Genomic DNA, 102,766 nt, shown 5'->3' with positions numbered 1-102,766 from the left:
AGTTTCCTGATGGGTCTGTGTAGTTTAGAATTTAGTAGACTGTACAGCTCAGTTGTTTTTCAACTTAACTGTTTAACGAATCAACTATAATTGAGGCATATTTGTTTCCCATTCGTCCTGCAGTCTTTGCTTTCACCATGGCAATCTCTTGAGATCAATTTTACTAAAAAGGTGTAAGTGTAAAACTTTCCCATTAATTAGACGTGTGCAAGAAGGATGGGGGTGTCTTTTGTTCTTATAGATTCTTGTACATACAATAAGGTCTGGAAAGCATGTGTAAATGTGTAGCATTGTTACTAATGACTATGGTGCAATTCGGCCTTGAGATGGGACAGAAACTGCGTTTTGCAGAACGTAAAAAAGACTGTGTTTTGAGCTCTGCTGGGTACCACAGATGCAGTATTTACAGCAGACCTGAATAAATGCAAGCGAGGATGGCACAGCGTCAGGAATCAGCTGCCAGCCCGTGGGCAACCACAGGCTCCATCAGGAGGCTCAGGAAATCCCGCCTCCAAGCCAGCGCTGCTGCTGCATGGTGATGTGACAGCTGGACCCGAGGGGCTGATTTGTGCCTCTGGCAAGGAGCTGAGAAACAAGGCTGCAAGCAGGTTTCGGATAGCTGGGAGCTCAAGCCCCCATGTGCTGTGTTGTACATGCAGCCTCCGCCTGGCTAGTGAAGAGCTTTATTTTTGGCTCTACAGAGACGTGAATGCACAACCCAGCTACCTGGCCTTGGGCATGTGTACAGCTGTGGTGACCTCACTCTCCAAAAATGCAAAGAAAAGAAGGCAATAGGAAATTGGGAGTTTGGAATTGCTTTGGAAGAAACTTTCCCACTCCCCCCACATAATGCTGCCTTACAACTGCATGCATGAAATACTTGCTGTATATCTGCCTAACTTTTGATTGACACATATGCAAGATAATAAACTTAATTAGTTAAAATCCCCTGTGTCCAGATTGACCAATATTGTGCAAAGTACACCTGGAAAGACTTTAGAAATAACATTTGTAAGGCAATGCCCTCTGGACTCGAAGAGAAAGTGATTTCCCAATTAATTTCTGTCTAAGGGTTGGCTGTGATGCTCATCCAACTGGCAGACCTAGTTTCAGATTTCAGCTTTAAAAATATAGTTGGCAGCTCAGCAAATTCATAAAATTGATCCCCATTCACACTTATTTTTGGCTTGCGTTAAGAATGTGCCAACCTGGAACTCTAAACTTGACCCTGGGTGACTTTCCCAGGGCTGCTGCCCCGAAAGAGAAGCCTGGCAGCAGCGCCTGGGCCCCAGCCAAGATAAATCGTCAGCTGCGGATGTCAAGGCAGCAGGAGCTTCAACCACAGGTGAGAGAAGAATAAAAAGATGGAACAAAGGGTGGATTTTGTAAAATTCCCCCTTTCTGAAACCCAGCACTCAAGTAATCCTGTGTTTGGCTCTTACTGCTCCGTGGTCTGACATGGTGCTGCAGCTTCTAAGATCATCTGATCGGGCACACACACCTTAAGGGCAGCTTAAACATAAGACACATGCTAAAGTTACGCCCATGCATAACAATGCCTTGTATTTCAGCTCCCTGTACGAAGCAGCACCTGGTGATGCTGGTGGGATGGGCTCAGCCGGTGTGATCAAGCCTCGCCTGCGGGTACGTGTATTTCTTTCAACCTGCAGGAGCGTGCCTGGCCAGGAGGCCCGGGTGAAGCTGTCCTCATGCCGGGCAAAGCCGAAACTCCAGCGCACGCTGCCACATCGTGTTGGTTCTGTCCAGCGCACGGGTGAAGCGCCCACGACCACCGCTGATGGGATTTGTGCCAGCGGATGGGACTGGCTTCTGAAAGGCAGCCCGGGAGCAGCAAATCCTGTTTCTACTGCTACCACATCGACACCTTGTGGTGGACTTGGCCATCACGGTTTTTAAAAATGTGTTCTTGGTGTACGTCTTACAGATGTCGATTACTAGACATTTCCTAGAAGTGTTCCACTTGGCTGGTCATGCTTTTTCTTTCAACAACTCTGCTGAAGCTCCCTTGGACAAATACAAATATTAGGACATCAAAGAGCAAAGTGCGGAGGCTGACCTAAACCAGTGTCTCCCAAACACCATCCCTGGTTGCATATGCAATATTATGAAAGATGAACAGAAGTAACCACTGGAGAGTATTTTTTCTACTTTTCTATTCTTCCAGAACTTGGATTCTCTATCCCTTTTTTCCATAATATTCTGTTATTTTTACTTCAGTTTAAAATGGTACTCATTTTTTTTTCCCCGCTTCTGCAAGGCTTAGATATGACCTATGTAGCTTAAGAAAGATGCTCTAAAGGTTTAAAGAACTTCCATCTGCTTCTTTAAATGAAGCCAGGGCTCCAAATCCATATGTCATATGTTATGAGCAAAAGGATATTCAGATGCTGAAGTTCTTCTCCGGGAATGTTTCCCTGCTGGAAATAACATTTTTACAAGCTTCTGTGTTCCCTACAGTCTCTTTCTAACAGGACCTCCTGTGGGGAGAACTTGGTATTTCTCATTCCAATTACAGTTTCGAGTAACATTTATAATTGCCTGCCAATGGCTGTGTATTTTTTGGCAATAACAAATCTGAGGCAAGTTTGCTTCCCAGCTAAAATTTCCTTAGCACCGCTTTCGGAGTGATGATCTGCAGGTTTTGCCAGGCTATGGTGACATTTATGCCTTCGCTTTCCCTGGAGCTGCAGAATGTGATTTTATTTATGAAGTGCATTTTGCCATTTACCATTTCAAGTGGCAAAAGCCATCACGTTCCTCTGCGCTTCTCCTGCTACCCTCTCAGCAAGTATTGGTTGCTTTTTAGTCCTCTTGGGCTGTTCTCATCTATCTGTAGCTATTCTGCTGACAATGAGAGGAAAACATTATTCCTGTAGTAAAACTGGGTCTAATCTGGAAACCAAATCATCAGACAGTGATGGCATCTTTGTCTTCATGTTCAATGCTGTAGCTCATTCAGTTACTATAGTTGATATCACTTCTTATCTAGCAGTTTCCTCAGTTGTTTGGAGTCTCTGCAATACAGATATTGAGTACAGCAAGCTGACAATCACAGAAGAGACCTGGATCCTGCTTTGTTCTGTGTTACAAGTATGTGGATGGATGGCTGTCACCCTTTTGAATCTTACTGTAGATGGCAGCACCTTTCTGAGGTTTATCATACTCTATGTAACATTTGACACTCGCTTCTATCAGCTCTATATTTCTTTGATGTTCTGCAAGAAAAAATTATTTCCATTTGTCTAGGTTGGCTGGGTTTATGACATTCATGTTTTGCTGCCTGCTCCTAGGTTATGGTTTTATTTTGCCATTTAGTGTCCTAGTACCCACTTCTCCTCTATATGAAACCAGTAGTGTTAGTAACTCCTGCAAACATACTGTTTTGGTGGTGGTAGGTGGAGGATAATCGTTACTTTTACAGTAGGATTTAAGGTAGTTAAGAGCATATGGTGGCTGAGTTTCTGCTACCATCCCGTTTGTACGGCTTTCTCTTCTCTAAAGTCAGCACAAGCAGGTGTGAATGTAACTTTCTCCTCAGTTTCCTGCTCCAAACAGCTTTTGCTAGGAAGACTATTTTAAGGTGGAAGGGCAAAACAGCCTGAGCAGATCAGGCCTCTGGCAGGCTAAAGGTATCCATGTCAAGGTTTTAAAAAAAATTACCAAAAAAAAAAAAGCCAAAACACCACACCACCAAAACAAAAAAAACAAACCCTTTCAGCTGGAGAGTGGGGTGAAGGGAGAGAGAAGATTTGGGAGCGATACCCAGCACAACAAAGGAGGAGGGGAGGTAGCAGGGGAAAGAAGGAAGCAAGAAACAAGAGTTTAGGTGGGGAGTGTGATTTCTGTGGAGGTGGAAGGAAAGGGGTTGGGACAAGGAAGCGTTTTGTGATTTGCAACCCACTCTGTGTAAAGGGTGCAATGGAAATCCTGAGCCCAGCAAGAACAGGAAGAATAAAACTGTGGAAAACTAGGGAAGCTGAGCAAATTGTGTGCCACAGAGAAAAGCCAAAGAGAGGGAGCTGGCGGTGTGGTTAGATAAGCGATTCTGATGCCACCATTCTTCAGCAAAGGCACATCATCTGATTTTCTCATGGCAAAGGCCTGACAGCCCTGTGTGCGTTGTCCTAACTTTCTGGCTTGCCAACTTGCATCTGCTGCCCCCTCAAATCTCTGTGTTCACTACTTTGCTCCATTTGTATGTCCATGTTGATTGCATTTGCCAAGTCAGCACATCAGTACATCTCACTGAAGAGTTCCTCTGAGCCTGCTGCAAGAATTCAAGGCAGTGAGTCCAGCCTGGGACAGAGAAGGGACATTGCTAAAATGCTACCAAAATCCCTTCACTATCACTTGCAAGTCATTGCACTTTCTTAATAATACCAATGGCAAGTGATACTGTTATATTAAACTGTTCTTCTCAAGAGTTGAAAGCATCCCAATCTCGCCAGCACGTAGGAGGTAAATACTACAGTGGTCTTGTATGTATGTGTGACTGCAGACCAGACATACCCCGAGGCAGCAAAGCAAAGGGCTTACAGTGGCAGAGTGAATAATTTACATCTCCAGGAACAAAAATTAGATGTTCTGACTCCTGGCTTGGAGAAAGTCCATGCAAAAACTGAAAGATAACATCTGAACTGTCATCTTAAAGATATGTATGTAGAGTACCTATGTCCAACATAGGAGTCTGTGTGTGGGAGGCTTTCACCAGAGGCTTTGGGGTTTTTAGGCTTGTGAAGGTGGTCTGTTATACTTGGTGAAGTACAGGGCTTGCTTGTTCTTCCCTAGCAATCTAATATGAAGGAGGAAAGCAGCTGTGAAACCTGTCTTATTCTGTTTAGTTGTTTGTGATTAGTTTGCAAATTGTGCCAGTTCTTATGGGAAGTGAGTTAAAATATTAGCAAAACTTCTCAGAATACAAGCGTTTAATACAGAGCAAGATTATTATCTACTTCATAGGCTGTCTTATGGCATTAATTTTTATGGTATCTAAGCTCGGCAAAATAGTAGACTTGTCATCAGTGTTCTGCAAGGGATAAATTTCTGTATTTAAGAAGAGGTGGGAGGTGAGCTGCCCAGGACTGCCTTGGGTGCAAGGGACCACCCTCTTTCCCATGTTTTATGCTGAGGAGCTGTTGCAGGGGTGGCTTCCACCCAAGGCTTTTCAGTGAAAGATTTGTATCTAGTTTCCCTAGCCCCTCACAAAGGAGGGTGTGTATGGCTTCCCAACTTTTTGGGAAAGGTTGAGGCTAGACAAGGGAAGTCTCTTTTATGACTTTTAAAAATTATTATTATTTTTTAATCTTAAAATAAATTCAGCAACTCTGTAAATCTCCTTAGGAAAGCAACCTGTCTCCGGGAGGATTGCTCCCATTGCTTCAGTCCTCTTCTAAAAGAGCCTTGACAACCAAAAAGCAAAGAACACCAAGGGCTTCCCAAGCCTGTTGGGACTTATGGATTCATTTTTTTGATAAATGAATGATATGATGATTTGATAAATAAACTTTTTAAAAAAAATGATAAAAAAAAAAATTGATAAATAAATGAAATGATGATTTTGCTTTGCAGCAAGAGTTGGACTTGAATGCATCTCCGCAGAGATACCAAATAGCAACAGCCTCCCACCCTGCCTGTGCAAAACCTGCCTGCTCCTTTCTGTCAGCAGCCCCTTCTCTTACCTCAGGAGCTGACAAAGCCAAAAAAAAGAAATCCTCCAGCCTTGGAAAGTGCAAAAGGCTCTGCAGCAGAGAGCCCTGAGTCCCAGACGCTTGTGCTGGGGGGACCCAGAGCACAGACTGTGCTCTGGGTGGGCTCCTCTGGAGCAGGCGGTGACACAGTGGTGACAGCACGGCTGTCCCGCTGCCCTGCCAGCAACAGCTCCGTGAGAAAAAACCCACTGCTGAGCAGAAGAGCCAAGAGGAATCAAGTTCTGTTCAAAGCTGAATTCTGATTTATTTTCTCAGACACTTTCTCAGCAGAATGTGCATTCTGTGTATTTTACTGAAAGATTTCCCCAGTAAATAAGACAGAAATGGAAGAAAAATAATTTATTAAACATCAAGAGAGGGTTTTGAACAGCCACCAAATTCCTGTGCATCCTCAAAAAGGAAAAAAGCTTATGCACGTCTCCAGCAAGACGAGGGCCACTACGTAAAGGCAGCATGCCAGTTTTCCTATAGATTTTAAATGCTTTCTATATTGAAATATGTAACATACATTCCAGACATAACTATACAGGTCAACATTTATTTTTATATCCTGCTCCAGTGCTGTGTGTATATTTTCTGAATGCTGTCATTTGGGACTTGCTCTGTTTCAGTATGTAGAAGGTGTTTTTCCACTCCGCATTGCACTTCCCTGTGTGTACAGCAGCCTATATGTGTACAGCAGCCTATATGTGTACAGCTGTAGTTGGGAAAGCTCCAGTAGAGGCTGTTAGGCAAACCACCGAGCCTGGCCTTGCGTAGGCACAATATAGGCATTTAATCCTTGAAATGTCTCAGGTTGCTTCAATGTTTAAAGTGTGGTGTGTGGCATATTTCAGCACAACTAATGGTGGCTGATGAACTCAAGTACTTTTCAAAGCATTTCACAAGGTGTTTATTCCATAGTTTTGTTTTAATGACATTTCTAATCTTTATGTAATATGCAGTGGATAAATTTATAAGCCATTCTGGTAATTCAGTTATATATTTTATGACTATAATTAGTGGAAAATTCATGGCATGTGGAAAAAACTATCATCATGTTCTGTGAAGGTAAATCAACTTCAAACTCCAAATTAGAATTTCTTGGAGCTAGCCACGTGGCCATAAGAGATTGAACTGATACAGTATACTTATTTCCTGAAGATTCTTTAAACAACACCACCAAGAAAGAGCTGCTGGCAGTTTCTAGAGCGGAAAAGGTCAAACTGTTACCACTTTCAAAAATGCATCATGTGATAAGGTCACTAAGGGTAAATTATTACTTCTTAGCCACCTTTTTGAAAGCAAGAGAATTCAGAGCTGTCAGCGAGGGCCATGTTTAATTGCTGCCTGGGACAACATCACTGATTGCACTTCAGAGAAGAACTTAACAGAGATATTGTAGGGCCAGAAAGTTTGTAAAACCCACCTAAACATTGGACTAGATGAAGCAGCAGTGCTATGAGGCATGGGAAAAAAAAAATAAAATAAACCCCACCATTACATTATTCAGAGCATAAAGTGTTCTAGACCATGTTATAATGTGTTAAAACATTATAAAGCATGTCATATTAACGTATTTAAACTTTGGTATAATGCCAAAAACTTTCAGGATAAAACTTAATATTGGAATTCTAACCCAAAGAATTCAGTGGAATAATGCAGAGATTAGCAGCTTTACAGCTTACTGAAAATCAAACATGTCCAAAGAGAACATAGTTTAGATGTTTGTTACCATAAACCAGCTGTATAATTGCATTATGGGAGCACATTTGGTAGTTAAAGGTTAAGCCAACAATAGTTTTCTTGTTTGATACAACAGAGGCTCTTTAAAGCACTTTTTTTTTTTTTCCTCCTCGTTTGGTGTCACCTCTGTTAATTCAAAAACGACCATGAACCGAGTCCACATCAGGACTTATACTGAAGATGACTTTCCCGATTTGACATACACGGAATCATAGAATTGTTTAGGTTGGAAAAGATGTTGAAGATCATCAAGTCCAACTGTTACCTTCACCACTAAACCATGTTGCCAAGCACCACCAGGTCTACATGTCCTTCAAACACCTCCAGGGATGGTGACTCAACCACTTCCCTGAGTAGCCTGTTCCAATGCCTGACAACCCTTTTGGTGAAGAAATGTTTCCTAGTATCCTATCTGAACCTCTCCTGACACAACTTGAGGCCATTTCCTCTTGTCCTATTGCTTGTTACCAGGTCATCCTTCTGGCAGATGGGCGTCACTTTTGCCAACTTCCAGTCAACTGGGACTTCCCCAGGTAGCCAGGACTGTTAATAATTGGAAGTGGATTAGTGACCACCCCCACTAGCTCCCTCAGAACCCATGGGTGGATCCCATCGGGTCCCCTAGACTTGTGTGTATCTAAGTGGTGTAGAAGCTTGCCAGCCATTTCCCCTTGGATTATTGGGGCTTCATTCTGCTCCCCATCCCTGTCTTCCACCTCACGGGGCTGGGTACTCACAGAACAACTGGTCTTACTATTAAAGACTGAGGCAATATTGTGTGTGATACCCAAGAAATGTACCTGCACCTACCTTCATGTGCTCTGGAGTATCTCCACCACCTCTGCTAGCGATTCTGTGGGTTCAGAGCATTGGTTTATAAACACAAGATGTGTTTTTGAAAGCTAGAAGGTAATAATATGGGTCCAAAGACACCTCCTAGCAGAGAGCACAGGTCAGGGAAATAGGCCAAATTACTTTTACGTGCTAGCTTATCAAGTAGTCACAGGGACTCTGGAGAGCCTGTTACTGGGACCCATGGAGCTTGTTTTTTTTATGGTAGTAGAACAGTAGGCTAAGACTTAAAAAACATGTCTAGTGTTTCAAGGCATTAACGAAGATCTGCGCCATCCTGAAACCAGTCACTGGGGAGGTTCAAATGCTGACAGACCAGTTCCCCTTAGCCCTTACATTCACTTCCATGGGAGGTGAATGAGATCCCTCTGCAGTGAGCAGGAGCCTTTGCCTTGACCTGATGCCCCATGAAACATAGCTGGTTGATGCTTAGACTTTGGCTCCTTGAACAGCTATAGCCCTTGCCATCAAGCCTTTCCATAGCACTTCATTATGCTTTAGCTTTGTGCCCCAGGATTTGTGCCTGTTGGGAAAAGTTTGATATGGAGGCTTCACAAGTTTCTGTGTCTTTGAATGAGTAACGTCAAGCTAGCAATATCCTTGATATCAGGGTACAAAGCCATGATGTGGTTCACCTCACCATAAGGGAAAAGGGAGCACAGCTCCCTGTGGACGTTTTCTTGCTGGACAGAAGGTGGCCTTGCAGCTGGGGTGGGCCAGTAGTCACTGTAAGAGGCATGGGGGTAAGCATGGGCTTTCTGGAAGAAGCCCAGCTTGTTGCTGGAGTCTAACAGAAAGGGCTGCCGAGGGGGCTGGCTGGGGACACGCTGCTGCAGCTGATGCTCGCTGTACAAGTGCGGCAGGTCAGGGGGAAGAGCTGCAGACTGTGGCAAGACGTGGTGCTGAGTGTCCAGGTCCTGTTTGTGCTGAGCACCAGCAGGGATGTAGCGGCTCCTCTGACCCACCCCGTGCATGGCGCAGCACTCCTGAGGCCAGCTGTGCTCCGGGCACATCCCGCCCTGCACAGGCGGGAGCACCGTTTGCTGGAAAGGGCAGGTGTGGTCCGAGCTATGGGGGTGACGAAGCGAGTACGGGTTGTGCCTGAGGTCACTGCAGTGATGAGGGCTGTCCATCACCTCTCTGTCCTGAGAGGTACGTATGGACCCACAGTAACTGTACGTGTCGTCACTGATGGACAGCGCTGACATCTTCTCCGGGAGCAGCTGGTGTCTCAGCAGCTCTGATTGCAGCAACCGCTGGTCTGGCCCCAGGTCGCTGCTGGGGCCACCAGCCCAAGTGGCAGATAGCTGCTCACGACGGCTCCCCTGGGACCAGCCTGGGTAGCAGGAAGCCCTTGTGTAGCCGTCGGCTTTTCGCCGCGTTTCTGTGCAGCCATCAGGTGATGCAGACTCCTCACGGGTCCTGTACAGTGGGCGGTTACGCTGCTCCTCCTCTTTCCCCAGGTTTAACGGAACCTTTATTTTGGCCCTGAGCTCATCAGCAACCGAGAGCTGAACTTGATGTGGTCTCTCTGGGTGGTAAAATTTGCATTTGTTGCCATAGGTGCATTTTTTACCTGAAAGAATCATAAATCAAACAAGAGGTTGTCGCTAGCACCCACGTCAGTTAACATACTCATCACTTTTCCCCAGCACTGTGCATTTGCACGAGTGGGGTGAGGACAAACAGCAAAGATGGGAAGTGCTCTTTTCCAATTCAGTACTTTTGACCCTAGATTTAAATATTGCTGACCTAAATAGCAGGGTGAAGCAGCAGGGAAAGGAAGTCTCTGCTACTGTGAAGTGTCTGAAATTCGTTCATGTTCCAGTTGCTGCACTCAGTGGGCTGGGAGACCTGCTGCTACGAAGGGTTGCTTTTAAAAACGGTATAGAGGTTTATTTCTGAGAAACCTGCACGTTACTGGAAAGCTGGTTTTGGGGGGGAGAGTATTCGGATGGCTTTTCCCGAGTGCTGTAATGGAAGTCCACCCTGCAGTGTGAAAAGTGTGTGCAGGCTGGCAGGGTCAGCACATCCACGGTGCCTGGTTTGGGTGCTGCGCCCAGGTGAGGATGGAGAAGCCAGAAACTGCTGCTGAGGCTGAAGCCACTTAAGCAAGAGGGGAAAAAAGCACCACCCTGGCCGAAAACTCTACCGCAAAATGAGCTGTACGGGCAGTACATGGCAACAGCACTTGCCTTTAGCCGAAGGAAAGTGCCACGAGGAAGCAAGGGGCAGGAGGAAGAGGGGTGGCAGTTCACAGCACGGAGAGACACCCACCATAGGGGCAAGGCTGCCATTTTGGTTCAGGAAGCACTGGTTTTTTGCTGAGGAAGTTATTAAGAGTGGGTCCATGCCGGCCTAATGGATCATCAGGAGGCATAAACCTGAAAAAGGAAAAAGTCACAGGGGTAACAAAAATACCTCAAGCTTTTGGAGCTAAAGTGCCATCACAGTTTGTGGCACAAGCTTAGGGAAGAAAAATCCTTGGGCTCATTTTGTAGCCCAGCCTTCAGGCTGCGCTACTAGACAGCGTGCCTTCCTGCCTGCCAAGCCAATACTTCAGCTTCATGTAGTTGTTTTTTCCTGATAACTTAAAACAACTGGGAATACACGGCGGCTTGGTGTAGCTCTGGCCAGCTGGCAGCCCCATCCATCACTTCCCTTTTCTCTGAAGCAGCAGCAAACTCTTCTGTGGTCCCAGCCCTGCCATCCTCACCGACAGCTCCCTTCCACAACAAACTCACTTTTCTCTTACTAAGTACTTGTAGGAGAATGAGATTTAAAAAGCCAGCGGTTAATTCAGAGCTACAGCTGATTGCACATGTGGTGTGATAAACAAGCCCAGCCTTCTTCAAGGGTTCAGTGAAGGCTTCCTGCTACAAGGCCCGCAAAAATGCTTCAGATAAAACCGTCTATTCTCCTATGCCAGTGCCTGAATGTGATGTTTCAGGAAGAAAACTAATTAGCTTCTCTAGACTTGTTTGCAAATGAATCTGCACAACGCCCACCCGTGGAACAAGTCTCTGTCAGGTGAAGGGAGTCGCAGGCAAGTGGGGAAGGGAATTTGTCCCTCTGCACCCACCCGGGCACCACCAAGAATTTGTTCAGCTGCATAATGGGACTGAAACCCCCAACTTCAGGCTGTGTTTTTTGAGAGGTTCCCAAAACCGTGCAAGGAGGTTCCACTGAAACTATTCAAATGAGCTTCAGAGTAACGGCTAGGCTTTCTGAGGAAAGGGTTCTGAAAAGACCTACGAAATAGGAAGGAAAATATCATATAAATATTTGTAACCCATTAGTATCTAGGGAAGAAGCTTGGTGGTAGTTGGAGATAATGGACTGGAGCTTTGAGAAATACAATATATTGATTTCAGCAACTGCATTTCTGCGAACAGCATTACAGGGAAACTGAAACTCAGTGCCAAGCAATCACACCCAGTTTTGGTGGTGGGAGAGCCAAGTCTCCATCCTGACCCACAGAGAGTGCCTCCATTTGAGGTGGCATCTGTTCTAGAAAGTTGTTATTAGAAAAGCTGGGAAAGGGGGCTGTTCTGCCTTGTAGTGGGATTAAAAATACTGCCAGATAGCGAGCCTCCTCTCACTGATCTAATTCTCTTATCCTGCTATGAAACAGAAACGAGAGGCTACCAGGCCTTGGGTTAACATTCCAGTTTGAACTGGAAAGAAGCAAAGCTGGTCACTAATATTGCTTTTCAAACTGAGAAGTTCATCGAAGAGTGACATGAGGGATTTAAGACCAAAGCTGAGGGAGCCGGAACTAAAGAAATGAGATAAGAGAAGTTGTGGTAAATCCTCTTCAGAAAAAGGGTCATGTACTCTGCCACTGGTGGGAGGTGCTTTGATGCTGGAGCTGACATAATGTTTAAATTAAAGATTGCTTAGCAACAGCTGTCTCTTACCTGTTACTGACAAAAGAGTACATGAGTAGTCGCTGCTCAATAAACCATTTCCACTCGGGGTTTTCATTCTGGAGATCCCGGTAATGGTCATTAGAAACAATGACTCCGTCTTTCTCATAAGCAACTTTCACTATGTAGCGATCATCGTAGCAAACTACTCTCTTGCCTTTCACCTTACGGCATGGGGTGTACACAAGGATCGATTGCTTTTCAAGCTCTTCAAGAATGTGCTGATCTGGTGAGGTGGGTGGCAGAAACAGAAGGGGAAAACAAACAAACAAACAAAACCCACAACGAACTCTTAATAATGACCAAGTCTCAATCATGTTCTGTAGGCAACTTAAAGTGGTGTGACTTTCAGATGCACTGATATCTGGTGGTTATTTGGCAACTTGAAAATTAGGTCTTTTACAAAAGCATCTAATCATAACATTTGAGATACTTTTAAAAATTTTTTTAAGTCTTATCCATAGAAGGATGCCTTGAATTCCACACCAGAGATACGCTGAACCCCTGTAGTTCCCTTTTACCCCACTAGATGCTAGAAGACCCATAACCAGCCCTGGTATGGGTGTTACTGGGAGATAAAATGTGCCTGGTAAAATAAACAAAAAGCAATTTTTTGCTGCCCTTGAGGACACTCTGGCTTCTTGTCATTCCCACTACACAGAAAAGCAGACCACCAACCACTGCAGCTGCAGATGCCAAGCTCCTGGCACAAATCTGGCTGATCTATTTCCACACAAACTAAATCTCACCACCCTCCACGGACTTCAGATGGTGCATTTCCTTCTCCTGGAAGAGGAACCCATGCAGTTCCTGTGTCGGAGTAAAAGGCTAGCAGATAATAGTTCACGCAGTAGTGAACGCTTTGGATACGGCCACCTTTGGGTAATGTGTGAAACGATGTCATCATCTCCTGACCGGCCTTAAAAGCTCTGCAGGCTTGTGAGCTGACAATCTCATTTTCTTTAACTCAGGTGGCAGTAACTTGTGCTTCTAAAGCAGAAGGCTCAAAGCAGTGTAACAAAGCCTTGCATGCAGTTTTGTAATAGCGGCTAGCCAGGAGTGTGTGGCAATAAATTAATGGCTAATTTAAATTATGGAAACTTGATACACAACTTGCACTGTGTTTATCTTTACAGGGCAAAACTGTACTGGACTCTTTACACCTCCTGTCTCCAAAATGCACCTGATGATTGCCAAATCATGGCCAAGACAGTGACCTACCTGAAATTGGACTGTCTTGTCGAGGAGGCTCCTTTCGCCAGAGTGGGACAAAAACCTTGATGTATGTGTGCCCCCTTTCTCGAAACCAATCCACTGCCAGCTGGATCCCCCAGCAGGAGAATATCTCTTTGTTTCCATGACTATAAAAAAAAAAAAAGGAGGAGGATGGTGAGGAAAAGCTTTCAAGAAGGTAGATTTCTCTTTAACTCAGCCAGTAATGAAAAGGCAAACCAAACAACTTTCGTGTCATTCACCAGTTTCCAAGAAAGCAACCTGGTAGGGTGGCCTGGTTGGACAGACGCAAACACCTCCTCCAGTGAAACCAGAAGCTTGTTATCTGAAGCAGTTTGGATGCTTGAAAACAGAGGTATCCTATCTACCATCAGTATGACCTACCTGTTACCCAAGCCTGTTCCTTCTGCCTGTATCTGGATGAACTTGGGTCTTAAAGTACCAGCAAGACCTTAGGCTGTGTCAGACCCTTCACATGCCTTGTCTGATAATGGTTTGAGGAGTCAGAGTTTCTTCCAGCACAAGCAGAAACCCACAAGGCTCTCCTATGAGAAATAAAATGTGGGCATTTTCTTCTGTGGTAACAGTGACATTAGGGATTATAACATCTGAAGCTGCTGCAAGTGTGATCACAGGTCATTCTGCTGCTGACCTCTTTTGGGAACAGGAGTGGAACTATGGGGGAAGGAAAACTGTTAGAGGCAGGATGGGAAATATGGAGAACCTAACCCAGGACACCAGGGCCTTACTGGAGATGGCCACAGGCACCTCAGGCCCATCTTCATCTTGCCCTAGCTGGTGGATTTTGTCTTCATTGCACAGAGAAGTACGAAAGACCTAGGATGCATGCTATAGAGGACGCAGGCAAGGTGGGTACTGGAGAATTATCAACGTGCAGGCAACACAGAGAACACAACCTCAAGAAAAACAATTGGGGTGATATCCTCCCTAAGTTTCTCCCCCCACCCCTTATTGAAAGTTCTTACTGCTTTTCACTCCCTTGTCTAACACTAGTAACAATGCGATGCATGTGTAAAGGGTGGTAATTTAACTACCTCTGCACAAGGAAACAAAAATAAACTCTACACAAAGTCCTAAAAAAAAAATCCTAATTTTCTACAGAAACCTTATCCTTGTACTTTGAGCTTTCTGGATAATGTCACTACAGTCTCACTCAGGCTTTCACCTCTGCAAAATATACTTGTAAACGACTCTCTCAGTTACTATACTTGCCTGCAGTGATGGACCAGTCAAGGATGATGCCACAGTCTTAAAAGCCTCTCTCCCTGCCATCCCCCAGGAATTCAAATCTAGGTTTTGCCTACATCAGCCTCATAATCAAAGCTCCATCTTGTATCTAATAAAAGTTTCAGTGCTGAAGTGGTGACCACAAATGAAAAATAGAGCAGTTTGCAGGGAGAAACCCAGCTGTTTATTAATAGCTACACAGGCAATAGGCAGCCTTTAAGAAATAAACAACCAAACCAAACCAAAACTCACCCCCCAATAATAAATGGTCTGAAGTGCTCAGCGCTTCTAATCTCCATTCTAGAGCAACTGTTCAGTTTTAAAGGACAGGATCTACTCAGGGTAGATATAAAGTCACCTGGATGGACAGGTGAATTGAAAGTGCAGGTGACTTTTTCTGATAACTGCCTCTAAAAGGAAGCCTAGGTACATCTTTAATACCACAACTCAAAGTTCAACAACAGCCTGCTTTAACATTGACTACTCATATATACAACCTTGTCAGCTTTAGGAAAGTAATTCTAGATGTAGCCCTGGCTCAGAAGGTAAAGCACTGAAGCACAAGTGATTCAGCCAAAAGGACAAGCAGAGTGAGCAAGAGGAGGCAGCTGGAATTGTTTCTCAGCGTTATCACTTAATCCAGTTAGTGCTACATTGCTGCAGACAAATCCGGGGAACCTGTACCTAAAATAGCATGTACAAGCATGGTGTGCTGCAGTGTCAACATTACTGAACACCAATGTCTGTCATGCAATGGAGCAGGGCTTTAAAACCTTCCCTTTTCCCTGCGTGTCTTGGACTCATATTTTGGAAATTATTATACAAAAATATATAAATTTCACATGCTAGAAACACGTGCGGATTCTTGAAAACCCATTTAGGTGGGCACGTGGTCTAGGAAGGCAATACGACATGCCAGCTCAAGTCATTTGCTGCACATACCTGTAATGACATTTGCTTTAAATAAGTTCTGTCTAGCAAGCCCCTGTGCAGGGCCTGGCACAGTGGGATGATCTTGGAGCTCACCCAGAGTACTCCGATCTCAAAACATGCATTATCTCATTAGCCACCAACCCACTCTGGGCCCTCTGCTCAGTGGCAAGGGTGCATCTTCTGCCATCTTGGAAACAATGTTGTTCTCTGCCTTGTCCACCTCTACCTGCTCTAAAAAAGCCCTGGTAAATTGGCGAGGACAAAGTTGTGCCAGGAGAAAGAAGCACACGGCCAGTCAGGGTTAGTATCACCCCTAACACAATGAAAGGGCAGGTGCTCAGCTCAGCTGCTCTGTCTGAATGGGTGTTCATTTATTTTGCAGAGAGGCAAGAAGGACACCCTAAGGAGGGTCTCGGGTGACAATGTAAATGGGAACAGAAGACCCTAACAACTGGGTATTGAGGTCACAGCCCAGCCAAGGCTGAGCAATTTTGCATTGTTGTGTATTTCTCACTGCGCTGACCGAGGAATCCTCCTTTTCAGATGGGATTTCTCCCTTCATCCAGAAGATGGCATAATATGCTTAGTCTCCAGTTGCTCTGGATGTGCTTGTCCCCTTTGCCCTCCAGCCAGAAGGGATGTGCTTTCATCTCACCTCACATCAAAGCCAAGGGAAGGAGGAAGGCTTCCTCTGCCCTGTCCCAACCTGCAAGGACGGGCTTGGCCATGCTCAGCAGGAAGAGAAGTTAACAGGGAAAAACGGTGGATCGCCAGAGTGTCCTGGGCTCTCGACTGCTGGGGCCCCTGGCTGTTCGTGTTGCTCGGGTAGGCAGAGACCAACCCACAACTGCCCTTGGACTTCACATCTACATGGATGTGCCAGGCTCCCCACAAGCAAGAGTGGTTTCACGGTGTCAGGGCACTGCTTAGGAAACGTAATAGGCCAGAATGAGTTGCTGTGAAATTTCCCAGAAGCAGAATTCATTAAGGAGAAAAAGAGACTATTTAGTACAAGTCAACTAGAAATTCCCTGCTACTTCCATAAAAAATGAAGCCAAACCGAAAACCAACAAAAATATACGATCTGGGAACATTGTTGGGGTTTACTTGCAAGTCCAAACAGTACAGCTGTGATGTTGTTAGGAACCACAGCCACCCGTCTTTATTTTCCCTCTCCTTCTTAGGCTAGTTGGGCTGTCCTGTCTAGCTGGTCATCAGTGGAAATATGTCAGCATACAGATAGGTACCCATTTGAAAAGGCACGTAAAGATCAATAGTGAGCGGAAAGGGAGAGCGAGCTGCCGGATCACGCTGCCGTATGCAGCAGCAGTGAGCTCGCTGGCGGCTTGTGGAAAACCAACGTGCCGAGCAAGAGTGATCACACTGAGCATGCGCACTTATGAGCATAGGGACAGCAGGTCCCTAGAAGCTGTGCCTCAGGTGAAGAACGGGAATAAGGAGTGGTTCATACTCTATACATCAAATACACCAAAGCACCTCTCACCTGAATAAAAACATACTTCAGAACACCAGCTGTAAAACTCGAAATCTTCAGAGAAAGATAGACCCCTTTTAGGAAACAGAGCTTACCTCATCGCAACATTGCTGCCATCGATCACGATGGGTCTCAAATGATCAGAAGAATCACTTTCATCTTCTCCAAGCCACTTCAATCCTGGTGAAGTGCTACATGAGCCACGGGCAACAAGTTTTAGCGGGGAAGGCTGAGCCTGGTTCTCCAGAGCTTGAGGTTTGCTCCCCATGCGAATCAGCTCTTTCAGGACATCATCCTCCAGAGCCTCTTGGCCCAGGTTCTCCAGCACTTTGCAGATGTCCTGCTTGCCATAGCCCAGCTTGCAGAAAAAATCCAGCTTGCTCTGGTGCACTTCCACCCCTGCTGTAGGAACTTTTCTGGAGCGTGGTGGCACTGGCTTGCTAGAAAGTGAACTGGCCAGTGCCATCTTAGCGGGCATTTAGGTTCCTTTAAACCCGGTGCTCCTGTCTTCCCAGCCTCATCCAACAGGCATCAGCTTTAGGTGGGGGAAAGATTAGAAACAACAAAATTCAAGCATTAAAGAAGAACGTGCAACCTCAGTTATTTGCCTAGTGCACAGCAAAGAGACTGTCTGATCAGCTGTCTTCTCTCTGAAGAGACCGTCCAGTCTTCTCTCAGCATTAAAGCATTTTTCTGGTCCGCTCTTATTTATAAAAGCACTAGAGCGTCCCATGCAGTGTTTGTCACTCTCCAGGCATTATGTCAGACAAGTGTCATCCTGCTTCATGAGCTATGCAACCCTGCCCATACACAGACACGCTGTATGCGTTAAGTTTGTTCTTCAAACTTATCTCACAGGAAATGATATAAATGACGGTGTAACCGGGGATTTTCAATTTGCTCAGCGTGGTTTGTGAGCCACAGATAAAAATCTGTCAAATTTTGTTGGATGAGCTCAGATGCCATAGCAACTTAACAAGTATAGAAAATTTCATTGAGTGATTTAAAGAAAAATGTCATTTGCAAAGTAGATGGGAACTCTGAACTTTTTTTTATAGTTTTGCCTTTCTTAATCTGTGTCCACATGTATATATACAGACATACCTTATAAAATTCTGTCACTCATCTGTTCCAATGATGCCTGACTTACTCTTTTCCTGTTATTTGCTATTTCAGTGAGGGCTTTTACATTCAGAGTAGCAGCTTGTTTTTTGAAAGTGCTCAGGGCGGTGGTTGGAAATCAGGCAATCTGCACAGTGGTTTCAATTTCACTTATATTTATTGTCAAGAGTAACTGGTAATTCAGAAATGAGCTTGCAGAAATAGCAGAAAAGTTACTTTGAACTTCTCCAGAAAAGCACTATTTACATTTCTGGTCCGCCCAGTAAATGAAAGCGATGGGCAGCATACACAGGCGTATCCAGAGCTGCTCCAGCCCAACAGTTGTGACAAGGGCAGGACAGACATGGTCACTACCCATCCATCAAGCCAAACATCTTCGATCACTGTTGGTGTGCTTGCACCAAAGCTTCTCTCACCACATCTCTGCAATTATTGGTGCTACCTGGACAAAAGCTGGGAGTGATTCATCCGCCCACGTGTAGGATGTAAGGGTAGTCCTCTTCCCTCCACTAATTGCAGTCAGCAAATGACGCAGAATTAACTGACCAAATAACTTCCTTCATGACGAGCCCAGAGCCACGACCACATGGCACCCACCGGCTCCTCTTCCCAGCCCTGCCCAGCGCTGGGCCACTCCAGCAGCTCAGAAGCCAAAACCATCTGGAGGAAAGCAGGAGGGACTGGAGACAGGAGAGGAGCGAGTGCAGCTCCTCCCCAAGACATTAAGGACTCCCCAGGCTATGGGGAAGAAATCCACATTGGGTTCAGTTAATTTAAAATGGATTAGTACAGCAGGAAAACCTGATCATTAGTTAATAACCCCACTTCAGCAGCTTTGATATTTACTGCTCTATGTAGCCTTATAACTTTCAGGTATTCTTCTGTGGAAGAAATCTGGCACTCTCTTAAAAGTGACAAATAGCAACAGTAGCATAAAAAACACTGTAAGTATGTCATATACATAAGGAGAAAGCAGTTGTCATGTGCATTTTCCCATCTGAATCAAAACGTTGCTTATTTTAGCAGGTGGACATGACTGTTTTTCCTCACAGTGCAATCCTCAAGTTCAATAGTTTTTACATCTAATCCTTGTTTTTAATTCATGGGTTGAAGACAAAAAGGAATTTGCCTGCTTTTTCATTACTGGAATGACTTCTCATCTTTGAAATAGCTACCCTCTGAACTGAAATCTGTTAACGTATCTTCATACTCAAATACAGCTGAATCTGTCAGAGGTGGGCTGGTGCTGGAGCAAACCCTGCTTCCAGGTGTGTGGTCAGTGGTTCCAAACTCTTAACATATACTACTTGATTATTTTTGATGTCTAGGTTGTTTCAATAAATTGTAACTGAAAAACTTTCATTGCTATCAGTCCTCAGGTTGAAAAGAAAATATTTAATACATATTTTAATAGCCATCACTATTATTTTTTTTAAATTGTACTTCTATCTATTCCGATGCTTTTTAAAAAATATGAATATCAGATCATTTTTCCACATTAGCATCACGTTGTGTTGTGCGTATGTTTCTCCTGGGTTTCATCAGAAAGTAGGTTCAATTGAATCCAGAATTTTAGCAGGCAGCTTTCCAGCTGCAGAGGGTGCAGAGGCCGCGTCCGTCTTGTGGCACAGACCTCGCAGCCCCCGCCAGCAGCAGCACACGTGAGCACGAGCTGGATGAAGGCTGCTCACCACATCCCTTTCCCCGCTCCATCCCAGGAAGCCCCAAGCCTGTGGTAGCACCTGCACCCTTGGCACCCAGCGGCCGCGTTTTGCAAGGCTTGGCCCTTCTGTACGCCCTTTGGCTCGGTGAGCTGGGGCGACGCGTGGGAGACGCTGAGCTCTGGGTTGCTGCCAGGGGTTGATGTGATGTAGTATCAGCCATCGCCAGAAACGTGGTAGTTCTGCAAAGTTAACCACTGGATTTCTGCCGTAGTTCGGCCAAACATTAAAAAATAGTAATATGGTGACTGCAGCGTTTTCACTACAGATAGAAAAGTTTGAAACCCTGAGATAAAAGCCTTTGTCACAGTCAACACTGAGGTCACCCTTCTAAAGAGAGAATTAAAGGATAATAAAATCACTAGCTTACACATTATTAAACAGTCAGTAGCGCACCCAAGTCCAACAGGTCACTTGCAAGCTTATAACCAGCACAAAAACATATGACAAGAGGATAAATTGTGCATCACAGAGTTCAGCTTTTGCTATCACAGGTTGTGAAATCCCACTTACAAACTTTATGACCTTTGTCTTCAAACCACTTAGATTTCCTTCTGCCACTTTCCCCCCTCACCTCAGCAGACGCTGCTGAGAAGTTGCGCTTTTTTTCCCTCCACTGAGAGTCAAAATCTTCTCATTTCCTGGCTAAATTCATCCACAGGTAGTTGCGTGCCCATCCTATGTTCTAGCTTCAAAAGCACGCCTCTCTGTTCGCGGTGTTGTGCCCCCTCTTGCATACACACATGCACACGCAGAGCGGGACCGGCTTCAGTGACATTTCCAAAATTCTATTTTAACCTGAACAATTTAGCTATTTCAAAAATTACCTTTGACCAAAAAATTGAGAGACCTGTTAAGATCTTTTATCTTTTTTATATTTTGACAGATTTGGAAAATTATAAAATAATAATTTGAGATTTTTGCAGAAACTTTTAAAAAAATATCGGCTGTTATATTATAATTCTTCAGCTTGAACAACTTCGAAGATGGATTTTGCCTAGTCCTTCTGCCAGATATCTGCTGCACTTGCAAACAGCCAGAGCAGGACCAGGTCCCCCGCAGGGGTGTGTTTGAGCAGCACCTCCAGCTGCCTCAGGCCACAGAACCACAATAAGGACCAGCTTGACTCAGAGGGAGCTGAGGCTCCTCTAAGCCTCCACCAAAGCCCCATCCTGCCCAAGCAGGCACAGAGGGGTCACAGCCCCAGCTGGACCTGGCATTGGCCAAGGCAGAAAAGATTCGGGTCTTCTCTAAACTAGACATGCACGCTGAGGAACACCAGGAATGCAGCAACAGCTCCCTGCCACGTCTGTGTTCCCCCTCACACCTTTGGTCTGGGCCACCTCTTCTTCCTCCTCTGTCCCTGAGAATCCCACCACAAACCACCTCAGCCTGCCAGCCCATTCGAGCCCTTCCATGAGCTGTTTCTCTGAAAGAAAATGGGCTGTTTGCATTCAGAAAAATAAGAATTTTTACCTTCGCAAATTAAACGTGCCCATAAACTCTTAATAACAAGACCAGTCATTTGTTGTCTTTATGACTAGGAAAAGATTTGTTTTTTTCTTCCCCACCTTTCCTACTGCATTTGTTAAAACCAGCAGAGACAATCACCCCAGAGAGTGAGCCGTGCCCAGAAGCAGCCCCCCGGCTCTGCACTTTACCTGACCGCTGCGATTTCTGTGCCCCAGTGACACCGTCATGAGCCAGAAGCTGGAATCGGAGCAGTACCAGGCTCACAAGGAAGTCATCAGCCTGTACTTAGAGGCTTTATGGCAAGGCTGATGTCAACTGAGAGCAAACAAGTGCAGCGAGCAGGTTGGAGCTCATTCTATAGGAAGGTTTTACTTCCTCATTTGGCTGGTTGAGCTCTCATTTAACTCTACAGGTTTATAAACTTTCACTTCATTTTTCAAAAGGAAAAAAAAAAAAGAAGTTCCCAACACGTCTCTGTTCTGAGTCACAGGCAAAGATTAGTCAAACCCACTCTGTCAGGGATCCGCAACACTGGGCAGTAAGAAAATGGCATATGAATTCTGGGGCGAGTGAAAAGTTTTCCACTGGGGATGCTTTACGAAGTTATTTCAGCCTCATTCCCCTTCAGTTCTGACCTTCAGGAACACGTGGAAAAAACTATTTTTAAAAGATAAACATTTTGCTTAGCACTTGATATTGCAAAGCCTCATTCAAACACCTCCACATCTGAGGGAACCTCCTCTGAGAGACTGTAGTAAAATATCAAAAGCCAAACCAAACCCCCTAACCTACTGATGCCTCAACTGAAAGACTTCAGAAACACACAGTCTGTTCCCAGCAAGGACCGACAGGCACCTCCCCACAGAAACCTGAGGTTTTCCTCTGCTTGTGCCTTACTTTGCTGCAAACAAACATATGCCCCAATTCCACTTTTAGGCAGCAGGAAGGTTTGGAGACTCAAGGTGGGGTTAACCTGTGGGACAGCTCTGCAGGCATGGTGCCCTCTGCCCAGGGCCCAGGGATGTTGGGGTACCCCGCTGGGGAAGGAGAGCACCTCTGCCACTGTCGCAGGGCGACACAACGCAGCAGGGCTGCTCTTTCCCGGCCAGAAATTCCCCCTTACTTGCGTACTTTGTGGGAGGAAGCAGGGTGGCCAAACCCTTTGTGGTGGCGCTCTGTTTAATCCAAAGCGTGGCTGCTGCTAAGCAAGCCTCGCCGCTGCTCGCCAGCCAGTTCCAGTGGGATGGTCGTGTCTTTGCTTTGCCCGCAGGCTCCCAGGAACCCTTTGGGACCCAGCCAGCCCTGCTGCTCTGCAAAGCGGTGCCCAGGCAGTCATGGGATGGAAGGGCAGCACGCCGCCTCGGCTGTCCTGCCTCTGGCAAAGAACTTTCTCGGATCCACAAATGTCAGGCTGGGCAGGTTAGCGGCTGCAGAAATGGGAAAGTGTCCCTAAGGTCACAGCTAAAGAAATGTGTTAACTTTCCGCTGCCCTGAACAGCTACAGGAGAACACCTAGAGCCTTTGACTCCACGTCCCTGGAGAAGAAGGACCTTCTTTGCTCCATTTGAGCTTGCAGAATGCCACATGCCTCATCACAAGACCACCACGGAGCAGTACTATTGTAAAGGAAAGAGAAAGTTGCTGTGTTATTTATAATGCAGAGAAGAAACAGAGCAGAGCATACATACCACATTGCATAGTATCGTTTTAACTCCTACTTCTCAGCAAAACCTTTTTTTTAAACTACATAAATAAATAAAAAACAGAGCTTATAAAAAGAAACGAGAAGAAAATCAGGTAAGAGAATTTTGCACTCATCTTTCATTTGTAATGAAATGACTAAACCCACCTACTGTAAAAAGCCATGAGCAGAAGACTTCAACATCATTCAAATCATAGTCAGCCAGGAAGACCCTTACCCAATTCCTAAAATCTGCTATGGGCCTTTACCTAGGCGATATTAGTTGAGAGACAGAAGAGCATGTGAAAGAAAGGATCATATTGAAGTTTTCAGATGGTCTCAAACCCCTTCGCTCACCAGCACAGATAAACATTTGAGTGCCCAAGGCTGTGGTTTCATAGACATTTCCTTTCTCTGCTGTGCTCCTTTGCACTGACAAGCATGCTGTGTTTTCCCAGTGCAAAGATTTATTGCTTCTCAATGGTATTACCATGTTCAAGAGGAAGAGCTGCAATGGGAGAAGTTTTCAGAGAGGAAGATGCCCCCACTAACAGATGTTCCTATGCTGAGCTGAAGATCATTACTAACCTCAAAGCAAGACAGCCTTGTTGTGGAGCTCCCGGAGGCTACAGAGAAGGCCAAGCATGACTTTCAAGGAGGCTTCTTGTGCAAAACCACTTTCCTGACGGTGTCAGACTTTCATATGGAAAAACATTCTCTTGAAACTGGTAGTGTGGAACACCACAGGTGTTTTGGTCTACACACCCCAGTGAGCTATTTGCTTTGCTAAAGGAAACAGTCATTTATTGCATCAGCACCAGAGAAAAGCGTTATTACCGTCTTCCTCATCTGAAAACCTTCACCTGCTGGGAAAATCAAACAAGCGTAGGTGGCCATAGTATGACAGTGAAAATTCTTTAGCCCCTAACCAGCAGAAAACAGGATAAAGCAAACGCTTAATCAAATTCAGGTCTATTACCAGGAATATTTTAAATACTTCCTGGAACTAATACATTCCCCATCCTGCCTCGAGCAAGGCTTGGGTCAGACCTTCAAGCCTTACGCCCTCAATTAAGTCTCCTGGTTCACTAAGAACAAGTCACCATTACACAGTTAAGAGCTACACTTCCAGTTTTAAATATAATTTTTACACACTATTAGGCAAAGTCTAGACATTTTCTGCCAGTGGCATTCTCTCCCTGTTGGAGACACTGGAAATTTTGACTTGGGGACAGGTGTTCACCCTAAAAATTTAGATCACTAACTTAAGAGGTCCTGCTGGAGTGCCCGATCAGTTATTGATGGGCAATCCTATATTCAGGCTGGTAAGGAGTCAGTATATTTAGAAGAGATATTTTTACATGCTTGCCAAAATGACCACCTTTCTTCCCTACCCAAAACTATTCCACAGTGGCGAGCACTTTATCTGACCACAGACCACGGAGAATGGAGAAGAACTGATCTCACTAGTACAGCCAACGGTAACTTCTTCTACTTCTTGGAAAATTACAATCCCGACTTAAGATCTGATGTAGCAGGATCACGACTTGGTTTTGTCTAAGAGATCTGTTTTTCCTCTGCCTTTTATATAAAAAGGTACTGCTATTACTCAAATGTTTTCCACTGGGCTTATAATAAAAAAGTACCTTTTACAATCAGAAAGTCCCAAACAAGTTTCAAGTTCAAAAGTTTACTGCTGTTCAGCTTAAGATTTCAGAAAGCTCTTGGAACCACCTTTCAGCTTCAATGATCTGTTGTATGCTTGGAAGACCTAAACCCGAGTAAGGTTTTCTGCTGCCTTTTAACACAGCTACCGCATTTAACCACAGTGTTACTGGCTTGCTCCCTGAGAAATAGCACATTCTGGCAATAACCAGAACAAGAGTTTTACACAAAACTACTGCTTCGTAGTAAGTAGTTACATCATTCTCAGTGTAATTTAACATTTTTCAAATTGCTTATACTATCCTTATGTGTGAAACAGGTGACTGATACAATAGGATAGACATTATCCGTGCTCCGGGAAGCTTATGAGCAAAACCTGTAATCCTGTTGTCAATAACATACAAGATTTATGTGAAAAAAAACAAGCTATAGGAGGGTGAGATGGACAAAGGTAAGAGCAGCAACAGATTCAAAAATGCTTCTGAACTTCTTGAAAATTTTAAACGTAACTTCTTAAATGCGCAATTAAAAATGCTTGTCCAAATAACTAGTGGGGGTTGCTTTGTTTTGCTTGGGTGGGGTTTTTTATTGGTTGGTTGTTTTGGAGTGGTTTTTTTGGTTGGTTGGGTTTTGTTTGTTTGTTGGGTTGGTTTTGTTTGTTCGTTTGTTTGTGGTTTTTTGACAAGTGGAAGGAAGCAGGTACAACTTTACCTACTGAGAGTAAAGATTCTTGGCAGCCCAGAACCAGAGACACACGGCACACTGTCCCGTCCATGCCTGGGACTACATAGAACAAATCTTGCAGCACACATCCCCGAAGAAGAGCAAACACCCCAAGGCATTGTGCAAAACCAGGATTTTGACAAAGAAAACTTCCATGTTGCCAGCTCCCTAACCCACCCAGAGCACAACCCAGGGTTATGGTTCATAAACACACTCATGATCTTTGAGAAAAGCAAAACAGGAAGCCATCAGCAAGAAGGCCGACAGCCACCGGGCAGAGCACACACCAGGATGAACGCAGGCTTATCGTGAATGTTTTTGGGCAACCGCTTACCACGTCAGCCATGACGGAACACCAACTACTTGTATACAGTCCTTCTGCTGCTTCTACTGACTTGCGTGACGTCCATGGGACTGAAGGAAGGACTCTATTGCAAAGCCCCAGCCTCTCTCACTTGCTGTCAGTGCTGTAAGACCAGACGCCATTCATAACAAGGTTTTGGTCAAATCCACCTCAAGCCTAGGGAGAGCTAGACAACTAAAGGAACTACAATGCATGACTACAAAATAGGTCTCTGACTTCCTCTTATCCACAGACTACAACAGTATACAGAGTCTCCATCATATTTTTAAGTTCTCACAGAGAAGGGAATCCAATAGAAAACTATAAGTAGCTGATTTTTAAGCCTGAACAGTGGACCTAAAGTATGAACAACTCCCCTTCAAACAGGCCTCAGCTAAGTCAAAGCAAAGACACTGATGTTTCCACTGTGACACATTCAGTGTTATTCTCAACATTATAGAGGAAGGTGGGGTTTTTTGTTCTGTTTTGTTTTTTAACTACCACAAGCGCCAAAGGTCAATACTGAAACCACGGCTGGAGATAGCATTGACGAAAAGGAAACGCGGACAGGGAAGTGTGAACTCTCATTAGAACAAAACAAGCCAGCTCCTCAACTCCCAGATAACAAAAAGTCCTGTCCGCTCCAACACCTCTGGCAGGACAGGAATGGCAGGAAACATTTGTGGTTTCAGCTGACCACACAGTTCATTCGTGCCATTTCCAGAAGAACCACATGTACACAACCATAACTTCCGATGACCGTAGCAGTAAATGCCATCTAACTTGGAGTGCTCCGCACTTCGTGTGCACCCCAGGTGAACTGTGATCCCTCTGCAGTGCTGGCATAGCCCAGAAATTCAGTATTATTTAGCAGTACCTGAAATTACGTACCTACCTTCAAATAGGGAGCTTTTATGCTGTCACCTGATTTTTGAACATCCAAATTTGAAAGTTTTAGCTTAAAAATATAAACAGGTAATTCCATCCATCTGAAGATACTGGCTACATTTTAAAAAACACTAGGGCATACTGAAAATCAGAGACCTGAAGCCTTTTGGATGTAATTAATTTTTAACCCTTTATTCTTCACAGAAAAATTCTTCACAGAAGGGGTTGTCAGGCACTGGAACAGGCTGCCCAGGGAAGTGGTGGAGTCACCATCCCTGGAGGTGTTTAAAGGGTGTTCAGACGTGTTTGTTAGGGACATGGTTTAGTGCTAGAGTTAGGTTATGGTTGGACTCGATGATCCTGAGAGTCTCTTCCAACTGAAATGATTCTATGGTTCTTAGGACACCTATGCAAATTAACTATTTACTTCCATGCACTACTTTTATAGACGTTCAGTTTTTAAGTATTTACCGGTTGTGAGGAGAAGAAAAAAAAAAAAACGAAAAAAAAAAACCAAAAAAACAACAAAAAACCCCCCAAAAGACACTTCTGCTACTGAGAATTGAGCACATTTGCCAGAAATAGGGTGTGTGGTTTTAAACATCAAGTTCTGTATGTCCCATAGGTGGCTGGAGATTGGGTGAACCCTGGGAACGTCTGCTGAAGCTCTTCATGCTGCTGAGTCACTTTTATCATCTCTCCCATGGTGCTCAGGAGGAATCCGGGGGTTTTTTCTGGTGTGTAAGGTTTTTTTTCTCTTTCTGTGACTGCCATTTCCTAAAAGCAGCAAGAACTCAAGTGCGTTAGCATCTCCACATTCTTACATCCTTGTGAAATTTAGCCAACATTTTTTGCACGTTAGAAACACGCTGTGAAAGAAGAACTGAGGACAGTGTGGCAGTGCAAATCTTGTTTATTTTAAAAAAGCAGGCTGAAAGCAGGAAGAGCAAACCTGCAGCAGCACTACCCCAAATGCATCAAACATCCTGGTCTAGCACAGTTCCGTGGAAGTCTTTTTATGCCCAGACTGAAGGCAGAAACTTTATGACAGGAACAGTGAGCAGTCCTCAGTCCCTGGCTCCAGACTGCCAAGGAGCAGCCCTCCTGTTCACCTCTTCCCTGGGACCGTGAGCCCCACACTCTGCTCAGACTCTGCAGGGACTGCACAGGCCCCTGCACATACCCAGGGGCTCAGAAACCTTTGTCAGGAGGCAGTTACAGAAACCACAGATTTCTAGTTCCATGCTCTGAAGCACACAAAAATTAGATTCAGCAAAAGGCAGCTTCTTAGCCAAATACACTTAATCTTGAACAAACCACAGACAGGGCAGATGCTGCTGGAAAGCACATTCTTGTATATTACACAATACCCTCACTATCCTTGCTCAGCTTGGGGCTGGATATTCCAAGCATGTGGCCTGGTGGGTAGGCAGCTGCTTTTGTTCCTCTAGTACCAGCCTTCCCATAGAAGCACCTCAATCAGAAGTTCCCTTTGGCACACAGCCCATTCAAATGCACTGGCCAGGCACAGCTACTGGCTCTGCAGGGCACAGCAATTTGCAGTGACTCTTCTTGGCTGCCTTGAATTTTAGTCTTTGTCCTGCAGATCACATTCCAATAAGAGGTATCAAGCTATAAAATCTTATTACATATTACAGTCAGACACTACAGCAAATGTTACAGAAAAAACACAATCACAAAAGAAAAAAATTAAATTTACTCATTGAAGCGGACTGCCTCCAAGCTGTCATACATTTCATGGAAGGGAAAAAAAGACAAATACTATTACCCATGTCTCCCCTCCCCTCCTAACAATGTGAGATCTCTCTTTCTTTGGAGAGAAAGAAGATGACACACATGTTCTTAGAATGTATGATACTGGCTAGCACTGTTTAAGTGGCGAGGTCTTGTTTATCAGAACAAGCCAGACATTTAAGAGCCTGCCAACTTTCCCTAGGACCCAGGCCCTCATAACAGCACCTGCATTCCTCTGGAGATGATGAGTTATTACCTACTTCTGCCACAAACCCTCAAAATTAATCCCACCTCAGTTTTGGCAAGTACAATGCAAGTTACAAACTCTGTTATTCTGCTAATTCTACTAGTGACTGTTGTCTTCTTTCTTACCCACCCAACAGAACCTGCCTGACACCAATAGCAGCTGGATCCCCCTGACACTACAGAGGCCAGATGGGCCAAGTATCAACTGAATCTCAGTTTTGAGAGTCATCCTCTGGCAATGCCACAACGCCAAGTGATCTGTGTGAGTAAGTGAGTAAATAAGTGCTATTGATTACGGTGCAGCACTCCCATCACCCTTGCAGGCAGCACAGCAGCACTTCAGTGCCTTTAACCACTGCTGCACACTGGTGCCAACAAATAGAGCAGACAGGACTAAACCAACCAGAAGGACTTAATTTTAAAGGAAGGAAAGAGTTTTGAGTATTCATATACAAATGGTATCTGCCCACTTTCTGGAAGGAATGTGCACAGCACATTTCTGTCTCCCCATGTCTTCTCAGTACCATAGCATCTGAAAGTGCTGAAAGAGAAACACAACCTCCTAGTAGAAAGGAGGTACATCCTGCAAATCTCTTCACAGTGGAGAAGGGCAATTCACTTGTTAGTGCATATTTATGTTTCCAAAAAGCTTTAGACAATATACCTTATCGGAGACTCAAACCATTTCACTAACGTGTAATACTTTATTGAAACAACCTTTCTGGAATCAAGGCTTACTTCAACAGTCATACACTGGGCATTTGTAGAATTATAAGGCCAAGCTGCCAACAGAAGGCAACTGTTTTTATCCAGTCACTGCATATCCATGTGAGAGAATGTTGGAAATGATGGAAGGAAACAGATTTTAACATATTTTAGTTCCCCTGTCTCTTTTTTTGGTCCTTCATCTGTATTTGGACCTCTCTTTGTCTTTTGATTTCTTAGGACTTCTGCTTCCGCGTGCTTTTTTATCCCAGTCTCTTACTCTGAAGTCTTCTTTGTATTTGTCTCTTTGTTTGCTGTATGTGTAGTCTCTCTCTTGAGATCGGCTGCGACTCCGATGCCTGTCTTTCTTCTCACTCTTTATCCTCTCTCTACAGCGTTCTCCTTCATGTTTTCGATCAGAATCCTGTCAGAAGAATTGGATAGATATGCTGTTACAGACAAAAGGTGAAAATGCACAAAAACATGAGGAAAACTAGGAAAGAGTCAAGCATGGTTGGTTCCTTAGCTAAGGCTGGTACTACCTGAAATAGATTCACATCCATGATTTGAAAAGATAACACATTAAAAAATCCCCACTGTAGCTACATGAAGATGATAAGTCCCCAGCTTTCATCAGCATTTATGGAAAAAAGTATGGCTGCCAAGCATGCTACTGCTTGTGTTTCCTAAGGAACTTTAGCAAAAAACAGTTATAGCAGGGATTCAACTCAGATCGATAGTATCAAACTCTTCATAAGCATCACACAAGCTTCTAAGCTAGATTTGGATTTTGACTCCTTATCTAAGCAATAGAAGTATTTCCATCATAGGTTTTGGTTCAAGCCCAACAGGCATTCCAGTGCTACAGAGATGCAGAACACTTTTTAAGACCTGCCTGCAATAATCCTTAATGGCCTAAATTCTAGCCTTTGGAAAAATGAACAACACTGTTACAAAGACCAAAACTACACACACGTGCACACAAACTATTTCGCTTCCTTGAAGCTAGAAGTCCACAAGAAAAGGCAACCCGGATAATCAGTCAAACTGAACAAAATCAGTCAAATTAAAAATTAGTTGCAATTTGCAGGCTGGGGGGTATGACCCATAAAGAAAAACACATGAGGATACACTCATACACAGACACAGTACACCCTAAGGAGTACAAGTCTACCTAATTTAAAATGGCCTAAAAAGGAGAGACCAACACTACGTACTACAAGTGGTAATGGTGTTTCAGCACACACACAAAAACTCTTTAGAAAAATGCTGCAAGTTCAGGTAGCCAAAAATGAGGAAATTTTTCATTTCCCAGGCTTTCTGCATATCATCACCAAGAATGCTGAGTGGCTCAGCACACAGAACAGATTTGCTCTGGAGACAAGTGGGGTTTACGTAACAAAGGAGGAATTGCTGTCAGTAGAAAACCTACTTCACTCGTCGCACCCAGCAGACAGTATGAAACCACTGAGACACTGCATTAGTAAATGAAGGATTGTGAAATCTCACATTAACAAGATTAAGGCACAACACATTCTAGAACAATTATGTGGAGACATCAAGACCTGTACAGGCCATAGCATCACGGCAATTTTAAAAGTAAAAAGATAAAGATCACTTAGAAAGCTGCCATTTCATTTCAAGGAACTCTAAAAAGATTTTCTTAATACACAACATGTGAACTAACATTTTCAAGCACTGCTACTATTTTGATCTTATTATTCAACTAAGATATACAGCAAAACAAAATACAAAAGGAGCTTCATAATCCTGCAGAGAGATACATATACAACTTGCTATTGAGAAGGTGTTTGGCACTTGTGTTTTGAAGGTACGATCACTTGCAAGTTTAGTATCATTGTATGCCCTAGTAGACAGATACCATTTTATCTATTTTACAGGATTTTAATAACACCACTGTTAAACACAGATCATTACGAACTATGAAAAACACCTGCATTAAATTATACAGTATTTATTTCTTCATTTCAGATAATATTTTCATTTTTTAAAATACATACTTACGAGAGTAGCATTCAAAATTGTGTGGCTAAAACCTACATTGCATGTACAAACAAGCACATTTATTTAAAAGAATGGTGAAAAAACACTCTACTTGAAGCAGAATTTTTATGCAGAAAGGCAAGTGATCAGGATGATTCCCAGAGCAAACTCCCAGAGGAAACATCACCTTCAGAATTATGTAGATAATGCTGAAATACTGGAATTAAAATAAGCAACTCCTGGACCAATACACACACCAATAACCACATATTTGATATTTAACAAAAAATTTCTGCTACTATTGGTTACAGTTAGAAAATAAGCATTTGGCCACCTCACTGGTGGACAAATGCTTATTCCACATCTTTACTGTCAAACTCTATTCCAGTACAGATTTTAAAACCTGATTCCATCAAAAAGGAGTGGTGACTCCAGCTATTCATAAGAAGTTTGTCCATCTTCAGAATGATGCACAGTCATATTACTCTTGTACCCAAAAGCCTCAGTCTCCATCTGTTTGAACAAGACAGGTTTCAAGCCCCTTTGTGGAAGGACCTGAGTAAACATCAGAAGATGGAAAAAAACAGTGGTGGAGTAGAGAGGACCAAGACAAAAAATCCTGGTCAGAAACATGGATGGTGGGCTTGGTGCACTGCTGCTTTCTAGCTGGTTTGTTGCTGAAGTTTCCTTCCAGCACAAAGAGAACAGGAGGAAAGCAGAACAGCATTTAGCTGACAAAACCACCGAGCCAACACTGGAGACAGGCTACTGGCCCAGTTTACTGAAGACTCGGAAATGAAGGTAACTAGCCTACGCTGAATTACACACAGCAGGGCAACTTACTGAAAGGATTAAAAGAGTCATATGAGCATGGAGCCATCTAAGCACAATGACCTTCACAGAAGCATTTAGAGTATAGGTGCATAGGGCAAGTCTGAAAGTGCCACAAAAAGGTTGTCACAGTACCTAATATGATCACAGTATAAAAAAAAAAAGTAGTCATTTAAATTAATAAAATTAATTGCATCTTAGTTCCTCCCCAAAAAAATCAGTTATGTTTCCCCTTAAATAAGACTTTAACTTTTTAAAGCCTTTGGCACAGAAAAAATTCAATTTTTTAAACACTTACAGTTACTACAGTATTCTGAAATCAAATCTTCTATGCCCTATTCAAGTCAGAAACATGTTGTTTTCCCACTGGAAGAAGATTCCTACTTAAGAAGAGGCTCTCTTATTGCTGAAGTGCAGATTTCTCAATCCAGGATCACAGCCTCTTGCCAGTCAATGAATAAGTGATGACCACCCCAATTCTTAATCCAGCACTGTGTTGGTGAACACACATGAGAAAAGAAATATAAAAAGGGTGAAAGACACCTCTCTGAAAGTTCATGGCTGGCTTTGCCAAAAGTAGTAGCTTGCCAAACTGCACTTCCAGGTAAATCAGCTAGAAATACCATGACCAACAAAAGTAGAACAAATAAGCCACCTCTACATACATCAAGCACAATAGTTACAGGTTAAAAGGAGCAACAAATAGAGACAGCCTTTTCAGCAGGGAGATTTTGATTAAACTTGACCCTGAATATAAAGAGAACAGTGTCCAATAAGCAATAAGAGCAGGAAATTAAAACCAGAAAAATCAGTATCTTTGCCAAAACCATACACTACAGAAACCTGGAAGTCAGGAAGGCCCTATGTCTCACAAATTGGATAGGCAACACTCCTCCACTGATCCAGTCATCTTAAAAAAAAAAAAATCCAAGAAACCAAAAAACACAGGGAAAACTGGAAAGATAACAAAGTCATAATATGGATCTCAAGCAGAAGCGTGATCTGTATTCAAAAAAACTCTACCAAATCACATTCACAAACCCACATAGCAGAGCTGCCTTCTGCTCCAGACCCACATCCTGTTACCTGCTAAAAGGAAGCCACAACCCTACCCCTTCTACCCTCTGGAATTAAGTCAAACAGCACAAGATTCAAAAACATACTCTTAGAACATCAACACAGAGGCTGAAGATTCAGGAAAGGGGTGTCAGACTAAGAAAAGGATGAGTCAAAATATACTAAAGAAAAACCAGCAAGAGAACAGACAACATCATGGAAACTATTCAGAAAATAAAACCCCTTCAGTCATAGCTGGAGCTGGCAGCACAAACTGAAGTTTCAGCTGCCAGAACTTCCCATTGTAATACCCTGTTCTCTGTTAATTAAAATCTCTTCCACACTAGGGGCTCAGGGTGGAAGTTTATGTATGAAGCATGGCTATTGTGATCTTTAGCCAATTAGTTGAGGAAGGTCTGCTGTTGTTTTGTTTTAAAGTTGTTACCTCAAATATATTCTAATATTTCCAAAATAGGGTTAAGGGAAAATGTTTTGTTTGCCTATATTAAAAATGCTACCATTCATTTTGCATATGCTAAATGGGATTTGTCAAATAAGCTGCCTGCAGATTTCATCTGGAAAGGGCCATGCCCAAGACACTTACTGAATCTCTAAATCAGACTGACTACATACTTCTCAGTATATACATACTATACAATACACACTAACAAGAATATTAAAATACAGACACAGAGAAAGATTCTTCACATAAATTCATTTTCACGGCTCCAAGAGGCAACTATGTTGCTTGCCAGCAGAGTAGAAGTAAGCCTCCACCTGTGGTTTTGGACATAAGAAGGGTAAGATATCTACACTGAAACAGCTAAAGGTTAGCAACAGAGAGAAAAGCAGAGGCAAAGAAGAAGATACCAGAATACAGCAGCAGTAGACTACAGGAACAGATCACAATAGGAGCAGGTGACTAAATCACAAAAAGATATACAGAGACAAAGACGACATCGGAGTCAAGCGCTAGAAACCACTAATTTCCAAAGCCTGGAAATAGCACAAGGAATTCCTCTGCCCTCGTGTTTTTATGCTATGAAATCCACTGCTAATGTGTCTTGCGGTGCACTTTTAACAATTATACAGAGGTTAACAGCCTGTTGCTGCCAGCACTTGTACGACCTGCAGGGGTTGAGACATCTCAAGGATTTTGAAATGTTCTCTGCTGACAATGCAAAACCAGCCAGTTTCGCACGTATAATTTCTGAACCATCAAGAACAAAGACTACTTCCAGAAATATATGTTTCAAGAATGTTAAAGTGACAGTGTCAATGAGTCAAAAAGATAAGAGGAAGTCTAAACCAACATTTATTCAGTCCTCTTGTATGTAGATGCTCCGATCGAGACTTCCATTATTTGCATAGGTCCCTTCCCTCCACCCAAAGGATCCCAATTGAATTAGGATACAAAGAGTAACAAAAAGACTTGTACCACAAATGAGCGATAGGGCTTACTGGTGGCACTAAAAAAAAAAAATAATTGCTAATGTTAATGAGAAAAGTTATTTTTAGTATCACAGCAAGGAGTGATGCAATGGAACAACCAAACCATGTACGCACTCTGTACACAGAACTTAAAGCGGCACACAAAACTCATGCCAGGACAATGACTTTATTTACTGTGGCTGGAACCTTATCAATTTCTGCAAAACTGCTAGAAGACAGCTTTGTTCTCACTCATAAAGCTTACACTGTTAAAATATTGGGGTTTGGGTTGTGGGTTTTTTTTTTTTTTCAGCTTAGCTCAGCTCTCCCTAATGCTCACACTTCCATGTTGGTTAACCCTCCACTTTATAATTTCAGACAGTGCTTCCATGAAACATCAACGCCTTGACTGTTCCAAGTTCACAGAAACATGAGAATGCTGACCTGACAGGCTGCAGTGGAACTAAGGAATGACAGAGCTACTGTCTTCTGATAATCTCCTCCACAGTCTGAGTCTTACAGCACCATATGCTTGCATAATACAGATGCAAGCAAACCTGCATACAGATTTTACAAAAAGGCTTCCAAAACAGTTAAGGAAAAATAAAAAAAAAGATAATGCGAAGAGACTGTGTTCCTGATTCCATAGGGGAAAAAGCCAACACATGCTCACCTGGCAAGAAAATGAGAAATAGTTTGCATTCATGAAATATGATTAACTACTGGTTTATGAGTGGGGACATGTGACCAACAGGTTCAAAGTGCTGAAGATCTCCTACTTTATGACAGGCTACATTGCCTCTTCACGATGTTTTGGCAAAAAGCCATTCAGATGTGCCAAGCTTCAAAAGTCCACAAAGATTTGGAAAGCCTCTTTCATAATCAGATACTAACATCAGCCTTCTGTACATTTACAACTGCTGTATTTCACGGGACTTTGCACACCATATCCTCAGTCCAATATCAGACTTTTTTTCCTGGCTTCTCTTATTAGAACAATAAACGGGTATCAAGTTAATGCACAAAGAGGTTAGTACCTTAGATTTTTTGGTCCTCTTGTCATCCTCTTCATCTTCAGAGTGGTAGTGCTTTTTCTTCTTTTGTTTTTTAGCCAAGTGTGACTGACTTGTTTGAGACTCTTCTATATCCTCATCCAGCACAAGGTCATACTTGGCACTGATAGCCTTGGTTAAGGACAGACCTGTTACTTAGTAAGTAGCAGAACATAAAAGCTCAGAAAGCAAACAAGAAACAGACCCCTGTTTATCAGACCAGGGTTTACCAAGACTTACTATATATTTCAGTTAGAACAGGATCATAAACATTGAAAAAAATCTGTGTGCTAAAATGACTGAATTCTGTCCTGTTAAACAGTATAGCCGGGTCCCAATCCTCCTTTCTTTTCTACTTGTGGATATCTGAACAAGCTATGGTCTTCTCTCATGCTCACCACAGGCAAAATAGAATCATAGAGCGTGATTTAGTCACTACTACGGTCTCATTTTGGATACAGCAGGTCCCTTGTGAAACTATTTACAACTCTGTCACGCCACATGTCATTCCAGGGCTCTGGACTGGGAACATTATTTACTTGCACACAACATGGAAGTGAAATAGCACATTCTTCATCAAAGTCATCAAATGAAAAATGCAAAATGCTTAATTCCATCTCAAACAACAAATGGTTGTATGAAGCAGCAGCAAAACGCCCATTTGGAAAGCTTCAAGAAGTCTTTTCCAAGCTGTTTTCATAAACTGTACTTAGTGAAAAAAAATCCTTTGAACAGAAAAAGATACTCCTGCTTTGGTTTTACCTTCTCTTTCAGAGCAAGTTTTGAAGATTTGTCACGTTCCTTTTCATAGTCTTTGAAATCGTCTTTGGTATACCGCCCACCTGTCCACAGAAAAATATATTCAATTCACTCAACTGAAAACAAACAAACAAACAAGATCCACACCTATGACTAAGCTCTGCTTATGAATTTAAGGGATCTTCGTAACCATAGAGAGATTCATAGCAGGATACAGCTCCAGAAACAACACTGACATCTGGACATCGTGCCTGAGGACTGGAGGAAAGCAAATGTCACTCCGGTCTTCAAAAAGGGCAAGAAGGAGGACCTGGGCAACTATAGACCGGTCAGCCTCACCTCCATCCCTGGGAAAGTGATGGAACACCTTATCCTTGGTGCCATCTTAAGACATATCAAGGATAAGAGGGTCATCAGGGACAGTCAACATGGCTTCACCAAGGGGAAGTCATGTTTGACCAACCTCATAGCCTTTTATGAAGACGTAACAAAGTGGATTGACGATGGCAGAGCGTTGGATGTGGTCTACCTTGACTTCAGCAAAGCATTTGACACCGTCTCCCACAGCATCCTCACGGCAAAACTGAGGAAGTGTGGACTGGATGATCGGGTAGTGAGGTGGACTGCAAACTGGCTGAAGGAGAGAAGCCAGAGAGTCGTGGTCAATGGGGCGGAGTCTGGTTGGAGGCCTGTATCTAGTGGAGTGCCTCAAGGGTCAGTTCTGGGACCAATACTATTCAATATATTCATCAATGACTTGGATGAGGGAACTGAGCATACTATCAGCAAGTTTGCTGATGACACCAAGCTGGGAGGAGTGGCTGACACGCCAGAAGGCTGTGCTGCCATCCAGCGAGATCTGGACAGGCTAGAGAGTTGGGCGGGGAAAAATTTAATGAAATATAACAAGGGAAAATGTAGAGTCTTGCATCTGGGCAGGAACAACCCCAGGTTCCAGTATAGATTGGGGAATGACCTATGAGAGAGCAGTGTAGGGGAAAGGGACCTGGAGGTCCTAGTGGACAGCAGGATGACCGTAAGCCAGCACTGTGCCCTTGTGGCCAAGAAAGCCAATGGCATCCTGGGGTGTATTAGAAGCGGGGTGGTTAGTAGGTCGAGAGAGGTTCTCCTTCCCCTCTACTCTGCCCTGGTGAGACCTCATCTGGAATACTGTGTCCAGTTCTGGGCCCCGCCGTTCAAGAAGGACAGGGAACTGCTGGAGAGAGTCCAGCGCAGGGCCACAAAGATGATGAAGGGAGTGGAGCATCTCCCTTATGAGGAAAGGCTGAGGGAGCTGGGTGTCTTTAGCTTGGAGAAGAGGAGACTGAGGGGTGACCTCATCAATGTTTATAAATATATAAAGGGTGGGTGTCACGAGGATGGAGCCAGGCTCTTCTCGGTGACAACCAACAGTAAGACAAGGGGTAATGGGTTCAAGCTGGAACACAAGAGGTTCCACTTAAATTTGAGAAGAAGCTTCTCAGTGAGGGTGACGGAACACTGGAACAGGCTGCCCAGGGAGGTTGTGGATTCTCCTTCTCTGGAGACAATCAAAACCCGCCTGGACGCCTTCCTGTGTAACCTCACCTAGGTGTTCCTGCCCTGGCAGGGGGATTGGACTAGATGATCTTTCTAGGTCCCTTCCAATCCCTAACGTTCTGTGATTCTGTGATTCTGTGATAAGAGTAGAAGAGAGTAGGACAAGTTGTGATTTTCTGTCCTTCTCTTGCTTGCAAATGCCACTAACCAACATATGGCTTTCTCCTCACTCATGTCCAGTGGAGACAACACATGAACAGCATCACAAAGCAGGATTTAGCAACTAGTCCAACTTTGATTACAGGTTCTATGCCACACTACTTACAGTTCTGTTACCATGAAATGTCTACAGACTATTCTCATTACTAAATGACTTTTTGTTCTGGGCTGCGTCAAGAGAAACCTGAGCCAGCTACAGCTTCGGAATTCAAATGGAAAACCATCACAAAAAATTGGCATGTCTTGATTACAGAGGGGCATGACAAATTTCATTTTCCAACTATTCACTTGACAGTTCCAGCTCACAGATTAATAAACTATTCTACAGCAATGTGCTGCCATCTCATGGTCATACTTAAAATGGCAATATTAACTGGCTGGGTCAGAAGTGGCTACTGAAGGTGGAAGGACATTTTTAAGTACCATATAACCACAACAAGATGACAATACAGTTAGCTTTCCAATATTTAGCACAATTTAGACTTAAATTATCCAGATAAAGAAAAGCCTTCCATGTAGTCACTTAGAACAGGATGAACTGCAGAGCATGGTATAGATTACAAAATCATCTCAGCTCTGTGCAGGACAAGTTCTAGTACCTCAGTGTCCATGACTAGTCCCCAGTAGAAACAGTTGAGGGCTGACTGCATTTTTAGGCAAAGACACACAAGAACATCACCATTGCAATGCACAGTCACCTCTCCAAGTCCAGTGTTTTCCTCACATCCTCGGCAACCAAACACCCACTGTATCCACCTCTCCCCACTATCCTCTACCTCTCAAAACATCCTCAAACATCTGAAATTGGGTTTTTCAAAATAGAGCCTGCTATGCAATATCCCTGACCCACAGGAGGTGAAGAGGGGAAATCCCTGGCCTAAATACTGACTTCTTGTATACAATCAAATGTCATACAGCGAATAAAGAAACTAGAAAGTAACAATGTACTGGGTATTATTTTGCTAATAAATAATATCAAAAACCACCTCTTTTAGAACTTGAGAGGAACAAATCATTTATTGGTAAAAATACATCTGATAAAAAGGCAATCCATGGCAATGTAACATTAATACAACAGTAGTAGTAAACTGTTCTACTCTTTCATATGGAACAAGTGAAGAGCTAGCAACTGTGTTGCTCTATTTACTACAGTACCAGGAAAATTTATATCCCTGAAGATGCAAAGATTTAAGCGCATAACAAATGCTTCTCTTTATATAATATTTAAAGTTTAGAAGTTAAGACTTATTAAATTATGAGGGCCAAAGAATCACAAGTGTACCTACCTTTTCCTCTCCACTTAATCTTTGCAACAGACTGGCTAAAATCCACATGTATCCGTCTGTCATCTATCAGCACATTGTCCATTTTGAAGTAGGCTTTCTCACAGTCTTCCTCCTGATATTAACATTTCCAGAAAATTTTAAGTCATCATTCTTTCATAGGAATATTCACTGAAGAGCTCAAAGACAAATTCAGCTGCTTAATGGCATACATTTTTTCTAATATTGCGTAAAGCACAGCAGTTCTTACATTGTGCCATTTCAAAATAAATAGTTATGCTTTGTCCAAATGCAAACATTTCAAATTCCATCTCTGCAGTTCATGTCACTATTTTAAAAATTTGACAATCCATCTATGTGTTTGACACACGTAAAACATCCAGAAAAACAAGGAAAAAAAAGGACAGCTAATAAGTCTCTATTTTAAGTACATAACTAGGCTGAAGAAAAGTGTTTTCCAGCCTTCCTCACAGACTAGAGAGATTAGCAAACAAGAAACTATGCACCATCAAGAGAACTTTTACTATCAATCTCACAGTAAGAGCAGCAAGTTGCTAAAGCAAGCACTCCCTTCTTTAAGTCTTCGAAGTCCTAAAGTGCTCTGGGAAAAAATAGGACCCATTTCTCCTCCTACTGGTTTCAAGACAAACTAAGAAAAATGTATTTGTATTGATTGGTTGAACAGAGAAAGATTTAAATGTTTGTCTCAATTAGGACCTACAACTTCTATAACTCAGTCAGTAAGAGAACAATATTAGCTACCTCACACTTCAAGATTTCACTGTTTTGCCTTAATGGAAGTAGGCCAAAAATGAACATTTACAAGCAGACTCTATATATACAGTATACCAAAATAACATACCTTTTCAAACTCAATGAAAGCATAACAAAGAGATTCACCAGTCTTCCAGTCTCTAATCACTTCACAGCTGAAAAATTTATATGAAATTAAAATGTCAATGCTGTTGGAGCAAGAAACATACGATAGGGAAGCACTGCTTAAAAGGGAGAATAACAGCTAAAAAACCCAAACCAAACAAACCAAACCAAACAAACAAAAAAACCCACACACCACCACAACAAAAACACCTTGAAGGTATAACACTTGATTCTGAGACCTCTACTGATGTGAGGGTGTCTGCACAGAAAAAAATGCATATGGCACTACTTGAGTAATTATTACACTTAATTTACAAGTGGTTAATACAAAGTGTAGAACAAGAGATTAATTTCTGATTAATGAAATTGATTAATGACATAAAAACCTGTTTTCCAACACTATTTGTTATTGGTTTTTTGCATTTCACTAAAGCAAGACAAGAAATATCACATTCTGTTTTCTCAGTCATGTTAAGGAAAGTTTAAACAGACATCATGTGAAAACCTTTCTCTTCTTAACAACCACCTCTTTAGCAACCATCTTCTTATCAGACAGTTCGCTGGGCAAAAATAAGAAGCCTAAGTATTGAATCAGTAGATGCAAAATGGGAACGATACAGTATTACATCAGTATTAACAAACTCCTGTACATGACATGAGAATTCTGACTACAGGATGTTAAAGGAAGTCAGACAGGCAACAAGGGCAGAAAATGTAGTATTAAGGTGAGATTTAATAAGGTGAGACTTCCCCCTTGTGTACTGAGGAAGTGACAAATCAGGATTAGGGGACACTATCCAAAAGATGATCAAGCCACGAAAGGAGGGGAAAAAAAGAAAAAAAAAGAGAGAGAGAAAAAACAAGGCTATTCAGAGAAGCTATACAAATTCTTTGCAGTAGTCATTAACAAGAAAGAAGGTAAGAGCCTTGTGCCCGAACCCTTCTTTGTGGATTATTCAGAGAACCTATCTGAAAGTGGAAGCACTGTAGAAGAGGTACTGAACAAACTGATGGAGGAAAAAAAAAAGTATAAGAAACCCCTAGGACATCCAGAAATCATGCTGGAGTTTTAAGAGTGGCAAACGCAATGCCAATTTTGCTCACACACAGACAGTGTAGTGAAGGAGCTGAGAGCCTGCCGGCCTGTACGCCAGTACTACACAAACTGGTAGCAACTCAATGCAGAACAGAGTCAGCATGCGTCTGAATAAACAGGACTTAATGACAACCATCTGAATAAATCAGTTAAGTCCTCTGATAGAGTCAATATGCTTATGTGGGATGATATTCTACTTGATGCAGTTTTTCAAAATCCCTCTGGAAATTCTAATAAACTCCTGTACCAAAGGCTTTTGGGGAAACTAGGCAGCAACAGCATAAGAAACATCTTTGCATTGACAAACATGTGAAAGACCAGGTAAGAGTAAACACTCATTTCTCACTGAGAAATTAAAAGAGGTCATCAGCAGAGTTTGCTGTTGATACTAAACTGTTACAGGTGGCAAAAATAAAGATGGAAAAAATTGCAGAAAAGTTCTTAGGAGACCAACTGAACAACAATATAGTAAATGACATTCAACATAGATAAATGCAACAAGACGAGGATGGGGGAGGAACGTTAATTGTGCATAGTAAAAAAAAAAAAAAAAAAAGAAAGAAAAAAGCTTCAATATTAACTAGAAAAGGAGTTGAGAGCCACTATGCCACTGTAAATCTGTAATTTCTTTAATATCATGTGCCGCTCTGGTCCTCTCAAGATGAAAACAAAAGAACAGGAAAAGGTTCGAGAAAAGGGAAACAAGGTAAGGAAAATTCCTCTAGAAAGCATAGAGTATGTATACCAGTACTCTTAGCAAGAAAAAAGAAAGGACTCTGGGGTATAGGATAGAGAGGTGTACGACAGTAGGTTTCACTGCCTGTCACATCTTTTGATACCAGTACCAAGAGGAACCAACTGAAACTACTAGGAGTCAGGTTCAAAACTGGAAAAGGCAGCAGGCACAGGAACACCTTAACAAGGAACATATCCGATGCCAGAAAGGTTTATCACTTTATCCCCAAACCATGCATATTCCCATGGAAAAGAAAAACCCAGAAACTATATCCGAGCTCACGTAGCATCTGAGATAAAAACTGCTGAAAAGAGAGAGGGGACGGGAGGCTGGAGAGAGTATCGTATGCTTTCCCTACTCCTACGCTTCCCCAGGCTTTCACGTAAAACCACTGCTAGGACAGGAGACTCGCCCGGCTAGATCTGAATTTGTATCACCATTGTTGTGGTCTCTATCCAAATACATGCAGGCACAGATAAACCTCCAGTGATGCCAGAATACTACTTAGCAGTCAAACCTGAACAGACTGGCAGGAACCAAGTTCGGTTTCAACAAAGAAGGTTTTCTTTTCTATTTTACAATAATTACCTTTTAATAGGACCAAATCGTGAAAATATTATCTCTAGATCTTCATCTGTGGTCACAGGATTCAGTTTACAAACAAACAGTACATTTTCTGGTGGCTTGATATCTGCATCTGGTAAGTCTCCCACCTGTGGCATACAGAAAGATATTTTCATTCCTTTTGCCTAAAGCTCTATACATTTTATTGCCACAAGCACACTGGCAACAGATCTTCTGGATGATCTCAGACACATTCCTATCACAAAATCAAAAATTATTAAATATTTTTCCTACTCAATGTCACAAAAAGGTGTTTTCCATAGGACCTAAAAATGATCATCTATTTGCTATTCCACCACTGGGACTTTGTGAAAGTCACAAATATCTACCTTGCCTTCCTTGTTCATAACATAACAAACACACAGTCCTAACAGGTGAAAACGTACTTTGAGGGACGCTCTGTTATAAAAATAAAAATGGACTGGATCCATTCCTTAGTCTCTGTCTTTACCTAAATAAACTTGCCTTTTCTTGAAATCTGGCAACAGCTTAGACTTAAGATAGCTTGACAAGGATGAGCAGCTACAATTATACAACTTTGTTCAGACAGAAGGGAGAAAGCACTCATACTTACTAAGAAATAACACTTATTTACAGTACAAAGAACTTTCATGTTTGCAACCTTTGACCAAAATCCCTGTCTTGGACACAGCAAATTAAGTTACAAAGGAAAATGCAAATACACATACCTCCTCTTATTGAATTGTAGCACTTATTTCTAAAACCTGATCAAAAGACCAGTGATATTTTAAACAATTTATCTCTGTCTTTTAATTAATATGGTAATAAGAAATTAATGCACATTAGTTTGATAACAGAAAGGAAGAAAATAACACAAGTAAGAAGCAGATTCCACAAAAAAGAACACAAAAAGTTTAAGCAGAAGACACACTGAGAAATTTACTGTTTTGACAAAAGAACAACAGAACTAACAGTTGGTTTTTTTTCAAATTAGTGTAACTAGCAGTACACTTAGTTTTTCATCTCTTCATCTTATGTAACATAGCTCCCTGTTGCATACTACTCAGCAATACTCACTGAAAACTACTGCCTTGGCTCGCACACTCCACTTGCCTTTTTTTAGCTAACTTCATCTGGAAAACAAGTCATCAGCCCCACTGCTGCTGCAAAACAAAGAGCCCACACCTGCAGATCTTCTGCAACACTGTGGTCACATCTGGAATGACTTTGGTATTAGTCTCTACTGCAATTTATTCACCATAAATTTGAATTTGGTAGTTGTAGTAAAGAAGTGTGACGGATTCGCCCATCCTTCAACACTATCTGTGCTTTTTTGCTGGTTTTCTTTTAAAAAAATAAGACTTCAAAGCCTTTTCACAATTTTTGTTACTATTATGGAGTTTACAGCTGCCAGCAGTTACCAAACATTATATTTAAGAAAGAAGAACACAAAATTAACCAGTGTTAAATTCAACTAATCCCACAGATGGAAAACATCCATTACATGTATGAATAACACAATCTCAGTGCCACTACAGGTACTGAGAAGAGATTATCTCAAATTAGCTCAGCTCTCTCCCACACATGCTAAGCCTTTTCCAGGATTACAGACATTTAGCAGCATATTGTGTAGGATATGTTTTTTAGTAGGATGCATTTCCAGCAAGTTTTGATAAAGTCTCCACTGGTCCACTTTTAATCCTGGCTTTAAAAATGAAGTATCACTGGTTTTATCAGAGAACCATCTTCAGTGTTCATACTCAGTCCTCTTCATTCTACCACAGACATTTAATAGCAGAGATTCTGAGCTATGACATCATCATCAGATAAGCAACTTCAAGATAAACAGTACACATCCTCCTAGACTTAATATAACATGCACACACATAGGAACAACATCTAAAAGGTAAATACAGAAAGATGTTCACCATTTCCAGGAGAATGGCACGAGTTTTTGCTTCTTTTTCTGCCTGAACTTCTTCTATTTCATCTGCAGATCGTCCTTTCATATCATCAATTTCTTCATCTGCTCCTATTCTGCCACTCTGAAAAATGAAGGAAAAAGCTATTTATTACCAAGCCATGGCCAAGAATTCTTTCTTACTTTCCAAATGTTGCTTAGATTACCTCCTCCCTCACTCCCCAAGACATGAAAAATGCTTAAGCACTGTATCTCTGCAGAACTGGGCTTTAATTCTGTTCTTCCCACTTAGATTAAAAAGGAGATGATGTTATCCTCATGTGTTTCAGGCACTGTGAACTATGTATGAACTTTCAGACGCAATCTGAATCATATTCGGTTAGACAGTTTGAATTCTTTTATACTCCCATCTCATACTCAACATCTCACCACAAGTGTCAACTCATTTCTCATCTACCAGAAATGAAGATAAGGAACACTGCAAATACCTGTGGTTGTCTAATAAGACTCAAACATTTCACACAGTATATCACAACAAGAATTTTATTTTACACATCTACATCTAGGTGGGATTTGCGGTTTAATTTTCCTCCTCATCAGCATCTCTAGAATGCTGCCCTTCTTACAGACATTTCTACACCAAAAGGTGTATCTTCAGACAAGCTAGGGGGGAAGAAAACTAAGTAAAAGATTTCAAATCTGCATGCCATTGGCAGTGAGCTATTAAACTGCTTATACCGTTTAATATATCTGAAGGTATGTCAGAGATTAACCACAGCGCAGACATACTATGAAAGCCTAATTCCAATCTTGTAATTATATCTATTAAGCTTAAAAATAACCAATATTCCTTCTAGTCAATTTATTCATTGCTTGACACAACTGTTTCCACACGAGGAGATCATCTCACATAGCAACTTCCATAACTGCATGCTATGAGTATGTTATGATTAATTACAATTACATTTTAATAAAATCCCTTCTGTTTGAACAAATACACCACAACAGTATGCATGCTTGCAGATGTAACTCGAAGAATGACCAGGATTACTCCCACTGAAACACAGACCATTTAAAAGGAAAACAGCAATAAACTCTTTAATATTAATAAATACTAGTTATATTTTGTCTTCCACCAGAGCATACAAAAAACTAGTAATGTCAAAGGTGAATATTCTGAATGTTCTGCTTAGCTACACTGGATTAGAAATCTAAACAAGGGCTTTCCAACTTAACTCCACCACAGTCACAGGAGAGAGCACCCAAGTCACCTTTTTATCCTTTTCTTCAAAGATTAAGCAGCTGTGCTTCATTAAACACAGCAATACTCCCAAATAACAGACAAGCATTTCATACATCGGAACTCAAGCTGGTGTGGTAGAGCAGCATCTCTTGACCTCCTATACTAAAAATAGTGTAGTTCTTCTACAGATTTGACAGATGAGTCTTACAGACAAAACTCTTATTTTGATCAGGTCTCTGCTGGCCACTAATAGGGATAAATTTATTCAATTATCTCTTCCAACTTTTCCCCAAGAAGCTATTGTAAGTACTCACATCTAGCTGTTCCTTGGTAGGTTCTGGTGAGCGATCAGGAACAGACAAGCCAGGTGGATCTTCAAATGGATCATCTAAAATTACTGTATGATTTATCCTTACAGAAAACAAAATCAAGATCAGCAGTCATGTGCAAATAAAACTCTTTACCCAAGTAACGGGAAACCAGCCCCGCTGATTCTCGGTTACATCCCAAACAGCCAAACATACTGTATGCTTGTAAATACTAGTACTGATGCTTTTGTAAAGGCAACACAGCTGCACATTTTCTTACACAGTTGTTTATTTTAGTAGCTGTTTATTTTACCAATAACAGTGGAATAAAAGAGTTTTTAAGATGCCATGGTACAGGTCACCTGACATTGCTATGTTAATCTAGTTTCTAAAAAAGAATAACTTGTTTATTTATAATGTATTCCTCAAAAAGGGAAGTTAAAAGCAGTCACACCTGATATCTTGATATGGGATAAAATCCTTATCTACAAAGGTTTCATTAATTGTCTTCAATACATCCATGCCTTCTGTCACTTCTCCAAATACTGTATGCACACCATCAAGGTAATCCAGGTTTTCCCCTGTAGTAATAAGAAACTAAAAAAAAAAAAAAAAAATTAAAAAAAAAATATATACACCACTAGTAATAGCAAAAAGAAAAATTCAGGGCTTGAGTTCTACCTGAGCAGAAGCACAACTCTCACTGAAATCAGTGGGGAAAAAAAAAACCACTCCCCAACTTCTGTGGGAGAAGGTTAGTCGTCTTCCATGAGCCCTCGGAACATGGTAAGCCAACTGACAGCTGACAGTCGCTGCCCAAGGAAGAGAGGCTCTCACACAAGTCTCCGTGCACACAAGCTCACACCTCCAGTTCACTGGACCTTTCTGTTTGACTCAGTAATCTGGCAGAAAACCAGACTGGCCGAGGAAGAGCAGACAGTAATCTGCCAGGTAGGTTTGTTGAGCAAGATCAGCAAAGGTTGCAGCAGGCATCACAGCTGATGAAAGGGACAGGACAGAAAGTCGAAGACTACCCTTCTCAGCAGCAGTGAGCTGAGCTCAAACCACCTGTTCATCAAACTGCACTCAGCAGGTACATTTTCACAATTCTGGCAAAAGCTTCCACAGTTTTACTTTTACCTGCTTCTATCCAGACTTTTCTTCCTTCTTTCCCTTGTATCACAAACCCTTCTCTCCCAAAAACTAGGATGCAGTAGCATCGAGAGAACTAGAATGCAGCAGCATTCAGTTAAGTCAGCTTGACCCAGCACTGAAACATATCTTAACACAAATCAGGTGATTTGCTTTAAGACGAAACTGGAGCTACCAAATTTGATACCAACTGAACACTTGGTAACAAACTAAGGACCAAGGACACTTGGTAATGAAGGAGGAAAACACAGATATGCACAAAGAACACAACCATTACGTCCACCCTTTACAATCTGGTAACATTTCACTCCTCTGCAACACAGTTAAGACTGGTTAGTATTTGGTATAGGTTACACTAAGCTACATTATATCTGTAAGCCAACTCCACATAATTCCTTACTAGAATTTTTCTTTCCAAGGAAGAAGCTGCAATAACGTTCCTGGGAACTGCATTAATTCCCATATGCCTGTGTATATGCTAAAAGCCTGTATTCTCAAAGTAAGTATAATCATCATCACTTCTTGCTAAACCCCCCACCCAAACAAACAAATTTATACATACAATGCAGGGAAGCAGCAAAATTAACTCCATACATTACAAGCTCTAGCCAGAATAAAATCTTCATTTATATTGCTCTTCCATTATTAAAAAACCTCTCTTTTTAAAAATCAAAACATGGATATTACAAATGAGGCATTTTAATATATAAAAGTGACAATGCATCTAAAACAATAATTTAGAAATAATATCATTCTATGAGATTAGAGCTTTAAATATACCTACAGCAAAAACTTTGTGCACGGCAACAGGGAACAGCAAAGGGAACACCACCACTTTCAAAAATTATTTTATAACAGCACTGGGATAAAACAGTAAACTTACGTTGTATTATTAATGCACACTTTTACATAACCATACAAAGGAAACTGTGGTATGATTTCAGTTTCAAAACTAACATGAAGTTGTAACCAGAAAGTTTTAAGATTATTTTTAAACCCAATTTCCTTACTTTTCACTTCCATTTAACTACCATTCTATAAATTAGCAAAATCAAATCAATATATTAACAGAAAAAAATAAACAAAGGAAAAAAAAAAAAGAGGTCTGAATTCAAACAAATAAAATTTATAAAATTAATCTAGGACAGGATTTGAATCTGAGCATTTTCATCATTTTCTTGTCTGTAATCATGCACCCACTGGCACCTGGGACACTATGCAAAACACTTCTCTTACCTATGGCTGGTTTTTTACATGTCTTTTAACCGTATCACAAGATGATGGTATTGAGATGATGCTGTCATTGTTATGCCTCTTCATAAATTCAAGGAATTTTCATTTAGTTATTTAGATGTGTACCAAGGCTTTCCAATACTTTATGCTGACCTGTGATCCGTGCTGATCATTGCCATTGTTCACCATTGACACGGTTCCCTTTTTCTTGTGCTTAATTCTTGGCACTTTTTCTGCCTCAAAAAATCTAGCTTGATCACCGTACAGTTGACTGAAAATATATATAACAAATATGTCACAAGGCAAAGGAATTTTTAAAAGTGAGATAAATGAATGCTATGAAACAGTAAATAAAACATCTTAAAGAATTTTACATTGGCATTCAAATAAAAGCAGAATTTACGTTGCATCCATGCACATTTTTATGGACCCGTACGTTTACATAATTCACTTTATATTACAGGGAACAAAAGATTTTTCTCTGAGGCATTTCATAGTGGCTTTTTTTGGGAGGGGGGGGTGTATTTATGTTTTTAAACGTAGCATATAACATTCTTCTAAGGCATGAACCGAATACATATTTTGATAAACAGGTTCCATAAAAATAAGTTAATTCACACAATAAAAACAATAATTTATGTGACAGCTTTCTCCTCCAAGATATATAAAAAGCCACTAAATCTATGTGTAAACTTAGTTCATCTCATAGACAGGACTGCATATAGTAGTTTGAGATATACAGGATATGGCAAATTGTTACATTATTTTTAATTTTTCAAGTCTACCCCTGATATCACTAATTTCGTCTCTCTCCATAACTGACAGAGGTATGGTCAATATGCACATTTTCCTAAATTTAACAACATTTTGTTGAGCAGGTGTAAGCCTCTATGAAGAGAGGATTCAAATTAAACTTTGCCTGCACCAGTTTCCTGGGTAGCAAGAACGGAAACTCCAATTTCATGGACTTCAGCAGTAATGAACACGTAGAAAAGACAAACTGCCATTCCCTGTGCTAGTAGTGGAACAGAATTTGCCACTGTCTCATCACACTATACCTCCCTATCTGCCACACCAAAGAGCCTCAGAAGACCAGTCCTTACAAAAGAGCAGAATATCCCACGCGCACTGAGAGCTCAGGCAGGCAAATTTACCTACCTAGACTTGCATCTGCTTAGCACAATTACACTGCTTCCAGGATCACTGGAGTGGTGATCCATGTAATCCAGGTTTTTAAGGTTTTGTATTTAACAGGCTCTGACACATCGGACTTAAAAAAGTCGATATTGGTCTAGCAACTCTGCCTCTGCTCAAACTGCTCAATCTCTCTATACTGTGTTCTGCAGCGATCCAGGTTTAGTTCTGCTCTGCGATTTTAATTCTACTTTTAGTAACAATTTCAAGGGCATCATATAGAACACATGCACTTTGCTAACTTCCATCCTAACTCTCTGAAAGATTTCTTCAACTTTTATGTGCGTGACCACTGACAACATCTCAAACAAGGAAGAAGTTATTTCCTTATACGCATTCAACATGACTAAAATGAAGTCAAATTTTCAGAGTAATAGGATTACTTTCTTATAGACAGAGGAAACCAAGTATAGCCTCTCTATCCCCCTCTCGCTCAGTTAAATACATTTCGTTACAGAAATAAAAGTAGTAACAAACTGCTAATGATTTTGCCTTCTACAGAGCACTTAGTTATGGTATTTCTCTTAGAAAACCAAACCTATAGTTATTTGCTAACTTTTAAATAAACTGAAATTCATGTACAACTTGTTAGTTGCAACTTCACTTCTAAGGTCAAAGGTAGAATACTGTCCATTAAAAAAATATGAATGTCCAAAGGCAGAGTAGGAATTAAAAAAACATTTAGGTATGACAACCAAAGAGGCTTATGTATCAAAATTTTTACCTCCCTCCAGCAATTTTACCCCAAGAGAGCCAAAGACAATCTAATTGGAACCCCTATTCTCCTACACAACTTCTCTGTCGATTAAGTAACACAGAAGTTTTACTTACCAAAATATTGATTCCCCTCCACGGCCAGTTCCCATGGGGTCACCGGTTTGGATAATAAAATCCCTCTGTCACAAAGCAGAATACATAAGATATTGCTTTCATGTTTGTGAACTTAAAACAGAACAACAACAAAAAAAATTGAGACTACTTACCTGGACATTATGAATAAGACAATAGTTGTAGTACTTGACTTTGCAGAGCTTCAGAAAATTCAGACAAGCTGTAAGAAATTATATCAACATTTACTAATGAAAATCCCAGATATAATAAATACAGACATAACAGATATACAATTCCAGGTGTAGAAAAGTGTTTTCAGAACAGACTGTATTAAGATTTATCAGCATACAACCTATAAACGCTGTGAGAAATGCCCTAAGGTGAGGTAACACTTCCTGCCTCCCTCAAGCCTACCTCCAGTGATGCAGAGAGCCCTAACTATAGCTACCTATACAGAAATGCACTATTTTTTTTCTCCACAGCCTCCTTCCAAACACCTAAGAAAGAATATCACAGCTGCCTTTCCATTTAGAATATATTACACCGTCTCATTTTAATAAGTATGTATTACATGTATAACACGTCACGAGGATGGAGCCAGGCTCTTCTCAGTGACAACCAACAGTAAGACAAGGGGTAATGGGTTCAAACTGGAACACAAGAGGTTCCACTTAAATTTGAGAAGAAACTTCTTCTCAGTGAGGGTGACAGAACACTGGAACAGGCTGCCCAGGGGGGTTGTGGAGTCTCCTTCTCTGCAGACATTCAAAACCCGCCTGGACGCCTTCTTGTGTAACCTCACCTGGGTGTTCCTGCTCTGGCAGGGGGATTGGACTAGATGATCTTTTGAGGTCCCTTCCAATCCCTAACATTCTGTGATTCTGTGAAACGCATAATAGAAAAAAAACCACTCAAACTTCTCAACAGCACGTGATGTTTCTAAGTCCCTCAAACACGTATCTACGAGCAACCCGCGGGGTCTGCTGACGGCCACGGAGACCCTGGCACCCACTGGGATCTAATCCCGGGACCGAGGCCCGACGTGACAGGCCGAGCACGGCTGGGAGAAGGTGCCCCGACTGACACCGCTTCCCCAGGAGGCCGCGCCGGCAGCGAAGCCTCGAGCTGCGACACCCGAGCGACGGGCCGGGCCCGCTCCCAGGGGCGGCGGCGCCGCCGGGCAGCGCTCAGGGCGGCCCAGCGGCCCCTTTCCCGAGCGGCGGGAAACCTCGGGAACCTCCGCGGCCCCCGGAGCCGCAGGGAGGCGACCGGCGCGCCCGCCCCCTCACCCAGCGCCACAGCGGCCGCCATGAGCAAGGCCGAGTGGTTAAACACCGGCACTTCCCGACCGGCTCAGGCGCCGTCCGGGCGCGGCCACCAGCCCTCCCGCTGTTTTATTCAGGGTTTCCACCTCCCCCGGCCCCGCCGCGCTCCTACCGCGGGGCCGCTCCTCCGTGTACAGGTCGATCACCAGGTCGCCCAGCGTGGTCTCCAGCAGCACGGCCATGGCCGCCACCTGCCTCCGCACAGCGGCGCGGCGCGGCGCCGCACGCCGGCGCTCAGCGCCCTCTGGCGGCGCGGAGGAGGAGTTTGGCGCGGGGGCAGCGCGGCCCCGCCGTCAGGCCCCGGGCTGTGGGGAGGGCGGGCACCGTGGAGGCGCAGGGAGGGCTCTCCGGCAAAGCAGGCGTTTTGAGGTTGATCATTCAGCTCTTGAGCGTGGTGCTCACTGAGAGAGGTGTGTGCTTATTCTACATAGTCAAAGAAAACCCCTTTTACTTCACAGTTACTATTTAGAGGGCTTTAAAGTGATTAGCAGTCCCAGTATGCCTGTGGTACTGGGGGTGACACTGAAAACACGGACCAGCAAACCGAATTTATTCCGTTCCAACTGATGCCATAGCATGGTGGTTGTCGGTCTTACGTGTCTCAGCTGTACTAATGCAAAGGCAAAGCAAGGGGTCCTGCTCCCTGCGCAGAGCTGCTATTTCAGGCTGCGCGGTCTTCACCTCTTTCCGGATCACGCTCTGGCACTCACTGCACAGTGAGCTGATCCAAGTCGGTAATCTGTTGGGAAACAATTTATTTTTTTATTGCTGAATTTGATTTCTGACCCGAACTGACTCGCCGCACAGTAAAAGGGAATCAGTGAAGGGGAGGCAGGGGGAGCAGGAGTGCACAGCGGACAGTACAAAGAGGTGCACGCAGGTTGGTAAGAGCAGGATCTCCTCTTTAAGAAGCAGCAAGAGTAATATCAGATCACATTACATAACAGCATCTTTATAAAGACCCAGGAAGGGTATTTACCCATTTTTCTATTCATCCCTACCCTGCTGCGTGATAGTCCTGGAGACATAGTGGGCTCGTCCTGGGACCAAGGTCTGCACTGCAGGGAGTTGATTTCTGCCTCCCCAGTGTGCTAGTCTTCAAAGCTGTTTGTGCTATCATCGAGCATTTTGCAGTGTTGTATTGTTTTTGTGTGCTTATTCCCAGTCTGTACATCAATCCTGAATTGATTCAAGGCTGGTTTTAAGCCATCCTGAATGGCAGTTATTGATAGAAGAAAGCACTATAGTACACATTACACTTATTACTTTGAAACTTTAAGAGGGATGTAAGCAGTACATCAGTTTTATACAAGCCTATGCTGACTGAAGTTTAACTATTTACTTACTACTTCAACAACTCATACCTTGCACTTCAATGAGAGAGCAACCCACTTACTTAGGCCAGACTTTTATAACTGATTTTAGTAATGAAATAAATTAAATAATAATTTTCTTATTCTTTATACTGGCTTTTGTCTTCTAATAACCCATGGCTATAATGAAGGCTCAAAGAAAAAATGGCTTTTCATGATCACTTTAAAAAGTCAGAAACCTCACTTGCAATTTAAATATAAAACCACTGAAATACAGCACTTCTGGCACACTCAGCAGCTCGAGCAGTAGTCAGTGTCAGTACAAAATACCTAAAAATGTTACAAATTTTAATAGTTATAAATGCCAGGACATTCACCAGTAGACTAGAGAAGCCCGGGATGCATGTGCCTGAGCCAAAAGGGGATGGTCCTCTTATGCTCCCAGCCCGTCCCAGCACTGAGTGGTTATTGCTTCACCCAAAGGGAGGCCACTTGTGAAACTAGATCACTTGTTATTTGGTTATTGCAAGGAATTTTACCATTTATATTAAATAAAACTGTTATAACATCCGCTGTGCTGTGAGACTAAGGAAAGCTTTGAAATTTGGGGAAAACGGAAGTGTGTTGAAAGCATTTTTAGTGCATGATTTTCGCAGTTTTAATTAAGTTCCAGGAGAATAACAAGAAAGGAAGAAAGAGGATTGAAGAAAAGGGGGTGCAAAAGATTGGGAGAAAAAGGAAGAGTGAGGGAAACAAAAACAGAAGGAAGGCATTGCTTGATAGGTAGTTTACCAGGAAACTTGCAAAAGGAGACAGTCAAAAAGGAACAGGCATTTATCTATAAATTCTGCAGGTCAGCAATCCTTGCTTCCCTGTATTTTTTTATAGTCTGATGCCATTAATTACTATGCCTCCAGTACATTTTGTAAACATTTTAATCATGACTCTAGTACAGAAAACACTGTAGAATTGTAGCTTGCTTTTGCTCATCTAGGATTCACCAGTCCTGTTGGGAGGTGACCCCCACTCTGATTTACACACAGAACGCAACTCATAGTTAAGAATTTAGGTAATTTAAACTTCCTCCCACCAGCACATGCAAACGACTGCAAGTACCAGCAAGAGCTGCATTCTTGTCACCGCCCTCCTAACCCGAAGACTCTTGGGTGCCCCTTACAAGACTCAGCAAAATGTCGTGTTGGGAAGCTGACTGACTTACCATGTAGTTTTCTGCCTCATGAGACTGCAGAGTGAGCGGACCCTTTACCTGTTTCTTTCAGTTTACCAAACACAACAGATTAAAAAAAAATATCTTAAGGAAAGGACTAAGAGAAACTAGGTAAACAAGGTGATGGTAAAGAGAGGTGGTGGAAACGAGTATATCAGTGTTTTTATCCCTTCTTCCATTACCTGTGTGATCACAGAGAAGGCAGTTAATCAGCTTTATTTTTTCTAATCTCTGAAGCTACTGATAATAAATGTATTTAGTGATGAAATGTTTGAGGTTTTCACATAACATGCATGAAATATACTTCACAATATATGACTCTCTTAGGCCTCATTTTCCTGTGCCTTGTATCTCGTGCCAGATGTTTATACCAGTGTCTCATGAATGCAAACTGCATATAAAATACTAAGTTTCTCTGAGTTTAACGATTTATGTTTGCTGTCAACCAAGTGGGAGTCATAGAGCAATATAAAATTAGGCTCCAGATGGCTTCAACAGGACAACTAATTCATTGCCCTGCCCTGGTGATATTAAAACCTCCCCAGACAAGTTGTTGTTTGCCACCCTTACTGTTAGAAAGCTTTTGGCTGACAGATAACAACAATCTTTCTGGTTGCAAAGAAAGCACTTTTCATCTCCAGAGCCACCAAGCACTTGGGAGATTGAGGTGGTTTCCTTTCTCATTGCCATAGACTTCCATGGTTTTGACTACCGCTATTAAGTCTCCCTCAGTCGTCTTTAGGCTTTACCTTGTGCTTTCTTCCTTTCTGATGACCCTGCTCTCCCTGGAGCACGCTGCCTGCTTTCGCTTTCAAGAAATCTTTATTGACGAGCGCACCTTGGCCGCTTCATAAACGGTGTTAATTATTAACATTGGCTATGTGGGTAATTGTAATGCAAAGTGCTTTCAAAGGCTGTAATCGTCTGTTACCAGTAACGGGCGTTTCTAGGCGCAGGCGTTATCCTGCAACGCCTCGGCGGGGACCTCCAGCGGCGGCGGTACCGGGGCCGGGCCGGGCAGCGCAACACAGCACAAATCCAGCTGTTTCTCTCGCTAAAATTTCGCGCCTCTTCCAAAAAATACAAGCTCGTTCCCGAGCCAACACCCGCCCTCCGCGGGGAGCTGACGGGGCGGCCCGGCCCCGTGCCGTGCCGTGCCACAGCCAGTGCCACAGCGCGGCGGCTCCGCTCTGCCCGCGGCGGCTCCGCTCTGCCCGCGGCGGCCGGGGAGGGGAGGGGAGGAGCGGGCCGGCCTGACGCAGCGCCGGGAGCCCCTCTCCCCGGCCCGGCCCCCTCCCGCCGCCTCCCCCGCTTTCTCCCGGCCCCGCCCCGCCGCTGCCGCCGCTTGTTGATGTCTCACTTTGTTTTAATTCCCGGGTCGCAAGATGGAGGCGGCGCTGGGACGGCGGGAGCTGCTGCTGCTGCTGTCGCTGGCCGCCGCGCTGCTGGGCCCGGCCGCGACCCTGCAGCTGGACCAGGTACTGCCGGGGCGCGGGGCGGCCGGGGCCAGCCCCTGTCCCCGTGTCCCCCTGTCCCCCTGTCCCCCTGTCTCCGCGGGGTGAGCCGGACCCCGCCGGGGCGGTGGCGCGGGCGGCTCTCGGCCGCAGGCGGGCCCGGGCGGGCGGGCGGCGGCGCCGGCGGGAGGAGGTGGCCGAAGCCGGGGGCGCTGAAGGGCCGTGCGGTGGGTACGAGGTTTGCTTTCTTTTCAGGCTGTAGCGCCTGACAGCCGAGGTCTGTTCCTCCTACTTCCAGTGCTTGTCCTGCTGCTCAGGTACCTTTCGGTCTAAAATGTACAAAAGTGGTACAAAAAGACAAAATTATGCTTCTGCCACAAACTCGGTTACCGTGCACGTAATGTTTCCCCCCCCTCCCTTTAATGTTTCATTTATATAGGATTTGATATGCCAAAATAAATAGCTGACAGGTTGAGGGGAGAAAGAGTTACTTCTGTCTGATGTAGATGTATTTATATTGCATTTTTATGCTTCTCTACCCTCATCTTGATAGTTCAGTGCTATAGAAGTACGCCGTGCGTTAGGTCCACATTCGCTTCTAGTGATTTCTGTACTCTTGAATTGAACCACAAAAAGGTTTTTGATACACTGGTGTGTTATGGGGCATTGTGCTGTCTGCTTTTCCATTCGAGTACCTATGCTGTACCTTGGTAAGATTAGTTTTAAATTAAACTTCGTGGTTTTTTAAAGAGTGGAAGGAATTTTTTGGGTACTACTTAGGAGATCTTCTCAGTGGCAATGAGATGTGCCGTGGCACTGGTGAGCTTTGACCTCTGGAACTACAGAAGAGAGCTGGGTACTTCTGTCTGTACTTGAATCACAACTAAATGCATCCTCTAATTGTTATAATTGTGATCTCCAAAACGTGAGATTGCAAAGAAGGAAGAGCTGTGTTGTGTTTGTAGTCGCTTGTCTAGCCAATGTGAAGTTGCTGTCATGGGAGTAAATTTATTACACCTTTTTTCCTCCACAGTTTGTTGTTGTTGTTGTTTTCATTTAAGTAAAAACCTTTCCAAGAAAGCCTGACAGAGGCACTGCACTGACGGATCCTGTGCTGCAAAGACGGATTCCTGAGCTTACTTCCTTATTCGTGCTTCTCTATATGAATATTTTGAAGAGAGACGTGCTTAGCTCACATTTCAAAATGGGGATCTAGATCTTCAGACACCTTTAACATTGCATCTGTGCTTAAATTCAGATGCTTCAAAGAGAGCAGAGAGAGCTCAGTGCTCAGGTACTTTGCTTATCCCTGTGAGAAGGGGACTGCTAGCTTCAATTTGCCAGAAAACACATGAAATGGAACATAGACCTGTGCTCTTGCATACCTTCTCCCTAGAAACTGTCAAACTTTCACACCAGAAGTTCAGCTTAACAGCATTAAAGTAGTTTGTCACAGCTGGCAGTAGTACAAGATCTGGAGGCACATCTGCACATGCTATCTTTGGATCTGAAAGTGTGGCGGTGCAGGGTGCCGGGGTGGGTCCCGTGGAAGCCAGCTTGGGGTCAGAAATAGAACAGCTATGTTTTAGCTTGCTGATGGGGTTTGATTTAGTAGCTGGGGGAATGCCTTACGGGCACAGCTGTGCAGTTTGCGGGTTTGAGTTTGTCCATTTGTGCCGTACTGCTTAGGTGGTCTGTCAGCTCAGTTTTTGCTAGTTGGAACTGTCTGCACTTTTTAAACTTTATACTGGTGTGGTGGCATAAGTATATGTGGAAAAGCTCTTTTAAGAGTCAAAAAGGGAACATATACATTTTTACTTTAGTAGTTTTTCTTTTTAAATCTCAAAAAAACCACCATCTTGTGTTTCCTCCTGCACTATTTCTTTTTGTATGTACAAGATTGTTTTTGATGCAGAAGGAGCAACGCATCTTGAGAAAGTTTTGAATAGAATTGCTGTTTTTTGACAATGAGCTGGTTTATGGTGGCCTGATAAGAACAGAAGTGGCTAGGCATTGGGAATGGGCAGAGCAGGAATGCTGCACTGTCAGGTTGGCTTCAGAAGCCACGAGCTTAACAACAGTGGGCGATGGGGTCAGAAAGTTGGTGGTCTTTTCTGAGAATGGCTTGGGACCGCAGACGGGTTGGGAGCAGGCAGCATCAACATATTCAGCTTTTCTTTGCCTGGATGCCACAACTCTGCCCTCTACAATTCTGTGAGTCCACTGGCAGCACAGCACTGATAACTTCACATTTTATAATTCTTGTACATGGTATTTATTGAAGTTTACTTCTAAGTTGATGGCCGTGATGTTACAGAAACCACAGTGGAAGGACTGAGAAAAAACTTGAAACATTGGAATAACGTTTTGTAAGGCTGAAACACTTTTGTTTGGCTCCAGAATGTGAACGTCTCCATGGTTGTGCAACACTTGTCATTTCTTAAATAAGCTGTTTTGAAATCTGGACTCTTTTTTTAAACATTAGCATGTGTGTTTTCATTTTTCTTTCTCTTCCTGGAATTCGGATGAGCAAAACTGGATTACAGATTGATTGATACGAGACAAAATTAAAAATAATAAAAAGTCAGGGAATGACGCAACAAGGCAACCAACCTTCACATTAAAGATGTTTTTCTTTTGCAAGGTCAAGAATTAGGTTTTGTGTTTTGGAGTATTTTTTCAATGTGCTGGTAGGAACTGGCTAAAAGCACAATGGGCTGAGTGTTAATGCTGGTTTTTTTGCCTGCTCTGTTTGCCTCTTGATAATTTAGGTTTAGCGATGTTCTGAATTGCTTACTTGCCTATGAGACTTCTTTTTTTTAGTTTAGTTGCCTGAAAAACATTGTTTTCAGAATATTTGTTGGCGGCAAGAAACCTCTGCCTGGATGGACTATTTCACAACAGAAGAAAGTAATCTTCACTGCATCAACCATTTGAGTACGTATGCAGTGGGTGTCATGTATTTTAATTACAGAAAAAACTTGTCCATAGTGACGTACTGCAATGTTTCTTTCATCGCTTTATGCCAGTTTTTCTATTAACAGTCTGGCGCTGAACTTTATGCTTAAAAGATCTGACATCATCTTTCCATATATATTTGATTAAATTAGAGCAGTATAGTGCAGCCACATCCTGATGATGTGAGATGAAATATTCACCTTTAAAACTCCTGATAAATAGTATGAGTTGATTTAATAGGGAGAAAGCAAAGGTGATTAATTCTAGCAACATATGTAGGGCAAAGGAGAGGTTAAGCAATATTATACTAAGAATCATTGCAAAATAAGGAAGGAATATAAGTGTGCTTGTTCAGAAAAGAAAAGCAAAAGCATCATGTTAGATTTTTATATCAACAGAGATAGTTCTGCTTTAGTTTCTTAAGCTAAGACTGGATTTCATTATCTTACCCTAAATATTGTTGTGCAGTTTAATAATGCCAGGCCTTATTGGAAACAATTTTGTACTGAAATTTTGTAAAATGTGAGGGACTAATTATAGTCCCACAAACTTGTCAAGTCAAACTTGTCATGTCAAACTTTTACCATGATTGTTTCTTCACTCAGTTATGCCCGATTGCAGTTAAGACTCATCCTACAGCAGAGCTCTGGTTTTGAGTCTGAAAGGCTTAGGAGAAGCACAGATCACAGAGCCCTGGATTGCAAATACACAGTTACACTATTTGGAGCCAGTTGTCCGTGTGAGTGCCAGGACTCAAATGCTGTGAGTCTGGCTGGTAGTTTTGTTTGTCTGTTTAAACACTTTTTTCCTATAATTTCTTTTCAAATTTAGAAAAGGGTTATTAGTTTTGCCTGTTTCTTATCTGTTTGGCAACCTTCATGGGACTTTATATTTTCCTGTCACGAACAGGATATCCCGACAGTGCCCGCCTGATTGCTGCCAAGGGATTGTCTGTGTTCCAAGTCCCGGCACAGCTGGCCATCTTGCGAGGCGCTGCACCATCTGTTCCCAGCGCTGCCCGCTCCGCTTCCCACAGCCTTCCAGCGCAGAAAGAGCCTTGTTCGGAGAGCCCCGGTGGAGAGCAGCTGTGCTTTAAGTGGGTTGGCTGCTCGCGGCTGAATTTACGTGGGGTTTATGTGACTAATGCAGCTGTGTAGGACTTAGCAGTTACCCTGTGCCGGGAGAAACTGAACCAACAGGTACCCACTGCTCAGGGCAGAAGTTTTTCCGTCATTCTGTAATCAGATCTGTTTGAAGTTCTTGCGTGATCAGACCCAACAGATTTATCTTGTGCGGCATTTTTTGTAAAAGGCTAAGATTACGTGATATGTTTTCTGTAGATTTGTGTGGCATTGGTAAAGGGAGTCTTTAAGAATTAATGAATATTCCCTTTTAACTTATGCCAGATGGTTTATATTCTTCGCTGCCATCTTTTCCCCATCTTGCTTTTCTGCTATTATGGCAATTAGACTGCCTCAGTTAACGCTCCTGTGTTCTCTTACAGCACATGGTGAAAGGGTTAGAAAATGGTCACTACCTGCTTATCTCTATTGATCCAAGTTCACAAAAATCCACTAGTTCACCGTCATATATGTTGCCACGCTGTTACTGCTGTTGGCCTAGCTGTCCTAGAACAGAATGGCATATATTTGCGATGTAAGTCCGGCCCTCTTTGCAGGTGCTATGGCTATTACCACTGTGAATATCACTGCTGGGGCACTATGTAAGTGATGAGAAGTCATAGGAAAACTCAAGAGAGACATCTGCATCCTATAACAGCATTAAGAAGGATTACATAAGCTGGGAGTGTTAGCATAAAATCAGGAAGACTGCGTTGGAGGACTGTTATTTTCCAAGGGATGACATTGTGAAGAGTAATGAATAACCTGTTCATAAATTGCAGCAAGGAAGCTTCAGGTTAGACATTAGGAAAACTTTTAATGTTAAAGCTGTCTGAGCCCTAAATAGTTAATGAGAGTGTGAAATTTTTGGACATCACTGGAGAGCTTGAAGAATAAGTTAAATTAACACCTGTCAGGAATGACATCAATATAGTTGATTCTGACTCTGGAAAAGTTGATCTTCCTCTGGTCCTTGATATGTTTCTGGATTAGTTCAGGAATGTTTTGAGTAAGAACAGTTGAAAACTGATTATATGTTAGCACCAAAACTTTGAGATCTCTTTGAAGTGTTTCTTAGCAAGACTGGCACCAAGTCTTTGGGAATGCTTAGTGAAGAGGCAAAACAGGAACATATGAAAACTCAGGAGAATGAATGCACAGAGCATGGGAAGTCATCAGTCATAGAATTTGTTGGATCTGGATGTGAGCAACTTTCTATTGATGGCTGTTCCTATGGCTATAAACAGCAGAAGAAAACATTATGGATATATTATTCCTATCTCTTAACTGAAGCTAAGTAAGTCAGCCTCTAGCTACTCGGCACTGTATACTTAAGATTGAAGATTCAAACTAGATAAATGCCGCTATAATTAATTTGTTAATTTCAGCAATTTTGAACATAGGGTTTGAACATAGGGTCACAGGAATAGCAGGAACAGGAGTTCTCCATTTCTTGTGAACACAAAATTGCAAGGGTCATGGTGTAGCTGCTGTACTGGAGTATTAATCATTGCTCTAAGTTACTGAGTGGCGTTATGAAGCTGTGCTATTCAGAGGATGCCACATCACCCTGCCTGTGATCAGAGGGAGATGCTGCCAGGACAGGCAGACCCTGCAGCAGCCGCCAGCAGCCTGTGGCCACCAGAGCAGGTGGCCCGGCTCCAGACTGCCAGCTGCCTGCTTGCCTCTCCCATACCTGTCTGCCTCTTCCTTCCTTGTCGGACTGACAGAGAAACAGTCCGTCAAAAAAAAGGAGAAGTTTTCCTGACAGCTTTGTGATCTTTATGGGCTCACTGGCTTGGCGCAACTGCAAGGGCAGGGGGATGTTCAGGAGATCTGCGCTGTCTTTGCTCGTGGCAGAGGCAGCAAAGCCGTGCAGCTGTCCTGTCTGCGTGCTGCTTTCTGGTTTTTGTGACCCCCCCGGTTGCTTTGTTATTTCTTTATTTTGCCCAGTTTTTCCTCGTCTAGCTCCATAGGCCCGACTTTTTTAAACTCTAGATTTGTGTAGAAATAAGAAATATTCACTTTTATTTGGAAATCCCCCCCAAACTTCCAAATTTCGGAAGGAATTTTAATGTTTAACCCCAACAGCATGGGAGCGATCCACTGAAATATTTGAATTTCTTAAACATGTAATGTGCTCTTCAAGTGCAAGTTTTAACTATGTACCTGAATTTATGACTGTGCTTGGGGATACTACATTAAGAGAATTGACAGCTGTTGTAAAGAAATGCTGTGTGTCATTGCTTATATAGCTCACTTTGTATGTTAATGCTCTATTGTTGAGCACATCTATCTTGCCCTGTGCCCTTCATTTTCAAATAAAGCGTTTGATTTAAAAAAAAAAATCTAGGGGGGATTTTCCTTTTTTCAGCAGTCACAGGCTATCAGTCATTTCCTTTTTCTTGTAATCTCAGTGAGTCAGTTTGTAGATGTTGAAAAAAGATTGCAAAATATTTTCTGTGTAAAGGAACTCTTAAATTTAAAACTAAGGCTTAAAAACCAAAGGAATATCAAGACTGCCTGGAAAATCCATCTTTTGGGGGCTTTGAATTCCCAGAAAACAGAAAAACCTAGGAAGTCATGATACAAAGTTTTGGTAATCTGTTAAGCAGTTTGAGGGTGTAAAAGAAGTACAGCTCTGAATGTTAGATAAAGAGCTAAAAGCTAGGCATTTTGGTGTGGTCTTTTTTTGGGTTTGGTGTCGGTTTGTTTGTTCATTTGTGGGGTTTTTTTGGGGGAGTGATTTGTTGGGTTTGGGTTTTTGTTTGTTTTTTTTTAATATACAGAATTCTTAAACCTTGAGAAGAAAATAAGTGGATTGAGGAAATTACAGGATGACAGAATAGGTTACATCCTACGATTGTATTATTGATCTGGTTTATATTTTCAGTAATAGACTTCCAATTCTCTAAGTAAATTGGTAATTTTCATTTACTTTGAATAGCTAGGATTTAAATTTTGAAGAAAACTCAGTATAAACACCTGTTTTGTAGAAGGGGCGTTGGGAAAGAGATTTCTCTGTGGTCTTAGTGGCCAGAGAGTTTTCCTACTGATTTGACAATGTGTCTGAAGCATCAATGACAAGTCCCTTCCAACCTAAAGGTTATCTGTGTTAGATTTTAAACCATGCTTCTCATGATGCCAGTTTTCTGTTGAATCAGATTTGGGTGCTGTTTTTCAGTTTTGATAGTCCTAGGTACCTTTGTATACTGATTAACACCCCTTGTTTTAAGGAATTTTTTACATTATAGTTGCACTTCAGAAGCTCTCTGTTCATGAATTGGGACTATGCTATGCTACGTACTCTATATTTCAAGTATTTCCTGGCTGAAAATGTAGTGTTTTATAAAAAGCCCAAACAAAAAGCCCTTTTATGTATGTATGTATTTATTTATTTATTTTAAATTCTGGGCAAGTTTAACTTTTTACTGAGACATGCCTCACATTTTAGCTGCTAGTTGTGACACCATGACTCAAACATAGAGCCAAAAAAGATGCTGAAGGTATGGAGAAGTTTTCCCAAGGAAAATGAAGTGGCATTAGAATCATTTAAGGCTCCCAAAAGGCAAATAGGGAGCTTAACATTAATTTTGAAGAGGTGACTCAGGAAAGCAGTGTGGCAATCATTACTTTTGGATATGTCCAAGAGAGGTTTGGCTTTTTTACATAGGTTTTGCCAAGGACAGGCCTAGGAGATTTAGGGTCCCATCTGCAAAAGAGCCCCTGAAACTGCAAGGGTGAAATGAGGGGACAGAACGAGTGAGTTGATAAATTACAGCAATTAGTGTTTGAAAGAAGGAAGCAAATCCCCATTAGCTGTGAGTTTGGAGGGTGTCGTGTGTGTCATAATTTGGGGGTGATAACCAAAGAAAAGAAACAGCATTACTGCTTACACTGAAAAAGAATAGTGTTCTTCAGTATAGGTTAACATGTATTAAAGTACACTTCACCTAGAAGTAGAGCACTTGAAAAACTTCTACAGAGAATCTGACTTTTACCTTGTATTGTCTATTATTTTTCAGCTAATGTGAGAGATTTCTTTTCCATTATATTAACGTGAAACAAGTTCTCCTGTGAATTTAGCTTATTATTATTTTACCTTGTCTTAAAATAACCAACCAACCAACCAACCAAGCAGCTTTATACATGAAGGCATGCAGCTGTCATTCTTTCTCGCTAATCCTCTTTATTAAAAAGAGGGGAAAAAACCCAAACCAACCCTTATATGAAACATGTAAACATATTACTTTTTCTTCTGTCAGCTGGATTGAAAGCTGGGGAATGTGCTCTGGGGATTGTAGGTTGTTACTCTGTCAGGACAGTGTGTGAAAGTTGCCTGTGGCCTGCAGTGGTTTATGTTTTCTCTCAGAAACTTACATCTCTTTTCACTGTCGTTTTCCAGGAAACAATCAGAGTCAATGTTATGATGTTGAAAACCAATGGAGAATTTCACAAAGGACAGGTTTGTCTGGTTTTTCTATTTGTTCAGTGAATTAAAATACGCAGTGAAATAAAGTCTGCATGTGGATGCAAATATATTGTTTTGTCTGACACCACTCAGTATGAAGCGCATTTTTCTGTGAACAGAATTGCAGCATATGGCCAGGAACCATACATTCATTCAGTCTGTCTTTCTTTCAGGTTGTTTTTAATATCACCTATGTTAATGGACAGGTATATCTGAATGATTTTCCTATGAAAAGCGGGGTTGCGCACATAACATGTCAAACAGTAATATGTGAGTATTCTCTTTTTATTTTTTTTTAATTTCCCCGGGGTATTTGGCTTCCCTGTTATCTAGTAACCAAAGCTTCCAGTGACTACATGTTCTCGTATTTTGCAAACCTGAGCATTGTAGAAGCAAACCATTTCCCAAGGGAGGATAATTTTGCTACTGAAGTGTGTGGAAAAAGTCTTACTGCCTTGTTCTCAAGTCACATTCGCATACTTATATGTAAATGGTCTAATCTGACATCCAGACTCCGCCCATCTTTTCAAAAGAATGTTTTGCACTACAAGCTAGACAATGTAAACAGAAGGATGCAACTCCACCCTGCTAATGGCTGTGTCCCTAGCTTGGCTGGCATAGATCCAAAAAGAAATTCAATAACAAAAGTGTGAATTGTTGTTAGGAAGATCTTTTAATTATTTCTCTGTGTATTGGACAAACAACTTATTGTTGGGTAGGATATTATAGCACAAATACTGCAGTTTTGCTGGTGTCCTGCAGTTGTTGACTTCAAATTATCTTGAAGCTGCTATTTTTTCCAGTGAATCAATGTTACACATTTTGTGAAAGACCAAGTACTGTGATTTTTCTGAGATACACAGAGCATACTGTATAATTAATTAAACAAGGGCCATTATGCTCCTTTGATTTAAGCTTCTGTTGTCTTTGGAATGATCTCTTGATGGATCAGGTGCAGTCAGTCTCTAGCTTGATTTCTGAGGTCATCCTCTCCTTACAATCAGACATTTACTTAGAGAGTACTAATGCTTTTTCTAAATTGCTTCTCTGAGCCATGACCTTGTTTCTTGAACCCTTCCTCCCCAAGCACAATCAATTATTTATTTGACACTATTTCTTTTGTGGAGCGGGGGAGCAGTAATTCATTTCTCTTTTACTGGGATAGTTATGTTCCTATTGCTTCTATTTTTTTTCTATCCTAGGGTAGAAAACATGGCCAAATGTCATTTACCTGCAAGATGACTGACTCCAGAAAAATAGATACTATTTTAGTGACTAATTCTGAGAGACACTGAGCACTTTACTGTAGTTCATATTGATTTCCCAAATCATAGCTGTATAGCTGGCAGTGACTACAATTACGAAGGTGAATCTGAAACACTGAGGAAAATACTAGTTTGACCTGGGAGCTAGGAACCTGGAACTCTATCTCCGTGTTCAGGTCTGAGTCCTCAGCACAATACCTCTCTTACCTGTAGTATTTATACTATTTACTAACTAAATCCTCAACAGTAGATTCAGATAATGTTTGTAAAATGCTAAAGGAATATCAAGATACTTGTTACCTGTTAACAGAGGGGAAGAATACTCCTGAATGTATGTACATGTCAAACTTGAGCCAAATATTAGTGATCCTGAATATTGGAGTTCAAGTCTCCTGAACAGTATTGTCTTGACACTGTTCTCATATCATACCTGATGCCTGTATCCCCACTTGAAGTTCCCACAAATGTCAGTTTTGGAAGTGTGCCTGTCTTTCAGTCCTGTGGAATGTAGTCAGGATTGAGCAGCCTGACACATGGAAGGGTTGGGACCACAGGGAGCTTCCGCTACTTGTCATCTTGGAGGCTTTGGTTCTTTCATGTGTGCTTGCTGCTGGAAGTCAGAAAACATGCAGCAACCAGGATAGCGCTCTGGCTCACACCAACAGGGAACCTTTCTCTTTCTCTCCTTCTGCCACTTATTTTTGCAATGCAAGATATTGCTAAATGATGCCAAAAAGTATTTTTCTATGTTTAAAATAAGCACAATAGCTTCATGAGGAAAGGGATCATAGCATAAAAGCAGTGAACACACTGAGCTGTTAACTGTGTAATGGAAGTACAGCAGCCTGACGTTCCCCCAGGTTGCATCTCAGGCTCATCACTGCAAGTGACGCAGCACCAGGGGCTTAGAAACAGAGACCAGTTCAGTCTCAGCTCAGGTACCTTGCTCTCTGTGTGCTGGAAATACCTGTCACCTCTGGTCTTGCACTGCTGCAGAACTGCAATTCTAGTGTGCCCTCACCTCTAATAGAGGTAATTGGGAGGAGTATACTACATCTATCCAGAAACAGCGAGGGTAGAAAGGCAGTTCTCTGTGTACTCGTGTACTCTGTGTACCTCAATGAGGTGGTTCAAATAGCTGAAGCCTTTTGAGTAGGAAGAGAGGCTGAAGTGTCACAGTAACATATGAAAATGGAGCTGGGGGCAGAACAAATATGAGGAAACTGGCACTCATCTTGAGTAGTATATGCAGTGTGCCTGGATAAAAGCATATTTGTTTCCACGTTGAAAGAAAGGGAAGTGTCCTGTGAATCAAGATGTTTACACAGGTGGCTGGCTGGGCTGTGGCTGTGGCATAAGAACTCCTTGAGACAACTAAAATAAGAATGCAGGAATAGCCAAGCCAAAGAGTGCTGCTTAGGATGCTTAAATACAAACCTCAAAGGCCGGGATGCGACACTGTGAGCTCCCTCAGTTACGCAGTGCTGCTCTTGTCTGCTGTGTTACATCATGAGACCTGCTCCAAGTTTGGTTTGGTGATGTAGTGGTAAAAAATCATGGCATCTGTTTTACCTGTTGTCCAGATTACTACTGCTTATGATAGCAGTTTCTGGAAGTGTTAAGGACGTCAGCACAGTACAGACTTGCATGCAACCGTTCAGGCATCTCTAGTGGTGCTATGTAGTTGTAATGATGCTTCCATTCAGGTGCTATCTGTGCAAAGCCATCTGTGTCAGACTTGCAACTGTTTGCCCCATGGTTGTATACTGCCTTCTGGTTGGGGTGCTTTCTCTTTGAAAACTGTGATGTTGTATGTTAACAGTGGAGAACGGAGACTTGAATAGTTCACCAGATCAGCAGCGCCTGGGAACTGTCAGTGTTCGCATCATGGTTCACGAGTGGCCTTTGGCGTCCAGTTCTGATTTGCAGCTGGTTGTCATTCAGGAAGAAGTAACAGAAGTCGATGGAAAACAGGTAAAAAAACCCCACAAACACAACATTCTGCGTGTTTTTAAATTTAGGAGAGGCAAGTAGTTACCAAGGATTAAAAGGTTTACATGTGTCTGGCTGGTGGTTAGAGCACAAAGTATATGATCTAATGCTAGCTAGCACAGTACTGAAGGAGATAACACCAACTTAAGTTGCCGTTATAGTAGTGGGGGTGTTTCATGAGGAGACTTCAAGTTTTAATGCTTCTATTTGTATTTTAATGATTAAGTGTTGAATGACTTTCACTTAAGCTTATTAGAATATCATTAACTCTGTCACATGCTCTTTCAACATGTGTATTTATGCAGGCAAGGTCAGATGCACAAGCAAGACTTAATTTACAAAATAATGTACAAAATAAAAGGGGCATGGGCTTGTTCTGAGTCCTGAGGTTTTCCCCATTGTTTATTCCCAGCTAACAAAGAGTTTCAAGCATGTAGCATGGGGTACAGCTTGCAGCAGCAAACTCTTACGGCAGGTGGGCTTGTTGTGAAAGCCCACAATACCTGAGAGCTTAGCCTTAGAATATTTTGCATATAAGATAATTAGTTCATTGGAATAAAACTCTTGATAATGAACATAGATTTTGAGATGAACAAGAAAAACCTCCTCAAATTCTAACTGTATTTACACAAATACCAGTGAATGTGATGGCTTACAGTTCTAGCTGAGATTATAATGCGCTGAACTGAATTTTCAAAATCACCTATAAGGTATAGTTATTTTTCTAACAAGAGAGGTTCTGAAGAGAAGATACGGCTGCTGAAGCCAGAAAAATTACAATATTTTTGTTTCAGTACCTGTGGCCAGGCTCTTTTGGAGCTGGCTTATGTTCTCCTGCCCTTTTTTTTAAGGAAAATGATTATAATATCATTGATCCTTAATTAATTGCATGGTCAGCATGTAGTATTTTTTACAGGGCTCTGCACCATGTCAAAATGTGACACTGTTAATGAAAAAAGCTGCTGAGAGTTCTGAAGCTTTTCTAATGACGCTTATATGTCCTGGTTTGATTCTGTCATTACATAGTAGTATTGTTGTATTTCAGATCTCAAACTAGGCATCACCATGCACTTCAGGTTTTCACAGGGACCTGTAAAGAACAACCAGAAAGCTGATACTGTTTCCTTAATTGTTCTTTAAGCCAAAAGCTTTCCATTTTTCTCATTAGTTACCAGATGACAGTAACAATCATCTGTTTCATTGCACTGTTCTGCATGTGTTCAAAGAAAAAGGAAAGCGTTGGTTGGCCTATGGCTCTGAAAACATGAATGAAACTATCACATGCTTCATTCCTTCTGTTAGTTGTATTTCTATGTAGCGGTTATAATTATGGTCATAAATACTTGGGATTTCTGTCAGTTCTTGGCCTTACAATGCAGTTATTGATGTTAGTAGGAGTTATGTGGAATGTGTTCTATATAAGTGATGCTTGTAGTGATTATTAAGTGAAATGGGTCTGGTGCATGACAGGAAGAAAACTTGCTGAAACCAATTTTGGTTGCTGAAAAAAAAAGCAACATTACTACAAAAGCAGAAGTGTCCGTTTTGCCTCAGCAACACTTGCAATCTTTGCAAGAGCTCTGTTACTACATACTTGAGTTTGCCATGCCCTAAAATGCCTCCCCGAAAGAGGATTGTAATGAGCTATGTAAGACTTAGTTAAGAGCCCATGGAGTGACTCTTGCAAGGGGAGAGAGACCCACTCTCTTCAGCATGTTTTCTAAGGCAGTATAGTCTGTAGAGGTTTGGTACATAAAAACAAAGAATACTAACTCATAACATCCTTATGTCTAAATCTTAATGGCTTGGAGTTTTCTGTGTTGTAATCGTTTTGGTTTTCTCTATAAACTCAGTAATATCGACGTATTTGCATCTCTTGTAGGTTCAGCAGGAAGAAGTAACAGAAATAGATATTTTGGTAAAGGACCTGAGAGTACTTAGACATTCAAACTACACTGTCCCATTGAAAGAGAGCATGCTGTATTCCATCCCAAGGGACAACGATGTGTTATTTACACTTCCCAACCTTTCAGGAAAAGGTATCTCGCTTAACTGTTACATAATATTTTATCCATAGTTGATGTATTGCTTTAAAAGGGCAAAAGAACATCATTATTGCTGTGTTTTTCATAGCGAAAGTTTATTCGTTAACAGGGAAGTGGTTTTTGTTTTATGTGGTTTGGTTTTTTTAAACACCTAAATTTAACTCTTCTACATTCTAGGTATTTTGTTTGCATGTTTTTAAATCTGTTCTCCTTTGAAGCACTTGATACTTGTCACTCTGTCGCCCAGACATCTCACAGGAATAAATTTCTCAGTGCTATGATGGAAGTTTTTGTAAAGCTCCCCCTTTTTCCTGAGAATGAAAGGGAAAACTGGAGAGGAAATACCTGTCTGGGTCACTTCCAAACCAGAGAATAGTTTTATGTTATTAAGCTTGAAGAACTTAAAAGTAAGGGAAGTTATTTGATGTCTTAATCTTATTTCAGCTTTGTTTAATCAAAAACTCTCAAGGATTTCTTAGGGGATGAATATTTTGGTCTCGTTCATCACTTTTTAATCTGGCGACAGCTGAAATTCACAGCTAAAGGCTGCCCTGTAGCACTGCTTCTGCTTCTTACCAAGTTCACTACTCAAGTAAAGAAAAAAAAAAAGTCAGCCTTCTGTGTTCTTGTTGTAAATGTGTTAGAACTGTACCATAAGTATAGAAATGCAGTGTCTCTTTGTTTTCCTGAATAGTGAGTCAAATAAAAAGCAAGCCCTTCACTAAATCCAGCTTTTCTTCTTCAGATATTCAAGATCCACTGCAAACTACCAGTCAGTACCTCATCCGGCAAGTAGAAACTACAGTAGATGAAGAGACATTACCTGGGAAGTTACCAGAGACCCCTCTTAGGATAGAACCTCAGTCTTCTTACAAGGTAGTTTTGCTGTTTGTTGTTTGGTTTTAATTATTAGTATATACCTTTAAAGACTGGTCTAAAAAGGAGAAGCAGTTTTTTTCTCTCCCACTGTTTTTTCCCTCATTTCACCAGAGATTAAATGCATACACCTTGGTGACATTTCTAGGAAGAAAATTTGTAGTAACATGCCGCAGATAGAGCTGAGCGTTATTCAGTATTACAGTTTGAGGGGAAAAAACTTCCTTACCCATTTTTAATATCGTCTACAGAAACACATACACATATTATGTTTTCCTCCTTTGTGGATGTTTACAGAACAAAACAAACAAACCCAGCATTGTTAGGATTCAGATAGCGGGTTTTCCTCATGTAAGGACCAAACACAACATCCATTTAAAGATTGTAAGAAAGTATGTAATATTCCTAGGCCTTTGTCTTTGGTCTTTTATTTTTAATTTGAAAAAAAAAAGGCAACATAGTATGTATTAACTCATTTCTGTAAGAAAGAATTGCTCTTCCTACTTAACTTAGTATTGACTTCTCAGAGTGTCATTTTGCTGCTTTATATTTGTTAAAGACTGGGATTTTCTGTTGTGTGAGGTATCTGAAAGTAACTGACTTCCACAGAAGTCTAATAAATCCTCACAGCCAATCACTAAGAAGAACAGAGTTTTACAGACACATTCCAGGAAACTTAGGAAAAAACCTTCCTAAATTACCCAAATTACCCCTTAGCAGTGAGAAATTGTTGGGGTTTTCTTAACTCCCATAGGAATCAAATGGGTTTCTGAATCCTGCGATGTTCTGACCTCACAGATATATCATCACAGTGTTGTGATATTTACATTATACCAACCTAAGCATTTGTAACAGCTTCAAATATTGTTTAGCTTTAAGCTACATAATGTTTTTTCTAAATCTGCTTGAGCGCTTGCCCCTCTGGGAGATGGGCCGTTGGTCTCACCCTCTGTAAGAAACACAGCAACTGCCTGAGAAGTTTCAGTTCCAGACTAGGTAAGGATTGGCTTGATGGCCTCCTCTGGTTCCGAGAGAAACACTTTATAACCTTCTGCTGGGACAGGAGGGCCAAAATAGTAGGCTGAAAGTTACAGATGGGCTAGAGAAGGTGCTACCCCTCTTCTGGGCTGTCAGTGACCCTTTTCCTGCTGTACATTGCCATGCTATTAATATCGTGGCTTCTCTACACCCAGGGCAAACAGCTCACCCTTCACCTGGTCTGTAAGTGTCCTTTATTTTCCAACATGGCCTTTCCTTTCAGGGAGTTCTGCTAGGATGAGCAGAGAATTAAACCTTCACCCGTTCCAAACTTCACAGAAGAAAGAGGTCTGAGTCACCAGTCAGTTCCATCCTGCTTTTACATATGTTTATGCATACATAAATTTAAGTAGAACTATCACCACATAATGTGATTCACCAGCAGCTACAAGAACTGTATTTGCTATGTTTTGCAACCTATCTTTTTATTTTTACCTGTTTGATTGTAGGTGATGTGTCAGTGGGTGGAAGACTTGAGAAAAGGGTTGTGCAGATTCTGGTTTCGATCTTTACCCATCTTCTTTAGTTTGATGGAAGTCATTGTAGTTGGTGTTGTTGGAGCAGCTCTTATTCTCAAATTCTTAAAGGTGATTTTCCCTTCCTGTGAAAACAAGTAAGTAATTTTTGCTGGTGTTTTTTTTTCTTCTCTGATGATGGCAAAACACTGACTAAAAAAATCTTTCAAGAAGTAGCCCCATTCTGTAGGAAGATAGTGGTAACAATTCAGTGAAAAGGTTGCTGGCAACTTTCTATTCCAAGTGACATTTTGACCCGGGCATTTCAGAGGAAGATGGGAAAAATCTTTCATTGGAAATGTCTTTAGCTTGGCTGTCCTACTGCCAAATTTTCATGAAGTCTTCCAAGGACTACATCGTGAGACACCATTAACATAGCTCCGAGAGAGGAGGGTAGAAGCTAGACCTAAGTAATTCCAACAACTCTAAATCCCTTCATACTCCTACTGTGTTGGAGTTATTACAGTGGTTATGAAAGGCCTCAAATTTGTACAGGAATTCTCCAAGGAGCTCCCTCTGTAGGCAGCTTACAAGCCATAGCAGTTGGGGCTAGTGTTGGTGGCAAAAGGTCATAAAGAAAGTTGATTGGCTGCAGATGGCTTTACTTTGTGTGTTACCAGCACCAATAACATTTTCAGAGAAGCAAGCTCTCAAAACAAGGGGTGTAAAGATGAATTAGTAACTGCAGCTAAAAAAACAGTATAGATTTAGAGCTGTAATGGGCAAGCATGTACATTTGAAGGCAACCCAAGCAGTTCTGGAAGACCTAACCCTTGGAACCATATGTTATTTCAGGAGAAGTGACTGACAGTGTAATGTGCTTCATCACCCACAGAAGCACAGCTGATGTCTTCAAATGCAACTGACCAGCTGTGCTTCTGAATGGGCCTGAGGGCATTTGATTTATGTGTCCAACCAGGGATACAATTGGCCTTAGTCCTTCTGACAGAGCTGGAAAAATGGAGGGTTGGAAGTCCAGGAAGGTTAGAAACTGCAGTGACAGAAGAGACCATGCTTCCCCTTGACATTTCACAAAGCGGGCTGTCAGATGGAATACTTCTTGTAACTAACTTGAAAAGCAAACACTTTGTACCCCCCACAGCAGTAAGTAGCTTAACACTGCCACATGTGAAACTTTGAACTAAGTAGAACTAGGAAAAAAATTCTAATCCAAATAAACCATTCAGCGAAGTGTCTGATGGCCTGTCCATGGCAGAGGCCAGCACAGAGCAGAGGAACCAACCTGCAGTAGTTTCTCATGCGGCTGGAAAATGTGGGGCTGGAAGGATGGTCGTCCCCCAGCTTTTTGTTGTTGTTGTTTTAAAGCCAAACCAACCCCCTAAACCTCACTGTCATTTTCTTGCTACCAGTACACAGTGGTCCTGTAAGAAGTGCTAAAGGTTTAATTTGTGATTGTAAACCAGTAAGAATGAGTAGGTCTCATTTGGCGAATGACATGGTCTCAGATGCGAGTCAGGACCTCGTCCCAAGTCTTGAATGCCATTCTGCAGTACAGATAGAACCAGAGGCTGGAGCTGGTCTTGGAGAGTTAGTGCTTGACAAGGAGTTAGTGCCTGACAAAGTAGCTCCAGGTGGCAGACAGTTTTAGGCTACTACGAAATTGAGCATATGGAGCCTACACTGCTGATACTTCAGAGATGGAAACTGGGTGAAGGAACCTCTCTGAAACCACAGCTAGTGCATTGTGGAACCAGTTTTCCCATAAAGTTTTCATTTTAGCTTCATAAAGGAGGTATTATGAGGGTAATGCTTACTTGATGCATTGATTTAAACTAAGTTTGGGGAGTTTAAGGAAGAATCTAATTTTTAGAACATGGAATTCTTTTGTATATTGTTTTCTAATGCCAGGTAATCTTACCTTTCAGAGGCATCCTTCTCCTGGATCAAGTCAGCTTTGTACCTGTGATTACCATCAGCTTGCTTTCAGATCTTCCAGACAGGAAAAATAATTTAGATGAGAAAACATGTACTTAATACTGTGTTTACTTTGGAGTTACTGTTTTTTAAAAACAATTTTTAGTTGACCCAAAATTTGGCACTTGACCTTAATACCTTGTTTGTTTCCTACTAAGAAAACAAAAGTCAGTTGATTAATTGGTAAAGGGACACACAGGCCAAGGCCCAAAGCTGATTTCCCTGTGCCTCCCCATAAACGTGCAGCCTTTTCAGAAGCTTCAAAATAAAACAGCTTTCCACCCTGGGGGCTACCATTGGTTTTAACTTCTGTGAAGTCACTTTTCCACACCTCAAACAGGATGCCGGCTGCCTTCACACCCACAGATAAACCAGGCCAGCTGTCCTGTATAGTGAGATCATGAAATTCCGGGTGTCCTGAAGTCTCCAGATAGCATTCCTCAGAAAAGGAAGGAGGAGTATTGCAAACATCAGCTGTGCCTGCAAGCCTAACAAAGCTGCCCAACCTGGTTTCAGGTCTCTTAAGGTTGAGTGTGCCTTGCAAGGAAAATATCACTACCAAACATTTGTGTGACTCAAGTAATTTGACATTTTATATATGCAAAAGTTAAAAAGGCAGATTTATATTTCAAGCACTTTACACTTTTATGGCCCTTTCCACTCATAAAAATTGTTAGCACTTGTAAACAGTGTGCTTTTTGTATCTGTGACAGCTGTACTATGTGAAGTCTCAAAAGAAAAAAGAAAATTCTACAAAATTCTGCAAAAGTACTGGCTTACTATTGCTAAGTAGGCCCAGTCTGCCCATGCTGATTTGTACTGTTAACATTTTTCAAATAAACATTTAAATTGTTTATTAGACTCTGTTAATGTGTGCATCTATATCGAGTTTCATAAAACAGCAATTTGCCAAATGTGTTCAGATGCAGGGTACTTGGTTTTTAGCTTTCATTGTCCTTACTTACAAAAAAAATTTTGTCAGAAGAATGACTAGAAAAAACCACCAACCAACCTTAACTACCTGACATTAGACTGAGCACAGTTAACATTTAAGTGATGAGAATTATCTGTGTTCAGCTTAAGTTGTTACAGTGAGGGAGAAAAGCTAGGATTTCCCCCCTTAAGGAAAGATTATCTTAAGTTTAATGAGATCTCTAAGTTATTCAGATACTTGCCCTTACATCTGGTCTGTGACAGGAACAACTTGAATTGTGCCACTAAACTGACAACACTGCAGTGGTAGAGAAAACATTTCTAACACTGACTTGCCTTGCAAAAACCTAAAATAAAAACCACCACCCAGCAGCACAGCCCAGGATAACAGGGACACTGCCAAACATTTCTCAGCCGAGGAAGGATGACAGAAATCGGGGCTGTGTCATAGCTGGCTGGGTGCTTGGGGCAGGTGTGGGGCCAGGAAACACTGGGGCAGGGCAGCCACTCTGCTATTGGGAACTTGTGACAGTGACGGACATCCCTGGAGCTCTGAGCAGCGCTTTGCAGGGCCATGCCACAAGAGAGCCCATGTAAGACAGAGGTGATGCTAGAAAATAGAGAGGCCTCTGCACCAAGAATGCAATTTAGTGAAAACACACAGAGGGGTGGTTGTCATCCATGGCTAAACGGGAAACCGCTGAGACTAGCACAGGAAGGGTGACTGCACAAGGGGCAAGTCTTCAAACAGTTGTAGACAAACTCCTCTGTATATGTAAATTAGCGTTCTTTCCACTTAATGAACATAGCCTTGGACCCTTTGTTAACATAGTTCAAACAGAAGTGATGTATAAGGCTGAAATTGAGCTTTGGAAAAAAAAAAAAAAGTGAAATAGAAGAGTTCTTCCACACTGCACAAGCACAGTATGAATTGCAGATGGGAATCTGGCAGCTGTTAGCATGTGCTCTTTATATCCCCACTTATGAAACTGTAAACCAAGCACCTGCACAGCAACAAGGAGATTCAACTCTTAAACAGCTGCAACACAAATGAGTGGTTAAGCCTGAAAAAGTGTTGGTACTGCTTCACAGCTTGGCAGATTTTCATGAGCTAAGGAATCCTCTTCTGTCTTGTGTTCTACAAAGTTACAAAGCACAACAAAAGAAATACTACCATCAAGTTAGTGAAATTAAATCTTAAAAATAGTGCAAGTCTTGAACACAGTGATTGCCAGACAACACTGCTGTGCTATGGAACTGGAGCTATCGAGCCTTAAAGCATTAATGTTCTGTTTGAGCATGCACGTAGTTTTCCAGAGTCACAAAGGTCTCACACCTTTCACAGGAGTGCGACTTTGAGCTGGGACCACTCTGAACCATTTTGTAAACCAGTTTAAAAACTCCTTACCACAACTAACCCAGTTAGGAAAGGGCAACTGTCCTGCATGCCCGTGATGGTAGGTCTCATTTTCCCAGGACACATTCAAAATACTGCATCTTTTTCTTAACCCTGACACATATGGCTATCCTTTTGAAAAAGGAAAATTTATTTTCCATTTTGGAGATGGAAGTCTGTAAATGCACACACTTGTCTACTCACCTGAACATCTTCCCTTTGTTTCTGAGTTCATCTATGCCAGGTCCACCCAGAGATTGAGGAGCTCTCAACAACATCCACATCTCAGCATCTTCCCAAGTGTCTCATCCCCAGCACTGCTGTGAAAGTCCCTTTTCAGCGCATCCAGCTGTCCCTCACAACATAGTGGTAAATTTTAAGTACGTAGACAAAATGTTCACAACAATGGCATTTACACAACTGTGTAGTTGGGGCCCACTTGCCTTCTACTCAGACTGCAACTTTTCACTATCATTTGTCCTTCTCATCTGCCTTGCAGCATCTGAAGAGACACATGAGCAGGAATTCCACAGCCAGTTGCGTACAGCATGCATATATCACACCAGCTGAAACAAGTCTAGACTGACTTGATTCATGAAAAAGCATGAAGTTTAGCTGTAAGCAGAACTACAGCTGGCTGCTCTGAGATAGCAGGAAGAAGTGTTTCCAAAATAATAGGAGATGGACAGAAATGATAGATGGTTTAGTTACAGTGACCACTGTTGAGCAAAATCTAAAATTATGACCTAAATGGTTACTGTAGAACCATTTTCAGAGAACTGCTTCTACATTCCACTTGACAAGTAATGCAAAAAGAATTTCTTTTTTTTACATCAATTGCAAAGTCAGTGTTATGAAATCGATTGAGCACACACATAACATGCTCCTTCTCAGACCCAACCTACCAGTGTAGAGTTTTGAAGATCACAGCACCACACACTCAAGGAAGAAAAACGTATTTCAGAACTAATGCCAGCACGTTTTTGTTTTCTCTCAGGCTTACAAGGAGACTACACCACAGATTACTTTACACTGGCTGGACGTAATTTAATATTACTTAATAGACACTGTAAACCAGTGATGATCCTACCCCTTGCTCAGACTACAGTTGATTCTATTGACTGTGAATAGCACGAGGGTTGCTGATCTAAATCTCAACCTTTGTACAGGTTCTTTATTAATACCTTACAAACAGTTTAAGGGTAGAATTCTCTAAGATGAGCTAGAAAAACCATCTGTATAACTGCATTTTGTTCATCCCATTTTCTAGTTCTCGCCCTCCCTTCCTCATTTAGCAGGACTAGTTTCGTTTTCTTTGGTGGAATAGCTATTTTTCAAGTGTAAACCCTCTGATGCAAGAGTTCTGGTATTAAATGTAAGGAAATTTAAAATCCTGAAGATCAAAGCAGATCCCATCAGTATCTTTCACATTTGAGAAAAATGTGTAACTTTTCAAGTTCAAAGAAAAACTTTTCTAGTTCAAAGAAAGCTAGAAAGAATTTGCATTTTAAAAAAAGTTTATTTAGACATCTGTTGCTCTTAAATTACAAAAGTTAAAAAGAGCACGCAGTGCATTGACACACTACTTATTACTTCTAAAGCTGTTTTAAGACGTAAGGTGGCTTCTTCAAGATAAGACAACTCAGCATGATCCAAATTCATCTATCCATTTTTCATACTTCTCAATGTCCGCAGCAGATACAGATTTAGAAACTTTCTTCAAAGCTATTTCAAAGTCTTCCATAGTTGTTGGCATGTGCATTTCATCTCGGGAAAGATTTCTTATTTCTTCTGGTGTCAAGCCTTCAATACGCCTTCTCATAGCCATCAACGACGCATCTCTGTTAAGGACGCAAAAAAAGTTATTCAATACAGGCTGGTGAGTTCAGTTGTTTGAAAGGCTCAGCAGCCTTGTACAACCTACAATACTATGCTATCCATATTTTTCAAACATGGATTTATTCTTGCTGGATCTTTGAACAGCCACTATTCACAGGCTAGCCAGAAGAGGTAAAGATGAACTGATTTATCTAATGCCACTGCATGCCTATGATGTAGCTGATGTTTAGAGCATTTTTAAACAGAAAAAGGGCAAAATAATGGTTTTACTCCTCCTATGTATAGGAAAAGTGGCTGGAATGCTTTGAGTGTTTCCTGGTTCAAACAGGAATCGCACTTGAAAAGACAGAGGGGTTGACAGTATCTACCTCCAACCTGTACATTTCACAGCTAGATGTTAAACTACAAAATCTGTTCAGCCCATGGCTCCTCAAACTTCTGGCCTCAATAAGCATTAAGTGTCTTTACAAGTGAGTTATTTTCTTGCTGCATTAAGTCTGACTGTTTGGATTTCCAACAGTAATGAGCCAGTGAGGTGATAAATGGATAACACTGAAACACTAAAGTTCCTGCTAATTCATTGTTCTATATAGCTTATGAGAAAATGCTACTTATTTTGTCTAGCAGTAAAAAAGATGGAAGGGTAGTCCTGGCAATGTCACAACAGTATCATGTCATATCAGTAGGTGAGAATCCAAAGATAAAACCTTATAGATGTCTCGTAGGAAGACTCAGAAAGATGGTTTCAGCATATTCTGTTTCAGTTTCATGCTCTCCCTCCAAGGGAAACTATAACTGACAGACTTTATGAATTTACTAAGTAATTGTCAGCAATTAGAATGCATAATGCAGTAACTAGAATTTCGGAACAATGCAAAAAAAAAAGTTGCCTTGTTGAACTCCATCTTAGCCGAATATCACCATGCTTGGTTATTATATCATTATTTGTAAACTAAAATCCAATGTTTCGCAAGGGGAGAGAGGCAGGGCAAGTATCTCATGCATCTAATTTGCCTCCAGACAGCAGTTTACCAAATAAAATCAACTCAACCAAACAAAAACACCTCACCATATCCCAACATACCTATAAAATTCAAGTGCAGCTGCCACCACTTTTTCTTCTGTAAAGTCATTTTACTGCCAGTCACCTGAACATCAACCCTTAGTACTTAACTCTAATGCACCCTTAGCACCTGGAGAAGCACCAAAGCCACATTCACAAAATAAGCAGCCACCCACCGGAACACACAGTGGGGGTCAGTTCCGTTCCAAAGGCGTTTCAACTTTCACAGTCTGCTTAGAACAACGATTCAAAATTTGCTCATACTCATATCTAATATGGACTTTATATGCTTTTTATATTTCCCGAATGTCTTTGTAAAATAAAGTTCCACCTCTATTTTCCATGGTTATATGCTGACTGTTGGGAACTATATTCATCTCTGACTGGACTTCACTGTCACAGCAAACTTTGGATTTCATCTCAAATTATTTAAGATAGGAAAATAATTTGACCAAACCAGACTTCTTGGCTCACTTTTTGTTAAGTTTTTCCTGTGTCACTAGCAAGGACTGTTACAGTCTACAAGTTTGAACTTTACTGTGTTTATATACTGTGTGTCTGAACCATACAAAAGCACTTTTAAATCAGCCATGTGTCTTTTTGTCTCAATGTAAATGAAAAAATCACATTTAATATCTGTTTTTCCTGACACCATTAATGAAGTGTTAATACACAGGCTAATAGGAGTACTTTCCTACTAATTTCAAATCATGCACATCCAAACTCCACCTCGTCTGGATTTCTGGCTGCTGCCACCTCAGTCATCTCTAAAAAGAGCGACAAATGAAAGACTCAGGTGTTTCTTCTTTTTTTTTTTTTTGTTTGTTTTCTTGCCTTTTTTAAAAAAAAAAAAAGTATTTGTAGAAATGGACTTTAAAAAATAAAAAGCAACAGTATGTGCATATGAAATTAACTGAAAAACTGAAAAACATCACAAATATTCTGACTTTTAAACAAGTGTATCAGTACCCAGTATAAAATTAATTACAAATAACGAACACTGGACAGACTAGATGAGACAAGCTGCAGCTAAAATGCACAAAGCAGCAGGCCAAATAAACTCTTTCACACAATGTGAACTTACTAGCACAAACTCCTTTCAAAGCCCAACCGACACCAAGACTGAGCAAAAGAACACCACAAATTCCTCTCACAATCCTACAAATTAAACAAACCAGCACAACACCGATTCTGAGCAACTAACATACCATTCTTTTCCCAGACACTGTGCAAGGTTTGTGCAGGAAACAGTTCTGAGGCTCCAAACTTTTAGTTCAGCCTTAAGCAACCCTGCTGAGAGAGCCTTTAGCGGCAGTTAGTGTACAAGCCACTCGCATTCATGCCTGTGGCACAGCATATTGTCCTCTCAGTTATGCTGAGAAGGGTTTGCAGAGCTGTGGTAGGAATCAAGGCAAGAAATGGATCCACGATTGAGGAAAGTAATGAGGAGGTGGTTTTAACCCAGAACAGTTCTCTTACCCTGTTCAAAGTACAGCCCCACAACAGTTGCGCTGGCACAACTTGGAGCTCAAGCCTTGCACTGCTACACTTCAGTGCTACCTCCAAAGCCTGAAAGCGCAGTTGCACGAGTGCTTATTAGATGACAACAGCATCTGAAGAAGTTTCAGTTCTTTGTCCTTGACTGCTGATTCCATAATTGGCCACTGCTGCAACTGCGCCAGTGCGAGTCTTTAGATGTAAGCAAGATGACTGATATTAGTCTCTTAGAAGAGCAGTCCTCTCCTTCCCTTTTTGATTTTTTGAAAGAAAGGAAAAGTTTGGGGGAAGGGCTAAAAGGTATTTTTACTCAATTATTTCAGGAATCTAGGTTATAGAATAGGCCCACAAATGCTTGTATGCAAACAAGACTGAGCAGGAGAGGAGATGGAGGAGGTAGGAGAAAACTCAAGTCAGCCTCACCACTAAAGCCAACATGCTGAGTACACAGCTCTTGCGTGGTCACACAATAAGGTACGCCTGTTCTGTGCCACAAAGGAAGAACACGTTTTCACTTTACTTACTCTGGCCTCTGCCACTATCGCTTCTTACACATGGATGTTCTGCTGAAGTGGTATAACCTCAGTGGAACAACTGCAGTTCTGCAAGTTAAAGTCTACCATCCTGTGAATACTCCTCACACAAGGAAATTGGTGTACATGAACTAACATGGAATTTTACCTGAAGCACAGCTTGTTTAGATTACTCTGTTCCAACTGCTCTTTATCATTATTATATGAAAATATCAAATGGAAATCTAGGTAAATATTAACGCAGTACTTCACCTTTTAGCCATATATAAGACAAGTTACAGCCTGTTTATGTACAACAACTTTAGTCATGTAAATTAGCTACTTTGCAAACAGTTTTCTCAGAGTTTATAGCAGTAGTAAGACAAATGATGCAATGTTAACATACCTGCATACATTGGTAATGTCTGCACCTGAATAACCTTCCATTTTCTCAGCGATATTTGCAAGGTCAACATCGTCAGCCAGTTCCAGCTCTCGCAGATTTATTCTTAGGAGTTCCTCTCTACCTTTTGCTAATAAAAAAATAGAAAATTAAGTCTATGTAACTTGCTTTCTGAAGATAAATAATGAATTGAAGAAGGATAAGAGCGAAGAATGAGAAAAAGGACATCACTTGCTACAAAAGTAAATGTTCAGATTTAACCTGGTCCTGCATTCATAAATAAATTCACATATATGGATCAATTAGATTTTTAAACCAGGTGTTCAAAACTAAAGGAATATTGATAAAGTTTAGATTTTAGTCTTTTCAACCACTTCTCTCCCCAAGTCTTCATACCTGATGGTAATGGAATGTAAATTCTCTTTTCTAGTCTCCGTCTTAGGGCTTCATCAATATCCCAAGGAAAATTAGTAGCAGCAAGTACCATGACCATCTTGGAAGGATCATCATTTTCAGTAGCCCCTCCAACACCTGCATTGGAGAAAAGAGAAGGTAAAACGTACATACGGTTTGTGAACTTCCATGTATGGAGAGAACAATAACTACAATTCTGTAATATTAAAGGAGCTATTCTAATGCACTTTAGCATGTCCAAGTGCAATAGAATCACTAAGTGCAACAGCATTCAGCTTTTCATCTATATGACAGCCTGCAAGCAAAAGTGGAGACCTGGTTTAACCAGGAGCAGTGGCACAGGTCACTGTTCACATCAGGAAGTTCCTTCTCTACCATGGCTGGAATGCTTTTACAGCAGAGTTGTTTGTATTTCTGCCACTGCGGTGTCTGAATTTTCACATCAATGTCCTGTAACAGCACATACACAAAAAACCCCACCCCCAAAACATCAAAACCATCAACACACACACACACACACACACAGACATCCCCCACCCCTCAAATAGTACCTACTAACAGCCACGCAAAAGCCAAATTACTCCCCTACAAAGTTCTTCACTTCTGAATCAAGGCCAAATGTTTCACATACTCAGGTGGATTCTTACAAACTGCTGAAGCGAATTTTTAAATTGGGTGGACTGAATCACAGCTTCTCAGAGGCAGAGACAACATCAGCCTCTAAAGCACTGTGAAACTGCTGCTATATGAAGAAGTTAATTTCATTAAACTTGCTACCCTCTGTATTTACTGGTTTTGCTTATAATCACAGGACTGGGCTGTGGAATAGCCATTGTACCTAGTCTGCCTGAAAATTTGCATATAAAACACCGTTTATGAACACTCAAGTAAAAGGACTTCAAATAGTTGTTACTAATAAAATTAGCTTATGCACATACTTGAGTTATGAGAACAGTATTACAGCTCTACTACTACTTAAAGTCAAACATAAAAGAGTATCAACATCAGAGAACCAGAAATAAATATGCAAATCTTCTGACTCCTGCAATTAGATCACAAATTAGTCCATAGATTAGCACTTCTCAGACGCTTCTTTCCTTCTCCCTGCTCGCTAGCGTATAAAAAAGGATGCCTCTATAGCAACTTTGCACAGCGTTACCTACTTTTAAACTTCGTTGATTTGTGAAATATTAACCAAACAGCTGTAATGAACTCAGTGTTTTAAAAAGAAAACTCTTCCAACCACTTCTATAAAAAATTGCCTTCATTTTTTATTTATATCTTTAGGAGAAAAAAAGAGATCCCAAATAAGTTCAGTGTAATGATTGCCTTTGAAGTTTATATTGGAACAGGTGACAGTTCTTTTGAACCACTTTTTACTTGGTTTTGCAGAAGTAAGTTATATGCTAGGTAAAGCTTGAGAAGAGCAATTAATACTTTTTTTTCTTCTGCAGTTTTGAAATCTCATATTTCCCACTGAATCGTCATTATTCTGGATCAGTAATATAAGGTCATTGCTCAGATGCTTCCACACTGACAGTTGGAATAGCGCATTTGTATCTTTTTACCCAAATTTTATGTAAGGCTTTCAAACAAATTACTTCTGAAGAATTAAGTTTTGATTTTCTTTTTTCTCGCTCAAGTTTCCTCCAGTCCAGCACTCCCCAGAAATCAAGGTATTTACCATCCATTTGAACAAGCAGTTCCGCCTTCACACGTCGGCTAGCTTCGTGCTCCTCTGAAGTTCCCCTGCGACTACAGATAGAGTCTATCTCATCAATAAATATAGTTGTCGGGGCGTAAAATCGAGCCTAAAGAAAGTAAAAAATAAAGCAGAAAGTTAAATGGCAGTCTGCTCACATTTAAGAAACAGCAGCATATTCAGAGCTGAGCAATGACACATTTATCTCAAGGAATCAGGTCTTGAGTACCAATCTGTACTGAACCTTCCCTCTCTTTGACCAGTGCACACAACTGTAGAGCAGCTGTACATTCATTAATAACATTTGAGTAGAACCATTTCTGGCCAAGTCCTGTAACTGTTAGCGCTATAAACAAATGTTTAATACGATAAAAGCAGTTTTACACATTAGGAATAACCATGAAAGTCATCATAGAATGCCTGAATAAGAACTCAGTTAAAGCTAGGAGGAATGTCAGGCTAGGACACCATGATATGGAACCTGTCCGAGATACAGGTCAACTGCAAAATAACCCTGACCTTTCTGAAAACAAGAGAGGTGAAAGACAAGGATCTGCAGTAATAAAAGCTATTATGCTACAGAAGTTGAGGTGCTGTCCATTGCGCATATGCATCTTTGATTCATAGGCATGATATAAACTAATTTAATATGATCAAACTATATTGTAGAAAGTCTTATTTCCTAACTTTTCTGACTACCGTAATTGCAACTCTGCTGCCCCCTTCAGTACCGGGCACCCTGGCAAGCACTGCACAGCAAACCTGTTAACACATGAAAAAAAGACTACACATTCTGAGCCAATTTCAAGTATTACGTGCTCTAAAGCTGGCTACAGTTTGGAAGTCCACTTATTTTAAGCACAAGCACAAAACCACCTGCAACAACAACACAGGCCCAGCCTGAGTAGGGTTCTCACCCAGAAAGCAATAAGATTCTATCTCCAGTTTTATGTTCAAGTACATTCTACAGCACTCATCAGCTTATAGAAAGGTACCTCTAATGTAAGAAGCTAACCCTGAAAACAGAAACAATCTCATTTTTCAGTTTTTATAAAGCTGCTTAGGAATAACCAGATCTTGAATGCACATGGCTGAATCAGAAGCTCCTAAAGTGTCTGAAGCTTGGAGAGCTGTTTTTATATGCTAGGAGTTCTAAATCTTGGCAAGGTTTCACTATTCCAGAAGTAACTCTGCTTCATTATCTCACTATTTATGTTCAGAAACTTCAATCACCATTTCAAACAGCAGACGAACAAGTTTCTCAGATTCTCCTCTGTATTTTGAGGTAAGTGTGGAAGAAGAAACATTGAAAAAAGTAGTCTTGCATTCAGTGGCTACAGCTTTTGCCAGGAGGGTCTTTCCAGTACCAGGAGGACCAACCATCAGCACACCCTATTAAAATGAAAAAGAACCACTTTTAGGACAATAATCAAAACAGAGAGGCAATTTCACAATCTGTTTAATAGCATAACATTAAAATACTAGATGTAAACTTTGCCTTGAAAAGTTATTCAAAGGTAAGTAATTAATTACTACTGCTTACTTGCAACAATATAGCTGAAGAAAGTGTATTTATCTGGCTGACATCTTTGCTTTGTTAGTCCTATTTACCATAAATTTTTTTAATAAAGTGGAAAGAATTTATAAGAACTGTAAACCACCTTAAATTTCTTGTTCTGCCAAGGTCCAATCTCAGAATCTTACTTTTGACCACAGGATCAGATTATTTTCATACCTTCCATGGCCTTCTAATTCCCTTAAAAAACTCCGGCATCCACATTGGTAAAACTACAGCTTCCTTAAGCAGCTTTTTGGCTTCTACTAAATCAGCAATGTCATCCCTGACAAAAAAAAAAAAAAAAAAAAGGAGAAAGCTGTTTGACAGATTCAGACAGACTGCAAAAGCATCAGTCCACAGGTCAAAACAATATGCAATTAAACTTATTGTTATGTAATAGCTCTTCCATAATTCAGGAAAATGAGCTGGATTCATTTACGTTCTAGTGGCAAAAGCCTACAACAATTGCACTTGACATCCAGCTAGTAGACTCCAGCTGGATGCAAAAGGAAAGAGAGACACAGTAAGTATTTCACTAGAGCAGTCTTGTTCTTATTCACAGAAAGAATAAGCAGAATAAGGCAAGTTGGTTTAACTTATGCTAGTTACAAATGATGCTTTCTTCTTTTGCCCAGAGACTGGCTGAAACTTGAATACCATCTTTCATCAGCACGAGAACAATTTACTGAAGACTAGTAAATGGAGCTGAATTAAAGAGAATTTTTAGAATTCTTGTTCAGAGTTACAAATGTATTAATTCTTAGACACCTTACAGGCTGGGTCTTATTTTCTTGACGGTAACTGTCGGGGCATTCCACTTAACAGCACATGCCCAAGTAATATTTTGGTTTCAGAACATATCTTTATGGAGAAATTAGTTTCAAATCTGAAGTGGTGATTTAAGATTCAATATAAAAACTGAAACATATTTACGTATTAAACTGAAATACATGGCAGTTGCATGCATACCAAGTTGTTTGTGGGATTTTTCAGGTTTCTTTAAAGTCTACTTTATTTGCCAGAAGATTTTTGCTCATTTAATCCTCACAAAAATCACTCAAGCTTGGAAACATTTGGAACACAAAACAACCTTTGTGTGAAGTTTAATGTTTAACACATTTATGTAAAGGTACTGACACAAGGTTATATTTTATACTGGCAGTCATATCACATCCAGTAAGATTTCAAAAGGTTCCTATATTGACATAACTTCTTTGTTAATTGGTTTTCTAATCTTAGTATATGCCTGGTAGCAAAACAGGTTTTTAAATGAAGAGACACTGGCAGACACTAGAATCTCACACGTTGCAAAAGAGTATCTCAAAAATTGATTTCAGGACTCTCAGAAAAGTTTCAGAAGCTTTGTATGGTCAGGCTGGACAGGGCTTTGAGCAACCTGATCTAGGGAAAGATGTCCCTGCCCATGGCAGAGGGTTGAAATAGCTGATCTTTAATCGTCCCTTCCAACACAAACTATTCTATGAATCCATGGGTAGAAAAAAAAGTTCTAAAAATATTCAACTACAAAGGAGTTTACTTGCCTATTTAATGAGTAAAGAAAACCTGTAGGTTCTTTTAATGTGTAAGCATATATTAAAATAGTTAATTCTTGCCATTTGTATAAGAGGAAAAAGAAAGAACTAAGACAGACTGGCAGAAGTATTCAAACTTACCATCGAATGTTTGGATTCTGAGAAATGATATCTCTTTCCAAAGCTTCTACTAAATCTTTATCATATCCAGTACTATCAAATTTCTTTGGTTCAGACTCTGAAATCTCAGATGTGGATTTGTTCTACATATAAAGGATATAACAACATCAATACATAACAATGGTTATGGTACCAATGGATTTTTATAACAAGTCCACAGTAGCATCATATTTCTAGAAGGTGGCAACATAAACCAGCATGAAAATTGTGAAGCATCCATATTCCTGCTGCACTGCAGGATCTATTGGTTCACCCACAGTTCTGTACTGCCCTGGTCCCGCTTCCTCCTCCCCAAAGCCAGCATATTGTACTGATGCAGTTTCTTTGCCTTAGTAGGTAATCAAAACTGCAAACATCTATCCAAGTATAACAGTGTTGCCCTCCTCTCCCACAGAAATGCAAAACTGTCTAAGACAGCAGCTGGGTAGGGAGAATTATGCATGAGACTGGCTCAGAAAGTGTCACGCTGAGCTAGGGTATCTCAAATCCTCTGAGTATTGTAAATATGCCATATATACGGGACACGCAAAAAATTAAGCAGAACTTCCTTACACAGGATGAGCAAAGGTGATCTGCAAGAAGACCACAGGAGTAAAAAAAAGAGTTAATTAACTGGTAACAGGAGCATGGACAAAAACAGCAGAGAAGCAGCTCTGCAACAGAGCAGAAGCAAAGCAGCTGCACAGCTGAAAGGGCTCAAACAGCAAAGACCATGCAACTGAAAGGAAATAAAATGCACCAGACATACCCTTTTTTTTTTAATACACTTAACAGCAAGCACTGGTGATGACAGAACAACTGTAAAAAAGAAAAAAGACCTATCCTGTCTCTGTGTGTGTGTATCCTTAGTGAGAGAGGATTCTCACTCAAGATAATGTAATTAAGCTCCTAATAAAAGTAGTAGTTTACATAGCTAATCAATTCCACCCTTGTAGCTTATACTATTTCCACAGGCCATGACACCTTGCTACAACATAAGCTTGCTGAAGCTAACAAACTATTACATAGATATTTCATTTATTCAGACTCTGGAAAACTATGAACTGAGAATCTTCAGTACAATCTGTTACTCTGGTCATCAGCTAAATTCATGGAGACCAGAGCACAAGCAAAAATTAAAGCATTCTAACGGCAACTAAGAGATCATAGATCATTCTCTCTCATGGGGTATATGTTGGGTATTTTCTTGTTTTAAACTGAAAAGAATCTGGATCTAATACCAGATCTCAACAAAAAAAATATGTAGAGGTCTCCCTTCAAGATTAAATAAATCTTGAAATGCTTTGGAACAGGCAAGTCAACCTCAGTCTAAAATATACAAAATCAATTCAAGAAACCATAAGGACTTCCCATTGGAATGAGCTCCATCAGGCTCAGTTTCAGTAATTGAGTCGTATAATTTCAAGCAACTATTTCCAAGTTGCAGTAAACAAGCCCACATTTACCAGATCACTTCCTCCAGATGAGTGTGTGTGGGATTTTTTTAATGAATTTGTAACCCAGATTGTCCATAAAGCAAAGATACCTTACAAGGAGAGATTCAAATCAGCATGCTTACTTGAACGGAAGAAACATTTTATAGGCATCTGATTTTATAATACACTCAATATTAAGAAAGCAAGACTGAGTTTCTCAACTTCATGAAGTTATTCGCAAGCTTACCTTTTCCTCCTTTCCTTTATTTTGCTGATCCTTTTTTTCCCGGCCGCGGACTGCCTTCCCTTTATCACTGGGATTTCGAGAGGATGGTCTGTGAGGGCCTCTGACAGATGCACTTATACGATTATTGTGACCTCTGCAATCATTGCACTGAGCAGACTGACGTTTTCTGGGTCCTGGTGAAGGTCTAATTAGTTGTAACATATGCAAAAAGCCTCAGTGTAAAGTCACTAGTAAGCAATACACAACCAAATAAAGTGGTTACAAGACATTTTGCTCAAGATAAAAATCTGTATGTCAGAAACAAGACAGATATTTTCAAATAGTCGCTAAAAATCCATTTGTCCTTTGCCACAAACTCAGGGCTCATTTGCTTAAAACAAGCTCATTACTGAAAGTAACCCTAGTATTATGGACTTTAGGAAACAAACACACACACACCCCCCTTCCCAATATATTTTGTCCTTATCACAAGGGTCCTCACTCTCCTACCCAAAGAAACATAAAGATTTCTTGGGAATGACAGTTTTATTTTCATCTCTTGGGAAAGAACATTTATGTGAGGCCTCCAGTTGCTTGAAACTATACTATTTTTAGAAGCACATATGAATAAACCAGTATCGTGACTGGTATTATGGATTTCCTTTTTAAAATTCAGTTTCTTCCCCAGGCACATCTGTTACTCTCACAGATATACTTTTTCCATGGGCCTTCCCCTTGGCCTTCCTAAAATTCCAGCATTAATAAGCTAACAGTCAAGTTTAAGTTCAGGGATATTTCTAGAGAACAGAAAAAGGAAGAGCATTTACTAACTAGAAGATGTGTTTTGACATATCATTCAAGATACACCAGGATCCAGTACCTTCATAAAACTTGTCTTTAACTGATTGACAGCAACAAGTTTGTCAGAACTGTACACATCACTTCAGGGTGAAATGCGTATTAGGCAACATGAATATGCTAATGATAAGATAGTGTTAAAGTCTTTCCACTCTCCAAATGGACTATCTACCAACCTTCATTTTTATTTATGAACACCTAGACACATCCGAATTCCATTCCAAAGCTCAAAATAAAGGAATACTGTGATTACACATCTAATTTCCACCTGAATTTCTGAGTTCTGGTATCTCAGTATAGGAATTTACAGTGGTTATTCCAACACAACATGGCCCAAGTTTTCCCTGTGGCTTTTTTCATATTACCACAACTCAATACTTCACCAGCTGGCAAGACAAACGGAACAGAAACAGTTCTCTCAAGTCTTTCCCTTTTTAGAAACATGAGTTTGTGTATCTCTTCTCTAGCAAGCTTAAAAATATTAGAAAAGTTCTACCTCCCAGACTCTATTATTTCAGAAGGTTTGAATGAAATTGGCTAGCAGTGTTCCAAACTTATCGAATGAGATAAACAAACAGTATGATCACACAAGACCCATTTCTTTCAGAAAGCAGGCTTAAAATAATAAAAATGTAAGAGTGTAGCCATAAAGACTGAAGTTACCTGTCTGTGAGAAACAGTTTGTAAATTCAAAGCCTCAAAGAACAGTTTGACAGTACAGCTAAGCTGATCTAATAGTTGCTTTCTGTCTAAGCACACAGTTCCATCTCTGCTTTGCATGCACGCCTGTTCCGTCCTTCATGCTACCACTGGCACATGTTAAAACCTCCAATTAACCAATTCAGATAGCTAATCTCAGGAGAAAAAGCAACAAAACCCAAACAAACTAAAAGCCAAACAACAACAAAAAGCACTAGCCCCATAAAACAGTGTCTTTTTGCCAGTTTAGCATCCTAAGCCAGCTAAGCAATGCAAACAAGGACAAAAGTGAAAAAAACTTGGGCAACTGTGGAGGGTAGGACTGTCCTTTCAGCAGCAGCTCCACTGTCAAACCACATGGCAAGGCCTTGCTTCCACAGACACTAACCCAGCATAATTCAAAACTCATTAAATAAGCAGGCTGGCCTGCAGCTGCTTGTTCCCACCCCTTCCCTTGAGCTCACGCCTGCCTAACCGAGGAGCTCACAAAGGAGATCTGGCAACCACCCTGCTACACAAAAGGAACTGAGATTGGACACTTCTAGATTTTACTGTTACTCTGATAATACTTCTTCATCCAGCTGCGTGCAGAATCATTTTAAACTCAGCTACAAGGTCAATTCAGGAATAGAGTTGAGCTTCCACAGAATGAAGAGTTCATATTGTCAGAAAAAAAAAAAAAAAAAAAAAAGGCAAAAAAGCGCTTGACATTAGTCAGGCCCATATAAGATAAAAGCCCCAGAACATTCCGAAGCAGGCTGCCTCAAAATGGCATCTCCTGCAACACAAACTGTGACAAGCTGCTGGTGTTAAGTATTACACATCTAAGTTCTAGAACAAAAATTGCACAGGACCAGGCTGAACTCAAAGCACACTTTGCCCTGATAAACATTAATTTAGGTCTTCAGGTTTCCTCTTACCTACGTTCAGCAGGTACTGGCAAAGACCAGACTTCTGCATCATGAGCTGGTAATTCTTGTTGTGAAGCTTTCAATGGAGTACTGTCTAGTTTAAAACTCTCTAGTGTTTTCATTATATCTTTCACATGCTTAGCTTCTACACTTATCTCCTGCCAAACCTGATTAAAAAAAAAAAAAAAAGGCAGATTAAGCACTTTGCAAATAAGTTTGTAACAGTCCTCTGTTCAAGCTCGTGCAATGCCTGGATGGATTCCACAAGGTTTTACAAGCTACTCGATTCTACTTCAATAGACAAGAATAACACACATCAGATATTAAAGAGGGTTTTTTTTCCTGCCTTCCTTAGCACATTTAAAGAATAAACAAATCAATTTCCAATCTAACGCCAAACAGATCTTTTGTATATTAAACAAGTATGACAGAAAAGAGCACAACCTAATAGACTGAATGTCAACAAAAAAAAAAAAGATGGTTTGTGTTAAGGATAAATTAACATGGTAGCTACAACTCAGTTTCTATTAAGGATCCATAAGTCACACTACTAAAACACTGAAAGGGAAATAAGACTATTCAAAATTATACCAGCCAAAAAAACTTCAGCATAACAAGAACACTCATCAGTAAGAAGCTGACAAGCCAGACAGTGCACTGGCTCCCCAGGGCTGTGTTCCATTGCTTGTTTTGTCATTGTCAGAGCAAGAAGTCATAAAGAAGACTTAAATAAGTCTATATAATAACGAAAAAAATCTATTTATAACAGCAAGACAGCTTATCAGAGAATGGTGTATTTTTATACTTTTGTTTACCATAAGATAGGCAATTTTTGCTACTTTAATACTTTTCCCTCAAAACACCCCAGAAAAGTACTAGTTACCTGTTGCCATTTCTGTTGCAGATATGTATCTCTGACAGAGTAGAGGTACTTATTCATTTGGTCAAGAACTCCCTGGTAGTAGACCATTGCAGAGTCATAATTTCCCAGCAAGGCATATTCACGGGCCAGCTTTACATTCTCACTGATCATAACAAGGCTCATGTTCAACATGAAGCTGGAAAAAAATAGGAAATATTAAGGAAAAAAAAGATCCTGGGACCAGAACAAATTTTTGCAACTATTTTCATATGCTAATTACCTCATTTGGCATATCAAAATATAGAAGCTGGAAATACACTGGTTAGAAAAAGGTCCTAGAATGAAAGTCTTCCACATAAAAAAGATAAGTGATTCTCTAGTACTAGAAATGAAACACTTCACTTCATAGAATTGTTTAATGCAACAAAGATTGTTGAAAAGCATATACAAGATATGCAGATTGAAATGCACCATTGCAACCCACAATCGCATACACTCCTTCTCTCTTTATTCTACTGTAAGATAAATTGATATTTTACTGTTAGCACTAAAACATTGTCCATGCTATGGCATGTGGTTTAAGAAAAACCCCAAACTATAAACCAAAGCCCTTCTGCTATATGCATTAAGTTTTGGGGTTTTATGCCTTAACATTCCACACACACAAGTTTAACACTCTGATATTGTCTTGTGGAGAACACTATTTCTCCATTTTTTCAATTTTACAATTATTCAGTTTTATTCAATGTTTCTTCAAAACAAATATTCATCTTCCATGCCCAGCTTGCACCTTCCTATCGCCTCCATTTTTACACTTATAAAGAGACTCTTGAAAAATGTTGAGGCTCCTAAGTTATCACTGAAAGGTAAGGAAAGGCCACAATTAAACATTTACTGTGTAGCTACTCACTTTATTCAACCTATTGTTCAAACCATGCTACTTTTCCACTAGTATCATGGACTGTGACCACTTCTAGTTTGTAGCATTAGCAGAATCTGCACTTTTAGATTAGAATAGCACAGAAATTATTTATACAAATACAATAATAAGTAGAAGCAGTAGACATTCTTTATGGCACAGCCACTGTCCATATAGCAGCCATGCTATGTTCTTATCCATTACACATCCCACCCCCTTCTTCTCTAAGATACCTGCTCTGCCTCCACTTCTCCTCTCTCTTGTACACCAAGAATTTCCCCACTCTTCTCCTAATTTCCTAGAACCAAGCGCAGAAAACATTAAAATAAGAAAATAAACATGCCTGCAAGAGTGTCGTCTTGCTCTCATTTCGGTACCTGTAGCCAGTACCAGTAAGAAGCAACTGCAGGCAAGCAATTACAGCTAAGCCCTGGGATGAAGCATACTTGATACAGATCAACTATTTAAAGAACGTAAGCAGTACTAAACTCACATGTGCAATAAACAGATTTAAGACTGAATGCATTTCAAGACCAGGCTATGGTCAAATTTGGGCACAGTGAGGTTTCAGAAGCCACACTTCACACGCCCCAGACAATCTATTGCTAAAATATTAGCTCTCCACTGTAAAGAGAGGCTGCTAAGTACAACTCACACATTCGAAGACTTACACTCCTTTTCCTGTCTCTTTTTCAAGTAGCTTTATGCACGGACACGCAGCTGATTCGTTCCTGTGCCAACAGCCTCTTCTTTTTTGCTTCCTTCCTCAGCTTCCCTTGAAGCAGATAGCTGCTGTGAGAAGTTTCAGCCCAAATAGCAAAACTCTGGCAACGGCAGGAGCTGAAGACAGGCCTCTGACAGCCCACACCCATCCAAGCAGAAGGGACCCATGGGGCTGAGTTTGGAGACCTGCTATCAGAAGGACCTACACTGTATAATCTCATGCCAGCCAGAGACTCGCTGAGCTGGCCACAACGATGTCTACAAGCTGATAAGAGTTAATGTGACCAGCAACCACAAAGGCTACCATATCCCTGGCTAATTAGGCTTTGAAGACATTGTTTGACTTGGGAGCTTTGTTGCTTTTTACCTCAGGAGAAAGAGCCTGAAGATGTTTGTCAGCTGCTGTATGGATCATCACACAGATATTACCAAAGTTTTCCCTGCTATATTTAGGAGCAAGCTTTTCCACTCCTGCTCATCCTACCAGATACACCTGTTTGCCTGTCCTGAGAATTCAAGCTGATGACTAACACCACTGAAATCACAAGTTGAGCAAGATGCTAATAAACATTTTTAAAATCAAGTAATAGCAAGTTACTAAAGCCAAACTAGACTTTCAAATGCAGAGAGGAGCTATAGATTTTTTGTTTGTTTGGTTGGTTTTTTACACTGAATTAATGCTGTAGAGCAATCCAAGCAGAACAGAAATTCTGTTTAAATATCTGAAAAACAAAAGCTTGTAAGAATAGTTTTCATCTGGAGACGTGAAAATATCAAGAATTGGAAAACAAACAAACAAACGAGGCTAAGTCAGAAAGATATGAATGCTTGGAACCAAAATGACAGCATTGCACATAAATGTGATTTTTAGGTGAGAAAAGAAAGAGAAAAGACAGAAAGGAGGAACAGAGACAGAAGAACGAGTTAACATCTCACATGGGGGAAAAATAATAAAAAAAGCGATCACTTAAATTTATAATGCTTCCAAGACAACCAAAAGCAATAATTCCAATGAAAACCCAGGAATACATCTGTTTTATCAGTGGTACTGAAAATGCAAGAGAATTTATTTTAAACTAGAAAGCCAGTTTAATTTCTTCCTTCACGTTGAGACATAAGAGCAGAAGAGTTTGAAGTGGCTTCCAAGTACAAGGCTCTTGTGTACAAGTGAGGCAGAAAAAGCTGATGGCTCTGCTGGACATGCCACTGCTGCTGCCACCTGAATAGTGCCAGAGCTGACACACCAGTGCGAGTCCATAGGCTTACTGCACCTGTAACTGAAGATGCTGAAACAGTTCTAAACCAGGAAAAATTAAAGGGAGTACTAATCTGAAACCAGATTAAGGTTTGCAGCAGAAAGTCATAGTAGGCTCTGGCAGCTCAGAGTAGGGTGCAAGACACCTATGGGAGAGGTGTGAGTATGCACAAATCCATAGTTAAACTATACCTGAAGGAATTAAAAAAACCCCAAACAAACAAACAAACCCAAACAAAAAACTAATCCTGCACCACCTAATAATTTTTAAAGTATTTACAAATACCTAGTACTGTCACGTAACAGGATGCCAAAGCAGCAAGGCTGCACTTATCAGCTATGACCTTTCCATGAATCATACCCAGTGAAGTTATCTATATTCCAACAGCAACTGAAATAGTAACAAGCTCGTAAAGTTTACAACAAACAGGATAGAAGGAAAATAAACCAAGCAATTTGTCTTGCAAGTTTAATTCTATACTGTATGCAAACACACACACTTCACAATAAGAATATTCACTCTCTACAGTAGCTATATTTATAGTTCCCTAAGATGAACACAATAAACCCATGAAATTAACCCATCTCTACTAACAGAATAGATTTTGTTATTTGCTCCAAGCACCTAAAATAGTTCTAGAGTTTGGAACAGCCAAGAGCATCCGGGGTTGAAACCTAACAAGGGCTCAGAATACCTACAACTTTTGAGAATGGGATTTTGGAACTTATTTTTATATTTTAAAGGTAACAGACTGACCATCATCAAGAAAACACTGGGCATACATCATGTTTTCCAAAATGACTTTAAGGAATTACAATAAGGAACAACTACAGTAATTTCTGCTCGCATTCATACATTAGAATTTGGGAAACTGTAACTGAACATAGCGTCGATCCCGTTTCACAAAGAAATCCCCCACAACTTTAAAAAATAAAAGAAGAGATCGATATGCAGATGTTGAAAGGGAAGATTAAAGTTGGAGTCTACCAGTTACAACAGGGGACCCGTCAGCTACTCTGCTGACTCAGAGAACAGCACAAGCCATACAAGCAGAACAATTCCAAAGAGTCCTTCAGTGCAGCCTTAATGTTTGGACTAAGTCAGAGCTTGAATTTTGGCAGAGTGTACATGTTTCCATTATTTCAGCCTGCTATACAGGCTCTGGCATCAAAGCAACCATGTAAAACTCATAAAGTTCTCTCAGTGAGCCAGAAAAGAAAAAAAATCCAAAGTAACAGCTTTCAGGAATCGATTTTTACTGATGACAGGGCCTGCAATTGGACTGCATCACCTCAGAGCTCCCTTCCAGCTTTAATACTCTTCTTCGTAACATCCACTCCTACCAACATTTGGTATCAACAAGTGATTGTGTTAATTACTTGGGAAACAGAAGAGTTGCCAGACTTACTTAATATTAAACAAACTGGTTCTCATACTCTTATTGTATTTAACAGTAACAGTAGTGAGGAAAAAACCACCAGCAACCAGGAACATGAGTACTTAGCTGTTTACACAGAAAAAAAAAAAAAAATTTAGATAGGTACCACTGGTGGTGGATGATTTCATGTTTTCAAGGCTAAACCTTTCAAAAGACTTTAAAGATATAATCGTAATACTTACTCCCCATTTCATGGGGGCTGGCATTCTTTTAGATGGTCAATGTCAAGTTAGCAAGCTTCTCAGAAAATTTTGAAGGGCTGGCATCAGAATGGGTATCTAGAATTGCTGCTGGCTGCTTCTCTCTGGAGGTAAAACTAGCACGACTGCAAAACGCTGACTTCGTCAAGGAAACTCTATGTATATGTATAGGTGGAGGGTGAAGTACACACCGCAGTTGAGAGTCTGAACCGATGCCCCGCAGCCCCCCGAGCCCGGCTCCGCGGGGCGGGGTGCCGAGCGGCCACACACCTGCGGCCAGTCGCCTGTCGGTGACTCCGGGGCCGCCAGCGCGACGCCCCGAGCACCTGCGAGCTACAACAGTGACATCAGACCGACGAGCACGGTGCTCACGGGTGTCACGACAACAACCACCGGGGCGACTCCCTCTCCAAAGCAACGCCCGGGCCACGGGGCAGAGGAGCCGAAACAAACCCTCCTCCCGCCCGGCTCCCCCCGGGGCGGCCCGGGCCAGGCGGGGCGCGCAGGTCGCCCCTCGCCTCAGGCCGAGCGGGGGTGGGGCGGCCCGCAACGGCCACCCCGCAACGGCCACCCCGCAACGGCCGCCTCAGGCAAGGGAAGGCACCGCGGGCCTCTCGCCCTCACTTACTCGTCTCCAGAGCTCGGCCCCAGCGCAGCGGCAGCAGCTCCCAGTAGCCAGGACCCCTACCGCTGCTTCTTCCCCCTTCCTCCTCCAGCCGCGCTAACCCCACCCCCAGCCCTGCCCGCCTCCTCCCGCCGCCGCCGGCCGTTTGAAGGCAAATCCGGCTGCGTCACTTCCAGCCCGGCGAGGCGGCGGTGCTTGTGGCGGGGGTGAAGGTCCGCCCAGCCAGCCGACAACATCATAATGCCTGTTTTAGCATTCTAGCATTACTGCTGAAAGGGATGAGCTTTTTTGCCTTTTTTTTCGTTTTTAAGCTTTTGAGGGAAAAACAAGAAGGCGGAGAAAGCAAAGGGGTAGACAAAAGCACAACTGCATTGGCCGGGAATCGAACCCGGGCCTCCCGCGTGGCAGGCGAGAATTCTACCACTGAACCACCAATGCTGATGCAGCATAACATCCCCGCCTCTCTCACTCGAGGGCGACAATGTCGGACTGCGCCGCCGCGGATCTTCAAATGGTCCTGATGGGACCGCCCCGCCGCGACCGTTTGAAAGCCTGCGGTGGCGGTTGAGGAGAAGAGCCCTAGTTATTTTTAAAGGGGATTAAATTTCTTCCCAGAGGCCTGAGAGCACAAATAGGCCAAAAACCCCAGCAAGTTTATACTTCCGAGAAGGAAAGATGCACCATGGTGGGGCACCGGGTGCTACCAGCACAGGCCGGGCCTGCCGCGACAGGCAACCGCTGAAGAGGCGCTTCATTCGGCTAATTGCTTTCCATAATCCACAAGGATGGGTTTTGCCTGGTGAAGAGCGTGTATCCCTCTTTTCTTCTCCACGTATTCGTCGATTTGTGACAGTCTCCAGCTCTTCGGACTGCTAACAATCGGTGTTGTTCTGGGAAAGAAAACACATCCCGCGGCACAGAGCTTAGGAGAGCCGGATGCCGAGCTGGGTAAGCCAGGCAAGCGTCCTTGAGTGGTGTCCCTGATGAGCAGTCTCTTATCACCCATGTAAATAGATTCAGCTGCTTAGCAACAAATAGGATCTAAAGGTTGGGCACAATGCAGCAGGTTTACGATAGTCCATTAGGGTGAACTCAGACCGGCAGCATTATGTAGTGTCTTAATCAAGTTAATCACATCTGTTCTTCCCGTTTTGCTCTTGTATTTTTACCTGTTGAACATTGTTAAATTGGCAATTTTAATCTACCCCTTTAACGAGTGTCTGAATTTAAAGCAACCATTTCTAGCCATAAGGTAAAGAAAGCTGTTGATGAGTTTCTAAAATTCTAAGTGTTACTGTATCACATCACTTGGGGATAATCTCTCCAGCTCTCATAAACCTGTTTCTAGGTGGCTAAAGAATAAGAAATGTTGCTGTACTTCCAGCCCAACCCCCAGCCAAAGGCAGAATTATTAGGATATAACAGAATCTCTGCAATAAGACACTGGTTTCTGCATCAGTAGTTCGAGATGTGGACTTAAAGAAGTGGACTTTCTCGAAGATAATTCTCCCTCGTAATAAACATGAAAGCTGTGATATGTTGTAATCTCTCTCTTAAGAAAAGGAGTAGCTTCATGATACATAATGTATGCATAATAAATAATTAAGATTTAATTATTTTTATGAAAGAGGCAGCAGAGGACAGGGGCAGAGCACTGATACACTGAATTCTTGAATGTCAAAATGTATACTTCTGAGAACAGGTTACAAACGAGATGACAGCTAAGTACAATAACAATTCTGCTGTTAAACATATGCAAATTTTTTGTTAATCAGTAGAGCTGTTGCAAAGTAAAGGGGACTCAGAGGAGGGGGGGTGAAGGAGAAGGAAAGAAAAGCAAATGCATTTGGGTAGCTAATGTTTGCACTTCATATTTAATAAGTCAAAACGGTAATTCAATTTTCACTTCTTATGAAGATTCACGTATATTTTTATTACCTCAGCAGATATTACACAACAGAAACTGATTCTGAGAAAACAGAAGCAGTTTCTAAACCCCAGGAATATCACTGATTACCAGTAGTTGTTAATTCATTTAGGCTGTTCACTAGTGCTGGAATTCTTTCTGCTATTCTGAAGTAACTTTTAAGTAAGTGTCAATGCAACCATCAACTCGCATCCCCCAGGTCAAACATGCTTGCTGCAGTCAGCCTTAGCTCCTCAGCTATCAGGTACAGACAGACAAACAGGCAATCTGGCACTCCTGCATGAAGGGGACAGACAATCCAGGGTACTGACTAGGAAAGTCAGCATAAAAGAGACACATTCTTTTCACACAAACATCAAGGGACTCGGAGATTACGGTCCAAGCCACCGCCACGCAACCCTGTAAAACCCAAACATACCAGCGGGCGTTCAGAGACCACATACTACACAAGCAGCTGCACTACAGGTATGCAGAGAACTGGCAAAAGTGGATGCCCATGTCATGACAGGGACAAGTACAGAACACTCAAGAGACCGGAGTAATTTACTATGGCCGTGAGATAATGCAAGATTGCTAGGTTTACTAACTAGGCACATAATGAATGAATAATTTGCTTAAGCGAAATTGTGCGGTGGTCTATGTATTTAATTGGAGGATGCAAAAGAACTGACAGGAGGATATTTATAATACAAAAAAGACATTATATATACATATACACACATGGAATATATCTATATATATCTATACAGATATATATAAATCAGTAAACTTGAATAGTGCCTTTATCGAAAGCATCTTAAGGCATTCAAAACATTTTACTACAACATTGACAGAATTTATTATCTTTTTGCTTTGGATGAGTTAAAGCAAACAGATTAAAGGTCTGATCTGAAACACCAAAGACATGTGAAACCAAAACCTAATAGTATCTTGGGTGACAGCAGTGTCATCTGAGAACACACTCACTGCACTGCCTATTAGCTGAATAATATTAAAAGGAGTCTAAATAAATCATTCCCACTCACAACTTTGCAACAGCAGAAGATACATCAGTCTCAAAGAGACTTTCTAGCCATATATTCTATAGACTCTATTACAAATCGAGGATAGAAAAGATATAGCGAGAGGGCCTGCCCTAGGATAGAATGCCACTGAATATCAAATAGTATTTACAGTACAGTTATAGGAGTATAGAACATTTCATAAATACAATTAATATGTGTACAAGGGCACATAAAAGAGAAATTTATTTTCATGCTTTACAAAGTGAAACTAACCTGAACTAAAACTTACTGCAGAATTCCACAGCTGCTGGTGAGGAGCCTCCCTTCTCAACTGCCTGTACAAACCAATCCCCATCACAAGTCACCAGTGAAACACCCATGTTTTAAGCAGCAGCTACAAAGAATCTCAATAGATTCTGAATCTATGTATGAAACGTGAAGTTTCAAAACATGGGTAAGGCATACCATGTTGGAGAGCTGTGACATTTATGTATAACTAACTTTCTCAGAGAACTTGGACTGTAACACATTGCATTTTTGCAAGGAAATATATAACACTGCAGCATATAGCTGGCAAAATTCAAACACTGTATATTACAACTTCTAACACAAGATAACAGAAAATGCCAGAAGCGTCTACCAAATTCTAAAGATGTGAGCTCTTCCTGTATTTGTTTCAAAATGGTAAAATAATATTTAATATTTTTGCTTGTATAGAACCATGATTCCTTTACAGGACTTTTTTTTTTTTTTTTTTTTTGGTAAGAGAAAAACCCACCACATTGGCTGAAGAGCGTAGTGTTAAACAGGAATGTAACATCACAAAATGCAGGCTGAGGAGAAACAGATTAAAAGGCCATTTTAACAGTCAATTTAATGAAGACTTGACATTATTTGCTCTGCACATTTCACAAATGGTAAGGCAGGCTTGATTAAATTACCTTTAACCAGTAATATATTATACTTTACTCCAAGATAAGTAGACCAGTTTTACTGGGATACTTACTACGAAGGAGGATAGTCTTTAAAGGTTTATTTACATGGAAAACAAACTTTTTTACATAGTATAGAAAATGGAATAGTTATAGACTGCAGCCATTTTATAATATTTAAACTAAGTGAAATGAATCTTAAAAGCCATTCTATTTCAACAGCTGTGGAACAGGCAGACAGAACTTGAACTCTTTTATTAAGCTACAAGCCCATTTCCATTATAGAAAGTAACTACCTGCTTGAGAAAATAATTTTTCATAACCATCTTCTAACCACGATAAACACTTTCAAGTAGAGGGGTGAACTTTCATTAATATTTTCTCCTATGACAAAGTCCGTTTAAGTAGTTTCCACACTGCCAACCCTCTTTATTTCAGTTCACTCCTTCTTCAGTTATGCCAATATAACTAATTTTTTGGACTACAGTGGAAACTGGATCACTCAAATGAGCACACTTACAAGAAAGAAACTTCCGAATGCTAAACACGAAGCAGTTTTCTCACTGATCCAGTATTTAGCAGAGTACTGTAGACAGTTGCACTGGCACAAAGAGACACTGAACTGGAACACAGAAATGGAACAAGTGGCCAGAAGCACACAAGAATTTCTTAAACTAGCTTGGAGAGAAAAGTAAATGAGTAACCGGTGTTTGCTGCGAGAACAGCTATGAACACCAATTTCACGATGTTTAGATAGTCACAATGCCAGTGCAATGGCACAAACAATAATTTAAGAAAGCAGTGATGCTTACAGGCACATTATTAGATTATCAATTGGAATTCAATTCCAAGGAGGAAATTTACTAAAAATAGTGCATTTTCTTAACCACTGCGTCAGCTTCAGGAGAAAGGAGGAGAGAGAGAAAAAACGTCATCCTTTCTGCCTCTCACCTGTAACTCCCAGTCTTGCCTCAGGGAAGCTGCTTAGAGGGTTACCCCCATCCCTGCTCCCAGTAACCTCACCAGGCTCAGCGCCCTCCCACCAGGAGACCCCATGGGATGCCTGCTCGCCTCCTGCAGGACACCATCAAAACAGCCATGCAGAGGGCAGCAGACACAGCTCAAAGTTCCTAATTCTGTTCTGAATTGGGCTGTGCAAGACTGACCACTGAAACTGTACTGGGGGCTCAGATAGACCAGTATGCGGCACTTCTCACTGTCTGTGGAACTAGGAGGAGAACTGCTAAAGCCCAATGAAACTGGCCTCCACAACAGTCTCAAAACCCATAATTTATAATATTTTCCCATTACTATATCAAACATACAATAAACTGTTCGGAAATTTATTTTTCAAACTAAAAATTCTACCTAAAGCAAAACTGTACACA

At 41.4% G+C, this 102,766-nt stretch overlaps 4 protein-coding genes and 1 non-coding gene across 9 annotated transcripts; 1 reads left to right on the top strand and 4 right to left on the bottom strand.

Moving 5' to 3' along the window:
• Nucleotides 1-8,857: 8,857 nt before the first annotated feature.
• ZC3H12D (zinc finger CCCH-type containing 12D) lies at nt 8,858-17,622 on the bottom strand. Its single transcript, XM_065632580.1, has 5 exons — nt 17,240-17,622; nt 13,457-13,596; nt 12,227-12,461; nt 10,584-10,690; nt 8,858-9,882 (listed from the first exon to the last, which is right to left on the bottom strand). Exons 1-5 carry the CDS (start codon nt 17,620-17,622, stop codon nt 8,858-8,860), a joined length of 1,890 nt encoding a protein of 629 aa, XP_065488652.1.
• A 10,118-nt stretch (nt 17,623-27,740) lies between these two features.
• On the bottom strand, nt 27,741-52,356 carry PPIL4 (peptidylprolyl isomerase like 4). 3 transcript variants are annotated; one of them, XM_065631301.1, is made up of 13 exons: nt 52,256-52,356; nt 50,971-51,038; nt 50,819-50,883; nt 48,947-49,064; nt 46,863-47,005; nt 46,415-46,511; nt 44,865-44,981; nt 42,940-43,064; nt 40,503-40,569; nt 39,644-39,755; nt 36,586-36,682; nt 35,826-35,964; nt 27,741-29,890 (listed from the first exon to the last, which is right to left on the bottom strand). In XM_065631301.1, exons 1-13 carry the CDS (start codon nt 52,323-52,325, stop codon nt 29,666-29,668), a joined length of 1,443 nt encoding a protein of 480 aa, XP_065487373.1. In that variant the 5' UTR covers nt 52,326-52,356; the 3' UTR covers nt 27,741-29,665. The 3 variants fall into 3 exon arrangements, with proteins under 3 accessions (XP_065487373.1, XP_065487375.1, XP_065487374.1); XM_065631303.1 differs by having other exon boundaries at nt 35,826-35,972; nt 36,603-36,682; XM_065631302.1 differs by lacking the exon at nt 52,256-52,356 and adding an exon at nt 51,621-51,694.
• Nucleotides 52,357-55,816: 3,460 nt separating this feature from the next.
• Nucleotides 55,817-75,208, top strand: GINM1 (glycosylated integral membrane protein 1). 3 transcript variants are annotated; one of them, XM_065631628.1, is made up of 9 exons: nt 56,080-56,162; nt 56,394-56,455; nt 64,623-64,682; nt 64,862-64,958; nt 67,776-67,927; nt 69,828-69,984; nt 70,736-70,866; nt 72,354-72,517; nt 74,306-75,208. In XM_065631628.1, exons 3-9 carry the CDS (start codon nt 64,644-64,646, stop codon nt 74,412-74,414), a joined length of 849 nt encoding a protein of 282 aa, XP_065487700.1. In that variant the 5' UTR covers nt 56,080-56,162; nt 56,394-56,455; nt 64,623-64,643; the 3' UTR covers nt 74,415-75,208. The 3 variants fall into 3 exon arrangements, with proteins under 3 accessions (XP_065487699.1, XP_065487700.1, XP_065487701.1); XM_065631629.1 differs by lacking the exons at nt 56,080-56,162; nt 56,394-56,455 and adding exons at nt 59,002-59,075; nt 60,006-60,192; XM_065631627.1 differs by lacking the exon at nt 56,394-56,455 and having other exon boundaries at nt 55,817-56,162.
• A 3,009-nt stretch (nt 75,209-78,217) lies between these two features.
• KATNA1 (katanin catalytic subunit A1) lies at nt 78,218-97,599 on the bottom strand. Its single transcript, XM_065631765.1, has 11 exons — nt 97,519-97,599; nt 92,376-92,550; nt 91,502-91,659; nt 89,046-89,229; nt 87,345-87,466; nt 85,849-85,954; nt 85,347-85,505; nt 84,096-84,222; nt 82,394-82,528; nt 82,001-82,127; nt 78,218-78,524 (listed from the first exon to the last, which is right to left on the bottom strand). Exons 2-11 carry the CDS (start codon nt 92,544-92,546, stop codon nt 78,326-78,328), a joined length of 1,488 nt encoding a protein of 495 aa, XP_065487837.1. The 5' UTR covers nt 92,547-92,550; nt 97,519-97,599; the 3' UTR covers nt 78,218-78,325.
• A 283-nt stretch (nt 97,600-97,882) lies between these two features.
• TRNAG-GCC (transfer RNA glycine (anticodon GCC)) lies at nt 97,883-97,953 on the bottom strand. Its single transcript has one exon. It is a non-coding gene; the product is annotated as a tRNA-Gly (tRNA).
• Nucleotides 97,954-102,766: the final 4,813 nt, after the last annotated feature.

The sequence above is a fragment of the Caloenas nicobarica genome, chromosome 3 (genome assembly GCF_036013445.1).
Source record: "Caloenas nicobarica isolate bCalNic1 chromosome 3, bCalNic1.hap1, whole genome shotgun sequence".
In the NCBI taxonomy this organism is placed as follows: domain Eukaryota; kingdom Metazoa; phylum Chordata; class Aves; order Columbiformes; family Columbidae; genus Caloenas; species Caloenas nicobarica.
This window is presented reverse-complemented; position numbering and strand designations above follow the sequence as displayed.

Bases quoted from the DNA above. Each gene is read 5' to 3' on its own strand.
- GINM1 (XM_065631627.1), top strand. From the start codon at position 56,070: ATGGAGGCGGCGCTGGGACGGCGGGAGCTGCTGCTGCTGCTGTCGCTG. The intron at 64,683-64,861 runs GTTTGTCTGGTT...TCTTTCTTTCAG, and splicing joins GAGAATTTCACAAAGGACAG to GTTGTTTTTAATATCACCTA. The intron at 72,518-74,305 runs GTAAGTAATTTT...CTTACCTTTCAG, and splicing joins TTCCCTTCCTGTGAAAACAA to AGGCATCCTTCTCCTGGATC.
- ZC3H12D (XM_065632580.1), bottom strand. From the start codon at position 17,622: ATGCCCGCTAAGATGGCACTGGCCAGTTCACTTTCTAGCAAGCCAGTG. The intron at 12,462-13,456 runs GTAGGTCACTGT...CCACCTCACCAG, and splicing joins ACAAGACAGTCCAATTTCAG to ATCAGCACATTCTTGAAGAG. The intron at 10,691-12,226 runs GTAAGAGACAGC...TTCCTTTTTCAG, and splicing joins TACTCTTTTGTCAGTAACAG to GTTTATGCCTCCTGATGATC.
- PPIL4 (XM_065631301.1), bottom strand. From the start codon at position 52,325: ATGGCCGTGCTGCTGGAGACCACGCTGGGCGACCTGGTGATCGACCTG. The intron at 43,065-44,864 runs GTGAACATCTTT...TGTATGCCACAG, and splicing joins GTGCCATTCTCCTGGAAATG to GTGGGAGACTTACCAGATGC. The intron at 39,756-40,502 runs GTATGTTATTTT...TGTTAATATCAG, and splicing joins CTTTCATTGAGTTTGAAAAG to GAGGAAGACTGTGAGAAAGC.
- KATNA1 (XM_065631765.1), bottom strand. From the start codon at position 92,546: ATGTTGAACATGAGCCTTGTTATGATCAGTGAGAATGTAAAGCTGGCC. The intron at 91,660-92,375 runs GTAACTAGTACT...TTTTTTAATCAG, and splicing joins TGCAACAGAAATGGCAACAG to GTTTGGCAGGAGATAAGTGT. The intron at 78,525-82,000 runs GTATGTTAACAT...CGTCCTTAACAG, and splicing joins GACATTACCAATGTATGCAG to AGATGCGTCGTTGATGGCTA.